Source organism: Mustela putorius, unplaced genomic scaffold (genome assembly GCF_011764305.1).
Source record: "Mustela putorius furo isolate JIRA1106 unplaced genomic scaffold, ASM1176430v1.1 tig00001075_pilon_pilon_pilon, whole genome shotgun sequence".
Lineage (NCBI taxonomy): Eukaryota > Metazoa > Chordata > Mammalia > Carnivora > Mustelidae > Mustela > Mustela putorius.
Genome location: NW_025421560.1, coordinates 587,616 through 728,377, shown reverse-complemented (window position 1 = coordinate 728,377; position 140,762 = coordinate 587,616). Strand labels below are relative to the sequence as shown.

Here is a 140,762-nt window from a genome sequence, read left to right as displayed (position 1 = left end):
GGCCTCCACTTGGGGTTTTTTGAGAAATTGAACTTCCCAAGAGCGCCCCCTGGTGCTCAGTGAACGGGGGTAAATCTTTCCGCAGGGTTGGCTCCGGTACACAAGGCAGCCAACAGCAGCTTGTTTCTGGATTAGAGCACACAACATTGTGAACTTTAATAATCATTTAGCTGCAGAGTCCCCCAGAAAGAACAGTCTTTTTATTTCAAAAGACATAATGATGATTAGGTATGTATCCTGAAACCTTCTGGCGGAGTATTAGCCAAAAGAAGCCAGCACTAACCTCCCCGTGGCGTCCTTTTCTTTTAACTCTCTAGACAATTTAATTTGTAATGGTAATTGTCATATCAGAGTTTTACTTCAGTGGTGGATATGCTGCTAGTCAAAAACTAAAACAAACTGCTAAAAAAGCAAGACAACGGAGAACAAGAAGCCAGCGGTCCTTGGTGAGAACAAACAAACCACGCAGAGCTCAGTGTTGTTTCTAGTAGCCCTGGGAGAGGAGGTCGTGTGTGTGCCCGGGTGCAGGATCCCAGGGAGGCATCAAGTTTGCGGGAAGATACACAGTCGCCCTTTCACTTTGACAGTGAAATTTACTAAAAAATCCTGTAAGCTTTGCGGGGTGCCTGGATGGTGTAGTCAGTTGAACTTCTGATTCTTTTTTTTTTTTTTTTTAAGATTTTATCTATTTGAGAGAGACACAGAGCACAAGTGGAAGAGAGGGTAGTGGGAGAAGCAGGCTCCCCCCTGAGCAGGGAGCCCAATGTGGGACTTGATCCCAGGACCCGAGGATCATGACCTGAGCTGAAGGCAGATGCTTAATAACGGAGCCACCCAGGTGCCCTGAACCTCTGATTCTTGGTTTCAGCTCAGCTCTTAATCTCAGGGTCGTGCTCTGTGTTGGACTCTGTGCTCAGCGCAGTCAGCTTGAGAGTCTTTCTCCCTCTGCCCATCCCGCTCATGCTCTCTCTCTCTCTCTCTCAAATCAATCAGTCTTAAAAAATATACATCCTGTATAGCCCTGGGTGTTAATACACAACTAATGAATTGTCGAACACTACATCAAAGACTAGTGATGTTCTACATGTTAGCTAACTGAGCACAGTGATAAACAGAAATCCTGTAAACTAAAAAAAAAAAAAAAGAAGAAATAAATCCTGTAAACTTTGAAGAAAACAAGCTCAGTGCTTTAGGACAATGGGACAGTATGAGTTTTTTGTTGTACTTTCCACTTTAGATACACATTTATAGTCTACAAAGCAAAACAGAGAACTTTCCAAATTTAAAATTAGGTAGATAATGGGATAGCCTTGACTTGAATTCTTACACAGTCTACCACCCTTCTCCCCAACCCCATCTCTCCAGAATGCATGCTGATAGCATTTAAAGGTTGACCCAGGGTTACGAGCTGTTACTAGTGCAGGACGTGTACTTTAAAGGGTAAAAAAAACTAAACCAACAGAACACGATTTCTTTTATAATAATGACTCAGAGTTGAGGTTAACAATTCTTTTGGTGCAAGTTTTCTCAAAAGCTTTAACACAAATTGAAGTGAAGCCTATTTAATTCCAAATTTAAAATTAACTTCCCTTTTCTTGCCACCTAACGTGTTGTCATCCCTTAAAACTGACCAACTCGCGGGGCACCTGGGTGGTTCAGTTAGTTAATCGACTGACTTGATTTCTGGCTCAAGTCATGATCCTGGGGTCCTGGGATCAAGCCCCGCGTCGGGCTCTGCTCAGCGGGAAGCCTGCTTCTTCTGCCTCTCTTCCTGCTTATGCTCTGTAAATAAATAAAAAAAAATCTTAAAAAAAAAAATTCTCTCCCTCTCTGACCCTCCCCCCTCCAAAAACCTGACAGACCCTTGACTTTACCACCTACCTCTTCCTCAACCCATCCTCTCTTGGCCTGCCACTGCCCTTCTTCCTCCCATGTATGTTGCCCCCAGAGAAGCCATAAAAACACTTTTCAAATGTTCTTGAACAGCTTACAAACCTTTACAACCCCTCTCCCTGCCCCCTTCCCCAAGCACCACACCCACCGAATCAACAGATGTGTGTTATCGGGGACCACACAAACCAAACATAAAGTGGACATGGCCCCACTCTCTAAATTCCACCTGGCTGGGTCTGTCTGCAGTCCTTCTGCCATTTTACCCCTCACCTCGGTCTGTTCATGTGGAACGGCTGGTCCCCCAGTAGAACGTGCTGGTCTAGCTCCAATGCCTTTCTCGTGCTCCTTCACTCTGCAAGGCCCCTTCCATCCTTCCTTACCAGGCTACCCTGACTCACCGTAGAAGATCCAGCTCGGGAGCTGTCTCCTCCAGGAAGCTGCCCTGACGACCTGGCTGTGCTGATGGCCCTGCAATCCCCGCAGCTCCCAGCAGAAACCACTCAAGAGCCCTTTCTGTGTTCAGATTAATCTGCTCTCATCGTACTACCCAACTAGGCCGTTTTAGAAAGCTTGAGGACATGGACTATCTTGTTTAGTTCTTTGCCCCAGAACCTCATAGAGACTCAAAAACTGTTTACCTGCACGTAATTTCCTAAACTGAATTAAGAAAAAATGATCCTCTATGAAAGTACATAATTGCATATATCCAACATAATACACACGTTTTAAGTCATTTATCTATAAATATTTATTAAATACTATTTTTCAACTTCATACTTAAAAAATACCAAACTTGTAAACACTCAACTAGATGAGCTAAAACGAAAAGGCCCTGACAGTAGAGTCAAGACAGTGGGACAGCCGGAGCTCTCCCGCATCGCCGGCAGTATTGACTCAAGCCAAACCCGCGTACGCCCTGTGCCCCCACACGTCTAACCCTGGGTGTACACCCAGCAGACAGGAGCAAGAATGTTCTTAGCAGCATTACAGATCGTAGCCAGCTCCAGACGGGGAGTAGTTAACAGAATGGTGGGACAGACTCTGGCATATTCACACTACAGAGCAGTGAAACAGAAGGAACTTCCGCACTTGGCAACGAGGGTGGTGCTTCGTGAAGTTCAAAAACGAGCTCCAGCAACACGCGGTGGCAGGAGGTGTAAACGGTGGTTCAGTCCGGAGATTGTGGCTGGGAACCGGGAATAGGCGCCCACGCGGCCGCCTTCTGCAGGAGCCGCAGTGTTCCCTCCCTGACCTGGGCAGTGAGCGCGATGTGCAAGTTCACACTTAGGAGCTGGCCCCTCAGGTGTGTGAGGCTCACGCTGCGACAAAGGTCAGAAAAAAGAAAACCTGTGAACTAAACTCTTGGGAAAATGCCAACATGCCAGAGGCAAAGTCTCCAGAAAGAAAACTGATAAAAGTATCTTTGTCTCTTTGCTGTAAAACATGGAAAAGAATGTTTTTTAAAAGAACTGTATACTTTTTAAAATGCACAAACGATATTCCTTTTTATTTTAACGGTTACAGCTTTGGTTTAAGGTTCATAATACTGTTTCCAGATAATGTTCCTCTGTTAACACCGATTAGGCAACTCTGTGATGTTACTTATGCGGTTACTTAAGCTCCCGACCCACTCACTCGGTTACATTTTGAGAAAACCGCTCAACTCTGGCCTACAGGACAGCAGGAGTCATAGTCTAGAATTTTTATTTCGCTATATTCCTTCTGTACTTTAACCTAAAACCTGCTGCCACCTTTTAGTGATGACAGGAATAAAATTCTTTAAAATACAGAAAATGTATTTCCTGCTAAGGTTTAAAAAAAGAAACCAAAAAAACCCAAAACTCTGCCCTAAAACTGATATACTTTGTCCTCTAGATTGTATTTTTGGTCAATGTGTCTCATGTTCTGAATATTGAATTACAGTTCTTGGACTGAGTTTTAATACTAATAAAAAAAATACTCAGTTTAACCGAATACCTAACAGGATTCTTCAGTGAGTATTTTGAGGAAGTATATAAATAAAAAGATTAACAGATCCAAATACCTTTAAGAGCAAGAAAGAACAAAAGTTTCTAAAAATTATGCATGTGTACAAGCAGAACAAACTCGGCCACAGGATATGCGAGGCAAGAGTGAAAAATACAGCACCTTCTGACAGAATATTTTCCATTACAATCTCATACATGTGCACGGGAAACAGAACTAGCTCATAACCCACAGATCTCAACGCTCCCCAGAGATTCCTGAGCAGTTGACGCTATATTTGCGGGGTAACACAGGTGGGTGTGTGGCACCCATTGGTTTTTCAAAGCTCTTCAACTCTTGACTTTGATGCTATCACCTTCAAGGCACCAGTCCAAGTGCTCATTAATCTGAGACTCCAAAACTTCATTCTGACAAACGGGACAATCGACCATCCTGAGGCGGCTGGCCGGGCTGCTGGGACTCGGAGTTGCCGCTGTAGGATGGGAACGCCACTCTGGATCATTTCCACTGCTTTGTACTTGCTCTTTCTTGATAAAAAACTTGTCAAAAACAGTCTTGTCTTCTAGCCTGGGTCGTTTACTTGGGAATTTCTCTTCGGACCCACTCACGTCCAGGGACGCAGTTACAGATGTCGATTCCGGGGCTTTTAAAGAATTCCTCAGGGGTATCTTCGACGAGGTGCCCCTTCTCTGAGAACCAGAAGAGACCGAGTTTTTAGGGATGTCCCCGACTGTCTGGCTTTTCGTGGGAGAGCTGCTCACACTTCGGAAGGCCTTTTGGCTGGCAACTGAGACTGTAGGAAAGTAGTTGCTTAAGACATTTTGGTGACTGGTAGTCAGAACAGGGGATACAAAAGGAGTTTTTTTACTCGAACCACTATGTTCAAATTTCACCTCAATTTTAGTGTTAGGTCTGAGGGCTTTTGCTGAATGGTCTTGACCTAAAAGATCTTGGGTTTTATTAATTGTATATGGAGTGACAAACTTCCCCGATGAAGGCGAGTTGCTCCTTTCTCCCAGAACATATCCTTTCCCACTGAAAGGGATTACCAGTTGGGTCTCACCTCTGTTGGGCTTATCTGCAAAAGAAGCAAAGGTTTTTCCTGACTCGAAATCAATACAGTAACCGATGTTAAGCTGATGGACATTCTGCAGAGGTCAGGGAGCTTCTGGGATGGAGAGGACACAAAGGATAACAAACATCTTCTCCTATTCAGATAAGGAGTTCCAGCAGCCAAACACTACCAGCAAAGGAACTTTTACCTTGAAAATCCCCTAGCATTCTAAAAGTTTAGTTCCGGAGGGAAAAGTACGCTCCCACATTCTCACCTTTCCTCGTACTCCCACAGAATGAGGATATACAATCTCACCACGTATTCTTCCCTAGCTCCTCTCAACATTTTGGATTCAGGAACAGTAGTTTATTATGTTTCTGGATCCAACCAACAACTTCCCAAGGGAAGAAGCCTTAACTTTAGTGACCTGGGTCCCCTGTCAAAACTCAGTTACTCTGAACTTCATAGGAAAGAGATAAATCTGGAAGATGAAGAACCGGCACATATATGTCATATCCTTTTCCCATTTTTCTCCCAATGAAAATACATACATCAGCAGCAGAAGTCTCTCGGCTACAGTCCAGCTGATAGGAAGGGGTGGAGTTAGGACTAATTCCGGGCATTGTTATTTGAATTGTTGTTTTTATTTTGACAATCATTTTGCCTTCTGTTTCCCAATGACTCATCGGAGTCAAGATAGGGAAAGGGACTTTACCCTCTAGTATTATGCCTGGCAACTATTGCTACTTTAACTCACATCTACATAGAGCAAAGCACATTTTTCTACTCTCACTTCATAAATGGGAACTGTTTTTCCTAAGTTCACACTTAAAAATATCTATATGAGAAAGAATCCTTAAGCTCATCCTAACCCCCAGCCTGCAGAGGTCACCCCTGGCTTTACCCGGTTAGCCGAGGTCCCAGCAAAGGGGGAAGACCAGACAGCAAGGTACCTTTATTTTCTGCGGGTGTTGGCGGCTGCCCTAGTTTCGTCTTTCCTTTGCCCTTCCTGGAGTAATTCTCTGGTTCCTTGATTTTGATGTAAGTGCCACCGCACGTCTTCTGGTGCTCGGCCCACCAGTAGTCGTGAGCAGAGGGCGCCCGGTTGGTGGCACGTTTAACGTAGCCGTAGTAGGGCTTCCTGTGCTGGCACGGGCCATTGCAACGCCACCAGTGTCGCCGGTACTCGTCCACCTCATCGTGGAAAGTGTGGTACACCTGGGCAAGAGAGCGTGTTCAGTGTTAACGAAGCATGTTAACAAGTTTAAGAAAATAGATAAGCAGCCTTTATTGTCAAAAGGTCCCTGTTTCTGTGAACTTTCTGCAGTGACACTTTGGGGAAGACAATGACTACACTGAGCTTCTGTGCAAAAGTTCATTTTAATACACTAGCAGCAGCTAATCCCTCACAAACTGTCTAAAGAGAGGAAAATCTGAGATTAGAAAAAAAAATTTTTTAACACACAAAAACCCCTATCAATGCTAAAAACTTTAGAAACCAAGTTTCAAAATTATCAAAATTTTATATAAGCCGTAACATGTAAGAATTGTTCCTACTGCTGAACCGAATTTTCTCCTACGAGTAACACCGCCCAAGGGTTCATTTATACAGAATATAAACGCTCCACCCCTACCAGCACAAGCACCTTGCCGGATGCGGCCTCTGCTATACCCACACCACATGCGCGCAGCTCTTTGCTCCTGTCTCTGTAATGAGCCCTCACGGGGCATCATTTTTATCTGCTTAAGGCAAAGAGCACCCCAGATTTCAACTGGTTCATCTCTGTGTCCCTCCTGGCTAACACAGGCTCTGGCACAGTCAAGGTGCTCAGTCGCATCTGCCGCCTGCCTAAAGGAAAAGCTTCATTACTGATCCAAAGAATATTCTCTGCGAATGTGCTTTTCAGTCCTTACATGGGATCCTTTAGTTTCACCCTCTAGAAGGAACCTTACTTACGGGAAAAGTGGTCTGAAAGAAAAGTGAGCCCTCCCCATGCGGTGGCCCTGCGGATAGCAGGGCACCACTAAAAAATTGCTAATCCTAAATAACCCTAAATAAATCCTAAATAACCATTACTACTGTACAGGATAAGCAGCATCCATGGATGAGATTTTTTTTAACCAAAGACATTTAACTTTCTCATGAATTCCCTGAGGAAAAGAACGTGAAGCCTCTGGTCACTCTCCAGCAAGGTTTTATCCTGGCCGTCTTAAGCAAAATCCTTGCGTGACTTGGCAAGCGCACCCAACAGTGCGTATTACGTTTGGTGCACGAGACACCGGGGGGCGGGGGTTTGGGGACAAAGATGTACAGAACACCCTCTTCCCTTACACTGAGAATTCTGCACTTAATTCACTGGCCAAACAGCCAGGGCACTGAATCTGTTTTGCTTCCAAGTCTTGTAACTCCTACAGCCTGGGGATGTGATTTCTTTAACGATGTCATCACTAGAAGAAAATTGTGCAACTGGATGCCCTGTGGAGTTTGTTATAACAGGAAGTAACCTGTAAAAGCAAGGGGTGTCCATTTGATAAAACCGCTCCTCGATGAAAACACACAGATGCGCAAGATAAAAGAATATATCCTCTTCCAATTGAACAGTAGGAAGTATACCAGGACTTTGCTCACAGTGAACACCCTGATGAGGAAACTAAAAGCCTTTTGCACCAGCACCTCCACAATTCTTTTGCTAGTCGGGACTTTATGTGACTGTCTTTCAATGCAAGCCACTTTCTTGATGATGAAGTAACTCTATTAAATAATTAAATGAGCTCTCTAGACTATTAAAGCCAATGGCTGGAAAAAAAATATACATAAGGTGAGCACTTTCCATTTTCCACCACACCGGCCTTTATGCCTTTCAAAGGCAGGAAATCTCTGCAGGAATGAATATCCTATTTGGTTCAATTCGATGCCGTACTCATTAAGCCCTCGTGGGGGCGCTGCACCACACAGCTTCTACGGAGGTGCAGAGACCGGGAGAGCCGCCCTGTGTTCAGAGGTTGGACAGCAGAACAAAATATTGGAGAAGGTCCAGGAGCTGCTGAGGACACTCAAAGGACAGAGCAGTCCTGCCTGCCGCAAAGACAAGGGGCATGTGACAGCACAGAGGAAGTGGCACATGGGAGGGAGAGCATGTGTGAGGGGCAGCACGGGGGCAGGAAAGTTCTCTCAGAATCAAGACAAGCTGTGGCTGTGGGAGGCAAAAGACAAGGAACAGGATGGTCACCTGATCAAATGAATCCGTAATAAATAAAAACTTCTAGTATTTACCTTGTACTCAAACTGGGCTAGAATGTTTGTGTGTATTTTTTTCCTTTAATCCTCAAGGACCCAAAGGTAAGTGTCCTTACGGCCCTCGTTTTTTCCTCCTATGCAGACGCCCCACCGTCCAGCATCCGTGGAGCCGGCCTCGGAACCCCAGCCTCAGACTCCTGGGTTTTCTGATCCCAGGCTCTGCTTCCTACAGGGTTAAGTCTTACAGGGACAAGTCTTGCAGAATCAAGACTTCAGGTGATGGGAACGACACATGATACAGGAGCGATCGAAGGAGACTATCACATGGAAACGAAGATGAGGGACAGTTGTGATGACCCAGAGGTAGGGCAGGCCTGCAGCCAATGTGTGTACAGTGTCGCCCTAGCCATGCTCAGAGGCCTTGCAGGGGCCGCAGGGACACCCAGCCCAAGACGGACTGGTCAGCTTCTTTTCACTTGTCCTACCATTTACTGTGGAAATGCCTCAAAAATAGTATTTGTTCCGACCCAGGTGTCTATTTTTAGTTAAATCCCAAGAATTACTGAATAAATAACTATTAAAAATCATAAACATTATACTTATTTAATATTTAATAAGCTAACTGATTAAATTAATAAATGTTATATTTATTATTTAACTCACATACCGTTATATTGGCTCCTGTCAGGCGATTGATGCGATGCATGTGTTTACAAAACTCTGGCCCATGCCCCTCCCGGTCTTTATCATTATTAGTGACAAATAAATAGGCGTGTATCATTTCATGCAAGAGGGTCTGAAACAGAAAATAAATTAATTTGTTAGGGTGCTTTTGAAAATAATAATGCATTTTCTTACTCTACGTGGGATCTTAACTTTGCTTAGATCACAGGCTCCTTTCAAAGACTGGTAAAAGTCACAAACTGTCTTTCTAGAAAAATTACATACACATACATTGACAAAACTTTGCATATATTCTCCGAAGCTCTGCAGATCCCAGGTTAAGAACTGTGTTCCAAGAAAGGCTTTTTAACTCTTCATTGAAACCCAAAAGGAAAGATCAATGAACTCAACTACATAAGAATCTTAAAATTCTGTGTGGGGGAGAAAACACGGTGACTGAAAAGACTAATTCAGAACGATGTATGTGCAATGCATCCCTCAGGCTATTCTTAAACTATAAAGAGCTATTAAAGTCAACAGAAAATGACCAATAACCCATTTTTAAGTGGGCAAAGGTCATAGATGGATTCTCAGAGAAAGAAATATAAAGTCTCTGTCAGCGGCACCTGGGTGGCTCAGTGGGTTAAAGCCTCTGCCTTCGGCTCAGGTCATGATCCCAGGGTCCTGGGATCGAGTCCCACATGGGGCTCTCTGCTCAGCAGGGAGCCTGCTTCCCTTCCTCTCTGTCTCTCTGCCTGCCTCTCTGCCTACTTGTGATCTCTATCAAATAAATAAATAAAATCTTTAAAAAAAAAAAAAAGCCTCTATCAATGCTGAAAGTTTTCATGTAAAATGATAAAAAATTAGGATAAACCATAAACATGAAAAAAATGGGCAACTTCATTTATAAAACAAATACAAACTAATGCTACACCAGTAGGTCACTTCTGCTTATCTACATTAGTAGAACTCCTGGAGTTTGATACCATTAGGAAAGCTAAGGGGAAACAAACATTCCTGTCTATCTCCAGTAAAACAGCAAAATGAGCCAAAGCCCACAGAGGAGAATGTGGTAACATCTCACAAAACTACAAATGCACTTATCCTCTGACCCAGCAATCCTGAAACTAACAGGAAAAGTCACATGTACCAGGCATTTTCACTGCGGCATTGTTTATTATATTAAGACCGGAAATAAGTGTTCAGCAACGGGGGCCTGGCTGAAGGAACTACGGAAAATCCACAACATAGGATTCTATACAGACTTAAAAAAGAACACAAAGATCTCTATGAAGTCATCTGGAGAAACCTACAGGGTATGCTTTTGAATGAAAAAGGCCAAGTACAAAGAAGAATGTACACAGTCTTTTGTATGAGAAGTATGTCAAGTGATCAGGAGAGGAAATAAGAATGGACATAAATATTTGCAAACAGTGGCACCAGTTAAGCATCTGACCCCTGGTTTCAGCTCAGGTCATGATCTCAGGGTTGTGAGATCGAGCCCTGTATCCGGCTCCATACACAGCGCAGTCTGCCTGAGGTTGTCTCCATCGCGCCCCCCGCCCCCAAAGGCTCATGCTCACTCTCTCAAATAAATAAATCTTTTTTAAAAATTTGCGAAACAACAAAGAAACTAATAACACGAGTATCTTGTAGTAGTTGGGGAGTTCAGCACAGAGAGGGAAGGGGTAGGACAACGTTTCTAGGTATACAGCTTTCGGTAGCTTTGGGATTTTGAATCGTGAAAATTTCAGAACAAACAAACAATAAAATCTACTGCTCTAGTGAATAGCATCTGATGGAAAAATCCTGTAATTGGCCCAAATTTCAACTGAATTTACATAAATCTTGTTTGAATTAAAACAACGGGTGCCTGGGTTAAGCCACTGTCTTCAGCTCAGGTCATGATCTCAGGGTCCTGGGATCAAGTCCTGCATCCGGCTCTCTGCTCAGCAGGGAGCCTGCTTTCTTCTCTCTCTCTCTCTCTCTCTGCCTCTCCGTTTACTTGTGATCTCTCTCTGTCAAATAAATAAATAAAAACTTAAAAAAAAATAAAAAATAAAATAAAAAATAAAACAACAGCCTACTGCTCATTTGCATACCAAGGATGCCAAAGTGTAGGTGCAAAATTCAGAGAAGTATTTAAGGTTGCAGTTTCATAATGTATCCCAAAGAAATATGAATACATTTTTTACAAAGTGAGAGTCAGTGGGACACATGGGTGGCTCAGTTGGTTAATCGTCTACCTTCGGCTCAGGTCATGATCTTGGGCCCCTGGGATCGAGCCCTGCATCACGGGCTCTGGGCAGCAGGAAGTCAGCTTCTCCCTCTCCCTCACCCTTTGTGCCCTCCTTCTCTCTCTCTCTCAAATAAATAAATAAAGTCTTTAAAATATATATATATATATATATATATATATATGCTTATTTATTTATTTTGACAGGAAGTTGGATTTATTGGTGGGCATGAATATAACAGGAAGGGGTAGTGCTAAGGTTCTCATGAGTGCAGAGCCCTCCATTTGTCCAAGGGACCACGGGTACGGATGTATTTGACCCCACAGCCATCTGGGATAAGCCGCTTTTCAGCCACCATGTCTTCAAATTCATCCGCACTGAACTTAGTAAAGCCCCACTTCTTGGAGATGTGGATCTTCTGGCGGCCAGGGAACTTGAACTTGGCCCTGCGTAGGGCCTCAATCACATGCTCCTTGTTCTGCAGCTTGGTACGGATGGACATGATGACTTGGCCAATGTGGACCCTGGCTACTGTGCCCTGGGGCTTTGCAAAGGCAGCCTGCGTACCTGTCTGCAGCCTAAATTGGAGATAGCCATGAGGTCAGACCCCAGCATCCACCAAAAGGGCTGTCTCCAAGGTCCCTTAGGGCAACCCATACAATCAACAGGCTGCATACACTACCGAGGAGGCTACTGTTTGCAGCCATGGCACACTGGGCCCCCATATATATGCTTTTTTAAAAAGTGAAAGTCATGAAGGTCTTCAAGAGCAAACTTTGTTCGTAATGTTTTTACAAAGAATTTCTATCAGAAGAACTAGATTTGCCACTAATGAATTGTAGTCTTATCAAATTCTGCTGAACAGAAAAATGGGTGAATCAAACATTTTAACTTGGTCACTCTGAAAACATCCCCAAATTATCAACTCCATCTCTGAAAATGAACTTAATCGTTTTAAGTAAATGCCTCTCTCTCGGGACTTAAACTCAAAGAGCATTCTACATTTCAAAGGTTTTCCTACATTCTAAAGTAATGATCAGCAACTATTCTTATAAAGGGAAAGAAACTTAGTTCCTAATTTTGGGTACAATTTAAATACCTTGAAAATGGAATGGCCCATGGCACCATACCGAACCATTTCTATCTTTATATATCCACCATTTTCCACATTTAGGCTAGATTCAAGGCTCTAATCAGCACGGTCCCAAAACACCTCTACTTTCCACCACTGTCCTCTATCTGGACAAAAGCAACTACTTCTGGTCCTCAATATGCCCTAATTTCAGGCCTCGCTTTCACCTCACTGCATGCCTCATTCCATGCCAAGGGTAGTTTTCCTCCACCATATCTGCTTGTCAGAATACAGTCCGTCCTGTAAGGCTCACCTCCATGTTCTAATTAGCAGAAGTAATAATTATAAAGTGGTAGTAATGAGGTCAAGTGGTACAGGGGATAGGACAAGAGCTTTGGAGTCAGGGACCTAATCCAAGGATTTGTTACTTATCACGCTCAAGACCCTGAACCAGTTACAAGGTGCTCCTCACGCCTAAAATGGGGATGTCCTGGCCTTGCAGGGCCATACACACTAGATTAACTATTGCTATTCCAAAATCTGGCCACAATATGTGCTCAACAGTGAGTGGAAGGAGTGGCGATGTCAGTAGTCACAAAATACACAGCCAGGAAGCTTTTCTTCTTTGTCCTTAACCACACAAAACCTTTTCCTTTTCTGAACCCTTTTCATGATAACTTAGGTCATACTCTATGTACAGACCAGAGTCACACGGTTCCTTCTCAGTCCTTCTCAGTCCTTCTCACCCTGATTTGATCTTGTAACTTTCTGACAACAGAGAATGCTCCCTTGATAGCATTACTACGCGTTTCCCATTCTCTTCTCACCCATTACCTTAAAAAAAAAAATTGTTCGTGTTTAATCATTTACATAATAAATACTCATTAAGCAACTACTGTTCTAATTAGAGCTCCTCATAAGGTTGATTTGGTTTAATCATGTTCAAATTTTTTTTATGCCTACTTTTTCTGCTTATTCACTGTGTTACCAAGAGAGTCGTATTAACACACAACTATGATTGTGGATTATTTCTCTTTTTGCTTCTACTAATTTATGTTTCATGTAGCTTAAAGCTGTATCATTACTTTAAGGGTCAAATTATGTGTTTTTATTTAATAGATTATTTTATCATTCTAAAATGTTAACCTTTTTTTCTAGTAAAACTTCTTCCCTTAAAATCCTTAGTCTGATACAATAGCTTTCTGTTATTGTTCGGATGGTGTACTTTTTTCAACCTTCTACATGTAATGTATGTGTGTCTTTATCTTAAGCCTATTTCTTTTCATCTAGTATGTCATTCCAAATCTTTAGTGCTTAGTCTGTTTATATGTAATATAACTACTGATATTGTCTTTATGCCTACCTCTTTTTTTTTTTTTGCAGGACTTTGTTCCTTTATCCCTCCTTCCTTTTTTAAATTATTTCTGTTGTACCATTCTATACTTAGTAGCCATTTACTTTTTTTTCTAATTGTGGTAAAAAGCACGTAACATAAAATCTACCAGCTGAACTATTTTTAAGTGTACAGTTCTGGAATGTGAAGTATATTCCCATTGTTCTGAAACCCATCACCTTCTATTATCCTTAAAAACACCATCTTTTTTATTTCCGAGCATGTTTTAACATATTTCCCATCCAATCTCTACCACCCTATCCTCTTTATAATGCATATGCTTCAAGTGACATAACTGGGGCAAGATCAGTCACACTGGGGGCATCTTAGGGAACTTCAGGCGTGTTCTAGACTCAACTAACCTTAATCAGGGAGCCCCTACTCCTCCATTTTGCTAGTGACGCATGCCCTCGCTCGTGCTGGCTGGTTATACCAGCTCAGCTAGATATTCTGGGAGGGCAGTACCACAGTGTCTGAACAGAGAATCAAAGTTTGTGTGACTTGGTTGGAAGATATGGGTCCTAATTTTTTCTCTGCTGCTAAGTATGAAACTTAAACCTGTTACTTACCCTCCCTGAGCTTTAATGTCCTCATTTACAAAAAAGAGGACAACACACGTAGTACATAAACAGGGTTGTTGCAAAGATCAAATCAGATAAAACACCTGAAAGCCTTTAGCTGTGAAAAACTATAAAAATATAAGATAATTGTTATCATTTACCCTGCAGTTAAAGTCTGCAATGACAAAAAAGACACTTTGGTTTTGGTTTTACATTACAGGTTAAGTCACGGCAGTCTAAATCAGTAATAAGCATTTTCAAATTACTCAGCTAAGAATCAAGTTTATGCAAAGAATACCTCTACGAGATCCTTTCTTGGTCTCAACTTTAAAAGAGGTTCACTGAGACGGATGGAACACATTCCACCCCTCCCTTCATAGCTGCATATCCCAGCACACCTGGAAAACAACCACCACAAAAACATTATTTACCTAATATACAACAAAAGAAATAGAGATGAAAGAGGAAATCCTTATACATTCTTGGGCAGGTCACACCAAGTACCTTCTTGGTTAGGAGATATTTGCATTTCACCCCAGTGAGATGTGTCAACAGTAATGCATCCCTTGCCCTTGCCAGGCTGCAGGGGCCCCAAAGAGGACAATCCTGTTCTGTGGCTCCCAGTCTCCTCCCTCCAAACTGTAATCAGTTTGTGTTAACAACCAGATCTCCAACAGCACGACTGGAAAACTGTAACAGAAGCATCTGTGAAAGAGACTGGTTCTTTACACACAGTTCTGTGTCTGATTTTAATCTGTCTTACTTTAGGAACTTGGAACACAAGCACCACCGTGGTATAAACTCCATCCTAAACCTGCAAACCCCCTTCAGGTGCAGGAACAGATTCTTTCAAATCGGGATTTCTCAACCTCAGTGTACATCCTTTTGGAGGCATCCCAGAAGATCCTCTGGGTGCAGAAATATGGAAACGTCAAGCCCGTCCCCCTTCTAACACCGGAGCTCACTACGGAGTGGTGTTATCTCCAAGAGCGTGGAACAGGACAACGCACGTCCTTGGGAGGCTTCCCCGCCTCCTCGGCGTTCTTTCTTAGCGACTGACTCTGGATGCTTCTCCCTCCTGGGTCAGAAATGTGTTAATTTACTTTCAAACTGGAGGAGATCCAAAGACACTTCCTTTTCCCTCACTGTGTCCTCTACACATCAAACTGCTACGGGGATGGGCCACACAGCTCCCGAAAGTTGCTGGAGCGGGAGAGAGGCAGAGCAGGAAGAGAGAGGAACCCCGAGGGCGGCTGCTGGTCCCAAACAAGACCCCACGTTTCACGCCCCGCCCCCCGGCCCATCGGGGCGGAGCGAGAAGGGGAGCCTAGCTAGGGCCGGGGGCTGCGGAGGGGCTGCCAGCCGTTCTCGCTCCCCCAGCGGGGCTCGGGACTCACAGGGTCATTCGCATGCTCCACTTCACCTCGACGGCCTCCAGCTGGCCCCAGAAGAACCGATCGTTGAACTGCACGAACAGGGCCTGCAAATCCGGGGTTGGGTCCACCAACTCCCAGGACGCGTCCACCAGCGACAGGGGCGCCTGGGCCCGGTCGCGCTCCGACCGCTGCAGGTCCCACTCCTCCTGAAGCCGCAGCGCCAGCACAAGATCCTCATCCATCTCTGCCGGCAGCCCAGGCGGCGTGCGCCGGCGTTAGGGGCTCCGCGTCTCCGAAGCTCCGGGCCGGCCGAGCTCCTAGGAGATACCGGCTCTCGGGCTGCTCTCGGGTCGGCCCGCCGGTCTCGCGAGAACTCAGGAATAACTGGCTCTAGAACGAGAACTGAGGTTGCCCCAAGCCAAGATTCTGGGGCTTAAAAAAGAGAACTCGGCTAGACGCCTGCTAGTGGGCTCAAAACCTGGGTCTCTAGGGCTTGGACTCCAGGAGGGTTTCAGGAAACTGGTTACCGGCTTTACGCTTCGCCGCTAACTTCAAACACTTACGTCACGCTCAGCTCATGCGCAGTACCCACGTCCCTCTGCCTCGCCCTCCACTCTCTTCCGCAATAGCGCCTCTGGCGCATGAGCCGTAGGTGGCGGGCGTTCCTGCGCAAGCGCGCTCCCTGCGCCCGGCCCCTGCGCAGGCGCGGTGTCCGAAGCTCAGACCCGGGCGCAGGCGTACTCGTCTCCCTTCCATCCTGCTTCCTCAGCCCTGGAGCTCGGCGGGGCTTGGGTGGGTCTCAACAGCGGCAGCACCGGTGGCGGCGATAGTGACAGTGACTGCGTGAGACTCGGACGGAAATGGCGATGGCGATGTCGGACAGTGGGGCGACCCGCCTGCGCCGGCAGCTGGAGTCGGGGGGCTTCGAGGCGCGGCTGTACGTGAAGCAGCTCTCGCAGCAGTCGGACGGGGACCGGGACCTGCAGGAGCACCGGCAGCGCATCCAGGCGCTGGCGGAGGAGACGGCGCAGAACCTGAAGCGCAACGTCTACCAGAACTACCGGCAGTTCATCGAGACAGCCCGCGAAATCTCCTACCTGGAGAGCGAGATGTATCAGCTCAGCCATCTGCTGACCGAGCAGAAGAGCAGCCTGGAGAGCATCCCGCTCACCCTGCTGCCGGCGGCCGCCGCCGCTGGGGCTGCCGCGGCCTCCGGCGGGGAGGAAGGGGGAGGCGGCGCGGGGGGCCGAGACCACCTGCGGGGCCAGGCAGGCTTTTTCCCCACTCCCGGGGGCGCCTCCCGCGACAGCTCGGGCCCCGGCGAGGAAGGGAAGCAGCGCACCCTTACCACCCTGCTCGAGAAGGTGGAAGGCTGCAGGCACCTGCTGGAGACGCCGGGGCAGTACCTGGTGTACAACGGGGACCTGGTGGAATACGAGGCCGACCACATGGCCCAGCTGCAGCGGGTGCACGGCTTTCTCATGAACGACTGTTTGCTGGTGGCCACCTGGCTGCCCCAGCGGCGGGGGATGTACCGCTACAATGCCCTCTATCCCCTGGATGGTTTGGCCGTGGTCAACGTCAAGGACAACCCGCCCATGAAAGACATGTTCAAGCTGCTCATGTTTCCCGAGAGCCGTATTTTTCAGGCGGAAAATGCTAAAATCAAACGAGAGTGGCTGGAAGTGCTGGAGGAAACCAAGAGAGCCCTCAGTGAGAAAAGACGAAGGGAGCAGGAGGAGGCAGCGGCCCCTCGAGCACCACCCCAGGTGACTTCCAAGGCCAGTAACCCATTTGAGGATGAAGAAGACGACGAACCGGCCGTTCCTGAGGTAGAAGAGGAGAAGGTGGACCTCTCAATGGAATGGATCCAGGAGTTACCTGAAGACCTGGATGTCTGTATTGCCCAGAGGGACTTTGAAGGAGCCGTTGACCTGCTGGATAAATTAAACCATTACCTAGAGGATAAGCCCAGTCCACCTCCTGTTAAAGAGCTAAGGGCCAAAGTGGATGAGCGTGTCCGGCAGCTCACGGAGGTGCTGGTGTTTGAACTCTCCCCAGATCGTTCCCTGAGAGGTGGTCCGAAGGCTACACGTAGAGCAGTTTCTCAACTGATCCGGCTGGGCCAGTGCACAAAGGCCTGTGAGCTGTTTTTGAGAAACAGGGCAGCGGCTGTGCACACTGCAATACGTCAGCTGCGCATCGAGGGTGCCACCTTACTCTACATTCATAAGCTGTGCCATGTCTTCTTTACCAGCCTTCTTGAAACCGCACGGGAATTTGAGACGGATTTTGCAGGCACAGACAGTGGCTGCTACTCTGCCTTTGTGGTCTGGGCGAGATCAGCCATGGGCATGTTTGTGGATGCCTTTAGCAAGCAGGTGTTTGATAGTAAGGAGAGCCTCTCTACCGCGGCCGAGTGTGTGAAAGTGGCGAAGGAGCACTGTCAGCAACTGGGGGACATTGGACTCGACCTCACCTTCATCATCCATGCCCTTCTGGTGAAGGACATCCAAGGGGCCTTGCACAATTACAAAGAAATCATCATTGAAGCCACTAAACATCGCAACTCTGAGGAGATGTGGAGGAGGATGAATTTGATGACCCCAGAGGCCCTGGGCAAGCTCAAAGAGGAGATGAAGAGTTGTGGGGTCCGAAACTTTGAGCAGTACACCGGGGATGACTGCTGGGTGAACCTGAGTTACACCGTGGTTGCCTTCACCAAACAGACCATGGGCTTCTTGGAAGAAGCCCTGAAGCTCTATTTCCCAGAGCTGCACATGGTACTTTTGGAGAGCCTGGTGGAAATCATTTTGGTTGCCGTGCAGCATGTGGATTACAGCCTTCGATGCGAGCAGGATCCAGAGAAAAAGGCTTTTATCAGACAGAATGCATCCTTTCTCTATGAGACCGTCCTCCCTGTGGTGGAGAAGAGGTTTGAAGAAGGCGTGGGGAAACCCGCCAAGCAACTCCAGGACCTGAGGAATGCATCCAGACTTATTCGTGTGAACCCTGAAAGTACAACGTCAGTGGTCTGATGCCCGTGGTTCTGTGTCTATGTATGCCTATATATTGCTTATACGTTATTTATATTTATATTAAGTTGCATTAGCATATTCTTTATAGTCTTAAACACAGATCAAAAATAAAAGACGCCCTCTCAAACAGAAATGCAGAATCAAAAGGAAAAAGAAAAAAAAGTTAAAATTAAGCCAAAATAACAAAACATTGGAATTATTAAAATATACGCTTTCCTTTTAAATTATGCTAACTCTCTAATGAATATGTTGTCACACTACAGCATTTCAGTGTATCGTTTTGGGTCAAAACACACTTTCTTCCAGTCTGTATTATGCAGCTCAGAGAAATCGTTATCTATAAATACGTAGAATTTAAGTATGTCGTGAGGTTTCCCAGTTCGCTAAAATGTTAGGTCTCTTAAAAGAGTACAGTGCCGTACAAACACCCTGCTTCACACACTTCCCCACCTTAAAATGTGACTGAACAATTTGGGGGGGCGGGGGGGAGGAGTTGAGAGCATTGGTTTTAGCATAAATTTTAGTCAAAAAAATTCCTTCTTGAAAGTGGCCAGTTTGTGGACTCAAATATTTGGATAGCTTTCATGAAATAGCTCCGCAAACATTTTGCCAGTGTGATTTCAGTGACTAATTATTTTCACCTGCTAATTAGCAACTTTCTAATACTTGATTCGGGAGCATTTACTTGAATCTTAAGGACTATGGTAACTTTTCTTTCAACATATTCCTGAACTGCGTGAATTTCTAGCCACAGCTTTTGTCCTTACCATACTAAAAAAATTAAAATGATTAAAAGAAAACCACCAAAACAGGACAGACTGAGGAACCTAGCAATGGCCAGTGACTTTTAGCTGCCTTCCCTCAATCTCCCTGTAACATATAATGACTCAGACTACATGGAAACGGGAGGAAAGTTTTCAGTGAAATATTTATTGAGATTTCAGGGCCTGGGTGGATGGGAAATTAGAAAAAAATCATACGCAAACCCTACTCAAGTATGACTGTTTTGAGCAGAGATTTGGCTTTTGATTTTTTGTAGCAAAGTAGAGAACAAAAAGGTGAGACAATGTGCCCAAAGCCAAGGGAAGAAAAGAACTTTTGGTGACTCCTACTAGAATGCTACATACTGCCTTTCTCTTGTTTTGTGTTTTCCTTTGTTATGAAAAGTAAATATAATGCTTACTTCAGGTTGTTTCGTAAAACAAAAATAGCTGAAGAAATTGGAGCTTCCCAGGATTTCTGAACTACTGCTTCCTCTGTGCATTGATTATATAAGATTCCCCATATGTGAAGAGAAATTGTGCTAAGGTCCACCATTTTTCCCTCTTTCCAGTTGTGATTCTTGTCCAAAAGTGCCATTTCTGATGCTAAGGACTTCCAAAGTTCTTGTCTTTTATCTGAATTAAAATAGTGGTATTAACTGGAAATTATGTAAAACTAAAATAGCTTCCAAGAGTGGCTTAGGGTTTGTGAAGCTCCATGACTCAGTTACTTGCTGTCAGAGGAGCCCTTTTATGTATTTTTAGCTATGCATTTTTTTTAAAGATTTTATTTATTTATTTGACAGAGAGAAATCACAAGTAGATGGAGAGGCAGGCAGAGAGAGAGAGAGGGAAGCAGGCTCCCTGCTGAGCAGAGATCCCGATGCGGGACTCGATCCCAGGACTCAGATCATGACCTGAGCCGAAGGCAGCGGCTTAACCCACTGAGCCACCCAGGCGCCCCAGCTATGCATTTTAAAGGTTGAAAATTATCAAAGTTACAGATTTTCTTTAATTTTTTCACATAAATTTAGAATTTTCTATACAATAACCATAACTGGATATCTCAGCTAAGCAGAAACAGTTATAATTTGCCTTTTTTAAGATCACTGGAAACTTGAATTTGATAACAATGTTATTATTTTGTGCAAGTTAGTTTCTAAAACTATATTGTATAAAATGTGTGTAAATACCTGATGCTGGGTCCATGAAACGATACTTCTGAAATCAACACTTAAGGCATGAAGTTGTAAAAACGTAAATGTGTATACTCAGATATTTAAATGGTTACTTCTCCATAGAACTGTCTGCTTTTTAAAACTGGAAGTACAGAATTTTCTTTGGGTAAACTTTGTGTGTCGCTTAATCAGAGTTGTAGCTGGAGGAAGTCAGCCGGTGGTGATTCAGTTAGTGTGGGAAGTGGATCAGAGACCGTCAGTGTCATAATGTATCTTTGTGCCAAGACAGAGCCATGGTGTACCATTCCTCAGAGTGGAGTCGGAGCTCTTCCCTCGTTCTTGTTTCATTAGACTCCAAAACAAGTCCTAAAAATCGAATACAGTTAGAGATTATCCAGAAATACAGCACATACTGTAATCCACCACTGTAAACTTGATTGCCTCTTCTTGTCTGCTTCCCACATCACACTGTCACTCGAGCTTGGAATCACAGAGTTGATTGAATTAATTACTGTTGAGAAAAAGACACCCTGTAGAATTAAGTCTCTTTTTGATTAAAGCCTCATTTCACTTAAAGTGCTGAACACTTACTTTTGTTTAAAAGACTACCTTTAGTTAAATAACCGGCACTTGTATTTTGCAATTCGCTTACCTAGGATTGGGAATTTGGGACTTGACATAAGGTGAAAAATCAGTATATGTACATTTTGCTTATTGATATGCTGTGATATGAGGGATCCTGAAATGTTTATCAAAATAAAGTTTAAAATTTTTCTTACACTGGATAAAATTGGCATTACAATGTTGTATCTCCTTTAATTAGGCCTCAATATTCTTTTTTTTCCTAAAGATTTTATTTATTTATTTGACAGAGATTACAAGTAGGCAGAGAGGCAGGAGGAAGCAGGCTCCCCGCTGAGCAGAGAGGACCCTGGGATCATGACCTGAGCTGAAGGCAGAGGCTTTAACCCACTGAGCCACCCAGGCGCCCCTAGGATTCGATATTCTTAGGTTCTTGTTACAGAAGTACCGAGCCTTTTAAAGATTTTATTTATTTATTGACAGAGAGCAGAAGCAGGGGGAGTGGCAGGCAGAGGGAGAGGGAGAAGCAGGCTCCACTGAGCAGAGTCCAATGTGGAACTCGATTCCAGGACCCTAGGATCATGATCTGAGCTGAAGGCAGTCGCTTCATCACGTGAGTGCCCCTGAAATACTGTTTGTTTGTTTGTTTAAAGATTTTATTTATTTACTTGACAGGGAGAGAGATCACAAGTAGGCAGAGAAGCAGGCAGAGAGGGAGAAGCAGGCTCCCTGCCGAGCAGAGAGCTCGATTCGGGGCTCAATTCTAGGACCCCAGGATCATGACCCAAGCCAAAGGCAGAGGCTTTAAACCACTGAGCCACCCAGGTGCCCCTGAAATACTCTTTTTTTTTTTTTTAAGATTTTTATTTATTTATTTGACAGGGAGAGAGAGATCACAAGTAGGCAGAAAGGCAGGCAGAGAGAGAGGGGTTAGCAGGCTCCCCGCTGAGCAGAGAGCCCAACATGGGGCTCGATCCCAGGACCGAGATCATGACCTGAGCTGAAGGCAGAGGCTTAACCCACTGAGCCACCCAGGTGCCCCCTGAAATACTCTTTTAAGAGCCGAGGTGGTTTTTGTTTTGTTTTGTCTTTGTCTAGGGGGATGACAGGTAGGAAGCTGTTAGCTAATTTAAATATATGTTCTGCTTACTGTCAGAATTGTGATTCAATCATATCTCAGTTTTTTTTTTAAGGACTCCTTTGAATGGGAAATTTCAGATACATAAAATGAATTTGCTCTAAAAAGTGGATTTTATGTCATCTGCACATCCCTGAATGAAGAAAATATAATGGAGGCCATATGACCTAAGAACTGGGAGCATCAATGACAAGGATCTGTTTTTTAATACATATAGACCCTGAGGGAACTTTTACATAAAATTGATTTAAAGCTATTTATAAAAAAAAAAATTCAGTGTTATGCCTTATATTGACTATAATGTGGGATGGGGAAGACAAAATAAATTTGAGCATGCTTGCTCTGAAATTCTTGAGAACTGGAAAAGATGGAGGATAAAAAGTTGGAAAAACTAGGTTAGGGAGTCAAATACACAATAGTGTGTTGCAAATTACATTAATTAAATAATCGAATGCAGACAGCGTGTTGCCAAAAAAACAACAACCCTGTGTGTTGTCATTTTCATGCTCAGTATTTCATGAGAATACTGAGAAGGAAGAGGGCAATGTGTTTTTGAGGAGTTTGGAGAGTCTACGTGGAATTGTTGGCATTTGAGACAAAAAAATAATATTTAACATGAAAAAAATTCACGTATGAGAAGCGATGTGAGAACCTTCCTTTAGGGAATCACTTACTAATGATTGCTGTGTTTCAAGCAGTGTGATAAGCACCTTTATCGGGTTATTTTATCTAATCTTCACATCGGTCTACAGAAGGAGTTGAAGTTTTGTGAAGTAATTTGCAGGTAATTCAACCTACAAAGAGTTCCCTAAGTGGCCCGGATGGGATATGAACTCGGACCTTATCTAGGGCTGGCTTCTGAGCCATTGAGCCATACTACTGGATTGTGTCTGCTGGCTGACATCTCACTAGGGCAGGTGCTCTTTATTTCGAAGACTTACCCATTCACAAGTGTATTCTGTTAAAATTAAAGGTGTTACGTCACAGGATATATAGATTTTTTAAGGTTTTATTTATTTGAGAAAGAGTACAAGCAGGGGGAGAGGCAGATGGAGAGGGAGAAGCAGGCTCCCCACCAAGCAGGGAAGCTGCTACAGCTCGATTGCAGCACCCTGAGATCATGACCTGAGCCCTAGGTAGACACCTAACCAGCTGAGCCACCAAGACGCCCCGGGATATTTTTTTAAAGATTTTTTTCATTCATTTGAGAGAGAGAGCATGAACAGGGGGAAGGAAGAGAGAGAGGGAGATGACAAGCAGGGAGCCTGACGTGGGGTTCAATTCCAGAACCCCAAGATCATGAAGTAAGAGGAAGGCAGATGCTTAATCAAGTGAGTCACCCAGGTGCCCCTGTCACAGGATATTGTAATTTATAACTGCCTTAAAAAAATAAAGTAGCAGACTTGAGTTAATGAGATTGTTAAAACCAGATTGTTTCCATTGACACCAATTTGGTTTTGTTTAAAACATTTCATTGAGGGGCAGGTGTCCGTCGGGCTCGTTCAGTGGAGCATGCGATTCTTGGTCTCAGGGTTGTGAGTTTGAGCCCCACATTGGGTGTAGAAGTTACTTAAAAATAAAATATTGGGTGGCTCAGTGGGTTAAGCCTCTGCCTTTGGCTCAGGTCATGATCCTGGGATCGAGCCCTGCATCGGGCTCTCTGCTCACCGGGGAGCCTGCTTCCTCCTCTTTTTCTGCCTGCTTCTGTGCCTACTATGCTCTCTCCCTCTCTGTCAAATAAATAAATTAATTAAAAAAATAAAATCTTGAAAAAAATTTAAATAAAATATTTTCTTTCTTAAGTAATCTCCATGCCCAACATGGATCTCAAGCACATGATCCCAAGTTTGAGTCACATGCTCTGCAGACTGAACCAGTCACCTGCCCCATTATCATCAATCTGTAAATTACTGAATTCTTTGTAATTGGTAAAATTAAGTAGCCTTGAACTTGAAGAAATTTCTTTGGGCATTAAGATACATATAACTTAGATCAAGAGTCTCTGTCTTTGGTTTCATCTTCTTTCATTTTCCCTGCCTTCCCCTATGATCCTCTGTCTTGTTTTGTTAGGAAACAAACTGAGGGGTGCTGGGGGGTGGTGGTGGGAGGGATAGGGTAGTGGGGTTATGGACATTGGGGAGGGTATGTGCTTTGGTGAGTGCTGTGAATTGTGTAAGATTGATGAATCACAGACCTGTACCCCTGGGGCAAATAATACATTATATGTTAATTTTAAAAAGAATAACTGGAAGTGCTCTATAAAAATGCAGATTCCTGGGTCCCCTTAATCAGAGTTTTGAGGACCAAAACCACACATCTGAGTATATAACAAGCTCTATAGGTAATTCTTTCTTACACAAAGTTCTGACAAAGTTCTCTGCTTGGCAGAGATGTTCATAATTGGTGCACGTATGAGAAACGAAGCAACGGGAATTGCCTGCCCTAACCTCTGTACTGGCCATTTTGCCTTGGGAGATATGAAAAGGGTCCCAAAGAGCCCTCCCTTGCTTTCTCAATGGATTTTGGTAAAGTAGCTTCAGTTGAACATAATTACACTGACCTTTAATAGGTGAAAAAGTTCTCAGGGCAAAAAAGTTTCAGAAATGCTCAACCCTATTTTCTCTTTGATTAACATGACACACATTACCAGCATGGGATGCATTCTGGGGAATCCTGCTTCCATAAAATTCTTAAATTTTGATGGGGAAAAAAAAAGATACATGTAACTTAGCTCCTGTGGTAAGCAGCCAAGCTCGGGAACGGCTGGGTGTGTGTCTCTGATAGAGGACAGTTGCCGGACAAGGGCTTGTTTCTTTAAATGCCACGCTTGATTAGTTTCACCTAATATGCTGACTTTTTCTCAGATTTACACCTACCTCACTAAACACATTAAACAAAGTTACATAAGCCAAGTCAGTGTTGACAAGTCTCTAAAATATTTGTGTGTGTTGTCTCAGACGTTGCTGGTGGGAATTACTGTGAACTGGGCACTGGCTATTTGGCAAGCCTTAAAACCACAGAATTATACAAACCCTTTGACCCCACAACCCACTTCTGGAGATTTATTCTACAAAACAAACAAACAAACAAACAAACAAAAAAACAAAAAAAAACCTTCCTAAATTAAATTTACCCATGAAATTCATGTGATTTATGAGTAAGTTTTGAAGAACCCTTCTAGTTTCCGCTTTTGCGTGTAAGCTCAGGAGAGGCACTCAATCCTGGCAAGGAGAAAGCTGAACAGATCGAAAAATCAACAAGCCTTCTTGGATCCACAAGAGCGGGGCGGGACACAAAGCAAACCCCAGCCAGAGACCGGAGAGCCCAGTGGGCAGATGCAGGAAGTCCTATCCTAGGGGGGAGCAGGGGCTCAGGGAGAAACCACTGTGGAGCCCAGTGCAGGGGTGGGGGAGCCGTACAGAAACCTCAGTCCTAAGCGACAAAAGCTGGAGACTCCGTGCCCACAGCTCAGAGTTTAAAACTCCAGGGGGATCCAGTCCTAAGGGGAAACCCCACAATATTGTGAACTAAAGAACCCTTTCCAGGTTCTCACACTGAAGTTTCAGAGGGAAACCCCTCGGGCTTCCAGCAGGGGGCAGGACAGGGAACCTTCTGAAAAGGACTAGAGCCCTCTGTTTTTCTGAACAAGACCTGCCCTTAGGGGATCCCGACTAGTTAACCTGAGCCTAACCTGCTGGGGAGTACCAGAGCCTGGCTGACCAGCAGAAGGGAACTAGCCCACCCCCCAGCCCACTCTAGCCATCCTGTCCCCGAAGGGGGAGAAAACATCTGAGAAACTCTCACGAAATTCATTGACAGACCTAATCACTAGATGACAGAACTCTGCTCCCCCACACTCAGGGCACCTCAGGAAAGGCCTATTTACAGCAGTCCCCTTTTCCGGGTAACTCCACATCCAGCTACCGAGAAAAATTGCAAGGCACACCAAAAGGCAAAAACACAATTTGAAGAGACAGAGCAAGCATCAGAGCCAGACATGACAGGGGTAGTGGAACTACCAAACTGGGAATTGGAAACAACCACGATTCATACCCCAGGGGCTCTGACGGATCAAATAGACAGTCTGCAAGAAAAGATAGGCAATATTAGCAGAGGGATGGAAATCTGAAGAAAGTACTAAAAAGAAAGGCTAACCGGGAGCCCGGGTGGCTCACCTCAGGTCATGATCCCAGGATCCTGGGATCGAGCCCTGTCAGGCTCCCTACTCTGTGGGAAGCCTGCTTCTCCCTCTCCCTCTGACTCTCCCCATGGCTCATGTGTGCGTGCTTGCTCTCTCTCTCTCTCTGTCTCTCAAACAAATAAATAAAATCTTTAGAGAGAAAAAAAAAGAAATGCTAGAGATAAAACAACAATAAAGACCCACACTGTACTAGAAATGAAGAGCGCCTTCGATGCGCTGCCTAGTAGACTGGACCATGCTAAGGAAAGAATCTGAGCTGGAGGATGTATCAGTAGAATCCTTGAATACTGGGGCGCCTGGGTGGCTCAGTGGGTTAAGCCTCTGCCTTCGGCTCAGGTCATGATTTCGGGGTCTTGGGATCGAGCTGTCAGGCTCTCTGCTCGGGGAGCCTACTTCCCCCTCCCCCTCGGCCCGCCTTTCTGCCTACTTTTGATCGCTCTCTCTGCGTCAAATAAATCTTAAAAAACAAAACAACAAAAACGAATCCTTGAAAACTGCAAAGCGAAGAGAACAAAGACAAAACAAAACAAAACAAAAACAAACAAAACCCCAGCATATCCAAAGACCGAGGAACATCCGTAAGAAGTATGACATGGTGGGGGCACTGGGATGGCTCAGTCAGTTGAGCAACTGACCTTGGATTTCAGCTTAGGCCACCATCTCAGGGCTGTGCGATGAGCCCCACACTGGGCTCCACGCTCCAAGGGGACCCTGCTTGAGATTCTCTCTCTTTCCTTCTCTCTGCCCCTCCTCCTTCCACTCGCCCTGCTCTCTCTCTCAAAAAAAAAAAAAAAAAAAAAGAGGAAAAAATAGCATCAGATAATATAATGAGAATACCAGAAGGAGAAGAAAGAGAAGGAAATAAAAATATTGGAACAGGTCTTACTAAACAGGTTACAAATGTTGTAACAGCAGGAGAAGAGACCACCCAGAGGGGTACAGAACTTCAGGGCGCGCATACAATGTAACACCACACAGCTTAACAGTGACAGCCCTGGCCAGGTCTGAGGTGGAAAGATGTCTAAAACAGGTTGCCACCAGGTGCCTGGTTCTCTCAGTGGGCAGAGCATGTGACTGCTGATCTCAGGGTTGTGAGTTCAACAGTCAGACCCTCAAGTGACTGAGCCACTGAGGGGCTCCTAAGGATACTTATTTTTAGACTTTCATTTTGAAATTTTTCGGTGTATAGAGAATAACAGAGGCACATAAAGAATAAAGAATCCCGGGGCGCCTGGGTGGCTCAGTGGGTTAAGCTTCTGCCTTCGGCTCAGGTCATGACCTCAGGGTCCCGGAACCGAGTCCCGCATCGGGCTCTCTGCTCAGCAGGGAGCCTGCTTCCCCCTCTCTCTCTGTCTGCTTCTCTGCCTACTTGTGATCTCTCTCTCTCTGTCAAATAAATAAATAAAATCTTTAAAAAAAAAAGAAGAAGAAGAAGAATAAAGAATCCCATGCCCTCATTACCCAGCTTCAACAACTGTCAACATTCTGTCATTATTTCGACTATACCCAGCAATGGTCCCTGCCCTCCACACCCTGCCCAACCCTGCTGGGTTGTTGTTGATTATTATTATTACCTACAGTTTTGCTGGAGATAAACTTTATACTTTTGTCTTTGTTCTCTTATACACATATTGTGATGTATGAATCTTAGCTCTAAAATTTTAGAAAGTGGATCTATTTACGTAACAACTCCCCAGTAAAGATGTCCACCGTTTTCATTTCTCCATGTGGTGATGAGGGTGTCACCTCTCTCCTGTATAGCTCTTCTTCATGTTCTTTCCTGTACCTTAGATTATTTTTCTGGAAAAGAAAATCATGTTTTCCTACATAATTGAGAGTTGTAACTCTTAGACCGTGTTGCCTGGAGGTTGAAGTTCTCGGTGAGTTATTCTGAGGAGCCTGATCGACAGAGGTACGAGGCACAGTCCTACAGCTGTAGTCTTGCAGCTCTTGGTATGCTGGGAAGCTGGGAAGGATGCAAGGGGAATGTGGGGTGGGAGGTTCTAGTCTAAGTGATGAAACATCCAGTCTAAGGTCGGACTGTCCGGTATGCAGTTCCTTTGCCACGTGTGGCTGTTCAAATACGAATTATCTAATAATCATCATCATAATAAAACTCAGTCCCTTGGATATCCTAGCCCCATTACAAGGGCTAAATAGCCACAGGTGGCAGTGGGCATCCCACCGGACTATGCAGACAGTGGACATCTCCATCATTACAGAATATTCTAGCAGATAGTGCTCATCCAGGAAAGGTGGAAAGACGGGTGAGACACCAAAGAAATGGAAAGTGAAGTTTGCAAAATGCAGAACTAAAAGCAAATGCTGCAAGTTTTATCTTTGCCCCAAATGTGCCCTCTACCCTCAGTTCCTCCTTGTAAATGATCATTCCTGTCTTTGTGCTTCATTTCTTTTTACCTGCTGCCCCACCCTGTTTGACTTGTTGCTGTGAAAGGGTTCCTAGTCCCCTACCACCTGTCCCTTCCTGGGTCTCCAGGGCAACACAGGCATCTGGCTGACAGGCGGGCTCCCCAGACAAAATACAAGGGACAGCTCAATTTGAATCTCAGATAAACAACTTTCAGCATAAGTATGTCTCAAATATTGCCGTACTTGGGACAAATACGAGCATCCCTATACTTAGGTTAAAAAAATAAAGAAGAACCCCATTCCAGGCTAGCTGCCCGCAGGACACAGGGCCTTGGCTGAGCCCCTCCTGACCGGCTAGGATTTGGCATGAGGGGAAGAGAAACAAACCCGCTTCTGCCTATGCACGGTCTGGAACCCAGTTTTATCAGGAATAAAACGATTTGGCTCTCCATCCATCCGACACTCGGGTCTCTTTCTCAAAGAGCTCCAGACCTAAGGAAGGAGCAGCGCCTGGTTCAGGATCATCATAAACTCTAACCTTAACCTGTTGGTTAAGCAGCTGTTGGGGCTGCTGTCCCCAGGACACCCGGCACAGCGCTTTGTGTGGTGTGGTCACCGGCCCCAAGTCCAGAGGGTTACTGCACGGTGTCCCCGCCCCCCCCACCCCCACCGCGCCTCCCAGGGACTCCTTCAGAGGCTGCCACAGCCCCATGCACATTGGGGGACCCTTTTCTGGGAGATGGCTCTTCAGCATCCTGCTGTGTTCTGATGTGGCCTGGGAGACAGTTTGCCCACGACGACGGCAGCCACTCCACCAGCCCCGGGGAGCTGCTTCCTTTTCGGGGTCCGTGGGGGTCAGCGGGGGCGGCGTCTCTCCCTGCGCGCTCTGTTCAAGGCACTCCACTTCTTTCTGCAAATTCCATTTCCTGCCTTGGTTTTGTTTAAATCACAGGAACAAAAGTTTGCTGGCGACTTGCTCCCACCTTGGCTGCTAACTTCCCTCAAGACAGGGAAAACGAAGTCTAACTGTGTGCTCCGACGGTAAACAAGGAGAAAGGAAAATACAAGGAGAAAAAACCGAGAACATCAAAAAATATTATTCATCCATATATGTAATAGGTATATACACCAGTTCTCGCCAGGATGAGGGGTTTAAGTACAGAGAGTAGGGGGGAGAAGGGATGGGGGTAAGAGAGAGGGATCCAAGCCCCCCCCCACCAACTACTGCCCCCAAATTAAGCGCTTCAGTCCCGCAACTGTTGCCCAAGGTCGTGGGCTGGGCTAAAGCTGCAGGTTTGTTTGTTGTTGTTGTTGTTGTTGTTTAAAATTTTATTTATATCTTTGACACAGAGAGATCACAAGCAGGCAGAGAGGCAGGCGGGGGGTGGGGGGAAGCAGGCTCCCTGATGAACAGAGAGCCCAATGTGGGACCATGACCTGAGCGGAAGGCAGAGGCTTTAACCCTCTGAGCCACCCAGGCGCCCCAAGCTGCAGGTTTTTGAGCCTAACGTTACCGTCCAGTTTAATCAAGCCCACAGCGGGGGCTTCACATGCGTTGGCTGCTGTGATGGCTGTTGCCATCTGAGCACCAGGGCGCCAGCAACACCCCCTCCCGAGGCTCAAAGGAGCCCGGGCATTGCTTGGCCCTATGTCTTGTTCCCACAAAGTCGGCAGAGAGAAACAAAGCAGCTGCTGGCGAGCACGGAGCAGTGTTGTTTCCTATGAACACTGGTGCGGCACGCCGAGAACCCGCAGCTGGAAAATACGTAAGTTGGCAATTCCAACACGAAAGGGGATTGAGATTTCCTAATTTTAAACCTTTTAAGGCACTTTTATTTTTTTAATTTTTAAAAAAGATTTTATTTATTAATTTGGGAGAGCGAGCGAGCATAAGCCGGGGAGGGGCAGAGGGAAAGGGAGGAGCAGGATGCCCAGCATGGGAGGTGATGCCAGGATTCTGGGATCATGACCTGAGCCCAAGGCAGAGGCTTTAGGGACTGAGCCACCCAGGCGCCCCTTTAATGCATTCTGAAGGAGTCTAGTCCCCATCCCCAAAAGAAACATCAGGAGGAAAAATCAGATCAGAATTTTTTTGTTGTTGTTAAAAACCATGCCTTTGAGAACATGTAGCTATTGATTCTGCTTTGGCCCGTGAACCAACAAGTGCCCTGCTCGGGTCCCAGAATATCCTGTTTATTAGCCTCAAATGCATGTGCGATGCTGCCATTGAGCGCATGCGCGCAGGGGTGCCACGTGCCTCCATTGCTCTCCCCACCCCCAGCCCGGGTCTCAGATCCCACCCCTTCTTGCACGTGGATGGTGTGCTCAGCGCTCCGCCAGAGCTTTTGGTCTGGCTCAGCTCTACGTGCTCCCAGGCGTATCCCTGGGATGGAGATGGATGCCCCCCGAAAGCCGTCAGACTTGGGCACCACACCTACACCCCAGCCTGCCCCTATGCCTGCGGGGGACCAGCGGGCCGTGTGCACACAGATGCCCCCACCCCCCAGCTCTCTGGGCGCGCCGCCTGCGCACTAGTGAGAGCGTGAAATGGAGCGACTCACAACCAAGTCTACAGACGTGGTCTGTATGCAAGGTCAGTGGGGATGTGCTCCCCAAGCCCGGCTTAAGGAACTGATGAGGGCTGTGACGAGCCCCGGGTGTTACAGCGACTGATAAATTATTGACCACTACACGGGAGCTGATGATGTACTGCAGGATGGCTAGTTGAATTTAAATTTAAAAAAAGAAATAAAGAAACTGAGGAGTCGTTCTACCTCTGGGACCAAAAAGCTGGACAAATCTCTTTGCCTCTTTGTCAAACTGAAACTGTCAGAAAACTCATTTTTTGTTCCCAGCTCAAGCAGCAGAGGCAGGCTCAGACTCTAAGAAATTTCATTTTCATGTGTTTGCGATTTGTGGGGTTGTTTCCTTTCTGCTCTCCGTATTCCGTGGCCCAGCTTCCAAAGAAAGCACGTTTGGGACACGGAAGCAGCACTTTACGGACCCCACAATCCGTTTCTCCCACCCCGTGAGAGGATTGTGACCTTTCCTCTCCTCTTTCTCTCACTTCATGGTCAATACCTTCTAACAGGTTTCTCTTTCCTGACTCCCGGGAACTGTTCTCCATCTGGTTTTGTTCCAAACGAGGCAGAAGATGCTAATTCAAGCTTCCGGAACCGACCTGCCCAGTAAGCACAGTTCGGCCTCAGAGACGTGTGGGTTCAACAGCTGTTTGCAAATCCGTAAAAGCTGGGCCTTGGGGGCCCCCAGTGGCCTTCTAGACTGTTCCAACCATGCTGGTGCAGACTCTGATAGTACATTCAGCCAAAACCTTTCCCTTCATGGGCAAACTGGTTTTACAGATGGTCACCTATTAGAAGTCACAGTAAGAATGAAAAAAAAAAAAAAAGTTCAGAAGGGCCATTCTTTCACAAGGAGATAACATGCCCGCTTTCAATGACCAAGCCTTTGCTTTCTCCATGTAGGCGATGGAGAGAACACCGGCAGAAGGCAGGCAAGCTGGATCCTTGCAAGCTGAAAGGCAACAAATGAGCGGTTGGCTTCACTGACTTAGGAGGTCCCAGCCTTAACCTGCTGGGGACAAAGCCAACCACCGTGGGCCAGAGGACCCGAGCAGGGCTCAGACACTGGGTGTGCAGGAGAGTCAGGGCCATGAGGAGGAGGTCTGCCCTTGGGAGTCTGTGAGAGAAGCAGTTCGCGCCCCACACAGCCTCTGGGTGGGGGTTCCTCTGCCTCTAGATGAGAGACGTGCTTTCTGAAGAGGTTGAACTAAACTTTCAGTAGTCTTGGAGTCACTGAGCACAGCTGGGTCTAGATGTTGTGTAAGCATATTTGCTGAATGAGACCCTCAGCAACCCACCCCCCAACCCCGGCCACCGCCTCCCCCAATGCAGGCAGGACTTGCAGAGATGGAGTGATTCCTCTCTGGGGAAACTGACTGGCCAAACAGAAAAAGACCACAATCTACCGAAGTTCTGGATCTCTCAACAAAACACTGCCAGGCTTCTGTTCTAGGCCCTCCCTGGGCAGCCCACTCTGGGGAGCCTGCCCCCGCGGAGAGAGCTGCTGACTGCTCCATGGTGTCTCAGGGCTGAGTGTGAATGGGTAGGCAAAGGCCACCAGATGCTCTGGGGGATTTCAAACCAGAAAGGGGAAAACATAGCAAAACCCTGGCAGAGGTGTGACTCAAGAGGCAAAGAAAATGCCACAAACCATCAGTGTAATCAGCGAGAGGAAGAGGATAGCCCCTCCGGGGGACAAAGACAGGGGGTTAGAAAGTCAGAAGCCAGGAGGTCCTAAAATAAAATAATACAAATTTCAGCAACAAAGAGTCGAGAAAACAGAAGGGAGCCAATGATAAAGGAAGTAACACAAGAACATTCTTGAAGAACTGAAGAACACGCATCTGTTAAGAACCCACCGAAGGCCCAGAATGAAGGATTTATTTATTTATTTATTTATTTTAAAGATTTTATTTATTTATTTGACAGAGAGAGATCACAAGTAGATGGAAAGAGAGGGAGAGGGAAGCAGGCTCCCTGCTGAGCAGAGAGCCCGATGCGGGGCTCGATCCCAGGACCCTGAGATCATGACCTGAGCCGAAGGCAGTGGCTTAACCCACTGAGCCACCCAGGCACCCCAGAATAAAGGATTTAAAGACGTTATTTATTTATGAGAGAGAGAGAGAGAGGAAGCAGGGGGAGGGACAGAATCTCAAGCAGACTCCTCACTGGGCACGGAGCCCGATGTGGGGCTAGATCTCATAGCCCCAAGATCATGACCTGAGCCAAAATCAAGAGTCAGATGCTCAACTCACGGAGTCACCCAGATGCCCCCAGAATAAAGGATTTAAAAACACAGACAACCAACCAACAGAATTAAAAGGCAACCAATTGAATAGGAGAGAATGTTTGCAGATCACATTTCTGATAAAAGGGTTACTATCCAAAATACATGAAGAAATCCCACAACTCAATAGCAAAAAAACAATCCAATTAAGAAATGAGCAGAGAAACTGAACATTTTTTTCCCAAAAAGGTCAACAAGTACATGAAAAGAGGCTCAGTGTCACTCATCATCAGGGAAATGTAAGTTAAAACCACAGTGACAGACGCCCTCACATCGAGTAGAACGGCTGCCTCAAAATCCGAGAAAGAACGCGTGCTGGCCGGGATATGGAAAAGGGACCCTTGTGGGCTGTCGGTGGGAGTGTCACTGGTGCAGCCGCTGTGGGAAACCGTGTGGAGCTTCCTCAAAATATTAACAAGAAAACTACCGTATCACCTAATAATTCCACTTATGGGGATTTACCTGAAGGAAATGGACACAGTAGCCTGAAAAGACATCTGCAGCCCCATGTTCACTGCAACGTGATTTGCCATGGCCCAGACATAGAAGCACCCTAGATGTCGTTCACGTCCACGCATGAATGGATAACAACGTTCTAACACACACACACACACACACACACACACATACACACATTATTCGGCCATTAAAAAGGAAACCTTGCCATTTGCAACCATATGGATAGAACTTGAGGGTGTTAGGCTAAATGAAATAAGGCAGACAGAAAAAGATAAATTCTCCATGATCTCCCTAACAGGTGGAATCGAAGGAAACACCAACCCCCCCAAGAAAACCAACAAAAAACCAAGTTCACAGACCTAGAGAAGAGATTGGGGGTTGCCTCAAGAGGGCTTGGCAATGGACAAAATTGTTGAAAGCAGTTAAAAGGTACCCATTTCCAGTTACAAAATAAAGTCATGAAGAGGTAATGTACAGCACGGTAACTATATTTACTGCTGCATCACATATTTTAAAGTAGACAAGTTATGGGGTTGCTTGGGTGGCTCTGGGGGTTAAGCCTCTGCCTGCAGCTCAGGTCATGATCTCAGGGTCCTGGGATCAAGCCCAGCTCTGCTCAGCAGGGGGCCTGCTCCCCCCCCACCTCTCTGTCTGCGTCTCTGCCTACTTGTGATCTCTGTCTGTCAAATAAATAAAATGTTCAAAATAAATAAATAAATAAAATCTTTAAAAGAAATTAAAAACATTTTTTAAAAAGTAGACAAGTTACATCTTGAAAGTTCTCATCACAAGAAAAACAATTTTTTTACCTTTATGGTGACAGATTAACTGGATTTGTTGTGATCATTTTGCAGTATATACAGATGTCAAATCCTTATGTTGTACTCCTGAAACTAGTTTAATGTGTCAGTTATAGCTCACCTAAAAAAATAAAAGTGGGAGGGGAAGACGGAGGAGAAAACCGGGAAGATCCAGAATGAGGATGCCACTCAACGCTGCGGCATTTGAGGGAGCCGGGAGCCAAGGCGGGCTGCGTCGAGTTGCTGGGAACGGCCAGGATTCTCCCACTCGAGCCTCCTGGTCAAGCTGACACCCCGATTTTAGCCCAGGGAGATTCCTTTTAGGCTTTGACCCCCTCAACGGTAAGATCATCAATTTATCGAAGCCACAGAAAACAAAACCTGCAACACCGACAACAAACACGTCATCCAAAATTCCAAAAAGCGAGGAAAAGAGATCCTCAAGATTTCTGAAAAGGAAAATAGTTTGTGTTCAGGAATCAGAATGCTCTTTGGACTTGAGAAGAATAATTTTAGAAACTAGAAGACAATGGAGAAAGAATTTTCAAAATTCTCAGGGAAAATGACCTAGAATTCACCCAGCTGAGTCATCAGACAACTATGAGAGTAGGAAAAAGACATGTGAGGTCTAAAACATGAATCCCTCATACAGCTGAAAGACAGGCCTCCACTAGAATTGAAAAACAATCAAAAAGGAAGAAATGGGGCCAAAAGAGGAGAATCCAACACAGAAAGGTAAAAGGAATTGCCAAGAGGGGCAGTGATGGGAAACCCCAGGTTGAGAGCCCAACAGGCCCAGAGTGGTTTCTAGAAAAAAGCGACATTTGAATCTATCGACGGGAGATTTGTACTTCTGTCAAAGTTGGTAATTTTAATTGAGGAAAAGAAAGAAATGAACAAAGTCAAACAAGGCATCAGAATCTATTTTCTACTTCAAGTTGAACGTTTCCATTCTGTTAGTGGACGTTGAGATGTAAGGCAACTATGTGATTTCTATCATGGCTGCGCTGAACTTGGGATGTGGCAGGTGTGTCTGCGTGAGGTACTAAGAGATGCACAGAGGGTAACGCCGTTGGGCTGAGGCAGGCCCTCAAGGTCAGGGACACGAGCACCTCCAGCTGGAGCGTCCTCTGGACAGCACCCGATCTTGTCAGAGAAGCCAGCGAGGGTCCCCATCAGTCATGGTAGCAACAGATGACACTTATTGCCAAAGACGGTTTCAAATATTTGACCGACATCCCTCTTTCCTTTTTTCTTTTCTACATAAGCTTTATGCCCAACATGGGGCTTGAACTCGGGACCCCGAGATTCAGAGTCACCTGCACCATGGACTGAGCCAGCCACGAGCCCCTTCGCGTTCCCATTTCTCACAGCCCAAGAGGGATTAGCATCATCCTTAGCTTACAGATGAGGAGCCTGAGGCTTTGAGTACGAGTAAATCACACCAGAACACAGGACTAGTGCATGGCAGAGTTGGATTTCAACCCCAGCTGGGCTCCGGACCTTGCATTTTCAGCTGCTTCATAATATTGTGTTTGGTGAGGAGACTTTCTTGGAAAGCCACATGCTATGGGTCTTTTTTCTTTTCTTTTCTTTTTGAAGATTTTATTTATTTGACAGACAGATCACAAGCAGGCAGAGAAGCAGGCAGAGAGAGAGAAGAGGAAGCAGGCTCCCCGCTGAGCAGAGAGCCCAATGCAGGGCTCCATCCCAGGACCCTGGGATCATGACCTGAGCCAAAGGCAGAGACTTAACCCACTGAGCCACCCAGGTGCCCTGCCGTGGGTCTTTTTATTTCTTTCAAAGCAGTGGTAGCTTCACAATCTGTAGACCGGTGGGAGCAGAAGAGCTGAGGGACAGCATATGGCTTAGAACTATGGCTGGGTACGGGTGTGTGTGTGGGGTAGGGCCCGGGATATGTGCTTTGAAAGTACATTAGCATAGGACACCTGCTAGCCTCTAAGATGTTAGGTTTCCTTAAGTTGCTTGAGAGGGTCGGAAGAGACAGAGGTCCGTCTCTCACAGCAACCGAGGCCACCTTTGGTTTTGGTCGCACCCCATCTTCCTGCCCCTCCACTACCTTCTTAGCTGCTGGCCAGGAGCAAGCTGACAGGGGCTGGCTCCCGGAGCTCCAGGATTTGCCACCCAGACCTGAAATGTGTTTAGTGTAAACAAGTCATCTTACCCCGCCTTCAGACCTTAGATGCACAGTATGACTGTCACGGAGAAAACCAAATAACCAGAGCTGAGTGAATGGGGATTCAGTCTAAGGTGCACTTGGTCAACAACGACCCGCCCGGCTCCCAGGCTCTCCGCTGTCTGGACTCACACTCTCAACGTGGGCGGCAGCAGCTGGGTGCCATGAAATCCGTCGAGCTGGCGTGCCATGAAATCCTTTGCCAGGGAACATTGTTTAATTGCCGCCTTAGTATCAACACACATGAATCTCCGACTTCCCAAACAAGCAGAGCGACACAGAGGACATCCCTGATGCTGATGCACAGACTGGCCTGGAGGCTTTCCACAATCTGTGTGGGCAGCAGAGACAGCCTGGCCTTTGCAAAACCAGTGCCCATTCCAGGGCTCTGGACACTGCCAGCCCCGGCGCCACATGCCAAAACTCTGCAACGTTTTCCGAAGCACTTATATTCCCGTTCCGATGTTTTACGAGTCCCTAAGCCCTCATCTGTGTTGACCCTGTTGCTATGGACTGACTTGTGGCCCCCCAAATTCTGATCTTGGAGCCCTAACCACCCCGCCCCCACATCACTGCGGAGATGGAGCCTCTGGGGAGTAGCTGGGACTGTGCCGAGTAGTGAGGCCGGCGGCGCCATGGGGGCACGAGCAAGGTGGGGCCTCCCGTGAGCCCAGAGAGAGGCCTGAGAGGGAATCCCACCTTGCTGGCACCTTGATCTTAGGACTTGTAGCCCCGGACACTGGGAGGAAAAGAAATTTCTGCTGTGTAAGCCACCCTCCTCCCACCTGGTCGCTCATCGTGGCAGCCCAAGCCCACTGCCACCCCTGCCTTTCCTGTGTCGGCCACGCTGCTCTTTCAGGTGCTCCAGAAGCAGCCCCGGGACACTCTGATCTCTCTTCTCTCTGCACAGCTCACCCCCGGACTCCTAATCCCACACAGGGCTGGCACTGGCTCATCTCAGTGCTCGACTTCAATGTCACTCCCAGAGGTGGCTGTCACAGCGTTTGGTATTCACCCATCTTATTTCAAATTTTTCCAAATTTTTTTTAAAGTTTACTTTTTATTAAAGATTATTTGAGAGAGCAAGCGAGTGAGCACAAGCAGGGGGATGGGCAGAGGAGAAGGACAAGCAGACTCCCCACTGAGCAGGGAGCCCGATGTGGGGCTCGATCCCAGGACTCTGGGATCATGACCTGAGCCAGAGGCAGATGCTTAACGACTGAGCCACTCAGGCGCCCGACAGTTTAAGTAATCTCTGCACCCAACATCAGGCTTGAATTCACGACAGCAAGAGCAAGAGTCACACGCTCTACTGAGCCAGCCAGACAGCCCCCCACCCAATTCTTAGGCCCATTTTTTCCCCTTAAGCCTATTCCTGCTACATCACCAACTTCTCTTTGTCGCACGTACTTCCTCTGAAGCACTTTTAGTGATGAGGCCCTTGGGTGGCAAACTTTTACGGAAGCTAGCGAAGTGATTACACAGTTCTGCCCAACCTGGACCGGACTGAGGCCTCTGCATGGAAGGGCAGCCACGAGAGACGGAGCTGTGCCCTTCCCGGTGGTTTGCTCCTGACAGCCGCGCCACCAGTGTCCATGTCACAGTGTAATTCACAAGTCAGCACAACAAGTTTAATACACGTGATGGTAAGATAAAAACTGTTAGTGAAATAGGACTGGGATTTGTTTTTCCAAACATATTTCCAAAGGCTATTTTATTTTAAAACACACACAGAGTTGGACATGAAAGCCTTTTTAAGTGTCGTGGAGAGCATTACACGGACTGCCCTTCTACCGGTCACCTCTTCCTCTCCGCTGAGCCTGAGGATGTCCTAAGAAGCATGAGCAGATGGCTCTCTTCCTTCATGTCCCTGCTTGCTGGAGTGAGTCCTTGGATGACAGCAATTATGTGACCGAATTTCCTGTAACTGTTTGGCAATATTAAAGTTTTGCAGTCACTGGCTTTCCTACTGGTGTCTTACAACCTAAGGAAAAAAAAAGCCCATGAAATGACCTTGAGTTTGCCCTTCCTCACCAAGCTGTTTAAGCCTCGTGGTTTCAGAGGCTGACCGAGCAGCGAGGGAGAACACCCGCCCCTCTGCGGGGGAAGCAGCAGCGGCCCCCACCCACGGGCCTACAGCCAGGAGCAGAGCCAGAATCAGAACAGTTTGCCTTCGGGACTTTTGTTCTAGTATGTTCTAGCACATTCATACCCATGTCATATCTGCCACCTGTGATTAATGAATCAGTTCTGTCATCCTCACAGAATGAGGGCTTTGGAGGTTGTTTCAAAGCTAGATGCTCCTCTCACCAAACTCAAAATCGAGTTTCAAGGGTACATATTCTCAGAATTCAGACATAATATAAACAGAAGACGGAGATTTCAACCTTCACGTTTTCTTCAACAAGAAACTAGTATTTCCATCTTCCCCACTGATGTCAACCATTTCTTTGCTTTCTACCCTTTCTCTTCAGCCATTCTGCTTTACCATTCGTTTTTCCCTCATCCCACTGGACGTCGACCTGAAGCTCTTCCATGCAGGCTTAACAAACGTACTGCATTTGGGTTAGGTACAAGAATACTACTTACAAGAATATCCATTCAAAAATGTCGTGCTTATTCAATACAGTCAGCAGATAGTATTTTTTTTCTTTCAAATACTGATACCCTCCCAATCCAAAACTACCCCATTATTCCTAAGAGAAATGTTCGCTACTTCCTCTGACCTCTTAGATCTCTTTCCTTACATCCACACTCTTAACTCTCTCTTCGTACTGCAAATAAATGACCTTGCCTTTCTGGACTGAACTACCTATTGATAAGCTGATGGTGTCTGGAGAAGAGTACGGGTTGGATTATTCTCCTAAGGATACGCTATCAGCTCCAATTCTGAGTTCAGGAAGTCTATATGCTGTGAACACTGATCCCAACCCTTTGCCAGGGAAAGAAGGGATCCAAGAGTCGAGAGGAGGAGAATAAATCCAAGGACTCAGACAAGAGGTATTTTCTCCATGTCCACCAAGACGGGATGTGAGGGTCCAGATCTCAGACCCTCATTAGTTATGGTAGATGCTGACAGTTATGTTGCAGAAGATCGACCATGTTCAGCCTGTTGTGTTTCCTCTGCACTTTCTCCTTACTTCCCTTGAGAAAAACCCAGATGATATAAATAATTCTGTTTGTATTAAAACTCTGTTGGTTCATTTTGATAAAGTATCCGGTGCCACAGTCTACTTTCTCGTCTTACTGGATGGTGATAAATACAAGTGAAAACCCACCATGGGTCCCTGAACTGTACTTACCAAGCATTTCTTCTAATTTTGTCAGGGCAGGTTCGTTCACATTAAATACAGTGTCACTATTTCTGGGGAAAAAGGCAAAAAGCTCTTATTACATAAACTTGGGTGGGGGAAGTCGACATTCATTATTATCTTATATAGTAAGACTTCTTTTCTTAATATTTTATTTATTTGACAGAGACACAGAGAGAGAAGATAAACGGGGAGTGACAGGCAGAAGGAGAAGCAGGCTCCCTGCTGAGCAAGAGGCCCGACGCGGGGCTTGATCCCAGGCCTCGGGACCATGACCTGAGCCAAAGGCAGACGCTTAACTGACTGAGCCACCCAGGCGTACCAAGACTACTTTTCAAGTTTATTATTTTTATTTATTTTTTTAAAATCTCTACATCCCATGTCGGGGTCTAACTCATGACTCCAAGATCAAGAATCATAGGTTCTACCAACTGAGCCAGCCAGGTTCTCCAAGACTACTTCTCGAAGGCCAAGTCTTTCAGTAGCCGACAATCCTGTCGCTCCTGCCCTACTCGCTGGCTTCACGCTTCATCCCCCTGATGACAGGAGAGATATACTACGAGACTCTCCCCGCGAAGCTGGGTCACTCTTCAATTCCTTCACTCAGAGAGGAAACCGCGAACTATCTGCACACACAGGTGTGTCTTTATGTACTATACATGCATGTTTGTGTGCGTATATAAGTGTGCACGCACACACACACACACAAACACACACACTCTTTCTCTCTCTCTCTACTACACTCCCCAAAAATCTCTCTTATATAGTTCATCTATACATTTCAATAGTAGGTCAAGGCCAAAATGCTGGCCTAGAATACTTTGTCTTTGCTTCAATACTGTCTTCATTCATAACCACATAAAACTTGCACAGTAACCCATACTGACATAACTCATCGGGAGGCAGGGGAGGGAAGCAGGATATCCTGTTTCGAGGACTTGCTCTGCATTCCGTGCTCAGCGGCCGTTAGCCGCCACCGTTCACCCGGTCCCGTATGCAGTACTTACACTTTCTTCTTCTCTACCACACCTAGCCTCACAAAAGCTGCTAAGGCATTTTTCTGCACGTCGCAGGACAAGACATCGTAACACTGCGAGGCACCTGCGAGGGAGAAAGAGTCAGTGGACCCTTTTGTTCTCCACTGCAAGAAGTCGCCACGCACGGTAGTGTGACTAACCTTGATCCAGAAGCTGACCTGCGAACTTTCGGACTCCAGCCAAGTACTGTTTCTCAGTGAAGTAGTCTTCTTCATTCAGGAGGTATTTGCAAATTATCTGATTTTAACAGAAAGGGTGAGGGGAAATGAAAGAGGAAAAGGCAGCCAAACACCCTGCACTGGCGACGGCCGTGCCGTGGCCCCCATGATAGAAAGCTATGTCGTGTGGGAGCAGAATAAAGGCTCTCTAATGCTGGAGCACAGAGAAGCTACAGAATTCTTAGGAGGTCGCCCTGGAGCTGGTATCACTGCTTATAGTTGGAAAACAAAGAGCGTGAACTTGTACTGACATTGTTTAAAATACACTTCTTCACTTGAATGGTTGTGAGTTGAGTGAATTACCATCAGCTGAACAGGTCTTACACTGCTTAGGAAGAAAGTGGCCAGATTCTGTGTAACTGCTTTTTCCCTAAAAACACCTAAGAGCCTGTTGGGCCCCCAGATGCATGAAGACTTACACCGCAGAAAGTGCTTACGGGTAGAAGGAGCATCTCTCAGCTGACCGCTCAGTGTGGGACTTGGCGCAGGGGCTCACTCGGTCAGGGGTCAGAGCACCCCCTGCCAGAATGTCGGTCCCGGGGGCCACTGACCAGTGCTGAGCGCTCAGAGCTCAGAGCCAGGGTCGGCTTCTGGTGAATACACACAGCCCCTGTGAGGGGCTCTGCTGCAAACTCCCCTTGCCCTTGGAATCCTGGCACCATTCCTGCCCGGCATCTCTACCCTCCCCCTCTGTTTAACCACTCCTTAGAGCTCTGACAAGCTCTTCTGGGCACTTGCACTTGAACCTTGACTTCCCTTTCCATTAGCCTTTAGTGATACAATCGCTGACATGATGAATCATTCCAGTCTTGCACTGACTGAGTGCCTGCAATATAGCAAGCATCGAGCTATGAGAAAAGCCTCGAAGGGACAGTATGATGGCACTCGGGTCTAGGTGTGGTTCTGGGCATCCTGGGGTCTGTAAGGGACTCCTTTAGGGGAGCAAGGTCTCCACCTGAGAGGTGACTCTTCCAACCTGCTGAGCAATCTCTAGTTCCACCATTTACCTGGGGAAGGCACTTGCCCTCCGTACCACAGGGTGGGAGGTCTTAGTTATACTGGATACGGGGGAATGAAGGAGAACTTGCAAAGGAGATACATACCTGATAACATTCCACAAAAGGTTTAAAGAGACCTATTAAAAATTCTAGCACAGTATTTCCTTTCTCTGTAACTAGGATGTCTCTTGTCGTCACTTGTATCGTCTCATTTTTACAGAGGAGGTAACAGCCTTCTTCAAAGTCCTAGGAAGGGAAGGGAGAAGACAGGGAGCATCGACTAATTTAGGTTAACAGGAACTCTGCTGGTCTCAGTAAACACAGCCATGGGTCTTCAGAACTAGAGAACACCAGCTAATTCCACAACCCATCCAAAAGGTTCTGCTTATTAGATAGCAGCCAGAGAAGCATGTGTTCGAACACTCAAAATGTTGAACCCCAAACACAGCAAACACACAAGAGATTTAGGAGCCTTAGAAACCATGACCTGGGTGATGGCTTTTTCTCACTTTGCACAGCCACATTCCTTAAATTTAAATAGAGCATGTAACTGGTCCTAAAAATATGTGGAATTATGCTTATGCTCAAAAAACTGCTGACTTCGTTCTCAACGGAGTAAAACCTGGGCTCCTCGGCACAGTGTACAGAAACCTGACCACCTTCTGTCTATCCTGGTATATCCCCTGCCCTAGCACACCTGAAGTCCAGCTCTGAGGGTCCAATCCCTCACGAGCTGTCTATATTGTCAGGCAAGACCACTGCTCTCTAATCTCAAAGCAAAGGGCCCCATACATTGCAACAAGTTGTTAACAGGAAAATGTGTACTGGCTGATAAATTTTTTAACCAAACAGTGTGGACTTACAGTGGCTACACTCAAGGTTTAAGGTTTAAGACTTTCTTTTCACCAAATAATCCCTACGTTACTGATTAACCTTGACCAAGAATCAAAACAGAGCTCATGAAATGTGAGTTTCCAAGAGTTTTGTTATTTCTGCTGCATACAGCCTTGGGGAAAGGGAAGTCGCACGTGTGAATCCAAGCCTACCACTTCTAGAACTCACACTGTGAACACACTCGTGCTCTTTGGCTGTAAAGATTTACCTTTAGTGTGTTTCCTGGAAGGAAGATGAACTCATCTGAAAAAACACTGAGCAGGAAGTGAAAGCAACTGTAGACATCCTCTGGAAATAAATAAATTACATCCAATTACAATGCTGGTTTTAAACTTTCAGGAAGTACCAAGAAGTCTGCAATTCTCCAAAGTGCAGCACTCCAAAGGCATATTATTCAATGCCAAGGACGAGAATGCAGGCCCCCAAAGGAAGTTATAGAGCCAATCCAAATTTTACCTACAGAGCGCACTATAGTGTAGCAGTACCAAGAGCTAGACCTGAGTCACAGCCAGGCCTCTACCCAGTCAGTGTGCTGATGTGTGAGAGGCTACATTTCTCAGAAGCTAGGGTGCTTCACGTTCCCCTGCCCATGGCTCCCGAGTAGAGAAGGAAAGGAATGAATTACTTCGATTCCTTCTCTAGTCCTTTTTCCTGTTGTCTTTCCCGTATCTTTAGCACTAGAATACACCAGCACACAACAGAAAATACTGTTTCATTCTCCAGAAACATAGGTCTCCCTGCCCATTAGTTAATGAAGAACAGAGGTTTCTTCGTCTTTCTGACACATGCTATGAACACTCTCATTAGAAGAGTATGTAGACATCTGGACACGAAGTGCTGTCTCCATGTTCAGGGTGGTCCCAACACTCTAGAAGACCACGCAGGTACCATCCCCGCAGCTGTGAACAAACTCCGATGTAAGAAACCTCAGAACTAAGACCAAGATTTAAGTTTTCTGTGTCTGGAACTAAGCTGACTTCTCTGGCCCGTTTCCTCATTCACGAATGAGGGTATGGACACAGGACCTCAGGTTCCTTCCGAGGCTAAAGGTCAAAGTCTGACTCTTCCTTAGAATGATCTATGGAGCGTTGAAAAACAAAAATGAGAACATCAGCATCTGACCCCACCCTGGACCAATCGAAAGGTGCGGCTCACCCTCCAGGAACTCCAGGGGAGCCTGGGTAGAACACCCTGGACCTTGACGAGAGGTTCCTGGGAACAAAAGGGTGTGATTCATGGTTCCGCTCCTCAGTGCCACTAGAGCCCGCCTGCGTATCCACACGGCACTCCTGCACTGCTCGACTGTTTCCCCACTCCCCCACCCCCCACCTTCTGTCAGATAAGGGAGAAAGGGCCTCAGGCCAGGAGAGGGAGAGCTGTGCTCTAATCTCACAGCCAGGCTCGGGGAATTACATAACTTGCTAAGCCTCACTTTCCATATTTATAAAAGGAGAGGTCTGGGTTAATTTCTTCCGTCCCTTTTCATTCCCAAATTTGAAGCAGAGGGCCATGTACTGGGGGCACAAACCTAACTGCTTCTGAGTGTACAGGCCCCACTTTTGCTGCTGTCTGGGGTGCACACATGTGGCTGAGCACTGTAAGGCTTCAAATGTTGCTCCCTAGGTGGAACTGGAAGGCCAGGTCTCTTCCAAAGTTCAAGAACACTTTCCCATGAGTTACCTTTCCGGAACCCCGGGGTCATCTGCAGTGCCAGAGCTACTAAGGAAGGGCGGACGAAAATGTTGAGCAACTGGTTCCTGTAGGCCGAGCACATGAGGAGGGTGATATGCTGGAAAATAAGTCCATCGACCACTTCGGAGTCTCCAGAGTCCATATTCAGAACCACCTGGTCTTTGACGAGGCTAGCGATGTTGGAGTGCAGGAGAATGTTGGACTGGATAACTTCCTCAGCAGGCTCATTATCTACACACAGAGACAAGGCATTCAGGCAGGCGGCGGAGACAGGACGGGCCTCTGCTGGGTGTCCAGCAATGCTAGTGGCCTGGCACATTCACTTTCCAGTGCCAGGTTCGAGCTCTGGACTCTACCAATCGAAGTAATGAGACCCCATGGGAAAGACACATTTTTTTTCCTGGTTTTTTGTTTATTTATTTATTTTTTAAGTAATCTCTGTGCCCAATGTGGGGCTCAAACTGATGACCCTGAGCTCAAGAGTCACAAGTTCTTCCAACGGAGCCAGCCGGGCACCCTGTGAAAGAGACTATGAAAGTACTGTAACTCTCTCTCTAAAGACATTTAACACGCCTTCTTATCTACTCCCAATCTGTCCACTCTTCTGAAATACATATCGATCCCCACTCTGAAAACCAACACTTCCGCAGGAACCAAGTGTGTCCCAAGGACTGTAAAAGCAAGTTACAGGACAAGAAAATCACATACCAGAAGGTTCACGCTTAGAATGTGCTTCATTCGCTCACACACACACTCCCTGCTTAGACCAATTAATTCCAAGACTGCAAGAATATCGCTTTGCAACTTTGCTGGTGAACCAAAGAGCAACCCAAGAGGCACTCCCCTAGCACAGGCCTCCCTGGTGAGATCTTCTGGTTTTCCCACATCTGAGAAAACGAAACACGGGGCCCGTTCAGATCCTGGTAACTCACTCCACTGACACTTCACTAGCCTGGAGATAGCCAAGGAGTTAGAACTACCAAAGTACAAGGAGACATGGTGACAGTCAGCCTTCTTGGCAAGGGAGATCATTTTCCTGTTACCCTGGGCCACACAGCAGGCTGCCAGGCTACGTAACCATAGGGACCGCTCCAGCTGGCCAACGAGGTCGACCGAGGGGTGTGGCTTTCCTTCTGAGCTCCACCACACCGTTCTGGGCTCACAGGCCTTGGGCCAGCATGTTCGAGGTTATGATACAACCTATGATACTGTTATACACATCACAGAGCATGGAACAGTATGCCAGGACAATAGGATACAGCAAAGAGCTCCAGCCATGAGATCGCAGGGGAGATGAGTGGAGTAAGAAGAAAAAAGGAACTGAATTAGGAAATGTGCCGAATCACTCTCCATGACGGCTACTTAATACCCACATGGTAGCTGGATTACTTTAGCTGCTCAACAGAGACTCTCAGCCATGCACTGGCTGCGCATCGACCCCACCTTGCAAGAGCAAAGTACTTGGAAGGAGGCGTTTATGTTCTCGCAGGCTCCCGGGCCGGCAGGAGTCAGCACTTTACCAGTTCTTTTCCAGGATCTCCCACCTGAATCACACTCCTAGGAGACCATGAAAATACTGGGACACGTGTCTGACTCATCTTCATTTCCTCATTAGTGACCACCGTCCAGTTTTATGTCCCTTCTGTGAGCAGTTCCGCCTACACATCTGGTAGCTCGTCCCTGGCTCTGCCGCAGCTGGGTCAGGCTCTGGTCCTTCTCACCATGGCCGAGCAGCCTCCCGTCCCCACCCCCAACACCGTGGCCCACCTTTTAAGCTGACATGGGCTGTTTGCTATAGCTGTTTTCAGTCATGCTTCCCTGCTTAAAATTTGCTCCTGTGTGAGCAATCCTTCACCCACTCGTCTTCCTGAACGGCTCCCACTTTTCCATCAAGGTGAAACCTGACATCAAAAGTCACTTCTATGAAACCTTCCCAGAGCGGGGACCCTTCCCTACAGAGTATTCTCAGCAACTGTCTGTGGTCCGTCCATAGCTCTTTTTTTTTTTTTTTAATATTTTTCTTATTTATTAGAGAGAGAAAGAGTACACAGGAATACGGGGAGCAGCAGAGGGAGAGGGACAAGAAGACTTCTTGATAAACAGGGAGCCTGACCTGAGGCTCGATCCCAGGTCCCTGAGATCACAACCTGAGCCAAAGGCAGACGCTTAACCAACTGAGCCACCCAGGTGCCCAGATCCATAGCTCTCTCTGTTTACCTCACTGGACCTTGTCTCTAGGTCACCCAGCCCTGACTTCCACAAGCCAGGAGAACCTCACAGAGGCTGCAGCTTGTCCCCTTTGTATCCCTGGCCATTCCCAGCACCGACCAGACTCAAGAGGTTTAATGACTGAACAGCAGGGAGCTGCGTATAAATGGATCCCACTTCCGATGGCGGTCTCTGCAATTTTAACCCAGAGAGATTGAAAATGGGACTAAAGCTAACACTTGTCATATAACATCCCAAACTTCCAGCATAGTATTTATAACTCTAATGAGGCTTTTACAAAGCTATTGTTTTCAGAGAATTGTATAAAGTTCTATACGACTGGCCCTTTAGTCCTTAGGATGCAGTGAGGCAAATGGGTTGCGAATACAAGAAGGTTTAAAAGGAGGGCGTAGCACCCCGGTCGTGGCAAGCACCGAGTCATTCACAGAACTGTCACACCAGCGCTGCACACCAGAAACAAGTGGGACGTGCTATGCCGTGTTTCGGTAACAAAAATTTAGAAAAAATGAAAATAAAGAGGTGGCATGGAGGGAGGAATGTGTGGAGAACGAGAAGATCCACTTACTCTCCGGGCTGCTGGGTGCCGAGGAGACAGTGTTCTCCCTCTCCAGGTACTGAGTCTCCAGGAGGACATGGCATGTGAACTACTATTCATTCTCGAGGGATCACTGTGCTGCACAATGTTCCAGAGTGATACAGACAAGTAAAGTTTTCTTTCTCTTGGAGCAAAGCTTTGCTCCGTGTCCCATATAGGCTTTTTCATGCCTGGGCAAGGATTCTTCTAGAGTAGGAAACAAAAAGCACTCTCAGGACATGCACCCCACATACGTACCAGGCCAAGAGAGAAAGCCCCCGAAGGCCTGGGTTAAGCCTTTGAGCCATAAAGTCTTCTCCACCAGGGCGTCGAAGTCCATGGCTGGCCGGTTCTGGAGTAGAACGGCGGCCGTTAGGGCCCAGGGGCTCAGGACCAGGTTCTGGATCTGCAGCAGCTGCATCTTATAGGCCACTTCTGTGACGAAGGCGTGCACATCCTCCGGCTGCTTCTGAGGAATATACCTACGAGAACAGCAAAGACCGAGTCACCGCTCTGCGGTGTGAGTGGCGGGGGGGTGGGGGGCGCGGAGACAGACCCTTGGGAAGGCTTCTCTGAATTCTCTCAGGTCACAGTGCGAGACTACACCCTGACTTCACTACAGTGTAGCCTGCCCAATGGGACAGAGTCCTATTCTTTTGGGTTCCAGGCAAAAAAACCAAACAAACCCACAAAAACCACAACTGCTGCTGCTGCTGTATAAATGGATCCATCAATTCCCCTGTGAGAACGGAGGCCTCCGCCAGTAGACTGAACGACAGGGTCCCTGGAATCCTCTGTGCTCTGAACACCTGTCTCCCAGAACACGCGTGCCAGGGAACATGTGACCAGTCATGTCTGTGCTGCACAGGCCATCCAGTTTGCCTGGCAGCCGCCCTACCCTTCTAAAAAGCACAAGGTCGCCTGCCACGTACTGCCACCATCCTCGCCTGACAGATTCTTCAGGCCTGTGTCAGCAACCTTGGAATCAGACGCTCTCTGGAGCCTGTGCAGAGCGGGATGAAGCAGGAATAGGTACAGGACCTAAAGCAGCCCCACAATAAGGTGGCTTCACGTGAAATCTAGGACCAATGAGGGCGCCCGGTCCTAGAGAACACCTGGCGGACCCAATCTGAGAGCTCGAGAGGGAAAGCTAACATCCGCTTCAGAGCGGAGGAAGCTGCTAGTGACGTACGCCAGTGGCCACGGGCCCCTGGCATGACAGATAAACGATGAGTGATGCTGTCGTCACAGTCAGCCTGGCTGAGCAGAGGGGTTCTGTCTCCCTTACTTCCCCAGGTGTGCTTCTCCAGGTTAAGAAAACCCAGGTGTATATCTGTACCTGCAGCCTGAAAGACCTAACACATATCTGTGCCCACGAACCTACAACCTTCTGGGGGCCCCTGGGTGGCCCAGTTGGTTAAGCATCTGACTCCTGGTTTCAGCTCAGGTCATGAGCCTGTGTCAGGCTCTGTGCTCAGTGCAGAGTCTGCTTATCCCTCTCCCTTTGCTCTCCTCCCCCACCTTCCCACTACCCCCCCCCCAAATAAATAAATAAAATCTTAACAAAACAAAACAAAACTGTAACCTTGAGGGTAGGGAGTCACCCTCATTCGTTATCATGTAATCCCTTCTAGGATCAAAAATAATACTTACCATATACTTTGGATGACCTACTAGTAGTGCTCAGCCACTGCCCTGCCCACAGAATGGGCAGGGTACTAAGTGGCGGAGTATAGTATAGGCAGGAGGGTACCGGTTCTCCTGAGAAGAACAAGCAGCACCGTCTGACTTTGGGTATTCGACATATATATCCTGCGGCTGGCTGTATAATTGGCAAATACAATTCTTTTCTTAAAAATTTTTTTTTACCTGCTATGTAATTCTCCATACCCAGTGTGGGGCTCAGACTCACAACCCCAAGATCAAGAGTCACAAGCTCCACCCGCCAAGTGGCCGGGCGCCCCGCAAACATAGTTCTTTAACTGGAGCTTCCCTGCTATGTGATCTCAGATAACCAGGTTCAGTCCTAGGAGGGGTCAACTCAAGAAGCCCAACCACACTTCCAGATGCTCATTCTTATTTCTACATCAGTTATGAAAACACAGGTCTTGCACCTTGGAACCAAATTATATGGGCTCCGACTCATCCTCCCAGCTGCCAGAGATCGAAGTGACACCGGGTCTCCAAAGTACACATGGATATTTCCAAAATTTTCAGAGAGGATCTTCCTGGCTTTCAACAATCCCTAATAGTATCAAAACAGAGGGAATGGAACAAAGAAGAGTAAGTTCAGAAAGGAGCTGGTGTACAAACTAGCATTTTCTCTAAATTCAAGGAAAATCAAGTTTGGTTTTCCTTTACGTACAGTTGTAGATTCTTTTGGTTTTGGAACCCCTAGAAGCTCGTACACGTAAAGAGTTTCTTCCAATACTTTATCATAACTGATGCTGACTGGAACAAGGTAGGTATCAAAAACTTCCCTTTTAAAAAATGGTTCCATCACAATATTCAGAAGACCTGTCAACAGGGAGAAATGGTTTTCTGTATGTAGTGAAATGTGGAGGAATGAGGGTCTGTAAATAGGAAGTATACATTATATCCAGCCCATACATAGAAACAGTTACAACTTAAAGAAACAGTTACACTTATAAAGAAAAAAATGATCTTGCCATAAAAAAAGTGTCCAGCCATATTTAGCAGCTATGATGACCCCACACCTGGACGTATATTCTTTCGATCTCAAAAGGACCTACCAAATTTCGGAGTCAATGTCTTGGCAGAGCGACTTCTTGTCCCTTCGAGGAAAAATTCAACAGGAGCATAACCATTCTTTAAAGAGAAAACACAAACAAACAAAACAAAACACAAAACCCTTTGCCTACTCTCAAAGTGAGAAAAGGTTCTTTTGATTCCTTTCCCCAAACTGTCCCCCACCCCTAGCCTGAAACACACTGTGGGGGACAAGTAGCCAAGTGGGCCATTCAGGAGTGAGGAATTTAAGTAAGATCCTATGGCAAGCTCAAGCTTGAGTGAAAAGGAAATGTGGCTTGAAGGTACTGGGATATTATCTGCCTTTACCCGCAACATGGTTTTCACGTATTCAGAGAACACCGCCCAGTAGAGTTTATTGCCACCAAAGGTGCGCCGCATAAAGAAGGCGCCCGACATCCGCAGCAGTTCCCCGACCATCTTCATTCCCAGGAAGTCTAAACAAAACACAGAGAAGGGGTTCATCGGTATTTGCAGATCCTGAAACTTTCTATAAATACCTAAACCCACATTCTGTAAAGAAATATCAGAAGACCACACGATGATATCACTACTCATATTTCCTGAGCTGAATATCTGTCCGAAGAAGTATCTAATAGAATCATGGGAGAGAAGGGACAGTGGGGGCAGGCCTACTGGGAGGCTACCTCATGCACCCCCACACACCTCCGTGTTTACAACCCAACCCCGACCTGAGACGGGGGCCACGACAGGCAACCTGACAAGCTCGGTGACGTCCCCATAATCGAGTACTTTAGCTACTGCTTCTGCTTGATGACAGAGCAGCCTGTGTCTTCCAAGCTTGACAGCTGGACAGATCAGCTCCCACCTTCCTTTTTTTTTTTTTTTTTTTAACCCAGGAGGTAAAAATATCAGCCTTCTTTTAGTGGCACAGATTAAATAAAGCAACTCTGGGATGCTTTATTCTACCATCGGTTTTAAAACCCTCCTTTTTCCCATTTTCCCTAACTTTCAAAGAACTTCCTCACATGTCTGTATGGATGAAAATGCTTTTAAAGTACTTAAGTCCCTGGCAATTTTTACCTTACTGTTGACTGCATTTATTAACCAAGGTGTATGCCTGAATCCCAACTTTCCTGGCTCCCTCCAAAGGGAGAAGATAAATAATGTTTGCATGAGCAATCCTACTTTTAGGAATCAGTCCTCCAGAAATAAAAGTACCGATATGAGAATATACTGTAGAACTGCAACCACAGTACATCTATGCTGCTGAATGTTATAATGTTAGACATGAATTTAGGCCTTGATCTTACACTGCATGTAAAATTAACTTGAAATGGATCAAAGGCCTAAATGTAAGACCTAAAAGTATAAAATTCTTAGAAGAAAGCATAGAGGGAAAACTTCATGGTGTTAAATGTGGCAATGATTTCTTGGACAGCACACCGAAAGCACAGAGGACAAAAGACACTGACAAAGAAACTGGGCTACATCACCATGAAAAGCTTCTGTGCATCAGAGGATCCACTGACAGACTGAAGAGTCCAACTTTGGGAGAGATTCGATGGGTGAAGGGAAAAAATGTTTGCAGATCATGTATCTAATAAGGGATTCTTCTCTAGAATACATAAAGAACTCCTACAACTCAAGAACAACAATAACAGAAACAACCCAATTCAAAAATGGGTAAAGGACCTGAATAGATAACTGTTCCAAAAAAGATACAGAAATGGCCAAAAGTACATGAAAAGATGATCAACACTGCTTGTCATCAGGGAAATGTAAATCAAAATTACACTGTGTACCATGTCCTACCCATTAGGATGACTGTGATTAAAACAAAACAAAACAAGAAACAGGGACGCCTGTGTGGCTCAGTCGGTTAGGTGTCTGCCTTCAGCTCAGGTCACAATCTCAGGGTCCTGGGATTGAATCCTGCAGAGCAGGGAACCTGTTTCTCCCTCTCTGCCTGTCCCTCCCCCTGCTTGCATTCTCTCTCTCCTCTTAAAAAAAAAAAAAAAAAAAAAAAAAAACAAAAACCACAAGAAATTAAGTGTTGGATGCAGAGAAACTGGACCCTCGGGCACTGCATTGGTGGGATGTGAAATGGTACAGTCACTATGGAAAACAATACGGTGATCCTCAAGAAAATTAAAAATTAAAAAAAAAAAGGAAAGAAAAAAGGAAAAGAAAATTAAAAATAAAACCAGCACATAAGCTAGCAATTCTACTTCTGGGTATATACCTAAAAGAATTTAAAGCAGAGACTCAAAGAGACATTTGCCCACCTATGTTCATAGCAGCGTTATTCATAATAGCCAAAATGTGGAAGCCACCCAAGCGTCCACGGGCAGAACAATGGATAAACAACATGTGCTCTTAAGTCCAGCCAAACAGGACTCAGCCTTTAGGAAGAAAATTCTGAAACATGGTGAAACATGAGCAGACCCTGAGTACATGCCCTGAGTGAGAGAAACCAGCCACGAAAGGACAAATCCTGTAAGTTCCACTCGTATGCGGTATCTAGAGCAGTCAAATTCCTAGGGACAGAAAGTAAAATGGTGGTGGCCAGCAGCTGAGGGGAGAGCAGGAGTCAGTGCTGACTGGGGACAGAATTTCAGGTCTGCAAGATGAAAAGTAGGTGGAGATCCGTGTGTGGATTCACAGCGTGAATGTACTTAATACCACCAAACTATATGTTTCAAGATGGTTATGGTGGCAGACATAACATTTTGTGTATTTTACCGTAATTAAAAATATGTAAAAGAAAAAAGTTAGGGGCGCCTGGGTGGCTCAGTGGGTTAAGCCGCTGCCTTCGGCTCAGGTCATGATCCCAGGGGCCTGGGATCGAGTCCCGCATGGGGCTCTCTGCTCAGCAGGGAGCCTGCTTCTCCTCATCTCTCTCTCTGTCTGTCTCTCTGCCTATTTGTGATCTCTCTCTCTGTCAAATAAATAAATAAAAAAAAAAAAAAAAAAGAAAAAAGTTAGATTTCCTGACCTTAGAGATAACCACGTATAAATTAACAAATAAAAAAAGCAAAGGCAGGTCATATATACAAGTGGTATCTCATTTACAAATCTAAACCAAAACCCCCGTGTGCACTTATCCTTGTTTCTGTCTGTAATGAAGCACAGCACAGAGAGACCTAATCCTGACTATCTGGGGTTATATTTACAATATATCTATTATATTATATTAATTATCTATTATAATATTTATAATATATTTATTATATTTGCGACATGGGGTCAGACAGCAGAAGGGAGAGGGGATCTGCATCCTCATTCTCAATCACCAGTAAAATCATTTCAGTGACTATTTTCATTCTAATAATGAAAGCAGAAGAGGAGAAAAACAATACGCACCCATTCCCGCAGCTATGACGGGTACCGGTAAATCATAATTGTATAAGAGAAAAGACAACATCAGAAAGTCAATGTAACTTCGATGACTGGGCAGCAGGACGACTGGGTGCTCCTGGATGGCTCGTTGTAGCTTTAAAAGAAAAGTTACAGTTCAAATACTCTCAGTTTTCCTATTATTAAAATCACATGTCACATCAGCAAACGGAAGAACGGGTATATATGGACAGACAGAATACTACCCATGCCTCCCTAATACATACAGAAAACTTATGTCAGAGTTCTAGTTAAATTACCTCACATACTGCAAGAACATTAAAAATGTACATTTTATAGATCATCATAAGAGAGATGATCACTAACATATTAATTGGGCACCATATTAAGCATTTTACATGCACCGTTTAGTATCACATATTTGTAAATAAGGCCTAAGCACTAGGTTCCCCAGTTGTGACATGGTCACGCGTCTCATCAATGGCCAAGCTGTGAGTGGAACTGAAGTGAGTCTGAATTAAAAAATCAGCTGTTGGGGCGCCTGGATGGCTCAGTGGGTTAAGCCTCTGCCTTCGGCTCAGGTCATGATCTCAGGGTCCTGGGATCAAGCCCAGTGTTGAGCTCTCTGCTCAGCAGGGAGCCTGCTTCCCACCCCACCTCTGCCTGCCTCTCTGCCTACTTAGCTGTTACGCAGTGTGCTAGACCGATTGAGTTGCAGTAAGAGAGAACAAACTGTCTCTCAGGTAGATTAATAAAAACAAATCTGCACTGGTAGGTCAAATGAGCGGTATGGTATTTCTCTATTTATATACCGGACTTTCCACCAGGAAGAATGGGTGCCCTTAGTTAGAAGGAATTTGAACTTCCAGATATGTTCCATAGGCTCTGAGCCTCAAAAATATTCTGGGATCAGTGTGTTATCTGTTTTTTAAAAAATCTAGATAAAAATCACCAAGGCAAGCTCATGTGTGATCAGTTAAGAAGACGTGGCCAGTCAACATTCTCTGGATGGCTGTATCAAACACTTTTATTTTTATTTTTTTAAAGATTTTATTTATTTATTTGACAGAGAGAAATCACAAGTAGATGGAAAGGCAGGCAGAGAGAGAGAGAGGAGGAAGCAGGCTCCCTGCCAAGCAGAGAGCCCGATGCGGGACTCGATCCCAGGACCCTGAGATCATGACCTGAGCCGAAGGCAGCGGCTTAACCCACTGAGCCACCCAGGCGCCCCAGCACTTTTATTTTTTAAGATTTATTTATCTCTTTGAGAGAGTGAGAGAGTGCAGGAGCACGTGCAGTGGGGCGCAGAGGGGAAAAATCTCAAGCAGACTCTCCCTGCCGAGCACAGAGACGCAGGGCTCGATCTCATGACACATGAGGTCATGACCCCAGTCGAAACCAAGAGCTGGATACTCAACCGACTGAGCCAGCCAGGTGCCCCCCAAACATTCTCTGAGACAGAGCCAGAGACTAACCCAGCAAACTACAGAATAGTCATCAGAGGGGAAAACAAGAAATACATGAAAGTAAATGACTGAATAAAACATTAAAAGACATATGGAAGAAGGCCAAGGGAGGTAAGAGCTTCTTAATAAGAGGCAAAACATTAAAAATCATAAATGAATAAAAATAGGAAAAGCTCTTCTTTCCAGAAGAAAAAAGACTACACCGTGCCTGTTAAATAACTCTGGAGTGATGCAATTAGAAAAATCGCCATCTGGCAATCAGGAAAAATCATCAGTGTGAAACCTGTGGCAGAGACTCTGCTGGAAACCAGGACCCCTCACCATCCTTAGAGTCTCTCTTCACATGATTCTTGTTCATTGCCAAGGGAAACAGGGTAACTTCACAGCGGCTGATACCAGATGACGAAAGTGAACACTACCAGTAAGGGGACAGATAGCCACCACGCACTCCTTGAAGGAGAAAGATACAATGTTGTGTCCTGCCCAAGCTCTACAGAGTGAGTCTAATCCTGAGAAAACATCACTCAAATCCAAATCAAGACATGCTACAAAATAACCCGTCTTTTTTTTTTTTTCCTAAACTAAACACAAAGACTAAGGAATTGTTCTACATTAAAGGAGTCGAAAGAGATACAGAAGCTGAATGTTAATCCCATGTAGGATTTCTTGCACTATACAAGATAAAACTGGTGATCCATGAGATATGAATGAGGTCTGTACTGCTGTGTACTAGTGTTGTATCAGTGCTGTATAGTACTGTGTATTAGTGTTGTATCAATGTCATTTTGCTTATTCTGATAACTGCACCATAAGGGAATGTTGCTTATGGGAAAAACATAGCAGAGTATTGAGGAGAGGATAAAGGAAATGTTGTAAGGGGACGCAGGTGGGTCGTATACAGAAATTCTTGGTATTACTTCTGTAGCTTTGCAGATACCTAACATGAGGTTAGTCTGGAAGTCTTACTGGATCAAGTGAGTTAGTCTGAAGTCTGTAGGTCCGAAAGTAAACAAGTACCACTCTCCAGAGAAACAAAGCCTCCTCCGCCAGCCAGGAAGCCAGCGGGCGAGGGCCTGCTTGTTTCGTGCAATGTGAGAGGTCTTAAAGTTGACTAAATCATGAGGCGGAAGAGGTTTCTTTTTAAACAAGCAATACTTACTTTCTGAATACCTTCTTCATTTACACACACTTTTGAGAAAATTTGTTTAAATATTTTGCTCAGGGCAAAGGCAAAAAACCGGATGGCTCCCAGACGCAGTTTGTGGCTCATCTCATCCAAAATCTCACAGACTTCCTCTCGGAGGACATCGATGGATTGAAGGGATTCCTTAGAAAGCTAGAAAGAAAGGGAAAGCAGGGATGTGTCTTTGAAGAAAAGCCAGAACTCGTGTTTACTCAAACCGCTACAACTAGTTCCAAACGGACCCTTATTACATAGCTCAAAAATGCTACATTTGCTTTCATTTCAACCGGCGCAATTTACTTTCCAACATAACTCAAGTAGATAAATGATCCTATTTAGACAACTTCAAAGATGGTAATTCAAAGAGAACAGGCCCTCGAGGAAAGCATCTCACCTTTCCATCTGATTTGTTAAGCTGACAACCAGGGGCGCCTGGGTGCCTCAGAGGGTTAAGCCTCTGCCTTCGGCTCAGGTCATGATCTCAGGGTCCTGGGATTGAGTCCCACATCGGGCTCTCTGCTCAGCAGGGAGCCTGCTTCCTCCTCTCTCTCTTTCTGCCTGCCTCTTTACCTGCTTGTGATCTCTGTCAAATAAATAAATAAAATCTTTAAAAAAAAAAAAAAAAAAAGAAGAAGCTGACAGCCAAATTCTCTGAAGTAAGCTGCTGCCCATGAACCAGTGTGCTTTTAGCGGATTGCTGCCGCTCGACCTGCCCCTTGCTATCACAAGGTAAACGTACAAGGTAAATAGAAGATCAGGTTGAAGTAACCATTCAGACTGTATCAGATCTACAGGTCACTGGGACAAACCTTTCCAAAGTATCCATGTAACTAGTGAAGCCAGTGCCCTCACACTAGAACTCTCTTTACTCCGAAGGGCACCACATCTTTTTCTAAAGAGAACAACATGTTGGCTGTATGCTAGGCCTGGAGACGGGGATAAGTAAGGCAGCTTCTGTCCTCAGGAACTCCAATTTGACCCCTTAAGCGAGCGCGCTGAGATAGAACGGTGTCTATGTGATAAACTGTATTTATCCTTCACAGAGGAGAATGTTCCAGGATGTGGGCCAGAAGATGAGAGGGTAGGATGCTGGAGTCCCAGTTACCTCAATTACATGCAGTGGAGAAATAGCTTCTTTTTTAAAAAATAATTGAGGTGAAATTAACACACATAAAATTAGCCATTTCAAGCTAAATTCTGTGGCGCTTGGTACCTTCACAAACGGATAATCAACCTCTCCCTAGCTTCGTATTTTATCTTTTTTCAGGGGAACAGAGGAATCAATGGATTGGTGGTAAGGATGGATTTCAGGAAACAAGCCTAGGAAAAGGGAATACAGTTGGAAAGCCATCACGACAGTTCAGGGGAGAAACAGAAAAGGCCCCCAAAAGGCAATAATAGGCTGAAGGGAAGGGGAAGGGCAGTGAGATGCTCGGTTGTTTCGGGCAACAGAATGGATGGTGGGGCCGTCCTGAAATTGGGGATGGAGAGCAGGTGTAGAAGACAGTGTTGTGCAGGGGTTGAGAAGGTGGCTATACTGATTTTGATGTGTTTGGAGACGTATAAAGTAACTGCAGAGGGGAAGACAGTGGGAGATAAGAGTCTGAACCCCGATTATCTAGCCAAGGCTAGAGGTCCTCTTTGTGAATCAGCAGACTACAGATAAAAATGGAAATGACGGGAGTGTATAAAATGGACCAGGGAGGCTGCAGGATGATAAGATAAGAAGGCTGAGGGTTCAACCTTGACAAACACTTACCCATGGGATAGAAGAACTTGTAAAGAGACTAATAAGGAAAATGGCAAGAGAACTGTACTGTGTGATACCATGATGTGAAGGTAAGAGAGGTCCTGCAGGAGAGTGTCCAACAAAACTGGGCACAGTAGAAACACAGTGCAGACTAAAAGGACACCCTGGACCGGGTCACTTGGAGATGCATAACAACCTTTACGGGAATCAAGGGCAGTGACCTGCTGAACGTGGAAGGTGCACGGGAAGGACACACGACACCTTTGAGGAGGTGGGATGAGAAGGGAAAGAGAAATGGAGCATTAAAAAAAAAATACATGGCTGAAAGGGGCTTCCTGCCCACCCCCCCACCAGGAAGTGCTGGCCCATGCAGAAGGCTGAAGAGGAGGACAGACAAGTCTTCAGGGGATCTAAAGGAAATGGACAGATGGAAGAACACAGGTGAGCAGGTTGGTCAGTTCAGAAGGAATGGCCTTCTCCAGGACTGGAGGAAAGCACAGAAGCAGAGAATGACCTATTCTCTTATTTTGTGCAATCGGGCTTCTCATTCACCCAACAGATATGTCTCCCCTTCCAGATCCTTCTTCCTGGAAACCTAAGATAAGATTAAAAGATGAGCATTAGCTCTGTAACTCCCCGCCCAGCATTGTCCCTTCTCAGTCTGTTCTCCACATCACAAACCAGAGTGGTTTCTTTTTTTTTCTAAGATTTTTATTTATTTGAGATAGCATGAGCAGGAACAGAGGCAAGCAGAGAGAGAGGGAGAAGACGACTCCCCTGCTGAGCAGAGAGCCTGACATGGGGCTCCATCCCAGGACCCCGGGGTTATGACCTCAGCCAAAGGCAGATGCTCAACCCACCGAGCCAGCCATTTGCCCCTGGCGATCATATCCTAAATGCAGAAGTAATCTCATCTTTCCTGGGCTGAAAGCCCTTCAAGGGCTGCATAGCATTCTGTGAGACAGAGGCAGCCTGAGTTGGCAGCAGAGATGGAAAGAAACAGACAAGAGCTATTGAGGAGAGCAAACTGGCAGCAGCTCTTAGTGACCCACAGCACAGGAAGGGAAAAGCGAGAAGCTGAAGATGGCGTGGAGATTTTTGGTAGGAGCAGCAGGCATATGGAAGGGCCGTTCTTGGAGATATGCAGAAGTGGGTGTAGGGGATGTACATGGTATAGTGGTGCGGGTGGGAGGGTCGAAGACTTTGACTCAGATATCCCGCATGTGAGATGCTTTTGGATTTTCCAAGTAGGGATTCCGGTGGACATAAAATACATAAAAATACATGTATGAAACTCAAAAGAGATCTGGGCTGAAGCAATAGATACCAGTTATTATTTACTACATATTGTTATTTATAATAATATATTATAAAAATATAATAGGGAGACATCAGCATAAGGAAGGTATTTACAATTCTGGTAATACATAAAACAGCCCAGTAAGTAGGCAGAATAAGAAGGGATTAGAACAAAACCTTGAGGAGCAGCAGACAGGCAAAGGGAAAGAAGCCCACAAAGACAACTGAGGAATGATGAAAAAGATTTGGTGGGGGGGGCACCTGGCTGGTTCCGTTGAAGCCTGTGTCTCTTGATCTCAGGATTGTGGGTTCGAGCCCCCCAGCGGGTGTAAAAATTACTTAAAAATAAAATCTTAAAAAAATTTTTGGTAGTAAGGGGGAGAATATGGTATCACAGAAACAAAGGAGGGAGAGTGTGCCAAGGGCTACAAAGGGTGTCAACAAGGTTGATTTTAGAAATCAGGAAGGAATCATTCTCAGTCTTGGAAAGAGCAATTACAGTGGGTTAGAAACCGGATGCCTGGGAGCTGCGTGTACAAGGAGGGTGAGAGAGTAGAGCCCCAAGTATGGCAAACACAGCCGACTTCTTCCCGGAGTAGAGAAGCGGGAAAGGAAGAGCCGAGTCACAAGGAGAGAAGGAATCTGCTCAAACGAGGCTGATCTCGGCAGGAAGAGGACTGCTCGAGTTCAGGGATGACGGTAAAGAGCCAATGAAAAGGAAGAGGTTGAAGACATTTGAGGGGAGAGACCATAAGCAAAGTCCCTGAGGAGGACGGAGCCGGTCAAGTTCAGAGCTCAGCAATAGGGGAGGGATTGAACTCCAACAGGAGAGAGAGCATCCTGTCCTGTTTTCCCTGGAGGGAAGAAGAGAATGAGGGTATCGGATACAGGTAAATTCGTAGCTTGATTGCATGAAGTTGAGAGTGATCATATAACGGTATACATTTCCTTTGGGAAGTAGGAAGAAATGTCACCTGTTGAGGGTAAGGGGCGGAGGCTGGAGGTTCAGAAAGTCCTCGGTTGGAGGACTGACACTGACACTCCAGTTCGGAGAACGGGAGAGAGTTCCCTGGGGAAACAAGGAATTCTTGGGTAACACAGAAGGCCCAGCTGTGCTGCATGATCCTGAATTTATAGCAATTCCAATCTACCTACGTTGAGTGATTTATTTTTTTTCCGCAGTAGAACAGCCAAGTCTGAGAAACACTGGCCTATATCAGTCAGGCTTAACCTGCCTGCATATGAGAATTCCTTGGGGGAACTTTTAAAAAAGGAAAAGAAGAAAGAGATACCTGGGTCCTATTCCAGACCAATTTATATCAGAATCACTGTGGACAGGACAAAAGCATTTTTTTTTCATTCATTCATTCAAGAAATATTTATTGGAAGTGTACTATGTGCTAGGCACTATAATACAGCAAAAAGAGAGAGAGGGAGACAGAGATAAATATATAGAATACAGAAAAAAAAAGGGAGTCATAAGGGAGATAAAAATTTTTGCCTTCATGGAGTTTACGTACTAGTAGAAAATAACAGCTAACCTTCTTATGAAAGTTCTGCGGTAATTTTTTTTCCCCCTCCAGGTAATTCTAACAAAGAGCCGTATTGAGAACCACTGTCTTTAGGTTTTAACTGATAAGGAAACTTTACTTCACTTATGAAATAGCCTGAGTCAGACAGGACTAGTAGTTTCTCCCAAGACAAATCACGACAGGCAGATTAAACCAAAAGGATTAGGAGCACAGGTCATACGTTCAAATCATAAAAAAGCAGACAGAGGCGCTTGGGTGGCTCGGTTGGCTAAGAGTGTGCCCTCAGCTCAGGTCATGATCTGGAAGTCCTGGGCTTGAGCCCCAGGTCTGGCTCCTGCTTCTCCCTCTGCTCCTCATGCTACTCATTCTCTCTCTCTCTCTCAAATAAATAAATAAATGAATAAAATCTTTAAAAAAATGTTTTTAAAAAGAAGAAAACAGACAGCAGAGATAAAGAATTTCTCTGAGGTTGTAGGCCAGACTAAATTCCACTTAAAAATCAATAGAGGGGGCACTTTGGTGGGTGGCTCAGTGGGTTAAGCCTCTGCCTTAACCCACTTAATCTCAGGGTCCTGGGATCGAGTCCCACATCAGATTCTCTGCTCAGCAGGGAGCCTGCTTTCCCCTCTCTGCCTGCCTGCCTCTCTGCCTACTTGTGATCTCTCTCTCTTCTGTCGAATAAATAAATAAATAATCTTTAAAAAAAAAATCAGTGGGGCGCCTGGGTGGCTCAGTGGGTTAAGCCGCTGCCTTCGGCTCAGGTCATGATCTCAGGGTCCTGGGATCAAGTCCCGCATCGGGCTCTCTGCTCGGCGGGGAGTCTGCTTCCTCCCCTCTCTCTCTCTGCCTGCCTCTCTGCCTACTTGTGATCTCTCTCTGTCAAATAAATAAATAAATAAATAAATAAATCTTTAAAAAAAAATCAGTGGAGGGGCACCTGGGTGGCTCAGGTTAGGCATCTGCCCTCAGTTCAGATCATGATCTGGGGGTCCTGGGATCAAGCTCAACATCAGGGTCCCTGCTCAGCAGCGGAGTCTGCTTCTCCTTCTCCCTCAGCCCCTGCTCGTGTACTCTCTCTCACTATCTCAAATAAATAAATCTTAAACAAACAAACAAAGTCAATGGAGCACAGTCTCTACAGGTAAACCTCAAAGCCTGGGAGCACCTGGACAATGTGACAGAGAGGGCCGGCCATGAGGAAGCTGTAATCGCGCCCCCTGAATACTTCTATCTGATGTCTTCAAATGACATGCCCAAAACAGACCTAGCTTTTCTCCCAAGTCCAATCCCTCTTCTAAGTTCCCTATCTCAGTGACTGCTTCTGTCATCCTGTCTCTCTTTTCCTTCCCATCATTCATCCAGTTGATCATAAATAAGGTCTACCCCACCTCTGAAATTTTTCTTTCTTCTTTTTTTCTTAAGAGACGGAGCGAGAGAGGAGGAGGAAGGGGCAGAGGGAGGATCTTATGCAGGTCGCATGCTCAGCACAGAGCCTGACGCAGGGCTCTAGCTCACGACCCTGAGATCATGACCTGAGCCAAAATCCAAACATGGACACTTAACCAAGTGAGCTACCCAGGCAACCCTACCTCTTAAATTTCTTAAATCTGTCCATCTCAGTTTCTACAACCGCAGTCTAGGCAACTGTGATCCTACAAAGGGATTACTGGAAGAGCATCATAACCTCACTTCCTGTCTCCATTCGTTGGTGTTTCTAAAACATTAACTGATCAGGCCACACTCCAATCTGGAACCTTTCATTGGCTTTGCACTGTATGTGGGTTCAATCTAACTCCTCTGGATGGTTTATAAGATTTATTATTTATTTTTAGAGAGAGAGAGAGAGCATGCGCACACAAGTAGGGGGAGGGCAGAGGGAGAGAGAGTGGAGAAGAGAGAATTTCCAGCAGACTCCCCACTGAGCAGGAGCAGAACATGGGGCTTGATCTCAAGACCCTGAGATCTGACCCAAGCTGAAGTCAGACACTTAACTGAGATGCCCAGCTGCTCCATCTGCTCTGGATAGTTTATAAAACTCTCTGTGATGCGGCCCCCGTTTGGCTCTCTACATTCTTTCCATTGTACCCTGTCTTTGCTCTCTTTGGTCCGGTCATACCAAACTGCTTCTAGGACTCTGCGTATGCATGTTCTCTAGTTGCTAAAATGTGCTGGTGGTTCCCAAGCTCTACTATATTTTGGAACCAACAGGGCTTCTCCTCCTTCTTCTCTCTCTCTCTCTCTTTTTTTTTTGAGAGAGAGAGGGAGGGAGAAACAGAATCTTAAGCAGGTGCCACGCCCAGCATGAAGCCCAACGAGGGGCTCCATCTCACGACCCTGAGATCCTTACCGGAGCTGAAACCAAGAGTCAGACACTTAACCAAATGAGCCACCCAGGTACCCCTTGACTGGGCTTCTTTAAAAACTACTACTAGGGGGCGCCTGGGTGGCTCAGTGGGTTAAGGCCTCTGCTTTCAGCTCAGGTCATGGTCTCAGGGTCCTGGGATCGAGTCCCACATCGGGCTCTCTGCTCAGCGGGGAGCCTGCTTCCTCCTCTCTCTCTCTCTGCCTGCCTCTGTGCCTACCTGTGATCTCTGTCTGTCAAATTTAAAAAAAAAACTATTACTAGGATGTCTGGCTCCTTCCCCAACATTCTGATTTAATTCATATGGGGGTGAGATCTATGCACAGGGACTCTTGACACTTTTTCCAGCAATTTTAATGTGCCGTGAGATTTAACCATGGGGAAAAAGTTATTTGCTCTGCTAGGAATACTTCTTCACTCACTTCATCTGGAAAACCACTAACCATCTTTTAGGCATCATTTAAAAAAAAAGTCACTTTTCTAATTCCTTACACAAAATCATTTGCCCTATAATTACTGCCCCTGTACGCTGGGCTCCCACTGGCGTGTCTTGTATCATATTCATTGTAATTGTACAACTAGCATCCTTCCCTGTCAGACTACAGTTGACCCTTGAAGAACATGGGGGCTGGGTGCCGAGCCCCCATGTGCGTTGAAAATCCACGTGTAACTTTTGACTCCCCCAAAACGTGACTAATAGCCTACTCTTGACTGACAGCCTTACTGATAACATCAACAGTGGATTTACAAATATTTTTGATGTTACATGCATTATAGACTGTTTTTAAAGAAAAGTGTTTTTAAGAAAACTATAAGGAAAACACATTTACAGTACTGTACTGTATTTAAAAAAAAAAACACTAAAAAAAGCCCCAAACCAAAACAAAACTATGTATAAGTGGACCTGGGCGGTTCAAACCTGTGTTGTTCCTTACTGACAATGAACAAGTCCAGCTGTGGTTGAAGACGGAATCACTTACCTGTTTAATGACATAATGAACCTCTTCGGAACTGAGAACACTAGATTTAATATCACTTGGCTTGCAAGGAGTAATTCCCTTATAGACAAGAGGTGTGTAACACTTCATTGCAAATTTCAAGTCACTGACATGCCTCCTCTCCTCTAAAATGTCTTCAAATTCATCCCATTTTTTGAGCTCCTTCTGTGGGTAAGGCAAATGAGAGAAAGTAAAGCTTACAATGTAAAGTAAATCAGGATAGATTAGAGACTACATTGGTAAGGTTTCATCTTTGCCCACATTCTTATGCTATGACATATGAATACACTGATAACACATTTTTCTATACTAAGGAAAGGAAATGTAAGGGCGCCTGGTGGCTCAGTCGTTAAACATCTGCCTTTGGCTTAGGTCATGATCCCAGCATCCTGGGATCAAGCCCTGCATCACATCCAGCTCCCTGCTTGGCGGGAGGCCTGCTTCTCCCTCTCCCGCTCCCCTTGCTTGTATTCCCTCTCTCACTGTGTCTCTCTGTGTCAAATAAATAAATAAAATCTTAAAAGAAAAGAAAAAGAGGAAATGTAATGATAGTTTGGGTCACAAAATGGATATTGAGTATAATATTTTATTATTTCTGCTTGTTGTCTTTGTAAATCCAGGATCCCTCCAGGGAAGTTAAGAAAGAGAGCAAAGACTGAGACTTTAAGCTCGAGAATAATCTGATTAACTTTACAATCAATTTTATTTGATCAATTTTATCAAACACATTGATGAAATTTGTTGGTCTCTTCTACTTAGCTTTAAAATAAGAGCATACAACAGAAATTCAAAATTATGTTCAACCGAATAAAAATATATGGGTGCAAATAAAAGGAAAATTCACTTAAGAAAAAAGTGCTCCCAACTATCACATGGTCTCCCTGATATGAGGAAGTGGAGATGCAACGTGGGGGGTTTGGGGGTAGGAAAAGAATAAATGAAACAAGATGGGATCGGGAGGGAGACAAACCATAAGAGACTCTTAATCTCACAAAACAAACTGGGGCGGGGGTAGGGAGAGCGTGGTGGGGTTATGGACATTGGGGAGGGCATGTGCTATGGTGAGTGCTGGGAAGTGGGTAAACCTGGCGACTCACAGACCTGGACTCCTAGGGCTAATAATATAGTATATGTTTATAAAAAAATTAAAAAAAATTAAAAAAAAAAAAAAGAAAAAGTGCTCCCAGAGAAGCTACTGGCGAGCAGTCGGTTCTTGCTAGGACTACTTTCTTATCCCCTTTTGACTCCGGACAGTTTAGCTTCCATCCAACCAGCCCCTGAAACCGCTATTTATCAGGTTACCTATGACTTCTGAATTGTTAATTCTTAAAATTCTGTTTTTCTGATTATAAAAGTAATAATAGTAATAATGATAATTTTAGCTAACGTGTGTAGTTGTTTGCTAAATGTCATGCCCTATTCTAAGGCATTATTCCTAAATACAGGAATGATCCTCACAAAAATGGGAAAACCAAGGCACAAAGAACCCAAATAACTTACTTCGTTCTACAGCTCGCAAAGGGCAGAGACATGATTCAAACTTGAGCCTTATGGCTTCACAGACCTTGCTCCTAACCTCTATCCCACACTGCTCACCATATTAACTATGGAAAGTTTGGAAACATGGAAACATATAGGTAAACATATATTGCCCACAATTTTATACCCCAGGAATAACAACTCTTTACCACTTCCTACTTTTCCTTTTTTTTTTCATTCACAGCTACACAAATACACAGTTTTTATTCAAAATGTGGACCATACCAAATATAGTTTTATCTTGCCTTTTCAAATATGGTATGCACATTTTCCTGTATTAACTATTGTTTTAAAGCATTTTAGTGGAGGCAACTTCAACTTCTTCAAATACTTTTTTCCCTGGTGACGGAAGGGCTGGGGTTTGGCCTTTACCCTCCTGGAGAAGTGCTGCTGAGATGGTGGAGACGCCTGGTCATGCATGGCTCCCGCCACTTCCATCTATGGGGCTGTGATGGGAAGCCAAGAGCCATATCCCTTCTCCCTGGCTACTATGGGTTTTGCTGACACAAGGCTGTCTTCCATCTGGGGCTGGGTAGACCCTAGGAACTTAACATCTATCCTGCACTAACCTATGGGGCAGCTGTCAACTTACTGGAGAAAATATGCTTAGCAATCAGGTCACTTTTACTTCTTTACTTTATCTCAAACAGGTAGACGGTTTCATAAAAAAAAAAAAAAATTCTCCTAATTACCAAAGCGCTTATAAAAATCTGGAAGATACAGTAAAACACACAGAAGAAAATTAAAATCACCTGTTGTCCAATGACCCAGGGTCCATTTTAGAGGATGCTTTTTTTTTCTGGGCATGTGGACACACTCCCTCCCCTGACACACATACATTTTGATTTGCCCACGTAATTTTTCCACCTTATGTTATAAATGCTTCCCTCTCTTTTAAGTTCCTTCCACCGCATTATTTTTAATAATGGACATGTGAATTATTTTTCATGCGTTGCTATTAGAAGAAAACACAACACACATTATTACTTCTTTCAAATTTAATCATTCAACCCTTGTCTCTTTCTAGTCTTCAACTTCCTAGACCTCCCTCCAGCCTGATGCCATTCCCAAAGGCTCCTTCCTTTCCCCATCTCCAACCATCCTGAAATTTTCCTACTTTGGTTTTTAGTTCACTACTCTTGTCACAGCAGAAGATCTACCCCATTGCCCTAAACCAGTGGTTCTCAACCTGAAGGGAACCCCCCCCCAAACTAAAATATGTCTTCTTTCTTCCCACTTCCCTTAATGTTAACATCTCCAACCCTCCTATCTTCATACACGGTGCTGAGTCCTCACACCTACTCAGCTGGCTTTAGACCTAATTATACACGCTGTTGAATTTCCTGCTCTGTTCTCTTCACCCATGTGAGTTCCTGACAAACACATTTAGTTGCAAACACTTCACCTTTGGCCTTTCCCAAACTGATCTCATTTCTCCTCAGTACGATCCTATAACCTGATTATTTCCCAGAAATCTCAACAACGGCCATGCCACATACATCCCTTTGCCTTATCCTAGACCCTCTTCCCTCACCCTTACACATGATCCATCTAATCCTGTCCAGGTGGCCTTTCAGGATGTAGCAGGACTACTCCTCGGTCCCAGGTCTAGCCTGTGCACTTTATCACTCTAACCCCCTCACTCCTTGCCCCTTTGAATCAACCCTCCATGCTCCCATGTGCTCTTTTCAAAACACAATTCTGACCAAATTATTCCCTGGTTAAAATACTTCAATGACTCCCCACCTCCTTCAGAATTATGGCCTAAGCCACTTCTGGTATCATACAAGAAACTCTATGAACTTGTGCTTGTCCTTTCCCTCTCTAGACTCACTGCCCACCATGCTCAAGGTCTACTCGATAGCAAGTGATTCACCTTTCCCTAATACAATCTATTGTGGACATGCTTCTGGGCCTTGGTCCCTGCTCATCTCTGGGCCCTGAAGGCCTTTTTGTTCCTCTGTCATTCTTGCTCAAGCATCCCTGCTATGAAAACCCTCTGTGAGCTGCGCACAAGGATGCACTCTGCCTTTCTCATTACAATGTCTTTGCCTACTACCTACATATTTTAGGGTATGTAGTCATAATCCTGCAATCATTTGCATGTCTGTCTCCCTAAGATGCAATTATCTTGAAGGTGGGAAACACGTGTATTTCCCAACACCAAGCTGCTTTTGGAATATAGCATAATTGAACAACTATATGTTGAAGTAATGAAAAAGATACAGAATGTTAAACTGAGAACATGACCAGGTTAATAAGAATATAAACAGAAGACCATTTGTGAGTTTCAACATAAAAAGGGTAGCACGTAAAACATATGAATATGCAAACATCAACACATATATGGAGAATATACATGGGAAAAATCTAACTGCTAGAATTCTGGTGGAAAACGGCAACTCCCTGTAACATACTATGCTCTTGATTCTAAGTTTCAAGAACCTTCTCAAACTTCACATTTCTCATTAGAAAAACAAAAGGCAGTTTATATATAGACTCAGACTTGGTACAATGCAACAAGCTATCATAAATTATATAATTTTAGAGATAAAAGGGGACTCAGAGACTTTCCACTTAGTGGTCCTGGGGGTGGAAAGAGAAAAGGATCAGAATCAGCTGGGGAGGGCGCCTGGGTGGCTCAGTGGTTAAGCCGCTGCCTTCGGCTCAGGTCATGATCTCAGGGTCCTGGGATCGAGTCCCGCATCGGGCTCTCTGCTCAGCAGGGAGCCTGCTTCCTCCTCTCTCTCTCTGCCTGCCTCTCTGCCTACTTGTGTTCTCTCTGTGTCAAATAAATAAATAAAATCTTTAAAAAAAAAAAAAAAAAAAGAATCAGCTGGGGAGACAAATATATATTATATATATTAACATACAGGCATTTATAAACAGGTTACATATGTTTACAAATATGTAAAATATATACAAAATACATAAAATACATACAAGTATACGTGTGTATATACATATATACAGAGGGGGAGGGGGAGAGAGGAGAGAGACAGAGAAACAGGGAGAGACCCTTTCTGCACTGTTCACCTGGGAATACTCAGCCATCAACCACCGCTCATGTTTACCTCTGTGTACCATTTCCCGATTCCCCCCTCAACCGAGACTGAATTGATCATCTTCTTTGAGTCCTGACTGAGCCTTTCATAACAGCATCTAAAATACGTCATTAGCCTGGATTGGTATCTCCCCTACATGCCTATAAACTTCTTGTCTGTGTAGGTAATGTGTCTTATATGCTTTGTCTTCTCACTTCTTAGTAAGCACTCAATCACTGTAGAATGAAAAAAATAAATTACTGAATGAAGCCACCTCCTGAACCCTGCAGATGAGGGCTCCCTAGTACTCCCAGGCTAACGCTCCCACTTCTCCCACTCTGGCCCAGCTGACGTCTAATCCAGCAGTTTCTAACCCAGGCTGCACATGAGAATAACCTAGGCACTTAAAAAATGTACTGATGCCCAGGCCCCCCTAGAGATTTTATTTTTATTTTTTTAAAGATTTTATTTATGTATTTGACAGAGAGAGACACAGCGAGGGAGGTAACACAAGCAGGGGGAGTGGGAGAGGGGGAAGCAGGCTCCTGGTCGAGCTGGGAGCCCGATGTGGGTTCCATCCCAGGATCCTGGGATCATGACCTGAGCCAAAGGCGGATACTTAATGACTGAGCCACCCAGGCACCTTGAAATTTTTTTTTTTTTTTTTTTTTAAGTAGGCTCCACGCCCTGAGACCAACCCCTGAGATAAAGAGTCAGACGCTGAAATGATTGAGCCATCCGGGTACCCCTAGAGATTCTTGATTAATTTGGTCTGTGAATGGTACCTGGGCATCAGAATGATTTTTAAAAGTACTCCCAGTGACTCTTACATGCAGCTAGGGTTGAGTGTTAACTACTCATTCGTTGGCCTTCCCAAAACCATGATGGAGAAGTATTTACCATCATAAGATATATATATTTACAAGTCTACTTACCCAGGAGCACAATACAAAGAGGAGCCCAAAAAAGGTCTAGGTTATTTCTCCACTTTGTTTCTCTCTTACTTTTTACAGCAGCCCCCTCCTTATTTGCGAGTAAACAGGCTTCTCCTCGTACCGCTCTCTTGTTTTTTTTTTTTTTTTTTAAGATTTATTTATTTGACAGAAAGAGATCACAAATAGGCAGAGAGGCAGGCAGAGAGAGAGAAGGGAAGCAGGCTCCCCACTGAGCAGCGAGCCCGATGCCAGGCTCGATCCCAGGACACTGAGATCTTGACCTGAGCTGAAGGCAGAGGCTTAACCCTTGAGCCACCCAGGCGCCCCTCGTACCTTTCTTTTGAAGCCCTGGAGGCTCCATTCATTCAACAGAGTTACGAAGAGCCCACAATGTACCAGGCACTGGTCCACAGGCTGTGAATAAAGCACGAACAAAGCAGACAAAGAATGTGTACTAAAGGGGCGCCTGGGTGGCTCAATGGGTTAAAGCCTCTGCCTTCGGCTCAGGTCATGATCCCAGGGTCCTGGGATCGATCTCTGCATCGGGCTCTCTGCTCAGCGGGAGTTTGCTTCTCCCTCTCTCTGCCTGCCTCTCTGCCTACTTGTGACCTCTGTTTGCCAAATAAATAAATAATATCTTTAAAAAAAAAAAAACTTAAAGAAAAAATAAAGAATGTGTACTGAAGGAGCCTACACTCCCTTAAGGAAAGACAGACAACAAATAAACAAGTTTACTTAGGCGTACTAGCGGTAGCATGCCGGTGAGTGTTTAACTACATGAGAGCCCTGATTTATAGCACTTGCCAATTTCGGTGGCATTTACACTCCCACCATGGCAGATTTCAAGCTACCAACATGACCTCACTGAACAAGGAGCTGGGGAGAGCTGTGTAGTAGCCATGATTACATAGGATAGCCATCTCCCAGCCTCTCGGACATAAATAACCTAAAAGCATACATAATAGTAAAATCTAGTAAAATAATTAGGAAGTGCTGAGTTTTTAGTATTTGTTACTTTTGTTTTTAACAATTTCTTTAACTGTAAATTTGTAAAACTTAATCTTTAATTTTTAATAGCGGCTGTGTTCCAACAATGGGCTCATAAACGTCATGGAAAATTAACAATGAGCTTTGAGAGCAGCACAACCCTGGAAAAGGAATATGAAGAAAATAGAGTAACGAGAAGGAGTGACTGGAGAGCTACTTTAGATCGAATGATTGGGTAAGGCCTCTTCAAGAGGTGATATTTGAGCTGCGACCTCAAAAAAAATCGGGGTGGGGAGCAGCAATGCCAATTTCTGGGAAAAGAGCATGCCACACAGAAGGAACGGCGTGCCCTCCTGAGAGAGCAGGCTTACTGTCTGAGAAACAGAAGGCCAGCGTGGTTGAAAACCAGTGCACAAGATAGGTAAAATCAGGGAGGTAGCAATTACATAGTCTTGTAAGATGTTGTAAGGAGTCCAGATTTTTCATTCAGACTTTAACAGGAAATCATAGTTTGGGTTCTGGATATACCAGTAATTCCCCAGCCCCACTCTTCTTTTTTCATTCTGAGGAGAGATTTCTGGCAGACCTATGGCTTCTCATACAATCTACTGGCTGATGTCTGACGAATCCATAGATTTAGGCCAGACCTTGTTTGCTCTGGTACCATATTTCTAACTCTATCTGGATGTCTCCCCCTACATTTTGTAAGTTCTCAGGTCCATAATAATAATCCATTAGTTAAAAGTCATTCATTTTACCACTGGCGTCTCACACTGAACACATCCCAAACTGAAATTATTATATTACCCCGACTAAACCTGTTCCTCTCCCCAGATTTCCTATCAGCAAAAGGCATCAACATCCACCCAGAGGCCAAATCACAGAAACCTCCTCTTCCTTAGTCACGGCACTTCCCCTGTCCTAAATATCACACACACTCGCCCATCTCCCCTCTCCCCAGCCTCACTGCCATTGCCTCAGGCTTTCATCACTTCTTGGAATTACTGCAGTAGTGTTCTGCTGATCTCCACGCTTTTGGCATCCGATTCCTTTCTCCAATCAGATTCTCCTACAGTCTGTGCTCAAGTAAAGGTTATCCACACAAACAACCACTCTGGAAACCTAGTCTTACACTTTCAAAAATACAAATCTGATCATCCTGAAATGCTCCCTCAGAAAGTGAAGACTTTTTCCTTAAGGGGTATAAACCTGGTATATAAAACTCCCTTAGGAAGTACCTTCTGCCTACTTCCTTAGTTTTGTTTCTCACGTCTCCTTTATTTGACCCCTACCTAACCTCTTGGTTCTCCCAAACATGCAAAGAACTGGCTTTCTTACAGGGATGCCTGGGCCAGTCTTCTTCTCCTCCCTCATCTCCCAGTCACACCTCAGAAACTCAGCTCCGGTATCACCTTCTCCTAAAAGCCTTCTCTGAAGCCTGGAACAGGTCCGGTGCTCCTTCTCTTTCCTCCAACAACATACTGTGCGTGATTCGGTCATTGCCCTTATCTCAACTCTGTTTATTGCTGTGACTTCAAGTCCAAGGACACATGGGGTGGATCTTTCACGTCCACATCTTGGGAGTGGAGAATGAGCAGGATGCTACAGGTAAGGAGTGCAGTAATGTTTGCTGCAATCAGGAGTATCTTAAATATCTTTGAGCACTACTCTCATATTAGAGTATTGTAGAGTACCTGTGGCTGAGGAAGGAAGGCCAGCCTGAAATAGTAAGAAAAAGTTCAGGTCATCATGAAAGTAGACTAGGCAGTAGTGAGGGTTCTGTCCAGCTTCAGAAGCAGAAAAAGCTCACATACAATTGCTTTAACTTTTCATGTGAGAAAGTTGGCAAAAGTGTTATCATGAAAGAACCAGGGGTAAACGGGGAAGTAAAAAACCAGTTCTTTCCTTTAACACACAGGTGCAAAGTTGCAGTCAACTCACAAACCGGTTTAGGGCAGAAAAAAGCTAGCGGATGTACACAGCAAGCTGCGTCGCTGCACCTTGGCTCTAGAATACCAGAGTCAGAAAACGAGGTCAAAATAGTTCTACTACAGAGGTGTGGGGTAAGAAGGTGGATGAGAAGACAGGTTAAAGTACTAACCCTACAGAAGTGGACAGTTAACAGAAATTATAGGCCCAGAGCTCTCTACATCACGGAAACAGAGACACCAGTATTCTTTGGAACATGGAGAAACTTGTTTCCCTGATATACAGCGGTATATATTGGTTCTCTTCTGAAACCAAGTTTTTCATCTATCTTGTTTCATCTTCTCCCTGTTATGACCTTCTTACACACATTAACATTAAAGTCAGAAACTGGCACTAACCTGCAGGACATAGTAACATGCTTTGAAAATGCATTTTTTTATTTCCTTGTAAAGTAGATAAAAATTAATTTAGTGGTTAAAAAGAAAAAGATCAGTTCCCCCATAATTGTACCACCCTGAGAACTACAAAGGGCTCACCTCATAATTTCTTCACATAAATTGTGAGTGACCAACATTGCGGCGGCAAAAAAGATCAGTTAAAATCAGGAGAGGGAGGACGGGGCTGGGGGTTGTAGGGCAAGCTGGGAGAGGCTGGGTGGCCTCTGGTGTCTTCCAGAATGACTTTCGCGAAAAGTACGGATGAAGACAAAAACGCAATAAAAATTTCCAGAAGTTCCCAATCTTTCTAGATTAAACACTTCACGTCTTACAAACTCTATGCCCACATACCAGCCAAAGACTCTTCTCCCAGGAACCTAACGGCAGCAACAAAAGGGCGGGTTGGGGAGCCGCACGCTGATGCAGCTCCGGCCAGGTCAGACCCGCAGGTTTCTCAGGTTTAACCAAAAGGCAGCCCATGCCAGAGACGGAGAGCCAACTCGTACGCCTCATTCCTGTACCACGGGCTTTCCGAAGGCCCCGTGCGTGGTAGAGGAAACGGGGAGCAGCGAGTGGAAAGGAACCAGAGGAACCATCGCCCGCAGAAACTTCTAAAAGCACACACGCATTTACACGCGCGGCGAGACACCGTTGCCCTGGAAACCAAGTCAACCACCTAACCCCTCCTCGGCGGCCCCGGCACCCACTCTTTCCGGCCAGGGGTCGTGGTCCGTGGGAGGCCGGGACCGAGCGGGGTTGGGGGTGGGGGTGTCCTCTCTCGCGGCCCCGCCCCGGGCCTCGTTCCCCCGGGCGCCTACCGAGTAGAGGAGCACGACAGCGCCGGGACTGGCGGAGCCGACGGAGAAACAAGAGTTGGATGAACTGGAAGAATCCATGGTGCGGCTGCCGTCCCGGGCGGGGCCTGAAAATGTTTGCTAGGCGGTGGTGGTGCTGCTGCTGGGGGCGGTTCTTCCGCGCTGGGCGGCCCGACCTCGCCTAGGGCGGCGGCACCCTCTGCGGCCGCTCCACAGGACCCCGGGCGCCGCCATCTTAACCAGGACGGAAGCCGCGCCGGGACCTGCGACGCGCGCGCGCAGCGCGTCGGAACTCGGAAGTGTGGGTGCCCCGCGGGCTGTGGGCGGCACCGCGGCGGCGCCCCCCACCCCACCCTCCGCCCCGGATGGCTCAGGAGCAGGGGCTGGGGGCCCGCGCGCTTCCCGGCTCGCAGACGCTGCTGGACGCCCTGCTCCGGAACCTCTACGATTTGGGTGAGTGCGGGAACTCGGGGCCCACGTGGGAAGCGGACTGGCCGCTGAGGGTCTGCTGTACCTTCGAGACTGGGCCGCCCTCGGCCCTTGCACGTGGAGCACCCCTCAGCTTTTCGACCTGGTTCCCGGGGTGGGTGCAGCACACGCCTCCGACAGAGGTCCCCTTCCCCGCGCCCCACGGTCGTGGCTCTTCTTGGACCGAGCCTCCCGAGCCGTCCCTGGGTGTGGGCAACGGCGTGGCTGCTCGTCGGAAGCGCCGAGGCTTTCAGGCTTGCAGCGTGTGATGCGCGCAGGACCTTGGGCTCCCGAGCACAGCCCCCCACCCCACCCCGTGGACATTTCCCGGCCGTCTGCGAAGCCCGCTTGCCCCACTCCGCCCTGGTGCCACCTTGTCTCCGTAGTTCCCCAACCTTCAGTGCGTTCCTCCCCCGCGGACTTCCTTCCACTAAGTTGGCCGTCCTCTCTTTTTGTTTGGGGAGAAGGAGAGAAAAACGGTTATTTGAGATTGGCCACCGCCTGGCACGTTAGTAGGAAAGGACAGTTCCACACATTCTGGAGAATTTGGTCCAGGTTAGGTGACATCCCTTGTTCAGGCAAGAGATAGCCTGGGCATTGGTGTCTTTAAGGAGCAAACATTTCTTCAATTTGTAACGTGCTGTTGCGAAAGCTATTGTAGTTGGGAGCCATTGCTCAAGATTCTAAGCTGGTGGGGGAGGGAGACCTGGGTGGCTCTTGGGGTTAAAGCCTCTGCCTTCCTCTCAGGTCATGGGATGGAGCCCGGCACCGGGCTCTCTGCTCAGTGGGGAACCTGCTTCCTCCTCTCTCTCTCTGCCTGCCTCTTTGCCTACTTGAGATCTCTGTCAAATAAATAAATAAACGCTTAAAAAAAAAGATTCTAAGCTCACTTACACAGTAAAAATAATAGCTAAAAAGTATGGAGAATTTGCCATATAGTTCCCGTCTTTCATGTATTTACTCATTTAATCTTCACTTCTGGTGAAATACATGGTCATTAATCCCATTTATTACAAATGTAGAAACAAGCCGTAGGGGTTAAAATGCTTACCAAAATTCACCTAGCTGTTAATTTGCAGAGCGTGGGTTCCAGTGTCCAGACTGTCCAGCCCCTGCCCCTCGCCTTGTATTGACTTGGCCTGTGGACAGGACGTTTCTACCCCCTTGGGAATATATCGGAGGACAGAGAAGACTTAGTCTCTGGCCTTGAGAGGTTTAAAAACTAGAGGAAAAGAAAATTCTGCCAAATCCTAAATATAGTTTATTTAGCACAGGCTTGAGATTATTCAAGGAGCTCTGAAGGCTTGGGCCGTAACTACCCATTTTTAGGTGCCCAATGCCAAAGTTTAGGTACCTTGTATATAAGTAAACAGAAATGATCAGTCGGTATTTAGAAAGCGCTGTGATACTTGCGGTGCAGGTGAGCACTTGATGTCAGAGTCTTCAGGTGGCTGGTCAGAATTGAACAGGTGAAACATAGAGGCAATACAGGGATTTCGTAGAAAATTAATGTGTTCACATTGAACCACTTGTCGTAGGTTCATCCTAATGCATAACTGAAAAAAAATGGGAAGACTGTAATACCCACCCGCAACCCTAGAGAGTATCAAAAAATAAAACATCAGCTGTAGTGGCAGACCTTTTTCGCACAAAGTGTGAGCCAATGGGGATTGCCAGTTCCCTGGAGACTGTTGCCTTGAGGTTGCTCTTAGTATGGACTGAGGTCAGGGCTGAAGTAATTGCACTGTGGGTCAGAGACACGACCATAGTTAGTTACCTAGCAAAAGATGTTGCGTCTTGGATTCTACATATTATGCAAATACAACAAACCGTAAGAGAATCATAGAAAACAAACAGGGTTACTGGAGGGGGCATGGGGAATGGGGTAAGTGGGTGATGAGTGTTAAGGAGGGCATGTGATGTAATGAGCACTGGGTATTATATGAGACTGATGAATCACAGACCTGTACTTCTGAAACCAATAATACTTATATGTTAATTAATTGAATTAAAATTTTAAAAGAAAATAAAAATACCCCTGCCCCAGAATTGTGCAAAAATCACCCCATTTGAAGAAAAAGAAATCTTTTGTTTCTTTGTATTTCTGGGTATTGATAGCTGTGGCATACATACAGACACATTCACGTGATTTGACAATTTGATAAAGCCAAAGCTATTTATTTTCCTGCTCTGTGTTTGAAGAAACAGAGGAGACAGAAGATGAACCAGAACAGAAAAGGATCAGGAAGAGAGGAGAAACCAAGAAGAGAGGTGCCGAAATGCCGGTCTCGCCGGTGGCGGCAGCAGAGCCAGCTCCCCTACCTGGTTCCTTTGGAAGAGGTCAAAGGAAGAGTGCCTCCAGCTTCTTCAAGGAACTCCAAGAAGAGCTGCGGTGTGCCCCTGCTGTGACCCCCACTGGTTCCCCTTCAGGACCAGAAGCCCCTAGTGCTGCGGTATCTCCCCCAACCCTGAAGAACCCCAGAGGGCCAGTAGAGGTGATAGAATTTCACAGCAGAAATAAGAAAAGAAAAGAGAAGCTGGATCGAGATGAAAACACACAGGTAATGAGTTGGTTAGTTTCTGTGTATATGGTGAAAGCCCTGATATCGCAGTTTTAGAGAGGCATCTTTTCTTTGTTCTCTCTTTTTCCATTTTCTTTTTTTTTTTTTTAAAGGGTTTGGCTGCTTGGGTGATTCTGTCTGCTAGGCTGCCTTCAGCTCAGATTGTGACCTCAGGGTGCTGGGAGCTAGGCTTTCTGCTCAGCGGGGAGTCTCCTTCTCCTTCTCCCTCTGCTCGTGCTTTCTCTGTCTCTCTTTCGTTCTCAAATAAATAAATTGTTTTTCAAAAAGTTTTTTTTAATAAAAAAACATATAAAAGGTTTTATTCATTTAAGCACTCTTACCTGACATGGGGCTTGAACTCATGACCCCAAGATCAAGAGTTGCAGGCTGTACCAACTGAGCCTGCCAGACTCCCTTAGATGACTGTCTTTTTAGACCGTGTCAGGGATCCCCAAGACCACCCTTTGGCTTGATGGTTTGCGAAAAGCACTCACAGGCCTCAACACTCAGCATGAAGTCACCATGATGGTTACAAGTTACCACAGCAAAAGGATACAGAGTAAAAGCAGTGCAGGAAAAAAGTGCAGGGAGGGAGGCCTGGAGGAAACCAGGTGTCAGTGTGTAGATGTCCCCTCCCAGTGGAATTGCATGGGATGTGTTTCATTCCCCCAGTGGCAACGTGTGACAGCTTGTGGGGTGTTGGCCAGCCATGGAATTTCACCCCAGCCTGGGTATCCACAGTTTTCACTGAGAAATGCGTTAAGTAGACATACAGACTGACAGTAGTTACTGAAGCTCTAGGCACCCAGGAAAAAAGTAGATATTAACCATCAATCACATTGTTGCTATAAATAATCTGGGCAAACTCAGTACAGCTTAGCTCAGGGCCTTGGGGATGCAAAAACACTCTTATCACCCAATTGGTCAGCTCTCAGGAACCAGGAGGGCCAGTTCTGAAGACAAGACTTCCTTAGGCATGTACAGAGTTTGAGGAACATAAGCCTGCTGAGTGTACCCTTCCATGCTGATAAGCCTTCTGCCTGATGGTGCTCAGAAAAGTCAGTCAGTCAACTATTTCTGGCCGCAAGTCATGGGGATACAGCATTGAACAAAAGAGACAAAACTGCTTTTTCTCAAGGAACTTGCATTCCGGTGGAAAGCAGCTAGATTTCACTGAGCAGTAATCTCTCCCAGACTGAATGTGTTAAGTCTCAGGCAAAATTCGGTCCAGGAGAGAGGTGTAGTTGCCTATCCAACTTTCCCCACAAGGGTATTAAGGATCCGTGCAAAAATCCAGGCATTCTATTTCTGTTGCATTCCTCATGTCCTATAAACTTTTGTCTATCATCAGAGGAAAAGGGGACTGTATTGGTTTTCTAGGGCTGCTGGGCAGATGTTTGTTCTCTTACAGTTCTGCAGGCCAGAAAGGCCGACATCAAGGTGTTGGTTGGGCACACTCGCCTCCGAAAGGGAATCCTTCCTTCTTCCACCTGTGGCTCTAGGCTTGGCTCGTGGCTGCATCACCGTCAACTCCTCATCGGAGTCTCAAATCTCCCTCTACCTTTCTCCTAGAAGAACAGCTATCATTGGGATTAGGGCCCACCCGAAATCTAGGACGGGTCCCGTCATGAGATCCTTAATTATATTGTGAAGACCCTTTTTTGTTTTTGTTTTTTTTTGAAGATTTTATTTTATTTGAGAGAGAGAGAGAGAGAACATGAGAGGCAAGAGGTCAGAGGGAGAAGCAGACTCCCCACCAAGCTGGGAGCTTGATGCAGGACTCGATCCCGAGACTCCAGGATCATGACCTGAGCCGAAGGCAGTTAGTTCCTTAACCACCTGAGCCACCCAGGCGCCCTTGTAAAGACCCTTTTTAGAAATAAGATCCATTCGCTGATTCTGGGGATTAGAACATGGTCACATCTCTTTTTGGAGACCACAATTCAACCCACTGCAAAGATAGTCAGGCTTGCATCATTCTTGGTGAACGTGTGTGAGCACGTGCTAGCATCCAGTGCTTACCGCATCTTGTTTGTGGTTTAAAAAACCCAGCTGTGGTATCTTTCCTAGCGTTCAGGTAGCTCTAAATGTCAGGTTCACCAACTTGTCTTCCTCAAAGACTAATAGTGCTTTTTGTAATCATCTACCTTTATTTTAGGATTCTAGGTCAGTTTCCAACTCCAAATACTGGAACACTGGGAGCTGTCACAGGTAGGCCAGGAAGTGGGAGCTGTCACAGGTAGGCCAGGGAGTGGATTTCCTTGGCCATTCAGCTGGTCAGAGTCACCACATTGGCCAGCCGGGGAAGCTTACAGTGGTCAGTATTACAATAGCAAACCCTTGTGCACCAAACCTTGTGTACCATAGTATTTTCTGTGTGTGCCCTGCAGTGAAAAATGTTGAACACTGCATCATATATAATTCTGGTTTGGGGAATTTAACACACAAACATCTGTGTACCTCTCTCATTTCTTCAGGTGTCTCGGTCTTCTCTTTCCTCTTACACTCGTTCGGTTCTTTCTAGAATGGAAAGTTTTCTAATAGCACAAAAACGTTGGCATTGAGTGAGTGCATTTCTCTGTCTCTTAGTAACAGAACATCTGCTTCCAGCTGTTAGATCCTTTTTCATCCTCTTCTGATTGACGCCTTTTTCATTGGCTTTTCTTGGGAACCTCAGCTTATCCAACATTTTGGATTTTCTGACCTTAATAAAATTTTTCAGTTGCTCTTGGCATTCTGCCCTCCTTTTTTTTTTTTTAAGATTTTATTTATTTATTTGACAGAGATCACAAGTAGGCAGAGAGACAGGCAGAGAAACAGGGGAAGCAGGCTCCCCGCTGAGCAGAGAGCCTGATGTGGGGCTTGATCCCAGGACCCTGGGATCACGACCTAAGCCGAAGGCAGAGGCTTTAACCCACTGAGCCACCCGGGCAGTCCTTCCCTTTCCTTCTTTTTAAAACGTATCTTTTGAACACATGAATGTGTCTGGATAAGGAGACCAAAAACGAACACAATAAAAACACATACGCCTATAAAAAACTCCATGTCGTATTGCAACTTGTAAACAAATACAGAGGAAGAGAACGCTGGGTATTAATGGCATATCCTGGTAAAGGGGATGTCAGCTAAGGATGTCAGCTGGGAGTAATTAGGATAAGTCATGCTATGCCAAGGGTTTGTATAACGTAGTAAATAATAGTTGTGGTCCCTGTTCTCTGAAAGCTTCGGGTCATTGTAGGACAGTTCAGACAGACATGGAATCTGCCCAAATAGCTAGTAAGGTAATAACAGCCCACATGGAGTCCGCTGGTTGTCTTTGGAGAATACTTGAGAGATACAAGTTGGACAACCCAGCTAGCCCTGCCTGAACCCCAGAAGTGACCTTCTTTCCCTAGAACTTGGACCTGTGACCTATATACTGTGATTAAACAGCATTGTGTATTGAAACAGGGTCCATGGTGTACTATGGAGATTTATAATGAGAAATATATTTATATTTGGTTTTTGTGCCTCATTTCTGGCACAGAACTCCTGTAACCCCTGTAATTCCCTAGGGGATGTAAAGGTGTTTTTTGTTAGCAAGTGATGTGGAAATGCTTTAAAGGTGGGAACAGGTTGCTAGGAGAATCAGTTGCGCAATTAGAGGTTTAGAAATTTTCAGTGCCATCTCCCTGACCTCTGGGGAGAAGTAATGGGTTGGAGGTTGAATTGACTGCCTGTGACCAGCGATTTAATCTGGCATAGTTAAGTAATGAAGCCTCCGTAGAAACCCAAAGGGTTGGGAGAGCTAGGTTGGTGACCGTGTGGAGGTGCTTGGAGAGTGACACGTTCAGAGAGGACATGGAAGTGCCTCGTTCTGTCCCACATACCTTGCCCTGTGCGTCCCCTCATCTGCCTGTTCCTGAGTTACATCCTTTTACAGTCAGCCAGTGCGCTGTAAGGTGGATGGCTTTCCTGAGTTCTGTGAGCCACTCTAGCAAACTAATCGAACCCAAGGAGGGGGTTTGTGGGAGCTGCTGATCTGTAGGCAGTTGGTCCAAAGCACAGACAGGCGACAGCACGGGCTTGTGGCTGCTGAGTGATGTGGGCAGCAGTCTTGTAGGACTGAGCCCATAACCTGTGCAATCTGATGCCATTTCCAGGTAGAGCATGTCACAGTTGAGTTGAATTGTAGCTGGTGTGGGAGCATTTGCTTGTTGGCTCTGTGGGGAAACCCATCCCCAACATCACTCCATTTCATGGATTAATCAGGGAACTTGGCCACCATTTATAGAACATTTTACCCATTCCAACTGTCTAACCTATAAATGGACTTCCTGATCCTATCCCTTTTATAAAGCAGTGACTATAGAAGTAGTTTGGTAGGAAATAGTAGGTAACAGATCATTTATGCACTTAACTCATTTATTCACAAATAATTGGGTGCCCACTACTTGCCAGACCCACTAGATCCAGCAGTGAACGAGATACAGTCCTCTGCCCTTGTGGAGTATACAGTCTACTGCTAGAGTCAGATCCCAAGTCAATTAATAATATAGTTAAAAAGAGTTTTAAAGGGCACCTGGGTGACTCAGTCGATTAAGTGTCTGCTTTCAGCTCAGGTCATGATCCCAGGGTCCTGGGATCGAGGCCCATATTCAGACTCCCTGTTCAGCCAGGAGTCAGCCTCTCCCTCTCTCTCTGCCCCTCATGCTAGCTTGCTCGCTCTCCCTCCCTCCCTCTCTCAAATTAATAAACTCTTTAAAAAAAAAAAAAGTTTTGAACCCTCTAAGGGAAAGAAATAGGGTCTTGAGAGTAAGAGACAGAGCGTCCTTTCGGTGGAGTGGGCAGGCAGTCTCAGGACGAGGTGACACTCTGCTAACGCTGGCCCCTGAGAGGAGCCGGAAGAGCCAACACACTGGAAGAGTGCCCCGGGGGTGAGAAGGCCTGAGGGGGTCTGGGAGCTGGAAGCCTAGCGGTGTAGGACAGAGGGGAGAGAAGATGAGCTGTGGTGCAGGGTCAGGCCGGGGCCGACCTGGACTTGGGATTTAAGGACTGAGTGCGAGGCTGCCTGTGAGGGGGAGTGAAAGCCCCAGGTTAGCACCTGGAAAAGAGCCGAGAGTTGCTTGGCTGATGTGTCTTCTCGGTATTTTCTTCGCCCTTAGCATCATCTGTGTCCTGAACCTTAGCCTCCTTTGTAGCCTCCATAGAAAGAGATAAGAAAGACATCCTAGGGGCGCCTGGGTGGCTCAGTGGGTTAAAGCCTCTGCCTTCAGCTCAGATCACGATCTTGGGATCCTGGGATCGAGCCCCACATCGGGCTCTCTGCTTGCAAGGGAACCTGCTTCCCCCTCTCTCTCTGCCTGCCTCTCTGCCTACTTGTGATCTCTCTCTGTCAAATAAATAAGTAAAATCTTAAAAAAAAAAAAAAAAAAAGACATCCTAGAAATCCGAGGACAGTGGACTCTAGATCCGAAGGGCCTATTGCCTCCTGTGGCCCACACACAGGTGCGTGCAGACCGCTCCCAAGCACGTAGCAGATCATTGTAACACCTGACATTTATGGGGCTTGTCTGCCGCTCGAGTGATTACTTACTTAGTGGTCGCTAATTCCTTATCTCCCTGAATCCTGACAAGTTTCCCTGTCTTCATCGCTGCCTAGAGAGACTAAGATACTTGCCCCACGTTTCAACAGTCAGCTGCCCTCTCTCTGCAGTTACAGAAGCCCAGAGCTTTGGAAGGCACAGCTTTGGTTTGATTTTGTTTGGAAGCTTGGTGCAGGTTTATTTGGTAGCAAAACCTGACCTGAACTCATACGAGGCTTAGGCATTATTTTTGTCTGTTCCGTTTGGCTTGAATATCCACAGCTCGTGCGGCAGAGATACGAATGTCCTTAATGACGGGCTTCTGCCGTGGCCCCCGCTCCAAGTGGTATTTTGTCTTCAGTACGTTGGCAGCGTGACCTTCCTAAAATGTGAAAGCCTCTGAATTTTCTAAGGATTCCACAGAAGGGACTGTGGATGTGAAGTAAGAACCAGAGCTCAGGTTCAGACCCCAGGCTTTCTGACTTGAAAGCTGTTCGCTAGAGAGAGAGAGAGACAGAGAGCAAGCGAGTGGAGAGCGAGCAGATTAGGTTAGGCTCCTTGTCCTTTGAGTAACAGAAGCGCATGGACTGGGAATCTTCACCAGGAAGAAAGACCTGTCCCCCATGTTACCGCCTCAGTGCTTACTGTTCTCATGACCTCTGCAATATCTTGATCCCTCCCTGCGGCTCAACCCTGAAATCCTCTACCCTCCAGGGCACCCTGTAACTTTGCTCCACACCCCTGTTCTTTTTTTTTTTTTTAAGATTTTATTTATTTATTTGACAGAGAGAGATCACAAGTAGGCAGAGAGGCAGGCAGAGAGAGAGGAAGGGAAGCAGGGAGCCTGATGCGGGACTTGATCCCAGGACCCTGAGATCCTGACCTGAGCCGAAGGCAGCGGCTTAACCCACTGAGCCACCCAGGCGCCCCACACCCCTGTTCTTTAGCAAATCCAGGGCTGGTAAAAAAGAAAGTGTTTACTTACCCAATTGCTCTCTCTCTGGACAAAGGTTGGGCAGTAACTAGTAGAAGAAAAGAATCTTACCAGTGCAGCTAGTCAGCCCATGGACACGTTCACCGAGCCCCAGGGGCCTGCCGGCCTTCATCTCGCACCCCAAACTCTTCCTTCGTTTTATAGCTTTCTTCTGTCTTCGGAGCCTGACATGCAAGTTCTCAAAATGTGCAAAGCTTTCTCTTTCCTGTGTGTGGGACCCTATAGCTCTAGTGGTCAGGATAGATAAGTCTGTGGTTCGATAGTTTAGTCCCTACATCTTAGTGGTTTGAAGGCAAAAGTTAATTATTTTTACATGTCCATCAGGGTTGGCAAGGACAGTGTGCTGTCACACACTGTCGTTGTCTAGGGGCCCAGGGTAATAGGAACTCCGCCAGCTGGAAAGCTCTCAGTTGCTCTGGCGGAGAAGGGGAGTCGATGGTTGGCTCTTAGAGGTTCCTTATGGAAGGGGCATCCTTCCCCTTTGCTCACGTGTCTTTGGCCAAAGAAACTCACATAGCCCTACCTAACTTCAGGTAGGCAGGGAAGCCTAGAAGCAGGGGAGGACCCAGTGTTGCCTTCTGCAGTGAGCACCAGGGGAGAGCAGACAGGGAGGAGCCCTGATGGTTTCTAAATCAGGTAATACATGCTAAGTAATGGACTGAAAGTTCTTTAAAACTGTGAATAAAAGTTAGATATTGACAGGGTCATGCCTATGAACTGAGCAAATAGTGAGCTAAGAATGCTCGCCTTTATGATAAACAAGGATCTAGAATCCAGACCTTTTCTCAGACAAATCGAGAGCTGCAAAGCGGAGATATTTCTGGCAAAATGTAAACAGAGGGCTTGAAAATGGCAACATATCTATGTCCCACCAGACCTGCAACCCAGGCCTGCACAGGCCCTCGGCCCGGTGTCCCCATGGCCCGGGTGAACTGAGGCCTGCATGCAGCCTCTGGGGTGTTCTGTGGGGTTGGTGTTGGGGAAAGCAGGGACATCGGAAGCTGTGGCCCTCTCCTCTGTGGGCCACTCTCGTCCCCAGACCCAAGGCTTTCAGCCCCACGGTGACAGTCACGCAGGTAGCCAAGTATTTTATTACAGCGCTTAGGTCCTCCTAGATGTTCCTTCCTCACGGCGATGTTCTGGAAGTGGGGCAGCCAAGGGAACCTGTGCCATCTCCAGTAATGCCGGGAATCTCATGCTCCTGAACGAAATTTTCAACTCAGAAAACTTTGGTTAGCTGGTGCCTCGTTGGACGGATGGGAGGGAAGAATAGAGAGAGAGAACTACTTAAATTTTTAGAAAATGAGGTAAATGTTTCCTAGGATTTTGGAGGTCTGTGAACCGCACACAGTTTCTCTTCTTTAACTTACCATTTGTGTTTGAGGATCTGGGTGATCCCGAAGTCATTAAGACTTAAGCCAGAAGAAGTAGTACTGTTTATCATAGTAAATAGATTGGGTGTGCATGCCAGCAGCAAAGGATTTTTAACTTCAGGGTAAAGACATTTTTTTTCCAGGCATGGAACAGGAAATAAGACTTTCTGGGGAAGAAGAACGGAAGCGCCTGGCATCCTTTGTGTGCCCGTGGTCTTAATTAAGGCATCTGATTCTGTGAAATACAGGAGTGAGGAAAATCGTAAGCATCATCAAAGTCAGGAATTTTGGTAAAGTAACGTGGAAGATGCATTTACTGTGACTGTAAGCACAGACCGGGGCCACACGCTTGGAGCGTGGCAGACCTCCTCGTAGTGCTGTGTTCTGTCTGTCCTGCCAGGAGTCACTGTGCAGCGTGCCAGTGGGTGAGCAGCACTGTGGTGACTGCCCAGCGGGGCCGTCGTTCATAGTGGATCAGTCAACACTGAGAGTACTGGCCACGCCTTCCCGTTTCCCGGACCCCAATAACGTTTAGCAGTGAGCGCTCTTTCCACTTCGTAAGAACCCCTCTGGGAAGTCAGGACATGGCCTCACGGAGAGAGCCTGTCACCTGGGGAAGCATTCAGTGATCGACCCACAGACCCACAATACAACCAGGATCAGCCAGAGTCCAGGAGGGACCCAGAGACCTGCAGACAGCTGTGATCGAGGCCCCTGTCTCAGCAGGGTGTGGTGCAGGGCACTGCTGCAGCCCTCCACACCGCCCCCTGCTGAGCAGGATGGGCGGTCGGCTGCAAGGGTCCTTCGTCTGGAGGCTCCCCAGCTTTCAGACCCTGCTTTCTGTTGGCCCAGACTTGGTGGCTGGGGTAGAGTGGTGACCACTGCTGTTAGCCAGATGTGACAGTACATTTCCTTCAGATCTCAAGCTTCTGGTCAGTTCTGTGGGCTGGTAACCATAGCTAGTGGCCGTGTCGGTGTGAAGAGTCACATGCTTTGAAGGCATTTGCAGCACCTTTATTTTGTATTGAGACTTATAAACCAAATCTCCATTTCTAGAAATGTGGTGTTCCTGTAAAAATATTTAGTTAAGAGAGTTTTGTTAGCGATTATTTTAATGGGTGGATGGGAAGAAAGAGGGAAAGAGTTATTTAAATACAATGTTTAAGGGCTCCTGAGCAGCGCAGTCGGTTAAGTGTCCGACTCTCGATATCCGCTCAGGTCATGATCTCGGTCATGACATAGAGCCCCACAGTGGGCTCCGCGCTGGGCATGGAGCCTGCCCAAGACGCTCTCTCCCCTGCCTTCTGCCCCACCCCCGCTCATGCACACACACTCTCTCCTCTAAAAAAAAAAATAAATAATAAAAAGATATACAGTGTTTATCCTCCAGAATCCCTGCTCACTAACCCTCTTCTAAACCCCCACTGAACAGAATCTTCTGCATGTGGTTTATGAGAGACGTTGGTCTCTCTCATCATCTTTTTAATTTTTGTTTTTTTTTTTAATTTTTTATTTTTTTATAAACATACAATATATTTTTATCCCCAGGGGTACAGGTCTGTGAATCGCCAAGTTTACACACTTCACAGCACTCACCATAGCACATACCCTCCCCAATGTCCATAATCCCACCCCCCTCTCCCGACTCCCCTCCCCCCAGCAACCCTCAGTTTGTTTTGTGAGATTAAGAGTCACTTATGGTTTGTCTAGTTTTGTATTTTTAAAAAAATGCTCATCCTTTCTTAAGCTTTGATACCTTAACATTTTTTTTTCTCTATTTTTCTTTGATGAAGACTTCCATGTAACATGCTTGTGTTATCGTTTGGTATTTGGGCATCTGGGCCAGTTTCAAGGCTTTTTAAAATATGACTGCTCTGTTGGTGACAAATGCTCCCATGATACAGTCACAGAGGATCTTAATAAGAATTTTTTTCTTTTCAGACCAAAACTAGTATCCCTGAGAAAGGTGTGGAGAGACAAGAATTTAACTTAGAGAAGGTATGTGTTTTGAAACTTCATTTTTTTCAGTTTTGGAGTGCCCCCCCCCAAAATATATATGTTTATATGTGCATATATATATATTTCCATGTCCAGTGGTTGAAATAATGGTTAAGCAAATCCCCTGCCTTCCGGTGGTGAATACTAGGCTGTCACTTAAAACACACTGGTTTGTGGCTGCAGGGCCCATGATGCAGAGGTAAGTCGAGAAGCAGGGAGGGAAGTGTGTATTCTGCGGTTGTAACTACGTTTTTAAAATGCATGAGAAAAAAGACAGGAGGAGGTAATTCACTGCTGAGAAAGGGCATTTCTCTTCCTCTGCAGCATCTTTAAACAAACAAACACAAATCTGTGTTCGAAGCATCTATGAGAAGTGGTTTCTCAGAGGGAGCTAGTGTACAGAGGGACTTTTAAGTGGAAATTCCTGTCTGGAGGGGCAGTAGCTTGTTTCAGAGAGAATCCTAGTTGCAGAGCTCAGCATTTAATCCTAGGTCTGTTGCTTCACCTGCCCAAAATTCAACCCGGGAAAACTAGTGTTGGGAGGTTATGGTAAGAAATTACGTAAGACCGCCACAGAGCTCTGTAAACCACAGCACGACAGAGTTCCCACTCCAGCACCTCGTGTCTGACGTGGGCTACCCCAGAGGTAGATCTCTTCCCGGGGTTCTCTGGAATGCACTTGGGGTTCATTCCACTCTGCGTCCACAGGCTCGCTTGGAAGTGCACCGGTTCGGGATCACGGGTTATGGAAAAGGGAAGGAACGACTCCTGGAACGGGAACGCGCCATCATGCTGGGTGCGCAGGTGAGGGGCTGCTTCTGTCTCATCAGCAGACGGGATACCCACAGGAAAGGGGAGAACCCAGGGCAAGGCAGGGGAGGTGAGGTCACTGGGAGATCCTTGCAAAATAAAAAAATGGTATCTCTAGGTTTTATTTTTCCTGTTGCATTTCAGCCTCCCAAAAACAGTTACGTGAATTACAAGGTGTTGCAGGAGCAAATCAAAGAAAAGAAGGCAGCCAAGGAAGAAGAAAAGAGAATGGTACGAGTAAAAGCCATTTTGTTACCAAGCTAGAACGAGGAGGTGACCGCAGTTGGCCGCAGTGGAGTCGGGAGGCAGTGGCCACAGTAGGGTAGAGAGTGACATGATCGTTCCTTCCCCTGTTCAAGTCAGCTTTGTTCTCTAACACTAGCCAGGGAAGCCGGCATATTCATGTGAAGGGTTTGCTCTGAAACAGCGAGTTCCTGCTCAGATCCCATCAGCTATTGTGGTCTTTCTCCTATGTTGCGTTTTACAGTGTACAGAACACAAGGGCTTATGATAGATGACAGAGGGGTAGATGCTGTGCTCCCTCCTTTTCCCCTTTAGTGAAAGATGGAATGTTTCTCCTGTCAGTTTTTTCTGGAATGACCTTTGACACTCTTGAAAGAGCTTTAGGATGAAACAGGGTATGTTTAATATGCCTGCTTGAGAAAAAGATGAAAAGTAAATGGTGCCTCACTGGCTTTTTTTTTTAAAGATTTTTAAAATTTATTTGACAGACAGAGATCACATGTAGGCAGAGAGAGAGAGAAACAGAGAGAAGCAGGCCTCCTGCTGAGCAGAGAGCCTGATTCGGGGCTCGATCCCAAGACCCTGAGATCATGACCTGAGCCAAAGGCAGAGGCCTAACCCACTGAGCCACCCAGGCGCCCACCTCACTGGCTTTTGATCACATACTTCTTATCTGTTTTTGAATCTCCGTTATCCACTATTGACACGTATATTATCCTAAATTTTGAAATCAGGCCCAGGACACAGATATCTTCAAGAAAAAGAAGAGGAGAGGGCAGGAAGACAGGTGAGTGACATCCTCAGGTACTGGGGAGGAATGATCTGGGTAAACCTATTGATGAGTTCTGAAACTAACGCCTGGAGTTTACCTGGTGTTTCTAGCCCGGTAGAGTGCTTCACTGCCCCTCATGTGTTCCGAGCAAGTCCCGGGTAGGGGGAAGACAGTGTCCCAAATTGAACAGCTGCCTCAGAACTGAATCAGGAATCTCCTCCAGGCTCCCATTTGCAAAGATCAGACAGCTCAGGTGACTTGTGGAGAAACTGAGGTTGACATTCCCAGCCCGTGCTAAAAGCCTGCCTGTGTGGCACCGGGGTCCAGGGCCGTGTCCTGTTCTCTGCCGTACCACAGGAGGCAGAGCACCGTGACCTGAGGAACAGATCATCGAGTCTCTTCATGCTGGTGTCTTAGCTTTGGTCCAAACATGCCTTTCCTTGCTCCCTGAATTACCGTTTCAGAATTGACTTCTTTTGTCTTAACCCTTTTCTTGGACTCTTTAGTGAGCTTGTGCATGGGTGGTCGTTTGTCCTGGCCACATGCCTCTGTCGCCAGGCACGTAGGTGTCTTAGGTGTCAGGTGTCGGGAATTCAGCCATGATCGCCCCGGGGTGGGGGGCAGTATACCTGCCTTTGGGGAGCTTACATTGTAGTGAGGGAAACACCTCAAAACCTACAAACAGGTAAGCATGGGAATGTCAGGTTCTGTGAGGAGGTTGCAGTAAAGCATTATAAAAGAATATCACTGGGGGTGGGAGGGCTGGGATGTCATTCGGCAGGGGGGTGACCTCTGAGTTGAAAACTGAGTGAAGAGGAGGGGACAGCCTAGAAAGATCAGTAGCAGAACATTCTCCGCAGAAGAAGCCAGTGCAAGGGCCCCGAGACAGGAAGGCGGCTGGCATGTTTCAGGGACCACAGGAAGGTGGGTGGTGGTTGCGGTAGGGCGGTGGAGGGGTGCACAGGATGACCCCAGGAGTTTGCAGGAGTGGACCGTGGTCACTTGGTTGCTGGTGTTGCCATCCTCTTGTCCTTCTTCATAAGCTTAACTCTGGTACTTTTCTCTCCCTTTAACTGCAGGAAATCCAAAAAGAAGAAATCAGCTCCCAGTATTTTGTCCAGCAGACGGATTGGGCAGATTGGAAAATTCAAAAATGGGACGCTGATTCTGAGTCAGGTTGATATCAAGAAAATAAATTCCTCCCGAGTGGCGAAGTAAAGACCTTTATAAAATAAAGAGAGGAACAGCAAAATGCTGCTGCACTGAAACTGGACCCCTATAAGACTACCAGATTCTTCTTATTTATTTTATATTTCATAGGCCGCTTTTCTGTTTTTAGGGAAAAAATTTCAGGAATAATAAAATGTGTAATTCCTAAAGTGTCTGTTTCACGGCAATGAGTGTGTGGTGGGAAGGGCCAGCTGCACTGGGCGTAGAAAGCAAACCTATTGAAAAGGATGCTTAATCCTGTCCGGTGAGATTTGCACTAGATTTGCTTTCCCTGGTGTTCTGGGCATTTGCTTGTAATGTGATTTTTCGAAAACTTAATAATTTATTGATTTGTAAATGCTAATAGCTTTAAATTGCCTTTTCTTTTTTTAAAGACTTATTTATTTTAGAGAGACAGAGTGAGCACATGAGCAGGGAGAGGGGCAGGGAAAGGGGGCAAGTGAATCCCAAGCAGACTCCCCACTGAGCACAAAGCCTAATGCAGGGCCCTGTCTCACAACCCTGAGATCGTGACCTGAGCCAAAATCAGGAGTCGGACGCTTCGCCAACTGAGCCACTCAGGTGCCCCCAGATTGCCTTTTATTTTCTAAAAGTGGTTTAGTAGCAAAGGAAACAGTCAACGAAACAAAGAGGCAATGCACAGATGGGAGGAGATATTCGCAAATGACGCTACAAAGGGCTGGTGTCCAAGATCTATAAAGAACTTCTCAACTCAATGCCCAGAAAACAAATAACCAAGTCAAAAAAGAAGTCGTGAACAGACACTTCTCCAAAGAAGACATACAAATGGCTATCAGACACATGAAAAAATGTTCAGCATCAGGGAAATACAAATCAAAACCACATGGGGATACCACCTACAGCAGTTAAGACTGGCAAAAATTAAGGCAGGAAACAATGTGCTGGAGAGGATGTGGAGAAAGGGGAACCCTCTTACACTGTTGGTGGGAATGCAAGTTGGTGCAGCCAGTTTGGAAGAAAGTGTGGAGATTTCCTCAAAAAGTTAAAAACAGAGCTACCCTATGACCCTGCAATTGCACTCCTGGGTATTTACCCCAAAGAGACAGATGGGAAAAGAAGGGCCATATGCGCCCCGATGTTCATAGCAGCAATGGCTACAGCAGGCAAACTGGAAATCACTGAGCTGCCCTTCAACAGACGAACGGGTAAAGATGGGGTCCATATGTACAATGGAATATTACTCAGCCATTAGGATGAATACCCAACTTTTGCATCAGCATGGGTGGGACTGGAGGAGATTGTGCTGAGTGAAATAAGTCAGAGAAAGTCAGTTTTCCTATGGTTTCACTTATTTGTGGAACATAAGGAATAGCATGGAGGACATTAGGAGAAGGAAGGGAAAAATGAAGGTGGGGAATCAGAGGAGGAGACGAACCATGAGAGACTATGGACTCCAGGAAACAAATAGGGTTTTAGAGGGGAGAGGGGCAGAGACATGGGTGAGCCCCATGATGGTATTAAAGGTACAGATTGCATGGAGTACTGGGTGTTATACGCAAACAATCATGGAACACTGTATCAAAAACTAATGTAGGGGCGCCTGGGTGGCTCAGTGGGTTAAGCCGCTGCCTTTGGCTCAGGTCATGATCTCAGGGTTCTGGGATTGAGTCCCACATGGGGCTCTCTGCTCAGCAGGGAGCCTGCTTCCTCCTCTCTCTCTCTGCCTGCCTCTCTGCCTACTTGTGATCTCTCTCTGTCAAATAAATAAATAAAATCTTTAAAAAACAAAAAAACAAAAAAAAAACACAAAAAACTAATATACTGTATGGGGACTAGCAATGACAAAAAAAATAGAAGTTGTGTAATGTTACTGTATGATGAAAGAACCAACAGTGTACAAATTTGGCAGCTGACTTGTGGGAAAAGCAGTTGTAATTTTTACTCTCCTAAGTATACAAAATGTCCTTCGTTAGAAGTTATATAAATAGGGGACACCTGGGTGGCTCGGTTGGGCCTCTGCCTTCAGCTCAGGTCATGATCCCAGCAGCCTGGGATCGAGCCCCGCATCAGGCTCTCTGCTCAGTGGGGAACCTGCTTCTCCCTTTCTCTTTGCCTGCCTGCCTACTTGTGATTTCTCTCTCTGTCGAATAAATGAATAAACTCTTTAAAAGAAAAAGTTATGTAAATAAAACACAATTTTGTGGTATATGTGGTATATGTAGCTGTGACTACAGAGGATTTTAATTTATGTCGGAGTGACCTGTCAGTTCTTTCCTTCTCTACAGAGAGATCAGGCTCCGAGGCAGCCCCGCCTCACCCCCACCTCCAGGAACCGTTTGGCTTAGACAGCTGAGCCCTTAGCCAAGACTCTGGACCCACAGGCTGCTCAGTTCTGGAAAAGTTCCATGTATAAACTACTCACCTTGTTTGGGTTTCACTTTGTAATTTACTGAATTAATACTTAAAGAGTGGCTTTGTTACCATTGGGAGCTCTAAAACGTTTAGAGGCTAAAAGAAACCTGTATTTTAAGGGTTGGAGATCCGGCTTAAGACCATGCTTTTTATTTCCCTGTTGAGAAGGTTTCTTCCAGCAAGATGAGCAGCAGAGAGAAGCCCCCAGGAAAAACAGTCATCCGGGGGTGACTAGTGGCTCAGTGGTTGAGTGTCTGCCTTTGGCTTACTTAGGTTATGATCCCAGGGACCTGGGATCAAGTCCCGGGTTGTCAGGCTCCCAGCCTGCTTCTCCCTCTGCCCCTTCCCCTGCTCGTGCAAGCTCTCTTATGTTTTTTTTCTCTCAGATAAATAAATAAAAATCTTAAAAAGAAAAAAAAAAAAGGAAGAAAGAAAAACAGCCATCCAAAGGAAGAGGAAGATTCTAACTAGAAGCCACAAAGGGAACGGACCAGTTCAGACCAGTTCAGAACGGAATAGACCAGTGACTGCATCTGTGTTCCCTTACAGCCTGCACACTGCTGTTTCTCCTTCCGGGGGTTTCTTCCTGTCCTGGACACTGTCTGGTGGATCAGTGTCGCTCCACACGACACCCCGCCTACCGTTCTTCCCAGTGACCCACTTAAGGACCTTGAGATTCCTGTCCCCACAGCTCTTGGCCCCATGGACCTGGAGCCCCTGCTTCCCAGAAGAAACAGCACAGCACATGTCCCACTGAACCAAGGCGGTTGTCCCTATAAGAACAGTAGCACAGGGGTGACCCTGACTGTCAGGGCTGCTGTCACCAGTGGAGCAGGCAGGAAGCTGCACCCAGGCCGCCGTCCCCTCAGGCATCTCTTCATACTCTTTTCGCCTGATTTTGATGGCAAATAGACAAACGCAGCAACCCGGGGGGAGAAGGGCCTGGTGACCCGAGGCTTGGAACCCTGGGATGAGGGTCTGGATCACAAATAAGAGAGGGCGAGTGGAGTCGGGACTGACAGACCGTGAGCGTCCCGTGCAGCTCCAAGGCCAGCTGCAGTGACGGGGAATGTAGTTTGAGTCCCTGGCCTTCCCTAAGCCTCCCTCACTGGCATTCTGGAAGAGCTTCTCCCCAGGCTTGAATGGAGGGTGGGTCTGTGGCACCAGGATGGTGGTGGTGGGCGCTGTGATGCCTCTCACTCAGATCCCTTTTTAGGAACAAGTGCTTGTCACTTCATTGTTCTGAGCAGGGATCGTGTCACCTCCCTCCCCGGGTGGGGTGGGGTGGGGTACACAGTCCGTGCTGGATTGACATGAGGCCATCAAAGCCCGGCTGGGTCCTTCACTGGGTCTGTGTCACAGCTCGACCTCTCCGTGGCTGGTCTTGCTTCCTTTGCTTTCAAGGGGGGGGTGCCCTGCAGGGCCCCTGCGAGTGAATGCCATGCTGCCCCGTCTCAGTCTGCAACGGCCCCTGATGTCAGTGGTCCCGGGATCCGGCAGGTGACTGAGCCCTGAGGCCCGGCCGAAGGGGCTAGCAGGAGGCATGCGGGGCGGGTGTTCCTGGGGATCACACTTTGAGGCAGGCCGCAGGGAGGGAACTTTTAGGGTGGACCCCCCTGGGAGCAGTCTGTGTGGCTGAAGGGGCTGGCCAGTCTTCTAGGAGCTCAGAGATGAGGATGTCTTCCCCAACTCCCAGTGTCTTGTAAGCCCTGATCAGTATTTTATTCATGGCTGTATCTTCACCGTGATGTTCCCTGCTATCAACGCCAGCCCTGTCACCTCTTGTAGGAATGGATTCGTGAGCGCCCTGTGCTTTCAGATGGACCCGCCCCAACACCTGGTCTGCGCGCAGCGGCGGCAGGATTGACTCTGGCGCCGTGGAAGGCCTGGGGCCTCTGGGGGAGAGGTGGCCTCCCCTCCCGCCACCTCCCCTCCCGTGGCCTCCCCTCCCACTGCCTCCACCCTGCACGCAGGGCCCATGGCGGCCAGACGCGCACCTGGTGGCTGAGCGCGGGTTACAGACTGTGCCTCGTCTTTCAGGTGTTGGCAGTGTCAAAAGAATTTATTTCAAATCTGCGTAAGACTGTGATAAAACTCAGGTTTTCCAAAAGGCAATACACAAAGTTCAACCGACCCCCAAAGACCAGAAAACACAGTGTTTGCAATTCAAAAAATACAAACGCTTGTGGGTACCAATACAAAAATTAGAAAAAAGTTGCTTTCCTCCCCACCCCTTCCCCCGCCTCCTCCCTCTCTCCCCCGGCCACTCCCTGTGTTTCCAGTGGGACGTGAACACGAACCGGACCAAGAGCTGCCTCCAGATACCAACTCTCATGGGAAGTGGATGCGAGGGCGGGGAGCAGGGAGAAAACAGGTAAAGAAAGGCAGGCACGGGGATGTTCTCTGGGCAGTCAAAACAAGGACACAAAGTTTGTTACTTTTTAAAATTCCTTTGCCAACGTTAAACAAATCTCTCATGCTTAATACACAGTTTAGTGGGAAAGCAGCAACTCTACCTCATGCATTTAACATCTTCTGCCTTGCTCCCTCTGTGCGTCCTCTAGGTGCCGAGGAAGCTGGGAGCGAGGGACGCCCAGTCACCGGGTATGGGAGGAACTGGAAAGGTCCAGCTTGGCCCCACGCTGGGCTCTCACCCAGCAGACGCCGGTCATGTTCCCACTCCCACAGCCGCGGCGGTCACTTTTCAAACCCGAAGTCTGTTTCTGGGCTCTCCTCGGAGCCTGCCTGCCTGAGGGCCTGGCCTGATGAGCGGTGTCCACCTTGCCCGGGTCTTCCCCAGGACCGGGGTGGGCAGCCTGTTCCCTCCAGGAGCAGCACTCTGAGAGAATAGTGACGCCTCCAGACGAGACTCCCCTGTAAGGTCTCGACTCCCAAACCCTGGCTGAAGTCAGCCTCGTTCACTGAGAGAGCCTGGAGTCCCCCCTGCCCAGACCCCCTTAGCAGGTAGAACAAGGGGAGTCCCAGGGCCGGATGACCACCCAGCAGGGGCCTCCCGCCTTACTCTTAGACATTGGTTCTCAGAGCTGCTCCCCTGCCTGACATCTTGGGAGACAATGGAGTTACACAACGGGTTGGGGACACCTCAGATACTAGAACTTAAGGTGACCGAGGTGGCCGGAAAGGCAGGTTAACCTCTTTCCAGGTCTTATGTGGGCTTCTGCACTCAGATGCCTTTGGGACGAACAATGAGATGCTGATACACAGCCTGTTTACGGCACTTTATACAAAAAGTACCATTAAAACAGGCCTCACTGGCAATGGGAACATTTGGGGTGTTTTGTTGCTTTGTATGGTCATGTGAAGCCTATTTTACATGTCGAAATTTCCCCTCCTCAAGGCCAGGCAACAGTGTAATAAACACATGCTCCTGGTCCTACTAGGCTGGGATGGAAGACACTGTCTGTGGTCAGAGAACATTCTGAAAAGTCACCACACAGGCTTGATTCACTGAATGGGAACCATTAGCCTAGACTCAATAGATGAAAGACTATTATTTTTTTTCCTTTAAAAAGTGTTATTCTATAATCCTCACAATACATCAGAGGAGGTAGGTTAGTATGACTCGTTCCATTTTCGGGTGGGGATACAGAGGCACAGAAAGATTTAAGACATTTGCCCACATCCATGCCATGATTTTCCAGTCCATTCAAAGTTAAAGCCAGCAGGATCCTGTTCTCTCCAGGGAGGACTGCCAAGGCATGCGATCCCTTGAACACGGCTTACTTGAGAAACAGAAGTGGAGATGTCCTGGAATCAGCGCAGACCTTAAATACCTTTTAAGGAGATTGGATTTGATTTTTAAAACCAGAGAAAGGCCACAAATCCATTAAGAATTTCCTGTTGCTTCTGGTCAAACGTGGCCAAGGAAAAAGAAGGTAACAAGTGTTTGCCTTCTAGGAGTGGGGCTGCGGAGCGGGGGGGCATCCGCAGGGAGTACGGAGTGAGACCTGACCCCTCGGCTTCTTTTTGCGGCTCACGCCATCTTCCCCACCTTCCCCTGCCGGCAGAATGCTGCAGCCCTCTGGCGCATCCTGGGCTTGGGGGTTAGGAGGAAGGCCCACAGCCCGGTGATACAGGCTTTCTGTCTAACACTGGCGTGAAGCCTCACCCGTCACTCTACATGTGGACACAGGACAAACCAGTGGCTCTCAGCCCAGGATGTCCCACAGGGGACGGCTGGCAATGTCTGTAGACGCGTAGTCATCGCAGCAAACTTGGGAGGGGGGCGCTACTGGACTCTTGTGGGTGGAGGCCAAGGATGCAGTTAACCATCCTACAGCACACAGGACTGCCCACAGTAAGAGAGTTACCCACCCCAAAATGTCACTGACACCGAGGAACCCGGCATCATCGACGGGCCTTGTGACAGCGTTTCCCAGCATTACCATGCTGAATCCCGCCTTGCCCAGGGCTCTTCCCTACCCTCACTACCTCACCATGAGCAGGAGGCCACGGGGTCGAACCCGCAACAGCTTTGTGTAAGAGCTGCCCACCCCTCTGCTGAAACACACCTTCAAGGGGTGTGGGGCGAGCCTTTCACTTGCAGTCAGAATTAAGGCTAAAATGCAAATATCCCCGGAGGATGACACACAGGACCTGCGTCGTCCTCATCCTTTCCGGGGAGTGCTCTGGTGGGCAGAGAAAGGTGGGGCGTTCCTGGGCACCCAGACCAAAGAGGACGGGCCTGTTCCCATCCCCAGGCTCACTCCCCAGCCTCCTCCCTGTCAGCGGGCTACGGGGCACTTGACAGTGCTGTCACAACCATGGAGTTCATATATGGCTGAGGATTCAGCCTAGAACTATATACAGTTTTATAGCTTTTAGGTCATTTGCTTTGTGGGTCAGGATTACTGATGTCCACTTTAATTAGAATCATTATTTTCCTAAACAGGACAGAGAGGGGGAGGCAGGGTTGCATGTGCTGTCTTACATTGCTTTGAATTGGGAGCTAGGATGCTATGCAGTGACTAGCTATGGGGACACTTTTTAAAAAGGATTAGTTCTAGAAGGGAAGGCATACACTTCGACCAAATTTGCTCACCAGCAAAGAACAAACCGCAGAACTATGTTCGCCATTATTTACAATGCAGCGGAACTTGACCATCTAAGTTACTCTGAACTCCTTTCTCACCGAAACTGCTCAACGACAAACACCAAGTTATCCCTTGGCCAGCCAACAAACAAGCATCGTCCTGATATAATTTTATGTACAAAAATGCCACCACGTTCATTGTAAAGGGACAGGGAATTCGATGGCAGATAAGAAACCCATGACTGGTCATCTCGACTCCACATACCAGGGGCCTCCTGGGAGGGTGACATAAAGCCCCAAGCTGTTGATGATTCATTCTTCGTTTTGCTGGCCGCTCAAATACACAGGTGTGTGGCATGGACCTGCCTTCTCTCTTCGGTCCGTTCTTGTCCCTGAAAGGTGTATTGTGCTGAGGACAGGAGAGGTGGCTGTAGGACAGCCTGACAGGGGGCCTGGCATCGGCCGTATTGCTGCTGCGCTCCTGGAGGAGTTGGCAAAGGTAGCAAGGTGCCTGCTCTGGGCCCTCACAGGAGTGAGGGATTCTGGAAGCTTCCCTCTGGAAAACCACCTTTTATATCCCAAAGAGACCCCCTGCCATTGTGGGACTTTCCCTTCTCCTTGTTCCTATCTCCCTCTGACCGAGGCGCTGGCTGTCCTGAGCGTGGTACCAAGTCCAGCTGACTGACCTGGAGCAGCTCCTCTCCAATGAGGCAGAGCCGGGGCCAGCTTCGGGCACTCTGGATGCTCCCCAGCCTCACACTGGGACCCTGCTACGGAGAGCCACCACCGTCTTCCCAGCCACACTCACTCCTGATGTCACTCCCAGGGCACTGGTGGTTCTTCTCCCACAGCCGATATGTCTGGGCCCATCAGCCAAGCTTCATCAGCCCCAGGAAGGCCATGGCTCCTCTGTGTCCTCCAATCCTCTCCGTCTTCCAAGCTGAGTCCACCCGGAGCTATGGCTAAGGAGCGAACCAAAGGCAAGTGGAAGCAAAGAGGAGAGAGGCAGTTGCCGGGAGGACAGGCGGTAGCCTGGGGTCCTGGAGGGACATCCCCAGCGGGGGGATCTGGCAGAGCTCCGGGACAGGACAAGGAGTGCCTCCGTGCACCCAAGGAACCATGTAGCAGGCAGAGAATGAAGAGGCAGGACCTCAGCATCCCTGGCAGGTGGCTACCAGGACCGGACACGGAGGCTGAGACAGCACCAGGCAGCTCCTGAAGACGCCGGTGGCTGGCCTAGCCAGCCACACCTGCCCGCAAGGCGGAGACAAGGCAGGCTTGCAGTCCAAGGGCGTGGGCTCTGAGGTAGGATTGTCGGATCTGCTGCTAGGGGCAGGGTCTACACAGCATCGGCCGGGGAGACTCAGAAAGCAAGGGCAGCGTATCAACAAGCAGGTAGAACCGAGTCAACACAGTTGCTGCCGGTTTACGGGCTGAGTTTTATAAAAATCCGAACAAGTGGACAAAATAAAATGCTTGATAAAATAGATTCTTTTAAAAAGGAGACAGAACGTTTCACTACCAGATGGAAAGTGGAGTGGCAGGAGACAAGGAGGAAAAGAAGAGGACGGGAAGGTGCTCTAGGGACAGGAGCAAGGCAGGCTCCAGAGCCCCAAAAGCGAGCTCTCTTTCCCAGAAACACAAATCACTCCTGCGCGTCTCCTGGGACAAGGTCTGTGTTCCCAGCAAGGAGGCCCCACCTGGGCCTCTAGAGATCTGGACACCCAAGCTCCTCCCGGGAGACTGAGGGGCGAGGAACTCAGCTGATATTCTTCGAGGAACTGCCCCCCTCCCCTGCCAGAGCAGAACCACACCTGCCCCTGGGGCCACCTCCTGCTTCCAGGATAACAGTAGGGCGGGTCTCCAAGCAAGGGGCAACGGCTCTAAGCGGCTTCCCCAGGGCCTCCCACCTTTCCTGCTCTGAGTCCGGGATGGGGGAGGGGGGACCCCCTGTCTGGAAGAGAGCAACTCAGACAGGCTTGCAGTTCCAGAAAGAGCCACCAGGTGACGACTCCTCACATTATCATTCCGATGTCCGTGTTTTCCTTTGTGTTTAAGAACGAACAACCGAGTGAATGAATTTTAGCAAACTACGTGCGTGGTGTGTGTGTGCGCATGCGTGCAAGAGAAAGAGAGAGAGAGAGAGAGAGAGATAGAGAGACTGGTTGATTAATGAAGGACCAAAGAAAACCATTTTAAAAGGTTCTCAGCAGTTCAGTGGGAGTGGTGAAGGTCCAAATCAGTGCCCCTTTCTATTGACCTTGGATGAGGTTTGCAAGGGCATAACCGAGTGGAACCTCCAGGACCTACAAGCAAAAGGATCACATTTCCTGGCGAAGGTGAGAACCTGTAGCCTCGGGACTGAGTGGTGTCCCGGTGAAGGTTCAACGCTTGGAGCATAGGAATCCAAACTGTCTTCCTGCCTCCTGCTCTTGGGGTGCCGGTCTGCCCTCCTGGTGCCTCCTTCCCCCAAAAGACAAGCTTTGAAAACAGATGGCAGGAAACATGAGAAAGGTCCTTCTTTGGGAGTATTTGCAACGTCCAGGAGATATGATAGGGACACATACCCACGTTCACCATCAACCAGTGGTTACTTTCGCAAGTGGCCAGTTTAACCAGTCGCCCCAACAAGCATGGCTTGCAGACCTCTTCTGCATCTCCCAAAGAAAACTTTCCTCTAAGTTACTCAGTGGCTGCTGGGGCTGCACCTGTGACATGATCGTCCTATCCTTGTGGGTTCTTTGAACGTAGTGAGGGGTGGGGGGGCTCTTCCCAGATGCCGGTGAGCAGTTGGAGCTGGGAGGCTAGTTGCCGGACAGCTTGGGCCGCCCCAGGTTTGTCGGCACTTCCAGTCCTGTGTGCAGAGTGACCTGAAAAAGAAGGCGGGCTGAGTGAGGGTGGGGGAGGCCACCATGAGAACCCCTCACAGAGCACAGTGGGTGGCCACAGGCAGCATCCCAAGGGCTTCTCTCTCTCTTGTGGGCTACACTGTTTGCTGTGTGGCTCAATTTCACTCCTGCAGTGTCCACCAGTTTGCCCCGAGGAGCTGGTTTGTGCCCGGACAGCCCACTTTGTCCTGGCAGCCAGGAGCCCAGACAAGGCCGAGGCTCTGTTGCAGCAGGCGTATGGCCCTCGCGGTTATGTATTTGTTTCTGCTTTCTTTCCGTGGCCCCCGTGCCTTTTGGGCACCTGTTCTATTAACCAGGTGGGAGGACAGCCCACGTTTCAGGCTGCCTCAAAGCCCTCCCGTGAGCAAGCAGGGGTACAAATCAATCCATCAGTGATGGACGCAGCCCTGTCAGTACTTAGAGCCAGTGGGCACCACAAAGCAGGACCCCCGTGGGAGGAGGGCTCTGCCAGAGGCCAAGGGTGCTACCTCCACTTTACTCTCCCCCCGACACACACCCATCCAGGCTCCCATTCTGTCTCTATCCTTTTGCGGCCTCCTGAGCCCTCCCTGGGGATGGCCCAGCCCTGAGATCTAAAAGGACATCTTTCTTGCCTACTTCATATGGGAGCCAGAGGGAGCAGAGAAGGGCGAGAGGGAGCAGAAGGAAACTCACAGCCCCTCGGACAAGTCTCTTCCAGCCCACTTGTGTGTTTTTCCTCTCAGGGGAGAGCCTCGCCCAGAAGGCCCAGCACACACCTGGCCACCGGCTTAGAGCCTCTGCTTATTTCAAGTGAGTAAGTGAGACTTGATCACGCCGGAGAGACCGTCTCCAGGGAAGGTGGGCTGAGGGGAGGTGGCTCTCTGCCCGGGCACACGACAGTGTGGGCTGCCTTACAGCCCACGTCGTCCAAGTGCCCTCTGGAAGCCCCCGAGCCCCGAGGGGAGCCACCAGATGGGCTCCTGCCTCGAGGATACACAGTACCTGCACGTTACGGTTGAGGCTGAGGGCCGGCATGAAGACCCCCTCCACGTGGCTGAAGGCGGTGGGGCCTTGCTGCTGCCCGTTGATGAAGAAGGTCAGAGTGTGCTTATTCAGGTCCAGGAGCACGCCAACAGTGGCCCCCTTGCACACGCCACCTTCCGTCCTGGGAAGAGAAGCCCCAGGAAGCCCCATCACCAACCACACCCAGCTTGGGATGGAGGTGATGGCTCTGAGTCACTTAAAGGATGCTCGGAATATCCTCCCCGACACACAGCCCCCCTGGCCATGCAGGGAGCTCTTCTTCTGGGCTATGAGACTTTTCCTGAAGCGCACTCACCAGTTAAGGGCCACACAGGAAGGCCTTACCCCTCATGTTTGCTTCCTTACCCTGGGGGAACCAGCTTATTCTGTCCCGTTTACCCTCACAGTCCCTGAGACTTGAACCCCCAGGGAGTTTTCGGGTTTTGATGAGCAGGTCCCACTTAGAAACCTGGAGTGGGGAAGGAAGGCTCCTTTATCTGCCAAGGAAAGGAACGAACTTGGTGCCCTAGACAGCTTTAACCCGTGAGAAGTTGAGAGCCACAAAGAGACAGACAGCCAGGCCTCCAGGAGATTTCAGAAGGTCCATGGGGCTTCAGCTCATCTCAGAAACGGCCCAGACACCTGCGACCAAGTCCCCTGTTGGAGTCGCCATCCTGTGGGCGCCAGCGGTGGAGCCTGAGGCTAAGTTGTGACGCTCCGATAAGCATCCCTGATCCCACATTTGGCCACGGTGGGAGTTCACATCCGCTCTGCGAGAAGCATCGGTGAGCTGCACTGTGCTGCGGGGGCCCTGGCCGACCTGCCTCCTCTCCGTGTTAGAAGCAGGTCCACCAGACGCCCTTCCCTGAGCTGAGGGCTGAAGTCTCTACCCCCAGCTCAGAGGCTCCACGCTGACAAAAAAACCCATTTTTACCCTCTTCCTGATGGGGCACAAGCTCACCAGCTGCAGGCAGGGCAGAGAGCAAGGTCATGAGGAAGGTCGTGGGAAAAACCTGGGGCGCTGACTGGAAAAGGGCTTCCCAAGAGGGCAGGTTCCCCCAGGGTGTGCTGAGCCCAGGGTGGAGAAAAGGAACTGGAGCCGGCCCCTGGTGCTATTCAGACACTGACCACCGGGTGGCGGTAGAGACCGGTCCGAGGCTCTGCCCTGGGGCGGTGCAGGGCTCCGCTATCGCAACCCCCTACCCAGGGTCCCACCTGCTCCCCAACCCCAGAGAGAAGCGGAGGCGGGACTCTGGCGGGGCTCTGACAGCGCCTCAAGGTAGTGCTGTGACTTGGGACACTTGTTTAACCCAAACCCTTCCTAGAATCTGTAAAAGGACTTTTGTATACTGGTGAGAACTGAATGAGATACTGTAAGCCTCAGGCGCCATGTATACAAATGGCTAACAGACACATGAAAAAAGTTCATTGTCACTAGCCATGAGATTCAAACCAAAACCACAGGGAGGTACCACCTTACGCCAGTTAGAATGGCCAAAATTAACAAGGCAAGAAGCAACATGTGTTGGAGGGGATGTGGAGAAAGGGGAATTCTATTACACTGTTGGTGGGAATGCAAGTTGGTGCAGCCGCTTTGGAGAACAGTGTGGAGATTCCTCAGGAAATTAAAAATAGAACTTCCCTATGACCCCGCAATTACACTCCTGGGTATTTACCCCGAAGATACAGATGTAGTGAAAAGAAGGGCCATCTGTTCCCCAGTGTTCATAGCAGCAATGGCCACAGATGCCAAACTGTGGAAAGAAACAAGATGCCCTTCAACGGACAAATGCATAAGGAAGATGTGATCCATATACACTATGGAATATTACGCCTCCATCAGAAAGGATGAATACCCAACTTTTGTATCAACATGGACGGGACTGGAGGAGATTATGCTGAGTGAAATCAGTCAAGCAGAGAGTCAATTATCATATGGTTTCACTTACTTGCGGAGCATAAGGAATAACATGGAGGACATTAGGAGAAGGGAAGGAGAAGTGAGTTGGGGGAAATCGGAGAGGAAGATGAACCATGAGAGACTGTGGACTCTGAGAAACAAACTGAGGGTTTTGGAGGGGCGGTGGGTGGGAGGTTGGGTGAGCCTGGTGGTGGGTATTAAGGAGGGCACGTATTGCATGGAGCACCGAGTGTGGTGCATAAACAATCTTGAACACTGAATAAATAAAATAAAATAAAAAGTGCTTCCTGTTATTCCTCCTGTGGGCAGTGTATCTGGGCCCTGCTTGGTTTAAGCAGGTAGAGACAGAGCTGGGGGGTCTGGACCCGGCCCCTCTGTGGTTTTTGAATAGGCAGCTGGCTAATGGCACCTGCTCCCGTTGCAGAGACCTGGTCACAGCCTCGAGGGCGCCGGCTGCGCGGGGACTTGGGCCCCAGCTAACAGTGCATAAAGGAAAGGGGAGCAGAACTGGGAAGGGAAGGACAGCCTAGGGGCCTGGCAAAACCTGGTTGTGGGGTTTGCTGAGTGTCCCATAAAGCCACGTGCCCTGGGGCTGCTCTAGTCTCTGCGGCAGGCTCTGCAGGCAAACACTCACTTCCACAGGGACACTGGACGGCCAAGTAGCTGCAACACCTCTCCCCTCCGACCTCCCGCCGATGCCTGACCTCGGGGATGGCTGCAGGGACGCGCTGCTGGCAGGGCCCTCGCCCCTGCATGCCCCACCACGGCGCACCTGTTGGTGTGGGAGTTGCAGTGCATGAACCAGCTGCGGTTGTTGTCCACGTACATAGCCCAGGCCTTGTCGTCCTTGCCCAGCATCATGTCCTTGACCACGCTGGCCCGGGCCACGCCGAATGCGGGGTCCGGGTGGTTGTCGTACCGGTCCACGTGCAGCTCCCAGTAGTGCACGCCCTTGGAGAAAGCTGCCGTACCCAGCACCACCCGGTCGTCGTAGCTGCTACACGTGGCCGTCTGGTTGTCATTGGATAAAATGATGTCCCGGTGCCCAGAGTTGGGGTCAAAGGTGAACCAGGCCACTGGAGAGGAGGGAAGCAGAGTCAGGGATGGAAATCTCTAGCGGTCTCTACCCTGGGCTCAGAGAAAGCCTCATTTGCATCTCTCAGAAAGTTGGCATCCTGTGTTGAATGTTCTTCCCTGTAGGAGTAACACCTGGGCACACATGTACACACACACACACACACTCTCTCTGTCTCTCTCTCTCTCAGATCTGTGTTCATCCAGCGTCTCAATCCCATGAGCCCAACCTTGCCAAGGAATGCAGACATTCGGGCGTCAGAGCCCAGACCTAAATGCATCTTGTGCAGTCGGGTCTTGGACACTGTTCCCTTATGCTCCACACGGTTTTAAGTTAAAGACGGTGGGTGTGGGATATGACATCCAGACAAGTGAAGCGATGTAACCAAAGTCACCAAGCTCCATCTTCCTGTTCCGCAGCCCATCGAGTGGCCTCCTCCATTCTCCAAGCCCTCAAACTGGGGGAAATGAGGCACTTGCTCTAAGATTACGACCACAGTGCATGGGGCAAGAACCGCTGCTCTCCAGGCTAGGGGGCCCCCGAGGGCAGAGAGCTGGTGACCTCTTCATGATTTCTAAAATGAGCCTGCGGGCTGCACCACTTTCAGAAAAGCATCTCCAGTTGTGCCTTTGACGAGAGCATCTGCTGCTGCCCTCTCTCCCCTCCGTCCTTGGGAGACTAACCAGGCGTGTCACATTTCCCTCAGGGCACCCAGAGGATACGCTGGGATACACGATGACAATAAACAGGACTGGCACCATGCCAGAACACTGCAGCTGAAGCTGGGGCATGTCTGGGTGAGTGGGAAGGACGCTTTTTGGAACATGTTCTTTATTTAAGTCATCACTCCCTGCTAAGGACTCAGATGACCAAAATCCCGTGAATGCCCATGCGCTCTCGTTGCCAGAGACCTGAAAGGTTGCGGTGAGGTGTGTAAAGCCTCAGATCTGGGCTCTCACACTAGGTATTCAAGGGATCATCATGCCCAGGGACCAGTGGCCTTTTCTCCAGGACCGCTTACCCATTCTCAGCCCCTGGATCACCCTGAGCTTCTCAGTTGCTTGTTCCCCTTCCCAGTCCAGCAAGTGGGGTGAAGAACCGGCTCTTTTTTGGTGGCTTGTCGGGGGAGGGGACGTGCAGGCAAGGGGCCACAGTGAGCAGGGCAGGGATGGAGCCAGAGGAGACACACACTTCCGCTGCTACATTCCCTCCATCCCTCCATTCCTCTGTCCTACGCAGCTGAGTGTTCCCACCTGTTCTCCTTCTGAAGCTTGTCCCCAGTGCCTGAATCTGGTCCTACCCTGAGCCCTGAGTGCTTACCATCAGACGTCTGCAGGACGACAGTTTTACTGTAAGGCCCGACGCCAGAGGAGTTGAACGCCTTGACCCTGGCGTTGTAGGTGCTGTTGAAATGCAGACCGTCGATGGTGCACAGGGTCTCTTTGCCAACATACACTTCCTAAAAGACAGCCAAGAGTACTCAGGAGATGCCTCGGTTAGTGGGAACATTTCTCTTAGCGACATACTGACATTCAAAGAGCTAGTGCCCCCACAGAGCTCTTGAATCAGAGGAATTTGGATGAGGGCTGCAGGGTCGCAGACCGTGTCCAAGTCGAGCACAGAGTCTGACCCCTGGCCGGCCAGCCCCTCTGCCTGTGTGGAGCGGAGGTGTGAGGGGGTCCTAGGGAGGCAGGGAGGGACAGCGGGTCTGCAGCCAGCCGGCATGGTGCCTGAGGATGTCCTGGCCCTGTTGAGGCTAGCCAGTCAGACAGGACTCCCCAAGGGGGTGGAGGTACAGAAACCTCACTTCCTCCTTGGTTGGAGCAAGAGAAGATTTTTGGGTTTTTCTGGGAATTTAAGCTAGGAAACATGTGCTAGGCATCTAACTAGACTAAATCACCAATATTTTTAGAAGAAGGGTCAGTACATTCAATGGGAAGAAGCGGACAGCAGAAGCGTGTGAACAAGCACAGGTGGGTTCAAGTTGATTTGGACTGAAAGGGGCATTGCACGCCCCCTCCCCGTCTTTTGCCACCCCTCCCCCCAGAACTGCGTTGCTCACAGCCTCCTGAGAGGGTGACACATTTCTGAACGGGACCCCAAAGAGCCTTCAGTAGGGACTTACTTTGTTCCCCATTCACTTCAAACTCACCTTTGTCCACCTAACTTCCCCCAATGCACAGCCTGGCCCTCCTCCTGTGCCACTGTTTCTACTTTGTCTGAACATATTTCCTATCTGATTGTTTAGGGGGTTGGCGCTCCCTTTGTTATTCCAACTTATTAATAATAATCGCTGTATGCAATGCTCTGTATCAGGCATTTTAATCCTCACACAATCCTTGAAAGGTGTTATTGGTTTTTTTAAATATTTTATATATGAGGAGACACAGACAAGGTAGGAAACCTGCCCAGCATCAGAGTGAACCACTGTGGAAGCCAGGGTTCAAGTCCAGGCCTATCTGCATTCAAAGCCAACACTCTCCCTCCTATAACGTGTGACTCCTCATCAATTCTAGCCCCTGTATCTAGCTTTCGTTATTGGTCATGTCTCACAGCAGAGAGGCCATCAGTATTTGTGGCTGCTTCTTTGCACAGCCTAAAACAGTCTTCTCTTCCCATTTCAGAAACAGGGGCTCTTTTCCCTATTTCCGGTCTAGGAGCTCTTTCCGGTCTTTGCTCCTTTGCACAGCCAGACCTCTGAGGTTCTGAGCCCAGTGAGTGATCTGCTGCCATTCCTTGCTGACCCGACCTCTGTTCCCCTCTTCCCTAAAATGCCCAGAGCCACAGGGGACCCAACAATTCCCAAGGGAATGCTGTAGTTCTTTCCCCAAGTCTTATGTTCTTGTAAGGCGACCTTTCAAACAAACAAACAAACAAAATGAAACAACAAATGCTTAAATTCCTTTGAGAGAAACAAAAGGAGTATTGGTCTTCGGCAAGACTTGTTAGATGGCACAGCTCCCCAGGACAGAACAACTATGGTGGTGGCACTGGTTTGCTCTAGTGTGTCTTAGTGTCCTCAGAAGGAAAAGGGGCAACTCTCAGAAGACTCAGAGTTTGTGCTCCCTGGTCTCCTGCCCACAAAGCACCTTGGCAGTGACCTGAGCTTCACTGTGTGAAATCTCAAGGTAGAGCTCTATTAGGGGTTCTGGGCTGGGGTCTCTACCAGATGGGGGAGTAGACCATCTCCGGCTCACAAAGAGCCTTTATTAACCCCATGATATTTCATCACAGGGAACATGAGCATAGGTCATTCCAACCCAACCACCGTTTACCAAGTGTCTGTCTGTACACGCAGAGCACTTCGCCAGGTAGAACAATCCATGAGGCAGACAGAGCAGGGAGTCACAGGAAATTGAGGGAGTGGGGACCTGCGCGAATGGGGGTATCTGGGAGGACATGGAATAACAGGTAGGACTACACTGGTGGGGTGAACTGGGAAGTTAATCCACGCAGGTGACAGCTTCTCTGAGCTCCTCCTTGGCCTCAGACCTGTGTCAGTCTTCACAGGAAAGCTGTCCTAAATTTTTTGTGGCTGCCGCCTCTGCCTGCGGGGGCTGCCCAGACCTAGCCCTTGTTGGAATGGCACCAGCTCCCAAGGGTCCAGACCCACCAGCCCTCTGCTTTTGGGCCAGTGCCCTCTGGGGGCAGCATTGGAGTTGAGGGCAGCCCCACAGGCTAGTCCAGAGACCTCAGAGTTAGGAACCCTCCAAACAAGCAGCAGGGCCTCACCCGGAACTGGCCCCCGTCGCCGTCGTCCAGCTCCAGGATGTAGCCGTCCACAGGGCTGTGGGTGAAGGGTGGCATCCTCCAGGCCAGCGTGACGCTGTTGTTGTGGGTACAGCACTTCTCTAGCTGTAGCAGGGGGCTGGGCGGCACTGTGACAGGAACCACTGGTTCAGTGCCCAGATCCCTCGCAGGGCACTGGACACTTGTGTCGACTCTCCTCCCCCAAGGCAGCAGCCCCCAGGCCTCAGAAAGAATGGTGGCCACCCTGCAGTCCCTCCCAACCTCTCGTAGGCACACCTCAGCCCCGGGAGTCTCTGTCTCAAAGCTGGTGGGGGCGAGGGCAAGCACAGGTGACTGGTGACCGCATATTCCCAGCATGTCCTGGAGTCGGGTTGGGGGATGGGAAAGGCATGGTAGAGGCCTCTGCGCCTCTTGTGTCTGGAGCCCTAAGGAAGGGCTGACCTCTTCCCCATGTGCCCACTGAGAACCCCTGGTTTTGATTCTCAGATCCACAAGGGACCCACGAGGGATTCCCACAGACCCAGGTTCCACATGTCCCCGCATGCCTCCTGGCCACGCAAAGGCCTGTGTGGACCCTCTCTGTGGGGCCAACGGGCGGCTTATACTGCAGCTTGGGAAGGTGCCCTTGTGGTGGGGGGGCATGCAGAATTTGAAGACACATTTAAACATCTGGCCCAGAGACACATTTAAACGTTAAAGGCCCAGGGATCCAGATGCGGGAGGGAGAGGCAACCTGGAGTAGCCAACAGCCAACCCCTGGAATTAGGGATGTGAATCAAATGTATCCTAAGTTCCATCATGGTAAGATTGGGAGAAAGTGTTTATATTCTAGCTTTGTTCAGGCTCAAGAGATTTTAGAGATAAATCCAGTCCACACCAACAGCTGCCAAAGGGAAAATCACAACACCGGATTTCTAAACACCAGAGATTTCGGTTTGGCTCCTGTGATTTGGACCGTCTTCCAAGTGGCACTGGTAGTTTAGCTGGGTGCAGCCCTGTCTTGTTTACAGACTTGGTCTCAGGGCTGGCTGAGAGGAGCCAACTCCCCGGGCCTCAGTTTACAAGCATGGAGGGGTCCTCTCTCGGTCCTAGGCTCTGCTGTTGCCTCTCCCAGTTCCCGTGTGAACCCACCACCCAATCCCAGAGCAGCATCTGAGCCTTGGGAGCGGCTCCAAGTCTCCTCCTTTCTCACCGCCCTTTCCAGGCCCACCCCTTCTTCTGCCGCACCTCCCTACACTCTGCCAGGCTCCCCGTTCCTCCGTACAACATCCCATTCGCAGGCGGCATTTCCAAACTTTGCCTGAGGTGCAAACCGAGTGTGGGAGTGGGCACGGAGATGTGCAAGACACTTGTATCGTCCTTAGTGTAAAAATGGCCCCATATTTTGCAGGTAAGGATTTCCTGACCTCATAGATTCTGTGGGAGCGGCACCCTGTCCTTTGATATTTTGGTTTTAAAAAACCAAACAGCTTTATGGCCTCTCTGGAATGTACCTTTGATGTCCCCGGAGAGAGAGCCTTTGGAATAGGACTCTGGCTTTGGTTCTGGCCATTACTTGCTAATCTTGCGACATGGTGCAAGTCACACAATATTTGACCCTTGGCCTGTGTCTCCCATGGCTCTCCTCCACCTCCTAGCACCCTCCGTCTTACTCATTCTGCTCTCACCTCTGACCTTTCTGCTCTTCTTGGAACCCAGAAAACGGACTCCTGCCTCAGGACCTTTGCATTTGCCATCCCTCTGCCATCTGGAATATTCTTCTCCTGTACTGCGTCTCTCTCCATTGGACATTGTATGATATATTTGGGTACTGTCTATTTCCTTTTCTAGAATATCAGCTCAATCTTACGAAGGAGTTTGTTGACTTGTCCAAAGCTGTGTCCTACACCTAGAATAGCGACTGACACATGGCACACTCACTAAGTGTCTGAATAAATAACGAATCCTCTTTTACAAATGGGAAAACTGAGGCTCAGACTGGGGTGCTCCCCACCCTAGGCCACCCAGCTAGTGGGTGGCTGAGCTGGGACTTGAACCTGGGCCTGTGACTTTGGCATCCCCTCCTCTCCCCCTCTGCTCCCTCTGCCTGTCACCAGTGACACTGAGCTGCCCCTCAGAGTGGATGCCTCTTCTGAAAGAAGCGTGGCCTGAACTGGGCCAACCACGGCTCACCCCTACATTTCATCTGGATGAAGTCCAGCTGGTGGATGGCCTGCAGCAGCGGCTCGCTGTCCAAGGTCAAGTCGAACTCTGCAGACACTTTTGGCTCGAGGGCACCTTTGACCCACTGCTCCTGAGACACCTGGACACGCTTGATCAGAGCATCTGAGATCTTGAAGGGGAGCACAGAGTGTAGGGTTTTGATTTGCAAAGGAAAAATCATGCAGTAAGTGGTGGGAAAGGAGGAGGGGCTTGGTGTCTGTGGCTTGGGGACAGGGAAGGGGCTGCGCTGGCCATGGGCTCTCAGGCCACAGTGGAGAAGATAGGATCCCTGCCAGCATGACACTGGGCAAATAAAAATGCACTGTTACCATTTGAATCGTATTCTGAAAAAGCGATCATCGACATGTGAAGAAGAACTTGCTGTTGAAAGATATCAGGCCAAGCCGTTTTGGGAAGCCAATGATACTTTTTTTAAATATGCAAAAGCCTTCTTCACTGTACTGCTTTTGTTAGATCTAGTACTTTGCAAAGTGAAACATAAAAGTGATTTGTTCCAGGGTCTGAAGGAAGTGCTTCCTATAGCCCCAGAATGTTGAAGCTCATTCTCCACAGAATGTTCTCTCCAAGCTGCTCTGTTTCAAAGTCCCCATCAAGCCCCCAGCTCTGCTCTCCTCTGCTGGAAAGTCCTGCTCATTCTGACACTTGCACGTGCCCCTGAGGAGCCATGATCCCGTGTGCCCTTTCTGGGGATTAGCCAAAGGGATTCATCATTTTCCCCGCAGACAGAGGACTGAGCCACCATCTGAATCACTGTCATGTTCTTGAGAGATGCTCGTGGCCCTGAGTCAGCCTGGCTGTTGGGGGGATGCCGCAGCAAGGCTGCATGGGCTCTGTGGGCAGTGGCCATCCGTCTATATCTGCCCATTGAGATAACGGGCCATGAGGATTCTGCTAACTCACTTCCTCCATTACAGTCTTTCCAGCTTGTCTGGCAAAGACTGTCCTCTCCCATTTGTGGGGAAAATGTTGAGCAGGGGTCTCTGGAAGCCAAAGAATAAACTCATAACATTCTGGCCCTAGAAATGATGACATCTGACTCCCTCTTTTAACAACGACCCAGAACCATGGTCACGGCTAGTGAGAGTCAGAGCCAAGATGAGAACCTGGGTCTTCCGGAATCTCTGAGCAAAGGAGTATCTGCTCAATTCACTGGAAGGGATTCTCCCCAAACTTCAGCTGTTTGGGGAGTGGTGGCGGACCTGGAGGTGGGAAGCCAAGCCTGTCTCTGTTCTCCGAGCCCAGCCTCACCTGCAGGAAGCCGGAGGGGTCGTTCTCCTTGATCACCTCCAGGCAGTACTCCATCAGCCCCGTCGACTGGCGCAGCTTCAAAGTGCAGTGGTTGATCTGGTCCCAGACCATCTGCGATGAAAAGGACCCCCAGTAATCATTTCTTCAGAGGAGGAAGAGCCAGGCTGTAGTGGGGGTTGGAGAAGTCGCACGGAGAAAGCCCTGGGAGAGGGGACCACCTTGTGTCCTCTCCTCTGGGTGCTGGCTCCTGAGCTCCATGGGCCCTCTCTCATGGGGGATAAATGGACTCACTTCCCAACAAGCTGACCCAATGCCCAACAGAATGAACTCTGTTCCTGAGCTCTGGATAGCCGAGAAAGTACACAGTCTGAAACTGCCTGTGGAACCAGTGACCAACTTCTTGTCTTTCTTCTCTCTTGTTGGTGGTCATGGATAATTGGATCGGTTCAGCTGCTTCACTTGAACACACAGACCATCCCCAACACTCCTTCCTTCTTTCCTTGAAGTATTGTTTCCTAATTCATTTGGGAAATATCTACAAAATAGGTTGAACACCCCCCCCCGCCGCCAAGACAATGAAGCAGTCCTCCAACGATGCAGAGTGTTCGTGAACCTGCTCACACCAGGAGCCCAGTGTCTTGTGAGGGGGACACTGGTCATATTATTACTGCTCGTTACTGAGGGTGTGAGATATTAGAGAGGGCCTGAAGAAGATGGCAGAGCTGATGACCTGAGCAAAGCATCACTGGTCCCTTCTGCTCTACAAGGTGAGAAGCAGAGTCCCTTAGACAAACAACAGGACCTCAGAGAAGATGAGAGAGGGTACTTCTGACCTGAGCAGGAGTCAGGGCACCCGAATGCAGCTTTGCAGGGAGAGCATGGCTTTGGGGAAAGTCACGTGAGTGTGAGCAGGTGCGGGGTCAGCTTGTTCATTCCCTCTTCGCCTCATTCATTCATTCGTTCATTCATCCATTCTTTCACTCACCTAATACTGACCCAGCACCTACTGGGTGCATCCGCACGTGCGGTGCAGAGGCTGTGAGGAGGGCCAGGTTGTCATCACCCAGGTACCTACCTTCAGCTTGTGCTCCCTCTCTTTGGTGACCTTGGTGAGCAGCTTGGCTTTCTGCCGAGTTAAAGCGTCGACCAGAGCGTCACATTGAGCAACCAGGCAGGCTTCATAGTCCAGTCCGTTCTCCTGCGGGAGGCAGAGAGCTTTAGGGAGAAGACACGCAGAATTGTGCCCAGAGCAAGACACAGAGAAGTATTTCAGAGAAGTTCTTGGCAGAGACATCTGTAACATTATTACACTGGAAACAATGTTAATGTGAGTCAGGGCAGGGGTACTACGAATCTTGGCACATAGTTCAAACCTTGTTCATTGGAGCCGAGCCGTGCAAAATGTTCATGAAAGACTGGAAAGGGGAAAAAGGGAGGCTGTAAGTGAAAGTACAGCACAATTCCACACCGTGTGCACGCACACATACGGCACAATTCCACACCGCTTGCACGCACACGTACGGCACAATTCCACACTGCTTGCACGCACATGTGTGTCAGTCACGAGGAACCTATCAAAAGCATGAAGCAGTCACCTACGGTGAGGAGATGATGGTGAACTACTCCTTAGTCCTGTCTATTGTTCTCTACGTTCCAAAATTTGTACAATATATACTTTCGCTTTCTGTAATCGGAAGACGGGAAAACGACCCCCAATACAGAGCTCTGGCTGCAGGATCTGTCTCCGTCTTAGGATCCTTCGAGGTCTCTGAGACCAGCACAGATTCTGACCTCGCGCGGTGACCTGCGCTGCGGCTCTCACTCCCCGCACCCCACAGTGTGGCTGTGTTGGCACATACGGCCTTTAGAGAGCTGCTTAAACTAAAAGGCAGTCACGAGTGTGGACCTAATCTAAGATTAAGAACGCAGTGCCCTGGGTCTCCCCTCTCCGTGCAAACAAAGAAATACCTTCCGAGTTCCTCAAAGCTGTGAACAGGCCCTCCACGCATGCGCACTCACGTACCGCAGGCGCATGCGCATCCACAGCCACGTAGAGCGCACGCATGCGCACTCTTGCCCACGGGCCGCTGTGGCCGGGGACGGTGCTTGCGTGACCTGTGCTCGGCTCCATGTGTGACCCAGCGTGGGTGCTCCGCACACGCACGGATTTCGTAAGTGACACAGCAATATTTTGCGGCTACGCGGTAGGACAGTTAAACCCTCTATGTTCCTCACCGACCACATGCTCGCCGCAGGGACCGTCCCTTCCCCCTTGCCGCCTGCGTCCTGTCCTGCCCGCCCGGCCCGGGGCTGGGCTCGGCTCACCTGGATCTGCTGCAGGATGTTCTTCAGCTGGACCAGAAACTCTTTTGCTTCCTTCGCCTTATCCGAAACCCCGTTTAAGGCCTGGGACAGTTGGGCCTAAAAAGATACCACGTGTTGAAAAGGAGAGTGAGGGGTGGCGCTTCCGGCGAAACTTGCGCGTGGGCGAGGGGCCGGGGCAGCCCGAGGGGCCGGGGCCACCCGCGAGCCCGCGTTCCTCGTGCGGGTGGAGAGGCTCCTGAGTCGTGGCCCTAAACACTGCTTATTCCTCCGGCAACGGTGGACACATGTGACTGACCCACCCTCTCCTGTCTGGACCCCAGAGCTGCAGGGAGGTATGGAGCGTTCGGCTCGTCGGTTGAGGCTGGCCGGCCTGCCGTAGACGTTCGCGGAACCGGGACGGCAAGGCACACTGAGCCTCTCCTTCCGTGGCCGTTCTGTGTCTCGTCGGTCGGACCTGGGGCGGTTGTGTAAGGACATCCCAGGTCCCAGGCTACCCCACCGCTATTCAGTCGCCTTTTTGCCTGGGGTGGGGGTGGGCAGGGAAGAAGCCTGAAGGCCCTAGAAATGGGCTGGAGCCATCTGCCCTGGGAACCCTAAGGCCTCGTCTAGAAGTGGGAAACCGGCTCTGCGGCAGTCCCCTTATCACCTTTGGGACCCCTCACCTCACAGAGAGGGGTGTGGACAGATGGGGCCCAGAGGTGGAACTGCCAGCCCAGATGCAATCTTTTTTTTTTTTTTTTTTTTTAAAGATTATTTCTTTATTTGACAGAGAGAGTGAGAGAGAGACACAGCGAGAGAGAACACAAGCAGGGGGAGGGGGAGTGAGAGGCGGAGAAGCAGCCTTTCTTCGGAGGGAGGAGCCTGAAGCTGGGATCATGACCAGAGCCAAAGGCAGATGCTTAATGACTGAGCCACCCAGATGAAATGTAAGGCCTTTAGCATCAGGCTTCTTTTTAACAAAATGCACACACATACACCATCGAATTTGCCTTCAAACCTAGCTGTCACAGAGACTGATGACCTTGATTGTTAAGCATATTAACCACGAGTCACATTGTTCTGATTAAAAAGCTAAAGATGGGCAGAAAGGCCAGGGTCATATCTTTGCACCTCCCTTGCTTTCTTGAGGTCTTTGCTCAAATGTCACCTGATCAGCGAGGCCTTTCCTGATGATCCTATAAAAAAGCTTTTTTCCTTTGCTGTGGTTTGTTCTTCATAACGTTCATCACCCCTCCACACAGCTTTGTTTACTGGCTGTCTCCCCTCACTCGAATGTAAGCCCCTTAGCACAGGGAACTTGCCTGGTTTGCTCACATCTAGAAGGAGCCCTTGGTGCATGGTATCATTGCGTGGATACTTGTGGAATGAATCAATGAACAGGATCTTTAGACCATACCAAGATCCTCCAAGTGTGGTTTCTGGACCAGCAGCCTCAGGGGCACCTGTCACCTGGGGTTTGTTTGAAATGCAACTTCTCTGGCCCCATCCCCGGGCTTGCTGATCAGAAACTGGAAGGGAAGGGCCATGATCCTGTCTTTTATGAAACCCTCAAAGGGGATCTAATGTACTTTGAGGTCCACTGAACTGTACAGACAGCCTGCCTGAGCATCTCTGAGGACTAGTCAGTGAGGCCATGGAGTGGAGGAGATGACTCAGGGAGACATGTGGAAAGAGAAGCAGGGGGCCTCAGATGTAGGGACCACCAACACTCAAGGTGAGGTCAAGGTGAGATTTGGGCTCAGTCCTGCTCGGAGGAGCTTCTGCATTCTCCACTGCCTTCCCCATCCCTACCCCTGCCCCAAGTGGCTTAGGCTCCTCCCCCCACGGCTCACCCAGGGTATGCCCTTTTCTTTCTTTCTTTCCTTTTTTTAGTTTAAATTTTAGGTAGTGAACAGAGAGTGCAATATTGTTTTTTGGAGTAAAATTCGGTGATTCCTCGTTTACGTACAACACCCAGTGCTCATCACAATACACACCCTCCTTAATCCCCATCCCGAGTGTGTGCCCTTCTCTGCTGCAAGGATTGATGCACAGAGATGAGCCAATGAGACTTACAGGGATGAGAAAAGAGTTCTGTCCGCTCTGTCCAATTCGGCAGCTGGCAGCCCCCAGCCATGGGTGGTACTGAGCACTGAAAGGCCACGAATGTAACTGAGGAGCCTCATTTTACATTTTATTTAGTGCAAGCTTCAAGCCCCCCAGGTGGCCCCTCACTACTGTTCTGGACCAGCCAGGTCTCTCCACCCGGCCTGGGAGGGGCACAGGTCCCAGGACGACTCAGCTCATTCCCAGATAGCTGCACCCACAAAGGAGACAGAGAAGTCAGCATCATTCATGGGCCCCCATAGGATCTTTAACAGGGATTTTATTTATTTTCTATTTTATTTATTTATTTATTTATTTTAAAGATTTTATTTATTTGACAGAGATCATAAGTAGGCAGAGAGGCAGGCAGAGAGAAGAGGAAGCAGGCTTCCTGCTGAGCAGAGTCCTGTGATGCCAGGACCCTGGGATCATGACCTGAGCTGAAGGCAGAGATATTAATCAACTGAGCCACCCAGGCACCCCTATTTTTTATTTTTAAATTTTTAAAGATTTTATTTATTTATTTATTTGACAGAGAGACACAGCAAGAGAGGGAACACAAACACAGGGAGTGGGAGAGGGAGAAGCAGGCTTCCCACCAAGCAGGGAGCCTGATGTGGGTCTCAGTCCCAGGACCCTGGGATCACGACCTGAACCATGGGTGGATGCTTAATGACTGAGCCACTCAGGTGCCCCTATTTTTTTATTTTTTAGAAAAAATTTATTTATTTACTTGAGAGAGAGAGAAAGAGATTGCATGAGAGTGGGCGGAGGGGCAGAGGGAGAGGTACTCTCCAGCATACTCCCCACTGAACGCAGAGCCAGTTGAGGGCATCAGTCTCCTGACTCTGAGACCATGACCTGAGCTGGAATCAAGAGTTGGACCCTTAACCGACTGAGCCACCCAGGCGCCCCAACAACAAGTCTTTTTAATTGAAGTTTATCAGTGTCTAGAAAAGTGTAGCACTTCCTTCCCCGTTCCAGTCTCCCAAAGCGTGGGGCCCACAGGGGCTTCACCAGCTCCTTCCCCAGGGAGGGGCCCATCTCCCGTGAACCAATATAGTCCTTGATGCTGGGGAGCTTGTCTTTTGTCTTTGTCTTTTGTCTAGCCAGTGGTGCCACCACAAAGTTGGGGCTCAGAAAATGCTCATTGGCTGATTAAGAAAAGCAGAGTGATGGCCTGATAGGAGGTACATGCTAACGTAGGACAGGCCCTGCCAGCTCCGTCATTACTGCTCTCACCCTTTGCCAGTGAGAAGCCCTGAGAGGCTGCCTCAGTGAGGGCTGTCCACCCTCCAGCTGGCCCTTGGCACCAGCTCCACTCTGTCCCTGCTCTGGCCAGCCAGTGCCAGCCTCCCAGCAGCCTAACCCACCGCAGGGCCCGTCCACCTGCTTCCTCCTTGGCAAGTAGACCAAGGAGCCTGGCAGGGAGCCCAAGAACAGAGTGGTTTTGAAGGACACCAGTGACCTCAGGCCAGTATCCAGCTCAAAAGGGAATAATCTCACAGCCCATAGACACTGCTGCCAGGCCCACCAGCCTTGCTGTCTTATCTTTCCTGCCCTTTTTTCTCAATGTCCTCTGGAGGGGCTACCTGAGCGTAAACCGGCCCAGGGCCCAGTAGTGTGGAAGAACCTCTGATGACAATATGAGTGCCAGGGTCAGGGGTGGGCATTAGGGGATGCCCTATAAGCACACACTTGTACTTGTCTTGACCCTGATTGTTCCATGTGTGAAATGGGCACAAGTCACTTCTATACCTCTACTTCTGCAGGGGACAGCGTTATGGAAGCTGGACCTGGGTGTTCTAGTGGAAAAAGAGCAAAGGTTTTTGGGGTGAATGTGGAGATCATTTCTTAAGAGGCAAGTGGTTTATTTGTTGGCTGTGTATTAAGGATTTACAACATATTGTATTTTGTTTCCTTTTTTTGTTTTTTTAAGACGTGCTTCTCCTTTTCCATGGGGACTGTTTGGAGTACTAGTAGTGGACACTGAAAATTGTCCCTTTCTGGTCTGAGAGAAGAGCCTGTGGTCTGAGAAATGAGAATGGATTGTGTTGTCTCTTCATATGGGGACTATACCAAACTCTTGAAAAGAGAGGAAATACCTGGACAGAAGATGAGTGTTTTTTATGACTGAATGGATTTGGAAAGTATTTTAATTCCAGGATGGTTAACAGCCAATGTTCTATTAGTTTTAGGTGTACAATATAGTGATTCATGGCTGAATGGGTTTTCTTTCTTTTTTTTTAAGTAAGCTCCATGCTCGGTGTGGAGCCCAATGTGGGGCTCAAACTCACAACTCTGAGACCAAGACTTGAGTTGAAATCAAGAGTCGGAAAGCCAACTGACAGAGCCACCCATGTACCCCATGATTGAATGGTTTTAATCTGAATTGAAAAGTTGCATTTTATCCTATTCTTTTAAGGTTAGAATTACATTCCTGAAAAGCCTGTGCATACAGACAGCTTAATATAAGCATTTCCTAGCTGGGTCAGAGCAATAGCCTGTCTGGCCCAGCATCACATCTTAAGCAGCAGTTCTCCAAGGAGCAGCTTCTGGGAACACAGGGCCCACGTCTTCTATTCTGGATGGTGGCACAGGGCCTTATAACGCACAAGGCACAAGGACTCTGGGCTAGTATGGTTCAAATCCTGGCTCTGTCACTGGGTAGCTGGGTCATCTTCATCTCTTTGTTCTACACTGTCCTCCCCTGTAAGATCGGAAGGATGGTCGTAACACCTCCCTCCAAAGATGTCTCATGATTATGCTTTGTAATGTAACCCAAGCATTTCCGAAATCCTCTTTAATTGTTCAACCTGGGCCTATTATATATGAATTGTTGCTGACTGAAGGTTTGTGTTCCCCCAGAATCCATATGTTGAGGCCTAAGTCCCCAATGTGACAATATCTGGACATGGGCCTTTGGGAAGTAACTAGGTCATGAGCTGGAGCTCCCATGATGGCATTCATGTTCTCAGAGGGACAGACAGGAGAAATCTTACTCCCTCTCTCTTCTTGCACATGTACCAAGGAAAGGCCATGTAAGGACACAGTCGGGGGGTGGCCGGCCATCCGTCGGCAAGGCAGGAGGAGAGGTCTCCGTGGGAACCGTCTCAGCCAGCACCTGGATTTTGGACTCACAGCCTCCAGAATAGGAAGAGATGAATCTGTTGTTGAAGCCTTTTGTTTAGCAGCCTGAACAGCCGAAGGCATGCATTTATCTAAATTGCGTAACTGCGGATGCCTGGATAGCTCAGTCGGTTAGGTGTCTGACTCTTGATTTCAGCTTGGGTCTTGGTCTCAGGGTCCTGGGATGGAGCCCCACATCAGGCTCCTTGCTCAGGGAGTCTGCTTCTCCCTCTCTGTTTGCCCCTCACCCCTGCTTATTTTTTTTTCTCTCTCTCCCTCTCTCTCTCTCAGATAAATACATAGCATCTTTAACTGGGATCTATTAAAGTTAGGGTTCAAATGGCCTCAGAGATAATTCTCCTGTTTGTTATGGTGTCTGTGCATGGGCTCCTAAACTGCTTCCTTTCCAACCTGGTCTTTGTTGTCTCATATCCAGTTACCTGGCAGGAGGGCAGGAGGTTAGAACCAAGGATCTAGACATGGCTCATTCCAGCCTCTCATTTCACACAGGGAGAAACCGAGCTTCCAGTAAAAGGCGACTGTAAAGGAGTGCACACATGGATTAGCGCATACCTTTAGATGGTAGAAAGTGGCATGTCTTACACACAGTGGACGTTTACTGAATGTTGCCCAAGGTCATACTGATTACTAGAAGCCATTCTTGTTTGAATGTAAAAGCTCTAGAAACTAGATGCCCCTCTCAAGGACGTATCGTCCAAGGGCTTGAAGAGGTTGGAGGAATAAGACCCATGTTATTATTTTTTAAAAAGATTTTATTTATCTATTATTTCTTTATTCACTTATTTATTTATGTAGAGAGCACAAGCAGGGGAAGAGGCAGAGGCAGAGGGAGAGAGACAATTTCAAGCAGACTCCGCACTGAGCACTGAGCCCAACACGGAGTTAGATCCCATGATTCTGAGATCATGACCTGAGCAGAAATCAAGAGTCAGACACTTAACGTGCCCCCAGACCCATCTTATCACGACATCTAATTGTGTGCATGTAACATCATCACAAATTTGAAGAACATTTTCCCCATGAGCTAGGGGATCCTTCCTTTTAGCACTGTAGACCCCACTGCTAAATGAGAAAAGGTAAGGCCCCCAGAAGAATTATTAGTGCCCAACTACTGGGGTGTAAGGTGGGCCTTTGAGTTCAGTGCTGCTCACATGCAATGATGGGGGCAAAGTCTGATTACATGCTGAAGATCACCACTTAAAGGTCATGCCAGAAAACTGAATCCCGCATATCCAAGTAACCTCCTGACCATTGTCTCTCAAATGCACCTCTGACCATGTCATTTCCCTTCCCACCTACATTCTCTACCCTGCACTGAGTCAAGGTCCAGCCCTTGGCTCAATACCCAAGGCTCTGGATGTTGTTTCCCTGTAGCATCACCTCCCAGGGCTGCCCATGTGGTTCCCCACCTTTGGTCAAACTGAGCTCTGCCACCCCTGAGCTTCTGTCCTCCCCACCTAGGCTCCTGCTGTGCCCTCTGTCTCATAAGCTCTCTCGCTCACATTTTGCTTGCTGTTGCCTGCTAATATCCCATCCATCTGTAAAGACCCTTTCCAAATGCCACCTCCCTCTGAAGATTTTGCTACCCTCCCCAAATGAAGTATGCCCTTTGATCTCAAACAGGGCCAGCTTCTAGGACATAGCCTTTGAGATGCATGGCCCAGAAGTGCCTTAGCTTTCCTGTTCTGTTGGCTGATGCCTGAAAAGCTTGTTCTGTGCCTGTTGTGTGGGCAGTACCATCTCTTGCACCTAGAATGTGCTGCATGAATATCTGTGTCAGTGAGTTGATTTTGTTCTAGATTTTGTCTGACTAGCTCCCTTGAGCTATGCAAGATTCAATTCTCCCACATGCTGGGCATAATTAAAATGGCCATGTGGCCACTCTGAACCCACCGTTTGGTTTCTAGGGCACAGAGCCCCATATGGTACTGGGCACTGGTGGTCTGATCCTACCCTGCTGATTGAGATGGTTTTCATGACTTCTGGGTATTAACTCTTCTACTACTGACCCACCAGATGTCATCATACTAGGTGGGACATACTGATGCCCTTCTATGCCTGGCTTCTGCTTGAAGATGAAGCGTTCTTCCACCTTACCTTGCTCACTCCCTTTTCTGAGTGACCTGTCAACAGCTGGGGAAGCCCTGTCCCATAGCAGCATCCCCTCTCCAGCTGTCAGAGAGCAGCTCTGTTTCCCAGTCTCCTCCAAAACTAGCCACAGGCTTTAAGAGCTTAGTAGCCAAACAAACAAAATTGTCCTAGTGGTCAGCCTGAATTGAGGCTTAGAAACCCAGTGGTGGGCCTTAACTATTAAAACAGATGTAGGGACAGAGCCAGAGATTGGAAAACCTAGCACTCCTCTCCCAGGGTACAACTCATAGGGACAGGCAAGGGCATGGAGGTCCTGGGAGACGGGAGAGCTTGACCCACACAGGGTGCTAAGATGGGCTAGGTCATAGAGACTTTGTTCCACAGGGTGTGAAGGATTGCTGCCAAGGAGTCAGGACCCTTAGCTAGAAGTCTGCTTAGGGGAAGATTAGACCAGTATTTTCTGTGAGGGGAGCAAGGCTGGGTGTCAGGCCTCTTCTGTGTCTACTGTGGGTCACAGGCTAAGGGGACCCCTGCAACCGCCCCCCCCCCACCAGTAGCAGAAAATATCTTTGGTTTACTTTACTAGGCAGCTTCTTTCCAGAGGATGTGGCCCAGATTTGTAGGGGGATCCCCTGAAGCAAGACAGCATAGAGGATATGCTCTGTCCCCACTGACCAAATCCTGTGTTTCTGGCCATTGGGCCACTAGGAGGAGACATGGTATTTGAATGGGGCTCTAGATATTGATCCAGTGCTCTGTTCTGTGATCATCCAAACCTGAAACCTCTAGATGGAGGCTGCTGCCATGACCGTGTCCGCACTGAAGAACTGTATCTGTGAAGACTCCACTCCCCCTTACTGCCCCCATCCAGGGCTAATGCAAAGTAAAAGAATCCTCTGAGGGGATCTCCCTTTCCCTGGCTTCTCAGACTTATTCAATTGTCCTGGTTGTGAGTCCTTAGGGTGTATTAGTTTCTTGTTGCTGCTGTGACAAATCACCATAAACTTAGAGGCTTAGATCAATACTGGGTTTATTCTCTTACAGTTCTGGAGTCTTACAGGGCTAAAATCAAGGTGTCAGCAGGGCTGGTAAACTGTGGCTGTTTTAGGCCACCCATTTGTGACCATTTGTTTCAGCAACCCTAGCAAGCACATAAAATTCTGTATACACCCCTATACAGCCACATACCCTTTCATACATATTCACGACATGGAATCATTTCACACACAGTCTGTCTCACATCATAAATATGGGTGATGGGTTAAAGGGAAGCAGGTCAACTTCCTGGTACCTTCAGGAAAGGAGTCAGGGTCTGTAACGAAGGAGTGTCTTGAAGGTATGGTATATACCTTTACTTACTTCATCTCACTTCGTCCTACATCAGCCTTTCCAGTATGAGGAAACTGATGCACAGAGGCATCAGAAACTGACCCAAAGACAGAGCTACAAGCCCATCCTAGACACTTTGATTTCAATTCCTGTCTTCCCCATTACTTCAGCCAGTGAGGAACTGAATGGCTGGTGTAGGCAATTCTGGGATGGCTCTTTTGGGGCACCCATTTAATGTGATGGTATGAGATGGTCCCAACCAAGGATGGTGCTGCCTTTCAGCCCTACCACAGGAGGACTCCTGGGCATGGCCTCTGCCCTGGTGCCCTGCCACACCACCCTCGGCCTTGACCCTCACACTGATAATCATGACAATGACGGCAAGGGTGGCTTTCTGCCTTTGAACACTTACTACAAGGTGTGCACTGCCTTAAGTTCTTCAAGTGCATTATCACATTTAGTACAGGGTCATTCCATGGCAAGAGATAGAGTTTTAGGACTGTTGTCTCTAAAATGAATGTTCTTATTCCCCGCATTCACATTCCACAGCACCAAATATTTCAGTAATGTCACTTTAGGCAACTTCTGCCCAGTCTAGTCTGGGGATGAGATACAGCAGTGCTAAAGTGATGTGTAGAATTACATCTAGAATTGTTCAATCACTAGACTCTACACCTGCAGCTAATACAGCACTGTATGCCAGCTATACTGGAATTACAATTTAAGAACTTAGTGGAAAAAAAAAAAGACATAGCAATGCTAACATCTGGGAAAAGTCACACCAACATTTCCAACTAGCTTTTTTCGTGCTATGAGATCAGCTCCCTCTTCTGATACCACTTCCACATATAAGGAAGCGGGTGGAGGTGGTGGTTGCCATGCTAATGACTGTGGATGGCTCTCTTCCATCAGGGGCCCAGAAAAATGCAAAATCCCTCCTCCCCTCATTTTCCATGCCGTTGGCTGGAGTGCTCTCCCCTTCATGAATCACTCTATTTCTTGATTCACCATGAGTTAATAGGGACTGCACCAAAATAGTCATTTGTGGCATTGCTATTAGAATACATTTTGGTGTTATCATTATTCCTTTATGAAATAAATGTTTCTTATGGCCTGTTGGGTGCCAGCTGCTCTGCTGGGTACTGCAAATGCAAAGATAAATAAGACACAGTTCTTGCCATCAGGATGTTAAGCGTAGTGCTATTTATGCGTGTGATGTATAAAGCTGGTTAAATAAAGACAGACACCTGGTAGGTCTGTTAGCTGCAAGACACCACTGATAGGTATAAATAAGAAAAAGCTAATTGAGATGGGATTTTAGTTTTAAAGCTGTCTGAAGTATTAGAATGAGCGGCTATAAAGACTGGGAAGACTCAGTTGGTAAAATTTGGCATGGCCAAGACCATGCTTTCATGAGGACAGCCCAGAGACAAGAGAGTAATTCTGATCATGCATGGATGGTACCTAACAAGGCTGAGGTAGGATGTCAGGTCCACAAAGCCCTGGGACTAGAATCCTATCTTTGCCAATGAACAAAAACCATTCGCTGAGCAAAGGCAGGTGACTGTCACCTTTACTATCACCCAGTAGCCCAGACTGCTTTTTTAGGATCAGGCCAACTGCAGTTACTGGTCACCATAATAGAATTGTCTTTGGGAAAATCATATCTGACAAGAATTAACTGGCCTTAGAGTTTCCTTTCCATGGTCACATTACAGAAAAGTACATTTGCCTTTTCGGTGGGACACCTCCTTCCTTTTCACCTCTCCAAATTCTTCCAGTTGTCTAAACCCGCCTCAACTCCCTTCTTTTCTCGCAGTTGTCCCTTGTGTTGGTATGACCCCCTACTCTGTGCTCCTTCGTATTTGGGGTTGGTTCCATACGCTTTCAGCACTGGTGACTTGTGCTCTGACGTTGTTCTTTATTTCTTATGCCTCAGTGGAGACATGAACCCTCCGTCTATCTAATGAGTGGAGCTAAGGACCAGTTCCAGATCACCCTCTTCATCAACCTTTCCATCTGTTCCTTTTCATGGCCTCCTTCTTCCTGGGAATCTCTTTTCTTATCTAGCTGTCTCACTTTTTTTTTTTTTTCTGGTCTCCTCTCTTCCCACCCTTATCACTGAGCAAAACAAGCTGAAATGGTCAGAGGTTTTTACTACCAGGTTTTACTGGCAAACAGGGTAAATATAACAATCTGAAAAAATGATAAAAATTTATTAGAATCTTCCAAAGGAATATAGCCAGGCTACTCCTGCTCTCCATTGAAATTGAAATAAAGCTAGCTAACATTCAGTCTTTCTTAGCCTTTCAGGCTAGATATCCCCTTTAATGTGGCTTCTGGAATCCATGTATCACATCATTATTTTTACCACTCCATATCTACGATGTTTTCAGTAAGTCCTGGATACTAAAAAATAGGTAATTGTCGGACCTGCTCCCTTTCAGTCCCATAGAACAGACCCCAAATGACTGTACCTGCTCTGGACCATAGGATCATTCACCCTATTTCACATCTTCCGTGGGAAGAATAAATAAACCAAAAATAAGAAATGACATCATATTTCTCAATGTCCCTCTGCCTCAAGTGAATCTATGTTAATCCCCGGCACTCAATCAGCAGATAATGAGCCGCTTGAAAGTTGGAACTAGATTTTAAACATCTTAACACCTCACACATTGCTATATATTTAGGTTCCTTCTTTCTTTCTTGACTAATACAACTCCTCATTGTTCAAGACACCAGCTCAAGCATCATCTTCTCTTCAATCTCCCCTCACTACTCTTTTCCTCTTCCCCTCCTGAAACTTTAGGCAGCATTAACTGCCTTCTCCTCTCTGTTCCCTCCCTGGTTCATTCACGTTTCAAATATGGCACTCATTCCACTTTTAATGTTGGTTTAATGTACACTGGATGGGTTATAAAATGATCCTCCTCCTCCAGTTGGCTGTGAGCTGTCCTGTGGCCCATTTTATATGTATCCACAGCCCCCATCACAGCCTGTGAGTTGTAAAGGTGCCCAAGAAATGCTTTTCCAATGGAATGTTTTGATTGGATAGTACAGAGAGCCATGAGATGACATTTGTCTTTCATGTGCTAGAGAAAACATAAATAGACTCAGGAATGAAGGTACCTTAACAGTGCAGGGAACCACACAGAGATTCCATCATTATCACCATCGCCACCACCACTGCCATCCTCCTCATGACACCCAGCAAACCCCAAACGTGGCAGACGATAGCATGAATCCTGCCTGTTTTGCTCAGATGGCTCTGAAGCCTGTGTCCCCCAACAGAAAGAAGCAGCTTTGGGAACCAGAGGGCCTGTGTCACCCAGGATGTACATGAAGCAGAAATCATTCAAGGAAAATTTCAGTTTTGATTTAATACTATTGGAAGAGACTTCTCCATGGGTCTCTCATTTCTGTAAGTCTGACCAGTGAGGCACAGCTTACCCTTTTTTCTGGAAAGTCTTTCCAGGAATGCTTGTATAGACAGCCCTCTTGGAAGCTAGAGATGCCGTCCCTCTCTGGAGCAAGGTGCCCCACACTGACCACCCTTTATAAAGGATTCGGGCTCCACAGGTTCAGAGTTCCTCTCCTGTGATACAACCTACTATGCGTGCAGGTGGCATCTGGCCCTATCATACGACCCCAGTGTCGGCAGGGGCTTAGAGTAAGCACGCTGACACTCTGACTACTGCTATTGCTATGAGTGACAGATTGTTCTTCTTGTCGGACCTGGGAGTCTCATGGCCTCTGCATGCATCCACGAGCTTGCGTGTCGGCAGGGGCTTAGAGTAAGCACGCTGACACTCTGACTACTGCTATTGCTATGAGTGACAGATTGTTCTTCTTGTCGGACCTGGGAGTCTCATGGCCTCTGCATGCATCCACGAGCTTGCGGTAAGGGAATTTGATAGTTGTACATAGGCAAAAATGTCACACCTCTCACAGCTCCTGACACTATCACCCCCACCAGGATTTCTTGCCTTTAATGTGTCCTGACTTGCCCCTCTGTGAGGAAGACAAACACTCATCAGTGATAAGCTGCAAATACTTATAAAGGAAACCGATTTGGGGGTAATTATCACACCCTCCAACAAGCTATTGGTATGCGGTGATGTCCCCACGGAAGATGTGAAATAGGGTGAATGATCCTATGGTCCAGAGCAGGTACAGTCATTTGGGGTCTGTTCTATGGGACTGAAAGGGAGCAGTCACATGTCCCAATGACTGGCAAGGTCCCCGTTCATTGATCTGAATGTTTTCAAGCAGCATTTCTTGAGCAGTGACTGCCTACTGCTCAGAAGTAGGGTACTATCTTAATGAGATTTTCCAGAGGTTTGTTATTCTCTTTCATTTATTCAAGCAGGCCACTGTTTGCTTCTTTATGAGTCTGTTTCAAAAGGGTATTTAAGGCAGTTTGCAAGGGTCTGTAGAATTCAATAGTGCCTACCTTAGAAGAGAGAAAGAGAAGGGTGGGGACATAAAAGGAAGCCAGAAACAAGTCTTGGAATCTGTAACATAATTAAAGCTGTTATGTAGGCACCAAATATTTGGCTCTAAGCATTTTTAGCAGCTGAAGAGAAAAGTGAAACCTGATTAGTTACACAATCTAAAGAGACCATCAGATTAAAAAAGGGAAACATTTGCACCCCAGAAGTTGACTTGCAAGAGGAATGTGACAGTCACTGCAAGGAAGTACAAAGCCCCATGGGGACCCTTCTCCCTTCCATGAAAAAATCCTAAGCCACTAGGGACAAGCAGCAACTCCCAACCATCTACCCTATTACTCTGAGCAAGGTGAAGACACCATGTAGCTAGAGAAAGAGAAAAGAAAAAATACCTATCTTTCTGGGGGAGATGGAGAAAACAGTCATAGATCCAAACTGTCTGAAGCTCCCTACTGCTGGAGAAGGCAAGGACAACTGGAAAATGCCCAGGAAATCTGGAAAGGGGCTAATCAATTGACATGGCACAGCCTAGGAAAGAATCAGTGAGCTCTAAGAATGGTCCATAGAAATTGTTGAAAATGTAACATAGAGAAGAGGAATGATTAAAGAAAAAAGAACAGATGATCCAAGATCTATAGAATAATATCAGTGTAACATAAGTGTACTTGGAATTCCAGAAGGACAAGAGAGAGAGAGAACAGAGCAAAGGAATTATCTAGAGATTTAATATAAGGGAATTTTTCAAAAACAATAAAAGACATCCACCCATAAATCTAAGTAGCTCAGAGAATCCCAAGCAGGATATGAACATGTAAACTTTTTTCCATTACTGCTGTCTCCTAATTCAAATCCCCATCTTTATAGCCCAACCCTCCAGTTGGTCTTCCTGCCTCCACTCTTGTCCCCCTACTATGCAGTTTGTAAACAGCAATTAGAATAACTTAAAATAAATAAACATCACTCCCCAGCTTAAGAGCCTCCAGCTGTCTCCCTGCATTTACCATAAAATCCAACCTGTTCCCTGTGGCCTGCCAGGACCTGAGTCCTCTTCACCCTGCCTATCTCTCTGCTCTTGCTACTTATTCATCTTTTTAAAAATTACACTGCAAACACAGGGGCCCATTTTTGTTCTATAAACACATCAGGCATCTTCCATCTCTGGCTCTTGGTTCTTGTTTACCTTGTGGCACACACTGCCTTTAGAACTGGGCAGGCCTGGCCAATTCTCATCTAGTTTTCAAGTCTTGCTTTTTCAACCTTCCTCCCCCAAAGAAGTCCTTCTAATCACATTATTTTACTCCCATCTTAATGGATATCAGAAATTATCCAATATCCACTAAGAAATCATGCAATATAAAAAATTGCCCAATTTATTTATTTGTGCATTTGTTGATCGTCTTTCTCTTGGAACTATGTTTATGCTCTTTGTGGGAAGAGAACACATCCTTCCGTGGCCTCAGTGTTTAGAATGGTACCTGGTATGGTATAGACCTTCAAGATTTACATGTTGATTGAATAAATAATTAATTGAATTGAAGAATAAATGCTCATTAGAAGCACAAGTTCAGAAAAAGGACTTAAAGGTCAAAAGGCACCATCAGCTTTTTAGTTACCCATAGTTAAGTACTAGAAATTACTTTTAGTTCTGTGGGTATACCACTCAACTGATGGGTATTGCTAGCCATATGGCAACACATAATTTATTGAGTGATGATAAGCCACAGTTTTCATTTTAAGAGGTCTCTCATTTCTGATTATTCATGTTTTATTGGATTCCCTGTTTTACTACTGCCACCTAGAATCAAATTATTAACAAGGATTGAGAGTTTGGACAATATTTGTACGAATATTTGCCTACTCTCCTAGCACAACCTTGACCTCATTTTAAAAAACTATGTACCGTCTGAACAGATTTTTCAAATGACATGTGACCAAGGCCCCTGCTGGCAGGTGCCAGGGTTCCTGTCTGCTATGTCTGTCATTTAGACCTCTTCCACATTGTCGAGCTCACTAGCCCCACCTCACCTGTCTTTGTCCCTTCTGGACCATTCCCTACTCTCACCTCCAAACCACTTAACCCCTCTAGAGCCACCTGGAGAATGAAGAAGGGGTGCTATGTGATCTGTTCTGTTCTCTCCAGCCCTCAAACTCTCTCTCTCTCTCTCTCTCTCTCTTTATTTTTTATTATTTTTTTTAATTTTATTTATTTATTTGACAGAGAGAAATCACAAGTAGATGGAGAGGCAGGCAGAGAGAGAGAGAGAGAGAGAGAGAGAGGGAAGCAGGCTCCCTGCTGAGCAGAGAGCCCGATGCGGGACTCGATCCCAGGACCCTGAGATCATGACCTGAGCCGAAGGCAGCGGCTTAACCCACTGAGCCACCCAGGCGCCCTCTCTCTTTTTTTAAAAAGGATTTTGTTTATTTGTCAGAGAGAGACACACAGTGAGAGAGGGAACACAAGCAGGGGGAGTAAAAGAGGGAGAAGCAGGCTTCCCACTGCGCAAGGAGCCCAGGCCCCTGGGATCATGACCTGAGCCAAAGGCAGACGCTCAACAACTGAGCCACCCAGGCACTCCTCAAACTCTTTTATGCTTTTTATTCTAAACAGGATGTTTGTCTCTTCCTCACCCGTTAATTTCCATTTTCTGCTGCTCCATTACAGTTGAATGAAAGAGGGGTTGTGTCCCACTCTCTGTCTGTACCTTTAAAAATATTTCTTTCATTCATAATTACTCTTTAGATGATGCTGTACACATGTGCTTTTGTTCAGATACGTACACAGCATTCTATTACATTTTTATAGTTAATCAAAATGTACAGTGAAGAAATTTAAAGGATCATCTTTTTTCCAGGATCATTTCACAACTTGCAGTGCAACTTTAGCAAGCCCCTGTGCCTGGATTTCCTCATCTGCACAATGAGGAGGCTGGAATTTATGATGTCTGCTGGAAAACAGCCTATTCCAGGAATTAAAAATTGTAAACCCTGCACAGTTCTTGCTTTCTAAGAGGAAGTTCCAAGTGGGGAGGGGCAAATTCACACCCCCCCACCTCCTCTCCAATGTCACCTGGATTCTCCCTTGCCCCTTGAGGTTCCATGGTTTTGATACTTCCAACCTCCACCATTCCCTAGGCAGGCCCTTCAAAACTGGCTCAAGAGTGGATAAAGCACTCTCTTTGCTTCTTTATAGAACAACTAATTAGCAAACCAAAAGGAAATGCAGAGATACCAACAGTCAGTGGGTTTCTCTTCAATCCAGGAAAGCAGCAAAGATCAGTTGTCCAGCGTTTCTTTCTCCCAAGACACCCATGCTGGAGCCCAGGAGGGCCCAGATGGCTCTGCACACACTTCGACTTCTCAGAGATTCCTGCTCCTCTGGGTCCTTGAACACTGCCTTGTCTACCCGCATGCAGAATTTGCTGAACCAAAGATTCTGTTTAGTGCCAGAGTAATTAAGTAAGACTCTCTGGTTCAGTCTACGCAGACTCCTTAGGGTCCATGTGTCGAGTATCTTCAGGCTTGAGGGGCACCCCATTTCTCAGATGACTTGCACAGTTAGAATGGTGGGCCCAGTGCCCTGGGCCCCAGAAAGCATCCCCATCAGGGTTTTTCAAATACTAAAGTACGTATGAGTCAACATGGGATCTTGCTGACATGCAAATCCTGAGTCTGTGATTATGACTGCAGCAGGTCTCATGAGTCTACATTTCCAACAAGCTCCTGGGTGCTGCTGCTCAGTGGACCACACTGTGGTCACAGGTCCTAGTCAAGAGGTCAGAACACTGTTTCCCTACAGAGGACCAGACGGTAAATATTCTCGGCTCTGCAGTCCACGGAGCCCTGTTGAAGCTACTCCCCTCTTCCAACTGCCACTGCTGGCAAAGGCAGCCCTTGGCAATATATAAACAAATGAGCATTGTTGTGTGCCAATAGAACTTTATTTACAAAAACAGATGGTGGGCGATAGTTTGTCAACCCTTTCCCTGATTTGTCTCAGAGAGGAAGAGAAAGCTCCCCTCTGGAACACTCCACATGGTTAACATCCACAGCTAAAGTCTCATCACCATGAATATCTATCCACGCAAAGGATACCTAAAATACGAAACCTCAACCATGGAGTGACACCACGGTATGACAGTAGGAAGTAGATCTACCACTGGTAATGTCCTTTCGCATTCCTCAAGGTTTTCCTAAATTCTAAACCCTTCTATGTCTACGAACAGTCTTCAAAAAGAAGGTAAAAGCAGGGACGCCTGGGTGGCTCAGTTGGTTGGACGACTGCCTTCGGCTCAGGTCATGATCCTGGATTCCTGGGATCGAGTCCCGCATCGGGCTCCCAGCTCCACGGGGAGTCTGCTTCTCCCTCTGACCTTCTCCTCGCTCATGCTCTCTCTCGCTGTCTCTCTCTCAAATAAATAAATAAAATATTAAAAAAAAAAAAAAAGAAGGTAAAAGCAGTTCAAATTTATGGGTTTTTGCCTTCTTCTCTGAAACCCACTTTCTGTTTTCCAAATGTGTGGAATGCTGAGGGAGGCATACCTTCCAAAGGCTGTTAACATAAGGGTTCTTTTTAATAATTCTTCCGAAATTCCCAACCTGCTTGGAATTAAATCAAACGTGGGGCTGGGCTGTAGCCCAGGTGGCTTTGAAAACATGGTGATGTTAGCATAGAGAGGGTGGTTTGAGAGGATGTGGTAGACTTTAGTTATAAGAATAAGCTCATGTTTCCAGAAGTTGAAGCAGATTACCCATTGGTTCTTCCAACCTGGGGCAGGTGGAATGGAAGCCATTTAGACCTTAGCCTTCATTTCTGAGAACTTCGGAGGTGGTCAAAGATTCAACCTCTCAAAAATCTAGGTTTTCACTCAGATTGTGCATATTTCCGTGCCACGTGCTTTGAGGACCCTGATGCATTGCCCTCCCAAAGCACTGGTCTTAGAATCGGCAGCTAGTGTACAGCAATCAGCCATAGAGTGGTAGGACTCAGTCCTCCCCAAAGAGTTTTACCAAGTACTTCTTTCTACGGAACTCTCTATCCCCCATCCAACCCCACCCTAAAATGCCCTCAGGTCAGCCCTGAAGGCTTAGTCTTTTCATAGGCCTTCAAATCAAGAGGGGTACTTGGGCAATAGCTGCTCAGATCAAACCAACTTTTGAGAGAAGGCAGATCGCCAACTAGTAGTTAAAAATATAAAAATCTAGATCTAGATTTAAAAATCGATCTAACAATAATGTGATGAAAATAGGAAACTAATTATGAGAAACAAGGTAATCCACCTTATTTTCACTCCCCATGGTTCCTTCTACATGGATTTTTTATTACTTACATAGTTTTTCTATTGGGAGAAAATAGGTATAAACTTTATGGAAGGCAATTTGGCAACATTAAATATCTTAAGGCCAGCAATCTTTTCACATAGCATCTCCATATTTAGAAATTTAACCTGAGGAAATAATTAAGAGCATAGGCATAGATTTTTTTTTTTTTGAGCATAGGCACAGATTTGATTAGAAAGATGTTTATAGCGGCAAAAGACTGAAAACAACCTAAAGTCCGGCACTGACACTTTGATCAAATAAAATATTAAATCCTTATGAAGGAATGGCATGCAGTCATCAGAAATGATGTACATTAACTGACAGGAAATATATTTATATCGTATTATTAAAGAAAAAGAGGATACAAATGTATGATAGAATTCTACAAGAAAAACCTAAAACAAATTTTTTTCGTCTCCAAATTAGAATGTACGACCAGTATTCAATCAAGTAAGTGTACTTCTGATCATAGTTCAGCCATGATTACATGTTCTGCCTTTCTTATTTTTGTGTTTTTTCTTTTAATGGAGGAATCTTTCCTCGGAGGCGCTAAAGGGGAAATGCCTTTCCTTATCCCTTTTATAAAACAAGGTAGGAATACAGTGCTGAGAAGCCACGTGCCATTTGGCAGAACCTCAGGACATGAGAGGAGCCTGACATCTTGTTTTCCCTGAGATTTCCAGACCTTATCACCTCCTTTGCTCTTGTGAAGTGATGACTCATTAGGAACGGTAATCCTAGGGTATCAACAAGATTTTGTTTATTTTTAATTTTTATTATTATTTTTTAATGTACTGGACCTTATTCAGGGTGATTTTTTTAAAGATTTTATTTATTTATTTGACAGAGATACCAAGTAGGCAGAGAGGCAGGCAGAGAGAGAGAGGAGGAAGCAGGCTCCCTGCCGAGCAGAGAGCCCGATGTGGGGCTTGATCCCAGAACCCTGGAATCATGACCTGAACCAAAGGCAGAGGCTTTAACCCACTGAGCCACCCAGGCACCCTACAAGATTTCATTTTAATACTGTCTTATTTTCCAGGGTTCTCCAAAGGTTTCTAAAGAAGGATTTATCCTGCATTTTATACCTCAGTTCAGGAATCAATTTCTACCCATTTTACATTTTATTTATTTAGTTATTTATTTATTTTAGATTTTATTTATTTGACAGAGACAGCGAGAGAGGGAACACAAACAGGGGAGTGGGAGAGGGAGAAGCAGGCTTCCTGCTGAGCAGGGAGCCTGATGCGGTTGATCCCAGGACCCTGAGATCATGACCTGAGCTGAAGGCAGATGCTTGACCTGAGCCAAAGGCAAATGCTTAAGGACTGAGCCACCCAGGTGCCCCAGTTTCTACTCATTTTAATTTCAGGGTTAACCATTTGCACCCAGCAGATGTTACGGAAGACTTGGTTGACATTCTGTGACATGTCACTCTATGGGAGAGAAAGAGCTCACAATGATCCTTTCCCCCTGCTTCAGGACAATTAGAGTTCCATCATGAATAGGCAAAAAGAAGCTCTCCTGAAAGCTTCCCCTCTGTGTCCTATCTTTCACAACATGTTTCTTCACATCAGAAGTTCTTTGAAATGATTAATACTTTTCCAGAAGAACCATCTAAAAATGTGTTATAATAACCAACATATAGAAGCAACCCAAGGGTCCATCAATAGATGAATGGATAAAGAAGATATGGTACATGCATGTGCACACACACACACGTGTGCGAATATTACTCAGCCATAAAAAGAATGAGACTTTGCCACTTTTGCCAACGTGGATGGACCTTGAGGGTATTATGCTCAGTGAAATAAGTCAGAGAGGGGTTTCTGGGTGGCTCAGTGGGATAAGCCTCTGCCTTCAGCTCAGGTCATGATCTCAGGGTCCTGGGATTGAGCCCCACATCGGGCTCTCTGCTCAGCAGGGAGCTCGCTTCCCCCTCTCTGCCTGCCTCTCTGTCTACTTCTGATCTCTCTCTCTCCCTGTCAAATAAATAAATAAAATCTTCAAAAAAAAAAAAAAAAAGAAAAGTCAGAGAAAGACTACTACCACATGATTTAATTAAAAGTGGATTCTAAAAAACAAATAAAAAAAAGAAAACTCAGACTTATAGATGCAGAGAACAGAGGGGTGGTTGCCAGAGAGGAAGGGGTTTGGGTGTGTGTGAAATGAGTGAAGGGAATCAAGAGATACAAACTTTCAGTTATGAAATAACTAAATCATGAGGATATAATGTACATGCTGGGGCAATACAGTCAGTAGTATTGTATTAACTTTGTATGGGGACAGATGGTAATTTAGATGTGTTGTGGTCATTTCACAATGTATATAAATGTCAAATAATGTGAAGCTAATAGAATATCATATGCCAATTATACTTCAATAAGAAATTAAATTCGTAAAAATGTGTTTAGCCCAAACCTAAAGTTTTTTTTTTTAAGATTTTATTTATTTGACAGAGACCACAAGTGGGCAGAGAGGCAGGCAGAGAGAGAGGAGGAAGCAGGCTCCCCACTGAGCAGAGAGCCCGATTAGGAGCTTGATCCCAGGACCCTGAGACCATGACCTGAACTGAAGGTGGAGGCTTAACCCACTGAGCCACCCAGGTGGCCCTAAACCTAAAGTTTTTACACTGTTTTCAAAAGGTGATAATCAACCTTGTTTTAAAATAGATTTCAGTGTCACTTAGAGTTCTATTTGCTAAAAAATCACTAATTAGATGACAAACTCTGGTCACACTTGTGAGGAATTAGAGCAGGGCCTTAATGAAGGCTTCTGAAGTCACAGGCATGTTAGGGAAGTATTTCTGTCCCAAATCTAGTTCTGATAGTACCATAAGGCTTTGTCATGGCTGCTGGGATTTTTGGATGATAAAAACAGAGGCTTTAAGTTTCACTGAACTTAAACTGTCCCGGTGGGTCTGTGAAATTGAGTGTTCCAGTTTCTCTTTCAAAAGTAGCTACCCTCACAGTGGAGGTCTAGAAGCCTGTCCACAAAACCAGACCAAACGTTCCACTTGCGCTCCCTGGCCCCTCATCGAGCGCCTCATAGTGAGCATTCAATGACTGTCCTTTCTGTAGAAGAATGGCACCTGCTAAAAGATAACAGGAGAACTTCTATTCATTCTTGAAAAGTATCTCACATCATTCCTTCTGGATTTGGGAGGATGTCTTAGTTCCTTGAAGCTGTGGCATTACATATAAAATTGAGACACTAGACTCTGTGTAGTCCTGTTTCCCACACATAACTTTCCCACTCTGTTGAGCAAATATCACCTGTGCTTAAAATATTTCCTCATAACTTTGCATTGTTGGTTGAGGATAGAAATGTTCTAAAAGTGCTATGGATACCAAGGGAGGGATGACCAGTGATTTTTTTTTCCTGCATAATCTTGGTTCTCAAAACCATAGATCATTATCCAACTTACTTTTCCTGGCAAGAATCTTAGTCTTTTAAGATTGCATGCTCGGGGCGCCTGGGTGGCTCAGTGGGTTAAAGCCTCTGCCTTCGGCTCAGGTCATGATCCCAGGGTCCTGGGATCGAGCCCCGCATCGGGCTCTCTGCTCAGCAGGGAGCCTGCTTCCTCCTCTCTCTCTCTCTGCCTGCCTCTCTGCCTACTTGTGATCTCTGTCAAATAAACAAATAAAATCTTTAAAAAAAAAAAAAAGATTGCATGCTCCTCTCAATTCATGTTGATTTCCGCTCTCCACTAAGCCTAAAGATTTAGGAATGCTTAGTTCCTTCTCTTCTCATCTATGCTACCTTTTTTGTCCATTTCCAGTTGTATGATGCAAGGTAAGCATGGCAAATTGCTTATTTTCCCATGTCTTTCCTCCTCAAGCAGAATGCATAGTTCCTGATGGGCCATTCAGAGACCTCTGCCTCTTTGGGGGGTGAGAGTTTACTGGAAAGAGGATATTGAATGATAAGTGTACAAATTTTCAGATATAGTTGTATTCATCAGACAAGGGACTCTAACTCTGTTAGGCCAGAATCATTGACCTTGGGTACTGTGAGTCCAGTTGTATGGCTTGGCCTTTGGATAGAAAATTAAGGTGAAAATCCATTAGGAGAACTGACCCCACTCTTGCCTGGGAACCTGAACAAGGATGTGACCTGATATTGAGGATTCTCCCTCCCAAGGACAGGTACCGAGGACACATTGACAGGCAAGAGTTGGCACTTAGAGTCTGTTCCTTTTTCACTAGGGAGGTGGCAGCCCCAGGCAAGTCAGTGGGGAAGAAGGTGTGCAGCAGCCTGCAGAGGAAAGTATGGCTTGCTCTGCAGGGCCCCCATACTTCTGCTGCCATTAGGGGCAGAGTCCCAGCAAGGCAAAGTCTCTGGGGGGAAATGATGTTCCCTTCTTAAAAGGGCACACACCCAAATTCTCAAATAAGGCCCACAAGGAATTATGTCTTCCCCAGAGGTATTCTGGGGCTAGAAAGTGCTGGAGACTTCTTGAGAAAGTAGGCAAGTTTCTGCTCTGGAAGCTGAGGGGAATTCTGCTCTGTAGGAATTAGTGTGTCCTCTCACTGACGGCTAGGATAGAATCCTTGCTGCCTTCAGGGAAGATGAACCAAGAGTGGGGAAACATCAGACATTTTCCTGCAAGTGGGTGGGAACACTTGCATTTAAAAAATCTTTTTCCACTGAGGAAGGGGGCCCTGAATATCATAATTCCGGAAGGGCTGTCAGGGTAATTTATAAGTCAACTTTGGGAGTGAAAAAGCTCTGCTTCTGCATTCTGGGTGCCCTCTGTGCAGAATCATACACTGTCAGGGGGAAGGGGATCACCTAAGTCATCTTTCCATGCTCTTCTCCTTCCCCACACCTGGTTCAGAGTATCTGGATTCATTTCAGCGTTTGTCAAATAAATGATGAGGGAATGAATGAATGAAGTAAATCCTGCCTTCTGCCATCTCTCCAGGGAAGAGGCCAGGCACTCTTCTCGCACCTTCTTCTTTGCACCTGTGCGCCCCCGCCCCGCCCAGCCTGTGCTCACCTTGTGCTGTTTCCACATGGCTCCCAGCGGCTTCACCTCGTGCTTGCCGTGACGGCCCTCCTCCAGGCACAGATAGCACACCGGGGTTCGGCAGCTCACGCAGTACATGCTGTAGTTCTCCATTTCGTGTTCGGGGCACGTAGGGAACTTGCGGGCCGCGCTGCCCCCCGCCGCGCCGGCGCCCCCCGGGCTCTTGCAGCCGCCGCCTCCGCTGGGGGCGCCCTGGGCCGCGCCTGGGGTTGCTGAGGCGGCCTCAGCAGGCGCGGGCGGCGGCGGCGGCTGCACCAGGCGATGCTTAGCGAAGGGTCCGCGGGATGGATGGCATTTGAGCTGGCAGGCAGCGCAGTAGAGCACGTCGCACTGCTCGCATAGCGTGGCGGCCGGTTCAGGCGGGGTGCGGTCGCACAACTGGCAGATGGCCACTGCAGCGGCTGCGGACGCCCCATGCACTGCCCCGCGGCCCTGCTGGTACCGTTGCACGATGGCCTCGAGCAGCCGATTTCGCTGGAAGCCGCGCAGGCCTCGGTGGTCCAGGGACGCGCTGCGGTGGCACTGCGGACACGTGATGGAGCTTGAGGAGGAGGAAGACAGCGAGGAGCAGGCGGCACCCCGGGCCGCGGCGGCCGAGGAGCCAGGCGGTGCAGGCACCATGGGCAGCACGCGAACCCCGTTGGGGGACTTGAGGCTCGGGGTGTAGGAACCATAACCACTGTCTGTCTCACTGTACAAGCTCAGCTTGTCCGCGTGGTCCCCACCACCTCCCGCACCGCCGCCCAGGCCGCCAGCTGCGCTCCCGCTCGCGCCGCCGCAGGCTGGGCCAGCCGCAGCGTCGTGGTCCAGAGGGGGCGCCGCAGCGGCGCCGGCCGGTAGCCCGGAGCCCCGGGAGTGCAGGAGTGGCTGGGGCAGGTGCTGCTCACCGTCCGGTGTCTGCACAGCGATGGTACGAGCGCAAGGAAGGCAGACGTTGTGGGAACAGGGCAAGATGATGGGCTCCCGAAACAGGGAGCCGCACACGGGGCACTTCAGCTCCTCCTCCATCGCGGCGCGGGCAGACCGAGCTGCTCAGGGTGGGATGTGGAACGACCCGAGCTCCAGAGACAGGCGGAGGGGACCAAGCGTGGTTAGCACCGGAGAGACTGCAAGCGAGGGCATTACACAGACATGACCACTTCACAGCCCGGGGGCACGCCCCTCTCTCTGTCCTGGGGCCACCGCCTAAGGACCACTGGGGGCAAGAGACGGGAGGGGGTCCTCACCTCCTGCCTGCGAGGCTCCTGCGCCAGCGGCTTCAACCTGCGGGCAGAGTCCAGAGCCAGTCGGCTGCCCTCGCGATGGCCTGAGAGGCGCTCGAGGTGATGAATCAGCACTAGCGCCGCCGCCGGCTGCAGCGCGCGTCTCCTCTGCACATCAGGACCAGCGGCCGGGCTGCCGTTTCTAGCTGTTCTGTTTCGTCTCCAGTGGGCAGCTGCTCAAGGGCTCCCTTTTGCCCCTGCCCCGCCCCAATCAGAGCGATCCGTAGGCGAGAAGGCGGGTGAGCAGGCCGCTCGGCCGCGGGGCTGGGTTCAGCACCACGAGGCGACGGACAGCGCCCAGAGCGGGCGGAGGAGCCCCGGTTCCCCGCGCGCGGACCGAGGGGCCGCCACCTGGCGTGCGGGGTCGCCGCTCCAGCGACTGTCTCGGCGGAGCCCGGCCGGCTCGGGGACCTTCGCTCGCCGCCCTCTCCGGCGGCTGCTGGTGCGGGGCAAATGCGCCCTGGGGCTTTTTCCCCTCCGCAAGGATTGACCCGCTTCCTGGGTTCGCTGCTGCCGCTCCTGCGGCGCCTCTGACCTTGGCCGCGCGACGCTGCAGCCGGCGGGCGGAGGGCGAGTGCCCGGCTGGCTCGGGAATCCCCTCCCCGCCTCCCTCCCGCCGCCGCCGCCGCCTCCCTGCGCGGCGTGCTGAGGAGTTGTAATTTCCAGAGCAGCGAGTAGTGGGGGGCGGGGGGAGCCAAGGAGGCGTCAGCTCAGCGAATAAGGGCTCGCCTTTTGCTGCGACGGGAGTCAAGGGCCAATTTTAAGGGTCTCGTGGAGAGGATCATTGTTAATACTAATGTATTATTTGGATGGAGATTGCACCTCGAATTAGTGCAACGCCCTGCCCCGCCCCGCCCCTGCCGTCCTCTCCGGTGCCCGCTCCGCGCTCCCACCCATCACCATACAAGGGTAGAAGGGGCCCTAAATAGCCAGTTGTTTACAAATGGATAGGTGGCATGGTTTGACAGGCGCTTCCTGGATCTACGATGGAGCAAAAAATGCAAGTCACAAAATGTCGGACAGCCTGAAGTCAAAGGGTGAGGTTTTATTTACGGATGGAACCACAAGCCATTTTCGGTCTTGGTTTCAACCCCGAGTTCTCGTCCGCGGTCGATTCCAGTCGTCCATACCGACTGAGGACAAGATAGGATTTCTAAAACGGGAGAAACGCGGAAACGCGTCAGTTTAGGCCCCTTGGCCCTTGGAACAGAGCGCCCGGGACCCAGTCCTAGCCCGCGGCGGATGGGGCTGCTTGGGGCCGGCGGGAAGTCGGCGAGCAGAGGTGTTAATTTTATGAATGGGGAACTCTCCATGCCAGCCGCGAGCTCCGGGAACAGCCTCCCACCCGCGGCCCTAGCTGTTTCGTCTGCTCTCCGCTGTTCTCTCTCAGCTGCGGAGGGAGGCCGCGGGCTCGGTGGGTGTCGGTGGGTGGGGATAGCAGAAGGAAGGGCTCGCGGCGCGGCAGGCGCTGCCTACGGAAGAGTCACCAGGGATGAAACACACAAATTAGGAAATCGTTTGTTTAAAAATGATATGAATATTGAAGTCACGCCTCCCCCGTTCTCAGATTTTCCATTACTCCAAACAAAGACAAGATAGGCGCCACCGAGCAAGGCGTGGAGACTCGGCGTCTGCTAGTCACCCGGAGAGGGAGCTGCTCGGGCTGGCGGGGTATAGCAGGAAAAGGCTGCAGCCCTGACTCCGGCTCCGTGTCTAAGGACAGGGATCCCTCACAGGTAGACCACTGGGGGAGAGGGGTGGCCCCCACCTTTGGGACTGCCAGGT

General features: G+C 47.5%; 6 protein-coding genes, 1 long non-coding RNA gene and 1 pseudogene across 11 annotated transcripts; 2 read left to right on the top strand and 6 right to left on the bottom strand.

Annotated features, from left to right (window-relative positions):
* Window positions 1-2,616: 2,616 nt before the first annotated feature.
* On the bottom strand, window positions 2,617-16,071 carry SPRTN (SprT-like N-terminal domain). Its single transcript, XM_004776020.3, has 5 exons — window positions 15,494-16,071; window positions 14,395-14,494; window positions 8,839-8,967; window positions 5,887-6,151; window positions 2,617-4,957 (listed from the first exon to the last, which is right to left on the bottom strand). Exons 1-5 carry the CDS (start codon window positions 15,712-15,714, stop codon window positions 4,209-4,211), a joined length of 1,464 nt encoding a protein of 487 aa, XP_004776077.1. The 5' UTR covers window positions 15,715-16,071; the 3' UTR covers window positions 2,617-4,208.
* LOC106004064 (60S ribosomal protein L10-like) lies at window positions 11,319-11,773 on the bottom strand. Its single transcript, XM_013047595.2, has one exon. The coding sequence runs from the start codon at window positions 11,571-11,573 to the stop codon at window positions 11,334-11,336; it is 240 nt and encodes a 79-aa protein (XP_012903049.1). The 5' UTR covers window positions 11,574-11,773; the 3' UTR covers window positions 11,319-11,333.
* LOC123393922 lies at window positions 11,697-11,806 on the bottom strand (annotated as a pseudogene).
* A 112-nt stretch (window positions 16,072-16,183) lies between the features above and the next one.
* EXOC8 (exocyst complex component 8) lies at window positions 16,184-21,248 on the top strand. Its single transcript, XM_004776019.3, has one exon. It carries the CDS (start codon window positions 16,333-16,335, stop codon window positions 18,508-18,510), a length of 2,178 nt encoding a protein of 725 aa, XP_004776076.1. The 5' UTR covers window positions 16,184-16,332; the 3' UTR covers window positions 18,511-21,248.
* A 17,498-nt stretch (window positions 21,249-38,746) lies between these two features.
* Window positions 38,747-75,102, bottom strand: GNPAT (glyceronephosphate O-acyltransferase). 3 transcript variants are annotated; one of them, XM_013047592.2, is made up of 16 exons: window positions 74,899-75,102; window positions 64,681-64,863; window positions 56,734-56,910; window positions 54,115-54,244; window positions 51,097-51,224; window positions 50,772-50,847; window positions 50,384-50,535; window positions 50,133-50,263; window positions 48,277-48,500; window positions 45,204-45,446; window positions 43,732-43,811; window positions 42,735-42,875; window positions 41,554-41,650; window positions 41,384-41,477; window positions 40,368-40,429; window positions 38,747-39,049 (listed from the first exon to the last, which is right to left on the bottom strand). In XM_013047592.2, exons 2-16 carry the CDS (start codon window positions 64,786-64,788, stop codon window positions 39,006-39,008), a joined length of 1,887 nt encoding a protein of 628 aa, XP_012903046.1. In that variant the 5' UTR covers window positions 64,789-64,863; window positions 74,899-75,102; the 3' UTR covers window positions 38,747-39,005. The 3 variants fall into 3 exon arrangements, with proteins under 3 accessions (XP_012903046.1, XP_004776073.1, XP_004776072.1); XM_004776016.3 differs by lacking the exon at window positions 74,899-75,102 and adding an exon at window positions 74,388-74,526; XM_004776015.3 differs by lacking the exon at window positions 74,899-75,102 and adding an exon at window positions 73,921-74,219.
* On the top strand, window positions 74,601-90,546 carry CUNH1orf131 (chromosome unknown C1orf131 homolog). 2 transcript variants are annotated; one of them, XM_013047594.2, is made up of 7 exons: window positions 74,601-74,837; window positions 77,061-77,413; window positions 87,286-87,342; window positions 88,051-88,146; window positions 88,297-88,383; window positions 89,130-89,182; window positions 90,247-90,546. In XM_013047594.2, the coding sequence occupies exons 1-7, from the start codon at window positions 74,750-74,752 to the stop codon at window positions 90,383-90,385; spliced, it is 873 nt and encodes a 290-aa protein (XP_012903048.1). In that variant the 5' UTR covers window positions 74,601-74,749; the 3' UTR covers window positions 90,386-90,546. The 2 variants fall into 2 exon arrangements, with proteins under 2 accessions (XP_012903048.1, XP_004776075.2); XM_004776018.3 differs by having other exon boundaries at window positions 77,055-77,413.
* LOC123393915 lies at window positions 75,707-84,629 on the bottom strand. Its single transcript, XR_006608747.1, has 3 exons — window positions 84,023-84,629; window positions 76,492-76,596; window positions 75,707-76,408 (listed from the first exon to the last, which is right to left on the bottom strand). It is a non-coding gene; the product is annotated as an uncharacterized LOC123393915 (long non-coding RNA).
* A 4,267-nt stretch (window positions 90,547-94,813) lies between the features above and the next one.
* TRIM67 (tripartite motif containing 67) lies at window positions 94,814-139,532 on the bottom strand. 2 transcript variants are annotated; one of them, XM_004776013.3, is made up of 10 exons: window positions 137,686-139,532; window positions 114,259-114,354; window positions 113,009-113,131; window positions 111,934-112,044; window positions 110,635-110,794; window positions 108,445-108,590; window positions 106,033-106,171; window positions 104,410-104,713; window positions 101,696-101,858; window positions 94,814-100,693 (listed from the first exon to the last, which is right to left on the bottom strand). In XM_004776013.3, the coding sequence occupies exons 1-10, from the start codon at window positions 138,721-138,723 to the stop codon at window positions 100,628-100,630; spliced, it is 2,346 nt and encodes a 781-aa protein (XP_004776070.1). In that variant the 5' UTR covers window positions 138,724-139,532; the 3' UTR covers window positions 94,814-100,627. The 2 variants fall into 2 exon arrangements, with proteins under 2 accessions (XP_004776070.1, XP_004776071.1); XM_004776014.3 differs by having other exon boundaries at window positions 110,641-110,794; window positions 137,686-139,531.
* Window positions 139,533-140,762: the final 1,230 nt, after the last annotated feature.

Bases quoted from the DNA above. Each gene is read 5' to 3' on its own strand.
- LOC106004064 (XM_013047595.2), bottom strand. From the start codon at position 11,573: ATGTCCATCCGTACCAAGCTGCAGAACAAGGAGCATGTGATTGAGGCC.
- SPRTN (XM_004776020.3), bottom strand. From the start codon at position 15,714: ATGGATGAGGATCTTGTGCTGGCGCTGCGGCTTCAGGAGGAGTGGGAC. The intron at 8,968-14,394 runs GTATTCTTTGCA...TTTCTGTTTCAG, and splicing joins CAAGAAAGGATCTCGTAGAG to ACCCTCTTGCATGAAATGAT. The intron at 6,152-8,838 runs GTATGTGAGTTA...TCTCTTGCCCAG, and splicing joins TGACAGGAGCCAATATAACG to GTGTACCACACTTTCCACGA.
- EXOC8 (XM_004776019.3), top strand. From the start codon at position 16,333: ATGGCGATGGCGATGTCGGACAGTGGGGCGACCCGCCTGCGCCGGCAG.
- GNPAT (XM_004776015.3), bottom strand. From the start codon at position 74,082: ATGAGGCGTACGAGTTGGCTCTCCGTCTCTGGCATGGGCTGCCTTTTG. The intron at 43,812-45,203 runs GTAACTCATGGG...ATTTATTTCCAG, and splicing joins GACCCCGGGGTTCCGGAAAG to AGGATGTCTACAGTTGCTTT. The intron at 41,478-41,553 runs GTTAGTCACACT...TCTCCCTCGCAG, and splicing joins AGGTCAGCTTCTGGATCAAG to GTGCCTCGCAGTGTTACGAT.
- CUNH1orf131 (XM_004776018.3), top strand. From the start codon at position 74,750: ATGGCTCAGGAGCAGGGGCTGGGGGCCCGCGCGCTTCCCGGCTCGCAG. The intron at 74,838-77,054 runs GTGAGTGCGGGA...CTGTGTTTGAAG, and splicing joins CCGGAACCTCTACGATTTGG to AAACAGAGGAGACAGAAGAT. The intron at 87,343-88,050 runs GTATGTGTTTTG...CTGCGTCCACAG, and splicing joins AAGAATTTAACTTAGAGAAG to GCTCGCTTGGAAGTGCACCG.
- TRIM67 (XM_004776013.3), bottom strand. From the start codon at position 138,723: ATGGAGGAGGAGCTGAAGTGCCCCGTGTGCGGCTCCCTGTTTCGGGAG. The intron at 112,045-113,008 runs GTAGGTACCTGG...TTTTCATCGCAG, and splicing joins AGAGGGAGCACAAGCTGAAG to ATGGTCTGGGACCAGATCAA. The intron at 101,859-104,409 runs GTGCGCCGTGGT...TTCTCTTCCCAG, and splicing joins TGCAACTCCCACACCAACAG to GACGGAAGGTGGCGTGTGCA.